The 144,179-nt window shown below is 46.4% G+C and overlaps 1 pseudogene; it reads left to right on the top strand.

Annotated features, from left to right (window-relative positions):
• The first annotated feature begins 32,914 nt into the window (after positions 1-32,914).
• On the top strand, positions 32,915-101,324 carry LOC146813107 (putative ATP-dependent RNA helicase DHX57 pseudogene; annotated as a pseudogene).
• The last annotated feature ends 42,855 nt before the right edge of the window (positions 101,325-144,179 follow it).

Here is a 144,179-nt window from a genome sequence, read left to right as displayed (position 1 = left end):
TGTGAATCCTTGCATGCTGATGATAGTGTAGCAGAAAGTGCGGTAATTAAAGGCAGCTGTGCCTGTGTGAGTCACGTACTCTGAAGCAGCTCGGGTCAAGAACAAGACTTTCGAAGCAACCGAGGGTTCTCTTCCAGTACACTACGGCTTCGTCAGGCACTACTTTAAAACAAGCATTTGCAATGCAATACGACTCGCATTTACGCGAGACGTATTGCATTACAAATGGGACTTCGGGCATTTAAAAAAGCAAGAACGGAAGTGGAGGGGATGATGGAGGGACGAGAAGTGACGAACTGCGGAAGGGGGCAGGGAGGAGACATAGGGCTTAAAATAATGTGTTTGTAAAGGGGCCAATAGCCTCGGATGTGCACAAATTACGCCATGGCCGTCAGGAGGAGGGACTAACAAGTGGAAAACCAATCAGAAGGCAGTATTTAAAATTGAAGCCAATGAAAACATAGACGGAAAGTGGGCGGAGCTTCCCCCCACAATACTGTATACAGCATCTCTCGACGAGACAGCGCATGCGCTGCCTAGCCGAGACCTAAAAAGGGACCGGGCTCTCGTGAACTGGGCCAATTCTACCAACTAAGATACCGTGTCTGTGTTATTACTAATAGTGCCTGGGGCCTAGGGCAAATGTCCTAAAAAAAGAAGAGGGGGGACTAACCATGTTAGGTAGTATGCAAGTGAAATCAGGACGCATGCCATCACAGCCCATGATGTCATGACATGTGACAATTCCTGTGACATAACAGGAAGTGAACCCCGCTGGGTGTGAAATCACAAGAAGTGACATCAGATACTAAGACCTCATACATGTTTATCTGACTCTGAATTGGGGCATAATTTGTAGAAGTCTGTAGAATTAGTAATTTTGCCTTTGTATGGCTGTGAAATCCTCTCAGGGTAAAACATATTTCATCTTATTAGAACTGAGAGGCAGATTTACAAGCCCCTTGCGCTGCCAGTGCGTCACTTTTTGTGACACACTGGCAGCGCATTTCTCTGAATCATGTTTACAAGGACAGGAAAAGCCACCCTGCGTGGCTTTTCCTGTCCTTGTAAATATGGCCCCTTTACAAGCAGCACTTTGCGTGAAAGGGGCGTTCCATGGGTGTTGCTGTGGGTGTTCTCACGCAACATCCATGGAACCAGACGCATTTCCAGATTTACTAGAAATTGTAAATCTGGTAATGCGTCAGTTTGCTACGCCATGAGGCGAAACGAGGAGAAATGTTTTTCATTTCTCCTCCTTTTTTTTTTCAATATGTGCTGCATTCTACAGCACGCATTGAAAGAGGAAAATGCCTGTAGTGATTCCTTTTGTGCAGGAAGGTGCCCCTTCCTGCACAAAAACAATCTCCCCATGGCACAGGCATCCTTGCACAATGGAGCAAGGGTGCCTGCGCCAGCGCATGGCAGCTGTTTGTGCGCCAGCGCAGTGGATTGCACAGGAATGCACCATATCATTGTAAATATGTCGCATTCCTGTGCTCTGAAAGTGCCGCAGCGTGGTGCTGCCGAAGGGCTTTCGGTGCCGCAGCGGCACTTTCTTGTAGATCTGCCCCTGAATATTTGGAAAAAATGGCTAGGTCTTTCGAGAGGCTAAGTTAATAGAGTAGTGAGCCTCAAGTTGGGACTGACTAATGTAGTATATAATTACCAACTAAAGATCCTTAATTATTGGGCCTGTCTTATCAACTTGGCTGACCAATCGTTCAGGTAGTTAGTTAGATGTCATCTACAGTAAAAGGAAATAGTACCTTCGGTTGGACATCTCCAGCATTTTGTTGCAAGACTGGGTATATCACCAACAGACACACAGAGAATTGTAGTCCTCCAATGAAAATTTGTGAAAAGGAAAAATCCAGAAATTGTGATTTAGAAGATTTAGAAGAAAACCTGCTTTATCTATTGGATACATCTACTTTCATGATATTTAAAGCACTGATATCAGAACGTGGACGAGTTCAGGTTCGACCAGGTGCCGACTGGTATACATTGGAAGGTGTCCAACCAGGATTGAGTTGCTACCCCTCGTTGTCCTTTCTGCAAACATTGTTCATTGACACTGCCTCATTGACTTATTTTTGTAGAAATGTTGCTACAAAAAGGAAATGTTTGGTACTTGCAGTTATTAGAGCTATACAGGTCCTTTGACTTCATGATCTAATGAAAACAATTTAAAAAAGTAATAAAATGAGATTATGCCTTGGTGCAGGGACATTTGTATCCATTGTATCAGAACAGCCAGATAATCATCCTTAGAACCATTTTAAATTGGGAATCTGCAACCTTACATTGGTAATATTGCTTGCTACTATGTAATGTTTCCTCTTTGTCCTTCTACTGGTTGATATATACCTGTTTTTTCTCGCACTATGATGTGTTATAAAGAAGCATAAGCCTTGAGGATCTCTGTTCTAGCATTTTGTTCAGATAAATGATATATTGATGATGTTTATTGTGTAGATTTAAAAAAAAAACTGATTAGTATATTTTAAGGATATAAATTTTAGGAAAAACATTGATCTGTTTTTTGGTAATACATTGATATGTTTATGTTTTATATTGAGTTGTTTTTGTTTGGGTGGGTACTCAAATAATAAGAGCTATATTAATTAGATGTGTAATGAATTATGCTTTTAAGTAATTAAATGTAAATTATGGATCTATGTACGTTTAGCTTTTTTGTGTGTTGTGTTGATTAGACCCGAGCGGAGTTGCCTGAGTGAAACTACTTGAAGTGGTCGAAAAAGTCTGCAGCGCTACACGGAATTCTGCGGGGGGGGCAAAGTTTCTTGGAGCCTGTTTGTGTTGCATCTTAACGTCATATGAAGCGCGGAGTATGTTCTCATGTTGGAAATCGCGCATGAACAGCACCGTGCAGTTTGCATGGGCATGGCCATCTTGTTTTCCCTGTTCTGTTGATGGCGATTCGCCTGTCTTTGAAACCCCTCTCAGTCTTTTCAACCCTCTGCACCCCTAATTACTCTGCCCATCATTTTTCTTATTATAGTAATGTGTGTTTTTGTGTCAGTGTATTTACTGTGTTTTTCATTTTTTTCATGTTTCTTATGAGTTTTTTCTAAGCCCGGGCGTAGTGCTCCGCTCCGCCCACGGAGTGTATGCTGCGCTGCCTGCTTCGCGGTTTACAAAGTAGGCGCAGCAGGCAGCGCTACGCACACGCCATGGCGTAGCAGAGCTGCCCTTCGCCCGCCCGCCCTCATTTCAAAATAATTTAAAGAATTTTAAAGTAAGTAGAATGCCTTACCTGCGGTGCAGCGTCCCGGGGCTCCCTCTTCCTGGTTGCCGGCAACTTCTTCTCACAAATGCGCATGCGCGGACGCCCGCGCATGAGCATTTCTCGTGATTGTAATCCCTACTGCGGTGCCTCCACAGGCACCGCCCCCTTTGTAGGGAATTAGACCAATGCGTCAATGGGCTCCTTGAGACTGTCGTAGGCATCAGTCGGTCCCTTCGCCCTCTGCCTCTGACTGTCCGCATCATAATGCGGCAGTGGGACCACGGCTCAAATGTCGAAAGAACTGCCACCGACAGACTGTCGGTGGTGGTCCGTCCAACATCATAATCGGGTCCCATGTATGTTTGTTGAGAAGGCTTTCTTTTTCTTGATCATGCTCTAATAGTTAACAAGAGAGTGGCGATGGTTATGACCATCCCTTCCCTCCCCACCTAATGTTGAGCTGAGTAATTCATTTATACAGGATACCAGCAGTTTTCATGACAGTGGAGCATGGCTGGAAAGTGTGAAGTCCCAGTACATTTGCCAACCAACACCATATGTCTTTCATTGACCATTATTATTCCATCCTTTCCTTGTGCTTCAGTGACCCAGAGTCATTATCATTATAGGCTATAGCTCTACCCCTCCATTATGAAAAGTTTTTGGTTGGCTTGACTACCTGGATTTTCTAATATTCTCAAACAACAAAATGCACAGAGTGATATTCTTGATAAAAGATACTGCAGTGCTAACTAAACTGTAGAGATGTATTGCAATTGTATTTTTTTATTAAAAAAATGAAGGGGAGGCATGTTAGACAAAAATGTATACTGTTTAATTCTAGCCACACAGAGTACCGCCGGCTCAAGTGCTGCTGCAGAAGGAAAAGAAGATTCAGTTGGAGGGATAGAGCCGGCGGCAGGGACAGGCAGTTGTAAGGCACATTGCTTGCTTATTGAAAATTACTATTATATGTATGAGCTACAAGGGCAGTGGCATGACTCATGATCATGAACCCCCACAGTTCCAGCTGCATCAGTGGTTGAATCATCACCTCTTCTATCTGCAACTCAGCAAAAGCCCACAGAATGAACACAAAAATGATGGCTTGATGGAGATGGGAACGAGCACAATGTTAAAAGAAAAGATGGGTGAGATGGTATATGAGTTAAAGGATGAATGGGTGAGTAAAAGGATGCGTGGGTGGGTATTGGGTAAATGAATGGATGGGTATAAGGAAGGCTGAAAGAAAGGGTGGATACTGAATGGATAGATAATGGATTGGAAATTTTGGTGCACAACTCGATGAGAGAAAGCTTAAATCATGATGGCTATAGGTGAATATAGAAGAATGAAAGGATGAATGAATAATTGCTTGGATAAATAAACAAGTGAGATCTTCTCAAGAGGAACATGGTGCTCACCTACTTCCCATACTTTGTATTGTGGTTATCAAAGTCATGGTTTAAGGTGGGAGTATTTTAATTTTTGTTCTAATCCCTTGACTCACTTTATTTGCTAAGTGAGGCAGATATGAGGCAGATATATATCCCACCCATCATCATTCATCACCCGCCTCCCTGCCCATAGCATTTCGCCACCCAAGACCGAAGTGCAGTATGGTTCAATTTGTGACTGCAGTATTGGCTTTACAATGTGCATCTGCTTCAGTTAATGCAGGATTTACAAAGTTCTCAATGCATTGCAAACTGAACACACAAGGTGTGCTTCCTTTCACCCACTAGGTCACCTCCTAGTGCTTCACTCCTTCATTCTTTCCTAAGTTCTTCAGTCCCAGCCTACCAAAAAATAAAATAATCCATTCTTGGCATGTGCCATCTTTTTATGGCCATGTGAAGTGATTCTAAAATATATTTCATGGTTTCCCATAACAGATTTATAAAACGTCTGTTCCGATTTTTCCCTTTCCACTTTCGTCAACTGCAGTGCTGAATAAGCCAAATCTTAGGAGCAGGACAAATCGGTGATCAGTGATACCCCTGTATTCTGTAGCAAAATCTCTACCTTACTGCCTAACACCTCTACCTTACCTTGCAGTAGAGTAAGTCAAGTTTACTTTCCTTACTGCCAAGCAAATTAATTTCTTGGACATAATTTCAGGTAGTGGGCAAGGCCAGTGAGTAAAGTGGGACTAAGCGCCTGATATGATTTCACGTTTGGCATATAGGATACTCTGACAAACGTGACAAATACAATCTATATAGCCATTCCTTTCCCTATAGTGCAGTGCATCATTTTCCCCACTCTCAACTTTTGGAAGACAGGATAATAATATCCACATTTTATAGGTGATGTGTGTTACGTAGTATCATATTTATTATTCATCTGCCTATTTGGAGTCAGGGTAGAAAGTGAAAGGCATTTAAAGAATAACAGGGTTACAGGAATTAAAGATAGATAATTGTCAACTACAGCTGCCCCAGCTGCGACAGCAACAAAGTAACCGATGCGCTGGCTAGCATGCCTTCATTAATTTAGCACAAAAAAATAGAACTATTGATTTAATGAGTCTATACACTTCAAGCAACAATTTTCTCAGGACTCTGATGTCTTTATTATTCAATTAAGGCTTTTTTTCTGTCCCCAATCATATTTGTGAGGAGTATCTTCAAAAATCCAGCATATAAACATTTTAAATCTACATCTACATATTCAGCGCTGTCGATATGTTGTAATGTTCAATTGACCAAATGTATTTCCGGTCATAAGACCCTTCCTCATGGGTTGTGAATAGTGGACGAGGGTGACGTATTGAATAGCTGCTGTCCTGCAGCTCTGTGTGAAAGCAGTATATGTGGGGAAGAAATAAAGTTGGTGTGATTCTACTAATCATAGTCACATCAAATTCCAATGGCCCTAGGAGACCAGCAAGGTACTGCTACTGTGACACCATCTACTTAATTTTAAAAAAGTGTTTGCACAGAGCATTGTTTACAATTTGTCTCGGGCCAGAGCAACCATTTTTTCCATTCTGGATCTGATCTGTTGTGATGCTAAATATTATGTACATCGACCTCCCCCCGTGTAGTGCTATTACTTGCAGGTGTAGGTATGGTCGGTGTGTTCATGTCTTTGATCCTGGCTAATCCAAGGCAAGACGTTTGTTGGACAGTGTCATTCAAAAACATAATTTGCTCAGGGATGATACAGGCTCTAAACAAAGCTTCTACCCCCTGTACTTGCCAATCATATGTACCCCAGACAGATTTTGTCTCAATATTGTCTTTCCAAAAATCGAAACCCTGTCTAGACAGTTGGGCAACAAAGGCTGCAGAATAAATCTGTTTTGTATTGGTTAACATATTTTTCATTCCTGTCTTGTTCACATTTTTAAAGTAAAACGTTTCTGGATTAGACAAATTCTAGCCCGAAAAATATGGAAATTGCATTGCAAAAGTTTTTTAGCTACCCTTTGGGGGTGTAGGACAATGTTCCCATTGGTTATACATAAATACATTTCTAGGTGTTGCAGATTTATGAAAGAAATGATGACCATAGTGGTTATAATAATACATTTGTTCATAGTCTGATGAAAGCAAAAACCAAAGGAAATGATGGACGGAGTGTTGAACATTGCAAGCACTTACCCCCAGTCAACTGATCTGGGTTTAATCCATCACCGTTCTTTAGCCCACTCTGCCACCCCAGTTCAGACATGGCCATATGCAAATCAGTCTGACCCTGTGCCTCATGGGAACAGTCCAGCCCGAACTGCCAAGCCATGTCTTCCCTGGACCGGAAACAAGCTTCCTAGGACCGGTTTCTGGCATTTCAGCCATCTTCAGCCAGGCTTGCTTGAATCCAGTGGCAAAGTGAGCAAGGGACTCACGTCTGAGCATACCCTGCCAACTAATGGCGAACAAAGCAAAAACCAAAGGAAATGATGGACGGAGTGTTGAACATTGCAAGCACTTACCCCCAGTCAACTGATCTGGGTTTAATCCATCACCGTTCTTTAGCCCACTCTGCCACCCCAGTTCAGACATGGCCATATGCAAATCAGTCTGACCCTGTGCCTCATGGGAACAGTCCAGTCCGAACTGCCAAGCCATGTCTTCCCTGGACCGGAAACAAGCTTCCTAGGACCGGTTTCTGGCATTTCAGCCATCTTCAGCCAGGCTTGCTTGAATCCAGTGGCAAAGTGAGCAAGGGACTCACGTCTGAGCATACCCTGCCAACTAATGGCGAACAAAGCAAAAACCAAAGGAAATGATGGACGGAGTGTTGAACATTGCAAGCACTTACCCCCAGTCAACTGATCTGGGTTTAATCCATCACCGTTCTTTAGCCCACTCTGCCACCCCAGTTCAGACATGGCCATATGCAAATCAGTCTGACCCTGTGCCTCATGGGAACAGTCCAGCCCGAACTGCCAAGCCATGTCTTCCCTGGACCGGAAACAAGCTTCCTAGGACCGGTTTCTGGCATTTCAGCCATCTTCAGCCAGGCTTGCTTGAATCCAGTGGCAAAGTGAGCAAGGGACTCACGTCTGAGCATACCCTGCCAACTAATGGCGAACAAAGCAAAAACCAAAGGAAATGATGGACGGAGTGTTGAACATTGCAAGCACTTACCCCAGTCAACTGATCTGGGTTTAATCCATCACCGTTCTTTAGCCCACTCTGCCACCCCAGTTCAGACATGGCCATATGCAAATCAGTCTGACCCTGTGCCTCATGGGAACAGTCCAGCCCGAACTGCCAAGCCATGTCTTCCCTGGACCGGAAACAAGCTTCCTAGGACCGGTTTCTGGCATTTCAGCCATCTTCAGCCAGGCTTGCTTGAATCCAGTGGCAAAGTGAGCAAGGGACTCACGTCTGAGCATACCCTGCCAACTAATGGAGAACAAAGCAAAAACCAAAGGAAATGATGGACGGAGTGTTGAACATTGCAAGCACTTACCCCCAGTCAACTGATCTGGGTTTAATCCATCACCGTTCTTTAGCCCACTCTGCCACCCCAGTTCAGACATGGCCATTCACGGCTGAAATGCCAGAAACCGGTCCTAGGAAGCTTGTTTCCGGTCCAGGGAAGACATGGCTTGGCAGTTCGGGCTGGACTGTTCCCATGAGGCACAGGGTCAGACTGATTTGCATATGGCCATGTCTGAACTGGGGTGGCAGAGTGGGCTAAAGAACGGTGATGGATTAAACCCAGATCAGTTGACTGGGGGTGAGTGCTTGCAATGTTCAACACTCCGTCCATCATTTCCTTTGGTTTTTGCTTTGTTCGCCATAAGTTGGCAGGGTATGCTCAGACGTGAGTCCCTTGCTAACTTTGCCACTGGATTCAAGCAAGCCTGGCTGAAGACGGCTGAAATGCCAGAAACCGGTCCTAGGAAGCTTGTTTTCGGTCCAGGGAAGACATGGCTTGGCAGTTCGGGCTGGACTGTTCCCATGAGGCACAGGGTCAGACTGATTTTCATATGGCCATGTCTGAACTGGGGTGACAGAGTGGGCTAAAGAACGGTGATGGATTAAACCCAGATCAGTTGACTGGGGGTGAGTGCTTGCAATGTTCAACACTCCGTCCATCATTTCCTTTGGTTTTTGCTTTGTTCGCCATAAGTTGGCAGGGTATGCTCAGACGTGAGTCCCTTGCTCACTTTGCCACTGGATTCAAGCAAGCCTGGCTGAAGACGGCTGAAATGCCAGAAACCGGTCCTAGGAAGCTTGTTTCCGGTCCAGGGAAGACATGGCTTGGCAGTTCCCATGAGGCACAGGGTCAGACTGATTTGCCTATGGCCATGTCTGAACTGGGGTGGCAGAGTGGGCTAAAGAACGGTGATGGATTAAACCCAGATCAGTTGACTGGGGGTGAGTGCTTGCAATGTTCAACACTCCGTCCATCATTTCCTTTGGTTTTTGCTTTGTTCGCCATAAGTTGGCAGGGTATGCTCAGACGTGAGTCCCTTGCTCACTTTGCCACTGGATTCAAGCAAGCCTGGCTGAAGACGGCTGAAATGCCAGAAACCGGTCCTAGGAAGCTTGTTTCCGGTCCAGGGAAGACATGGCTTGGCAGTTCGGGCTGGACTGTTCCCATGAGGCACAGGGTCAGACTGATTTGCATATGGCCATGTCTGAACTGGGGTGGCAGAGTGGGCTAAAGAACGGTGATGGATTAAACCCAGATCAGTTGACTGGGGGTGAGTGCTTGCAATGTTCAACACTCCGTCCATCATTTCCTTTGGTTTTTGCATAGTCTGATGAACCCTCTAAATATTCATGATTTGTGAATACAGTAGACATCTCTAGATCATACATCATGTTATTAACAGTCTCGAAGTCCCAATTATCAGAAAAGGTACTAGAGGTAATAAAGTCACTTAGGGGCATATGTATCAAACGATTTTGTATTCGCAAATGCTGCGATTCACAAAAAAACAGCGTTTGCGAATACAAAATCGCAAAACGCGATGTATGAGCCATTTTCGCATCGCATTATTAAGGAATCGCTAATTTTGAGATTTCTTAATTTTGCGTAAGCATTTAAGGAATCGCAAATTGCGATTCCTTAAATGCTATGTAACAAGCACCCAAGTTGTGCGATTTCTCCTTAAGAAATCGCAAATTACCACCAACTTCAAGTTGGTGGTAATTTGCGATTTCTTTGAAAAATGCACTTTTTGGCATTTTTCAAAGTGCCATGTGGTGCACATACATGCCCTTAGGGCATGTATGTGCGCCATATGCGCACACATGCTCATTTCATGGGTGCATCAGGGTGTCCTTATGAAACCCTTGCACCCTTAAAATTATTCTTAATTTGCGATTCTCTAATTGCGAATCGCAAATTGAGAATGACTTCCCATTCGTTCCTATGAGCCTCCTGACCCATAGGAATGAATGGGAAGGTATTCCTTAATTGCGCTTTCGTAATTTGCTAATCGCAATTAAGTAATAACAAGAAATCACAAAATATTTGCGAATTTTTAAATTCATCCCGTTTTGCGATTTTCTAATAGCGATTCTCAAAAAATCGCTATTTGAGAATCGCAATAACGGTTTTTAATACATATGCCCCTTAGTGAAATTTTAAATAAATTTGGAATCTTCAAAAGCTCCGATGGGCCAAAAATGTCATATTTTGTTTGGTCCCAAACTATAACATCATGTATAGCAACGGCTGTGATATTCACTGCAGACAAGTCTCTTACTTCACGATGGGATGATTTGTGTGGCTGGAGAAGTAAGTTCACTCTTTTACTTGCTGTGTCCATTTGAATATATCTTCCATTTATCAGCATACCCAGAGTTAATACCAGAGCTAACCAAAGTAGAAAGAAGAATATTCCCAAAACAATCCATAGTTCAATCCATGGTGAAACCAGATAAGTCTTTTTCAGGAGATGAATAAAATCTGTTTCTCGTTCTTTGAAAGTTCTTTGTGCTGGCGTCGTTTCAGGTTCGCTGGGATCCTCAGAAAACGTATCAAAGTTTATGAAATAGCCAGAAGCAGTTCTGTCAATGGTTTGAATTGCATCAGGATTTGTTGAAATCGCTGGAACCAGTTGATCACTTGTTACTTCGTTGTAGACATGTGTATCTGGACGAACTGTCATATGGGTCTCAAGAGGTATAAGTTCCATGGCATTGTTGCTTAGTCCTTTATTTCTCACTGTAGAATCTTCAAATGTGATGAGTCTCTCAATTTGAACCTCTTGGATTGTAGCTAGAGGAGTGCGTCTGCTACATTGGTGGAGTCCACTTGGCCTACTGCTTAATATCGGCCACATAGTGTGGTTTGATCAGGTCGATGGACACAAATATTTTCTCCTTTTTACCAGCAAGGGGCAGCAGTAGTACTGTTCTTGATCCGTGGATTGCTAGGACAGGTACTGATTGTCTGTAAGAAGGCCCAAATTCCTTCTTGTCCGCGATCTTTTCTCTGACTAGATCACCAAGCTTTGGGATCCAGACAGGCCTTGCTGGGATGGCCGGTTTTTCCTCAGTGATGGTTGGCTTCAGGATCATGTTGCTTTGTTTTGTTCTCAGTTCATTTAAGTCCTGTAAAACAGACAAACAATCTTTGATATCAAATTTCTTATTTTCCATCACTGTGCCTTGCATATCATGGTCCGGTACCAACATTCTAGTTCCAAATACAACTTTGTATGGAGTGACACGCCCCAGAGAACTTCTTGGCAAGTTATTAAGTGCGCATTGGACCCCATAAAGGTGTTTGACCCACCCATCACCCGAACCTAATACTCTAGCTGTTATAGACTGTTTTATGTCCCGGTTTTTTCTATCCACAACAGAATTTCCCTCAGGATGGAATGGAGAAGAATACCGCAATGCTACCCCCAAACTGGCCATAGCCTCTTTATAAGCCCGAGAGCTAAACACAGGACCCTGGTCAGAATGTGGTGTGCCAATTGCGTATGTGCCAATAAAGACTCGCAAATCTTTTATAACAGTTCGAGCGTCAGCCGAGCACTAAGTCCACATCCATAGGAACCGTGACTTAGTGTTTGTGGGATTGCATTTGTCCAAGAGGACGCCTGCAAGTAGATAGTCTAATGCTGTCTAATAATGTTGTCTGAACTGGGCTGGCTATGTTGTAGTCAGGTATCTGGTGGAGTTCTGTACTGCGATCTCTATTACAGTCTATGCAGTTATTGATGAAGATATGATTCATTGTATTCATTCCTGGCCACCAGTACATCTCTTTTAGCTCTAAAACTGTTTTAGAGATCCCCTGATGGGTCAGACCTTCTCCCAGATGTGCTCCGTAAATCAAAGCTGCTCCTCGTTCCATGTTTGGAATCACTCTGTCCCCCACTCCAGGGATTCGAGCAAACTGAACGCTGTTCGCATCAATTATATATGAGTATTTTAGTGGAAACTTTTTAGGTAACGCTACACCGCTGCCTTTGCTTGAAGCATTGACAGCCAGCATTATTTCACGGTCTATTTTTGTTTTTGAACGAGTGATTGCAGCTACGGAAGACTTTCGCACAGCCCCTTTCGCGGCTTCATCAGCCAATGAATTCCTTTCAACGTGAACGCCAAGACGTTGATGACTCAGCGTGGGTATCACGTGAGTGTTTTGTAGTCCGTTTCGCAATTGAACTACTTGTTCCCAAAGCATTTTATGCTTGATTGTGCTACCTTTCGCATCCTTGAAACCATTTTGAAGCCAGTTCTGTAGATAGTCATTGTAAGATTGAAGACAGTAAACAGAATCGCACACTATGAGTGTGGGGAATTCGCGATCCGTGTTTTCAAGTGTCATCTTGAATGCTTGTAGTTCAGCTCGCTGAGCAGTACAATCTCCTAGAGATTGCGTTTTTGTGACCATTGGACTGAATTTGCCATCGCGCATATATTCTTTAACGATTGCGCATGCTGCACTGTAAGCTTGTTTACTCTCATTAGCGGGTTGTGCAGATCTGTCAGTATAAATTATAAATTCGTACTGATCCAGAGGGAGAATTTCAGTAAGCAGAGGACATTCGTGTTCGTATTGCAGGAATGCTTGTGTTTTCAAATAAGGATCAAAAACATATTCAACATCAGTTGCAGCAAGAGAATTAACCCATTGTATCTATCAGGGATGTAATGCTTTTGCACTCTGAATGCTAGCTTTTGTTACTGCCTTTAAGGCTGGTACAGGAGTCACAACCATAATACGTTTCCCCTGTGCTAGGGCTCTTTCTTTTGCTACAGCGGTTTGAACTGCTGTCAGAATTTTTTCTGTAGAAGTGAATTTCAAGTGTGATTTGTATGCAATTGGTACTTTTTCACCTTTGTTAAAAGTTAAGTTGGTGAATCCCCATTGACCCGGAATGATTCGGATCACTAAGTTGCGTATGTTTACGTGTGTTTGCAAGTGATTTGTTGCTAACATGTCTGTTTGAAGTGAACGTAGAATTTCTGTGTGTCCTTGTGTCCATGTTGTGGTTTTGAAATCAGGTTTGATTAATTTGTAGAGAGGTTTAACCCTCTCTGTGTAGTTTAGAATATAAGTTCTTCCAAAATTCAGGAAACCTAGAATAGACTGTAAGTTTTTCAGCATTGTTGGAGGTTGGAGCAGCGCACACTTTTCTAAAAAGTTGGCAGCCAGGCTTTTGCCTTCACTTGAAAGTTCATATCCTAGGAAAAGGATGTTGAGATGGGCAATTCTGGACTTTCTAAAGTTGAATTTGTAACCCCCAGAGGCGAAGCCCAATATAATGGTGTTCACCCTGTTCAAGTGTCTGTCCAGGTCATCGTCTGTCAGATATATATCATCGACATATGACAATGCCTCGTCATCATAAATGTGTAGTAACTCTGTTACTCTTGCTGAGAATAACACTGGGCTGTTCTTGAATGCCTGTGGGAGTTGACAAAATTGACGCTGGGTCCCCATTATTGAGAAAGCGGTCAAATATCTGCTTTCAGGTGCAATATTTTGACAAAAGAAACCATTTGAAATGTCTAATGTGGTTTTGTACTTTTTACGCACAATGTTGTTCATTACTTCTGTACTATGTGCATTTTGCACTGCAAATGTTTTACAACATGAGTTCAGGTGTCTGTAATCCAAAACTAGACAATATGGATTGTCTGGTTTGGAGACAGGAAACAAAGGATTGTTCATTGATGAGGTGCATGTTTCAATCACCCCCTGGTATTCAAGTTGATCTAAGATCTCCCTGACCTGTTTTTTAGCTTCTTGCTAAATTGGATACTGTCTTTGTGCAGTTGGTTGATTTTTTAACTGGATTTTGAGGTGAGGTGAGTCCCCATCCCATCCTACATGATTCTTGTATAATGCTGGGGCCTGGGCCACTGCCCATTTCCTGGCATAAGTAAATTTTGAATGTACTGGAAAATAGTTGGAGAAAGCTGGCATAATGATGTCCTTGCCATGTGGGCACACCCTGACAAATTCTGGTGGCCAGTCTCGTTCTGCTAGAAGTATATCATAACCCCTTGAAAGATGCTCCCAAAAGAGTGCTTTCAATTTTCTTCGTATGTCTCTCTCCATCCGGTGTGTTATTTCATATAACCTTTGCGGAAAACTAACCCTGGTGTCTGCAGTTTCAATTTGAATGTCCTCATTCATGTCCACTGTCTCCCGAAGCCCCTTCAGGTTCTTGCGAGCTACAGTAACTTCTGCTGCACTGTCCAACGTTGTCTGAGCCCATTCTCCGTTCTTGAGTTGCGTTCTCAGGATCCTCGGCATGTCTGATCTTCAGACCTGCTACTTTTTTCTTGGAGAATTGAGGTTTTTGTTTATTTTTCTGAACGTGTTGATCGTCTTTGGACTTCATGAGTTCTTCTTTGTTCTCTGACCGTCCTCTTCTTTCGGATGTCTGTGATGATATCAGAAAGGTACGAGAGGAACGTGTATCAGTATCTTGATACCTGTCAGGTTTTCTCAAATTATCCCTATTCCTGAGGTTGTACCTCCTTTCAGAGGGCTCCTTTTGAGGAGACCTACCTCGGGATTGAGAACGCTTCTCTTTGCAATGCTGTTTGCTATTTTCCCACTTCTTTTTAGAGGAGGTAGGAGTATTTTTAGGAAAGACCTTATCAGGACTTTCAGACAGTTGTGGTTTAACTGGTTTCCCTCCCAAACTGTCTCTGCCTAATTCTTCATATGATTTTTCAATTATTATGGCTCTTTCTTGTGGCTGTTCTGTTACATCGAAATCCCTTTGTTTCTGGCGGATTGCCACTGACGCTGCTTCTCCTTTAATATTAGATATTATTATTGTTGAGACCTGGTCGAAAATTTTAAGTAACTTCATACCTAAATTCAGAGCAGGCTCTGCCCCGTATTCGTTTTGAATCTGTTTCAGGACATCAGGTATTACCGCCATGGATGGAACACCATGTGTTTTTGTGTAGATTGCAGCAAAGACTGTGCCCCAAGTGGTGCAGTCTTCCAGATGTGGTGTGATCCTGATTGGTAAAAAGATTGTTAGAATTCTGTGTTTCTCATAAGGGCTAGTATTAGGAAATACTGCTTCGATTTGAGTAATTTTTTGAGCTATCCAGAATGGAATTTGTTCACGTTTTGTGCGCATTTTACCCATGACTGCTAAAGTCTGTGGAGTAATTTTTCGTGTATTCCCCTGATGAGGGGCTGGATTTTGAATGGTTAATGGTGGTTGGACTGTGAAAGTACTCATGACATATTGAACCAATTTCCTATATATTTTGATTAACTCCTTGAGTTGAGCAAGTAATTCTACGTCTGACATTTCTTCAATGTCAGGATGAGGTGTGTAGCCGGCTAAAATCGGCCATGTTGATCCTGGTCTACCTAGTGGACCGAGCCTGGTAATCAGAGATCATGCGCCTGGTATGTGAGTGGAATTTCAATATCCTTGAAATGAAAATATTCCTCAGGTGGTTCATCTTCTTTGTAGAAGTGAAACATATGAGTTACTGGATTTGATTCTGGGAATACTATCCATAAATAGAATACCTCTGTCTGGTGAGATTCATGAGCCTCTACTCACCTCTTGGTGTTAGGCCATGTTTTATAAGTTTTAGAGTGATGGCTCTCCTTAAATTTGGAGGGATGATTATAGCATCCTCGTCGGTTTCTTGAAAACCTGTACGATTAAAAGCTGCTGTGACTTGGTCAGCCGCAGCTCCACCAGTATCGGTGTTTGTGCCGTTTTCGGTCATTGTTTAATGAAAGTTTCAGAGCAAGTTTCAAGGGAACAAAGATAAGGTGCACAATATTTTGGAACACTGTATCCTTCAACGTTGAACAAACCAAACAGCTAATACATAGGTTTTTGACCTACTCAGCCATGGCGGATATTATCCCTACCCACTCCAGACGTCTTATGGAGTATTATGAGCGGCATCACCACGCTAGCTGACGATTATGGGCAGGATTTCCTAACAAATGGTTCGGACTTTAGGAGGGACACGCTGATGTTTCTGCGTTGTGCATGTTGATGCCGCTCTCTAGCATCTGGAGCTATTGGGCCCGATTCCTTGAATTTATAGTCCTCATTGTAGGACTGGATATGGTGCCCTTTTCCTTAATGCAGTCCTGAGGAAGACCCCCGTGTAAGGTGTTAAACGACCTACAATGTACCTTGGGGTCGAAAAGTCGACTATTTTTCACTTGAGCTAGTCCTGTGAATCAACAGAGACTTTGTGACTGTGTTTCCTTTGTATGGTCTAACTGTCAAGTTATATGAACAGTATATGTACTTTTGGCAAAAAATTGGGCCATAATTGAATTCTTTGGTCGCTTGAACCTGGCATTATTTGCTTGCACTATTTTTCTTAACACTCTTTTATCCTCACGGAAATCACCCACCCCTCTTCTTTTTCTTTCCCTGTTTTTCTGGGCACTTAATATGTATGCAATTGAAGTTTGATGTATTTATTAATGCAATTCTTTGAATGTAGCAGTGTGATTAAATAACACTTGCTGCTTATCATACATTGTTGTCAATTTTGTATCACGTTTTTATTGTCTATTTAAATACTGTTAGCTGGGATCACTTTATAGTGTACTACTAGACAAGAATGAAAGCACGGACCAATGCAGGGGCCGTGACTCCCCCATTCGCACATGTTGCCCATTTAATGGGCCTTGAGTCACAGAGTGCATCCCTGCATCATGGCGGCACATATCAGAGCACAAACAAATCCCTGTTGTCACCTGTAGGCCACAAATGACAGCCAAAATGGAATGACATGGGATACATGTGAAACTCCGAAGAGTGGGATACCCTAACAACTTTGACACACAGAACTGGCAGTTAGAATACGTGACACCATAAACAGCCTCACTGCACAGAGGTGACACACCCACCATCCATCCACAAATCCCTCAATTGACAGCACAACATGTCGCACCCACACTTGTCTGAGTGAAGTGCCTGTACAGATGAGTGACATGCACGCAGGGAATGTGTATCGGAATGATTTTATTAGCACATGGAGTGCCTGTGACAGTCAACGTACTGCGCCATTGCCGCAAAGGACCCATACAATGTGACATCAACCAGAGAAGAAACTGTCAATGATGTAGTCTCTACGGGCTATTCCTGCTGCGGCTGCAGTGGGGTGTGGTCCACCTGCCTCATCTTCATCGTCCAGTGCTTCTGGCACTCGTATCCATGGGGCTCTGCTGCGTACACATATGTTGTGCAACACACAACATGCAACAATCATCTTACACACAAGGTCTGGGCTGTACAGGAGCTTTCTACCAGTGACATTCAGGCACCTGAAACGTGACATCAACACGCCAACTGTGCGCTCCACGATGCCCCTGGTGCGTTTGTGGGCCAAATTGTACTGCCTCTGTGCCTGTGTGGGCTCAGAGGGGTGTCATCATCCAAGTGCAGAGTGCATATCCTTGGTCACCTGCGACAGTGCAGAGAGACATGAGTCACAACTACATACTGCATGATGAGTTGGCAGGCTCACTGGTTCATTTGCGTGTGATATGTGTGACTTTGTGATTCCTGTATGACATGTACTGCGTGTTGCAAATGAGCTGCATCACTGTGTACAATGGAGCCTCACTGCTGCACCTCCCCCGAGCACCTTCACTAGTGTGCACAGTGCGATCACATCACATCCACCTCTACGGCACACCATTGACATGCCTGTCTGCGCATGTCTACAGGCCAGAGTATGACACAGTCATGATGTTGCGCAGAATGTGGCTGTCCACATGTGTGTAGGCCCATTGCAAGGACAGTGCTGGCACAGATGTAGAGCACCTGCCTGGGTGAACTTGACATGCAGTTGATGGTACATCTTTGGCTCATGCTGCGCTAATAGCGGCTCACACAACAGTTGGCATATGTGATTCCTGAGTCTGAGTGAGCATGCCCTTCCCCATGTACCCCTTCGGCCGACCACACACACAGGGGACATGCCACAAAGCAACATTGTCGATGGCGTGATGGGTGGCGCAGACACTACAAAAGAGACAAACGCATCAGCCACATCCTTGGCAAGGCCCACACTGAACCACACCCAGATCCACGTGTGTAGGATCCACACCACTATGCACTTCTGTCGTACACTGGGTCAGGCCACTCCGCTCATGCTTACAGGAGGGATGTAAAAAGCTACATTTCCAGGATCTTCCCCACTAGCTGGGGTGACATGGTTGCGTCCACTGTCCACTATACTCCATACACCAGCGGTGTATGTCGAAATGGATATGAGTGTGGTATGCATACTGAAGTCAGACCAGCACATCCACGCCGCACTTGGCATTGTGTACATGCTTATTAAAGGGTCACTTGCCTCCTTCGCACATGCCTTGTTCCCACCTCTCCCCACAATCTGCTATTGTGTGGCTGATGTGCCATACCCTTGGTGGCTCATGTACATGACTAGCCCAGGTTACCACAGTAAGTTGTGCTGTCGTGTCTGGTAGGTGGGCATGTTGTTTGGCATGTTGCATGTGAGTTTGTAACGTGGGCATTCCCAGAGTTGCGAGATGCACGATTGTGGAGTTGAGGTGTGTGGTGTGTTCATTTGGTACTTACCGACGAGCAGGGCATTTCCGTAGGTGCCATCCTGGAAGTGCCGGTTGATGATGGACTGTCGGAAGATGTAGGAATCATGCACTCTGCCTGGGTAGTTGCTGACGACATTGGTGAAGAGTTCCCGGTGGTCCACTATTGCCTGCACATTGATGGAATGCGTGTGCTTTCTGTTGCGGTAGTTGTGTGCAGAGTCAGCAGGGGGCACAAGTAAGACGTGTGCAGTCAATTGCCCCCAACACGTGCCGGAATGCAGCTATGGCGTAGAAGCTTTGCTTGGTCTCCAGCTGTTCCTGCGCACTGTGTGGGAAGTAGAGGTACTGGATTACCAAGCTGATTATGGCGTCCAGGACAGGTTTGAGGAACTATGATAGGGCTGGCTGTGAGACCCCTTTGGCGGTTGTTAGTTGGAATGTCCCAGAGGCCAACGGGTACAGCACAGCCAGCAGCTTTGTCTGAGGTGGGATGTTGGTTATCCGCAGTGTTGATACCGTCAGCCTGTGGGTGACAATGTTCAGGATGCGGAGGATGGTTGTACTTTTGAGCCTGTAGTGGGCAATGACATACTCTGGTGTCATGTCTGTGAGGCTGGTGCATTTTCGGAAGGTCCACGGTCTGTGTCTGCGCTGCCGCTGTGGTGGTCCGGGGGTGCGGGCAGTCTGGGGATGGTGGCGGGCCTGGGGGTGGTGGCGTTGGGTGTTGTGGGCCTGTTGGGGCTCCGAGCTGCATGATGAGTAGCTCCATGGCATCTATTGTTCTTCAGGTGTGGCTGTGGGCTGGGCTCCCTTTTGTGGTGCCGGCTGCCGTCCGCTTTTACACCAGGTCTGAGCAGGTGTTAATTTCCTGCTGCTAACGCGGCTAATCACATGTTTTGTGGTCATATCGCCGATGTGGCTGGTCGTTGAGAATGTTGTGGAGTGTTGTTGTCGCTGATTTTTGCATGGGTACGCTTACTCTGCATCTCATTAACGATAGTTGCGGAGGTCATTTGTGGCGATGTTTTTTGCGGCTGCTATCACAGGTAAACTGGTGCTATGGGCTGTTGGCACCAGCTTGTGAATGGGGAGATAAATTTATCGCGACTTTGACTGTGATAAAATGCCGTTAACTCGGCGAAAGCTCCCTGAGAATATGGCCCTACATGTGCAACACCGTGAGCCTTTTCGAGACAGTCACCTCGATAGCTCTGAGTAATGTTTGTGGAGAAGCTGCAGGTCTGGCAGTGCCCCACCTATTGGCAGTGGTTGCCCTGTAGGTTCATGAAAAGGAGCTTCCAAAGATTATTTAAGAAGTTTACAACTCTGTGGGTCATGATACCCTAGGTTCACGGACGATAAAACCACATCTAAAAGCAAAAATTTGAGAATGATTAAATCTAGTAGTGGTAGATATAATCTCAGGGATTATGATAAAATCAGATAGTAAGATCAGTATCAATGATTGTTCTTCCTATTCTTTACAAGACTCTTGGCACTTTAAAAAGGCCAGAAAAAAGTGGATGAACGGAGAATCATAGGGAAGGGGAGAAAATCAAGAAAGAAATTCAAGAAGGACGTGAAACTGAAGTTAAAATAAAGAAGGAAGAGAAAGGTTCAGATTCAAAGACTCACTTTAAGAATGAGTAAGAGGCCGATCTAGTGAAAAAGCATTGCCTGCAAACTCTGAATACTTACGCAGAATGGAACTTTGGCAGTATGACTTCTAGACAGCACAGCAGAAGTGATGATAGTTCACCAGACTCTCAATTAGCAAGTGGTGGTCACTCCAACCAAATAAGACATATATATTGATACACTGGGTGGGCTTGTAATCCCTTCAGATATTGTTCATGTTGTATAAGTGCAAATTGGGGGTAATATAGCAACAACAATAAAAGCTATATGCCAGCCTCATTTATCAGATGCTCATGATATCATTCTTGCAGAGGGTGGCTGGGCCATGGTTTTTGTAAGGGATGATCTCAAGGGGAGGAGCTGAAACTGAAAACATATTCCTTCTTAGTACCTGAAGAACTCAGGGAAAAATAGGAAGTGTGGGCTCTGAAACAGGCTCCTGTGCTGTACTGATACCATGCAGGTCGGATAAAGAATCTGAAATAAAAGCTATTTTAGCTCAACTGCAATATCAAGGTATATTAATGTATTTTTATTCGACCATGAACATCCCACTTTTTCCGTTTGTGCCGCCTGATAATTCATATGGAACAGATATAGATCATAGAAATTTAAATTCACATATATGCACACACGTTGTAGAAATAATCATAGTACTTGAATAATGAGAAATTTAGTGAGGAAAAAATATGAAAACAACCTGATTCCTAGTACTTAACCTTGGAATATTCAGTGGTTTTCAATGCGCTCATGCACGAGTGCCATAAGGGTGTAAGAATAGCTGTTGACTTTTTGCAGCAAGAATATGGAGAACTTACAAGAAGATCTTGAGGATCTACAATTGTTTGCTGATTTCTGAATTACTGGCAATGACTTAACTGAACACCTGACTAGGCTGGACATGAAAGTGACCCTTTGAGCCAGACATGGGTAGAACATTAGTTTAAAGAAATCTCAAATTGCATATCTTAGTGTGATTTTCGATGATACAAGCAACCCAGCATGGTAGAGGTTTAGTATCTGACGTGCCACTTTACAGCCTCCAAACATACTCATGAAGTTACATGCCCTAATGGATTTTCTTAACTTAAGAAGAGCTTACTTGCCACATTAGGCAGAGTGAATGAAAGCCTTGTGTGGCCTACAATTTCTGGAACACAATGAATGTAAGCACACACACACTTCTAAAGTGGACTGCAGGCAAACATGACAGAGACTGAGGCCCAGATTTATAAATCTTTCATCCAATGCAATCAGCTGAGCTGCGTGAAAGGGAGAGGGCAGGAATGTGCCATATTTAACATGATATGGCAAATGTCTGCTCTTACTGCCTAGCACCAATGCAGGTGTCCCTGCACCTCAGTGGAACGGTGACTTAATTGCAGGTAGGATTGTTTTTGTTCACCTTCCTGCACAAAACCAACCCTCTGCTGTGTTTTCATCTTCATAAGTGTGCTGCAAAATGCATCACAATTAGAAAGAGAAAACAACCAGGAGAGATACATATATTTCTCCTGTTGTGCCTCCCCTGGGAAGGTGCAGCATTTTGACACATACTGGCAGCCCTATTTACCAAAGCTTTAAAGGATGTGCAGTAATGCATTATTTGTCAACAGATTGAACACTCAACTGTTGCAATGACAGCATAGACTGTCCTTACTAGCTTTGATAATCACTTCAGTGCAATTTACCTTGACCATATTGGGCCGATCCCGGGTGTTAACTGATATAAATATATATTGGTTGCGATCGATTCATTCTACAGATTCCTTTGGTACCTCAGGAGTTGATATGTACAGCGCAAGAAGAGTACCGCAACGCTGAAATCCTGATCCCCATTCTGGGGACCCAGAAGCCTGCTGTGCCTCAAGATTCACGACCAAGGGCCACTTTCACTGAGTGAACCTGATGCTGCAGTTTCAACTATTGCGCCCTCTGCTGGGGTTCATTCTGAGCCTCCAACAGAATCACCATGAATTGAAATGATACCACTGCAAGCAAGTGTACAAAATAAAACTAACCTTAATGCAGATTTTTAAAGAAGGGGAATAATCATCTCTTTGCCAGTAAATCAATGGTACAGATGGATTCTTGCTTGCTGCTGGTTTCATGACAGATACCTTTTCCCATGATGGTCATACATTGGGAATTTGGGTCCACGAGGTCTGTGATGGTGCCTGCAACATGGTCTTCAGTGTTGGAGGCAGTCAATCAGATTCTTCGGTATCACAGTACCAGCACCAGTAAAAAAAGCTCCATGGTCCAATAAGAATGGCCTATTTTTTTATTAATATGTATTGACTTCAGCGGGGCCAATCATCCTGATATACTTAATTGCTTCTTAGGGTTAACCCCCTCACGCCCAGCGACATTCACTCTTTAAACCATAATTTCTTAAAAATGGCTGAACAGACTTACACCAAAAAGAACGCCGAGAAAAGATCTAACTATTTGCTAAATTTGGTGTAATTCTCTTTAAATGTTTTTTGGTGTTGAAGGGCAAGGTTTTCCATTGGAATTAACATCGCAGTTACAATTTAAGGACCCCCTCTTTTTCTTGCCCACCCTTGACAGATCGGCATAAAGCTTTACATGAAAGAACCAAAGTTAATAAAACAATTTTTCAAAGTGCCTTGCAGATTCATCAATTGGCACCAAAGTTATTAAAAAACCCAAAAAAATGCTTAGTGACTCCACTTGTAAATCTGTTGAACACTCAAATACATGGCAATCGCATGGGAGTTAGTGGAGGTGTCCTAATGAATCCATATCAAGAACTGAACCTCTGGGCTGAGCCAGCATAAGAATAGTTTCAATCTAAGGGCTGGAAAAGACTGGTCAAAGAAGCCAGTTCCTGAAAGGGGGACCCAGAATGCCCTCTAAGCATACTGTATTCAGTAGGGCTGCCTAGACATGAGGCAACACCAATATCAGAGAGCCTAAGGGCAACGTTGATCAACACATTGCACCTGTCCAAAGTCACCAAATGAATGGAAGCCAGCGCAAAGTGTTGGTTTTAGATGTATTTAACTTTTCACTGAAAAGTAATGGAAAGTAACTCCTTGAGCTGCTTTTGACCCCATGCGTCAAGTGGACGTACCAGCCCGTTCATGGGCACCCCTATGCAACGACCCATGGTTTTTGCTGCAGGCAGGGCTTGGCACTGTAAATATACACCAATTTGAAGAAGTCACTAAATAGGAGAAAACTGTTATTTTTTAAACGTATCCAACTTTGCATGGGGGCTGTCTGTATAGGACATGCACAAAGTGGGAGAATTTTTTATGTTAGTCTAAGTATTGTTTATTTGTAGTGGATGAATACCCTTCTAGTTCAAAACTTATGCTAGACTCACCCAAGCACACCTGTGCACAACAGTGCAATGGTGTGTGTGGTGCTAGAAGCCATAAAGTGTGCAAGCAATAGGGGAGAGAGTAGAAACACCATGTCTTATTATAAATGGGCTGTCCTGCTCTCGCCTTTCCATGCAGTGCCATACACGCCAACATGCCCGATTCAGGAGAGAGGCTCACAATTGTTTATGCCAAAAATGGCTTTATTTGAGCTGTTTCCCACCTAAATATGAGTTGGCTTTAATGTACGTTAATGGCAAAAATAAAGTCCCGGGATTTCATTTCCAAAATCCCCATTTCTACTTTGAGTATGTTGACAGGTATGCAATGCAGTGCAGCAACACTGGTTGTGTGAATAATATTGCATTTGCCCTTAAAAACATTGCTCCTAAACTTACTGTACAAGGACAACAGTGGCACATAAAATCAGCAACACAGGAGAAGCAGTACAGAGGTGTGCATAACCAGTGACAGTGAAGAAGGACCACAATGGCACATACATCATGATGTTTCTCCTCTCACCACAACAATCTATGGCACTACCCATGAAACACAGTAGATTTTACTGGTTTGTAAATCACAGACTAAATAAAATGCAACTTATTTTTTACATGAACATAAAATTATGTTTTTGAAGTTTCATATATACTACAAAATACGATCATGTCATAGTTAGTTTAAACAATAATAGCCATAGTTATGTTAAAGCAGATACATATAAAAGCAATGTGTAGGATTTCCTAAAGCTGAGCTTAAATATAATGGAGGTGTTTTTGGTGCTCTGGAGTAATCGTTGAAGGCTAAGGAACTTAGCCAGGTAGAGCAAAATGAAGCATAAAGGTCATATAGGTGGAAATGATTTCATTATCAATCAAACCTGCTAGTGCATTGCTCTCTATAAAAAAATACTCAAATCTGATGCACCAAACATCCCATGACCCAGTACATACTGGGCAGTTTCCTTTGATCAATACTGGCAGATTATACCGACTGAAATTTAAGGCAAAGAGATGCATGACTGTTTTTTTAGCCTTTGCAAAGATGTGTGAAAAACACACTTTGCCACATCTTGCTGGAAATTGCACACTGTTGAAACTATTTGGGATTGTATATCCTTATCTAACACTACCAAATGGCTCGGCATGAAATGTTTTTTACTGAAACAATTAAGGCCCAAAGTAACTCAGCCTGCAGTGTAGTTAAAGCTAGGTTAATACATTCATATACCTGGGTGTTATGTGGATCACCAAGATAATTTACAATTATTAGTAAATTACACATGTAAGTTTGTTCATTATACTTTTGATTAACTTTACTCCTTTGCCTACTCATCATTTACAAGTGTGAAGTTACTCAAATATGCAGACTTACATAGTTTCAACCCTGAAAGGGGGGTTGAGCACAATTCTGAAGTGTATGTTACTACTGCAAAAAATTAACAATAGCAGGTCCTGCACTATGCATGGCAATCTACTAGTTGTGCAACACCCACCCTTAGACAATAATGAAGGTAAGAACTTAAACAAGACCCCATATGAAATAATGTTAATTTAAATCACATTATTTAAAATAGTTAAATTATAAGTACTTATACCTCAAGATAAATAAGAATAAAACAACTTTATTATCTATGATTTTTTTTAAATGTATGTAGGTTACTTTTTATTAATATATAACTAAATTAGGTCAGCACCTTAAGAGCTTCAAATCCTAAATTATATGGATACTGCACAAAACATATTAAATTTTAAACCTGACTCACTTGGAGGCAACTGCTCGAGGTCCTATCTTACCTGCTGGCTGATTGCGAGGGCTGGTGGGTCCTCGTTGCTGTGTGGCCCTTTCCCCTCTTTCCGCTGTGGTGGTGTGTGCGGAGACGGTGCTGAGAAGGGTGCAGCGGGACTGCATCCCCCAGGCTCCTTTGCCCTTTGACTTTGAACCCGGAAGTGGCATTTCACGCCCGAAGGCGCTTTAAAAATAACTCCGCCCTCCGCATCGCGGGACCGCGCGCGGGCAGCGCCGGGAGAAGCCCGGGACAAGGGCGGGACCGTCTGTGGCCGTCCGGGGCCGGAGGAGGCCGGGCTGGGCCACCCCTCGTTTACCCTTGCTAAGACTTGTCTTCAGACACTGGCCCGGTGTTACGATATTGAGCCTTTCTGAGCCTCCAAGACAACAACTCCACTGACGTCACCATGCCAAAATGGAAATCTGGAGACAAGGTAGTGGGCACTCTGGACGCTTTCTTAGTACGTGCTGAATCAGTGTTGATACATGAAATTGAGGCCACAGAGAGAAGATTATCATTGGATCCTAGGCTGTTGGGAGGGGGGGCCACTTCCAATACTCCACTTTACGCCCCCAGCCCGTTAAGGACAACAAATGACTCCCTTGACCAGTCCCTGACTCCTGCTAACAGCGCTGCTCCAACCTTGTCTGTATCTCCCCCCGCCATTACCACCCAGAGCAACCAGAGCAGCTCTGTAAGGGCCAAGATAAGGGGAACGAAAGTTTCAGGGAAAACTGTCAAGGACCAACACAAAAAGGCTAAGAAGGGCTGCTATACACCTAAAATCACTAGATCTAAAACTAAAGCCTCTGCCACATCCGCTACTAACGATCTGGCCAACACTCCTGCCCTAGATGACTCTAATATCTCCTTGAATGAAGTAATAGCTAGCGACCCAGCAGTGGCAAATCCTTTATTAACTATTAGGGATTTTACCTCCATTTTAGAAGAAAAGCTAGCTACCATTCTGGAGCCACTATGCAAACGCCTTGACACGGTAGTCCATAGGTTATATAAAATAGAGGAGGCCTGTGCTTGTGCAGCAGAAGCGGCCACGCTTAAATCTCGCACCCAGGCAGCTGCAGGGGTGCCCTTATCCTTGCCACCCGCCAAGGGAAATTGTGATAATCAGACTAGAGACACTCCTTCTCTAGACCGAATGGGGGGTGTGGGAGATCAAGAGGGGGTAGTTAGGGCAAAAATACCGCCATCCATACCCATCATGGTAGCATCATCGAACAACGGAACTTCGACTCTTATGAAGACTCGAGGACAGGCTACCAATAACATGACAGGTGACCGTCCTAGGTGCCCCTTTCTTCACCTGCCACCCCAAGCAACCCCATATACTGTTATCTTGGCAAACGTGCCCATATTACCACACAATTCACAAGAGCACTGGACGTCTCTTAAGAACAAAGCCCTGCACTATTTGAACAAAATGACTAATATAGGCAATAGGCTATACAGGGACTTTAAAATGGTTAGAAGGATAGATTGGGTTGGTCACTCTGAAAAATCTATCGCTGGGGACTGTGTGGTTCTAAGCTTTAGGTCTCCGGAACTGGTTTATGATATCCTCGATTCCGCTGGATATGTATCAAGCGATTGGTCATCAATCTGTTTATTGCCATTATGGTATTTCTATAAACAGGACACAGTAAGACATCATATAAATGATCAAACCCTTAGGGGAGCAACTTCAGGCCCTGAGCATCGATTTGTATCCAAAAATCGTTTCGAGGCACTGTCTTCCCTCGAAGACATAGATTGACAAAGAACGGGTGGCTCAGGAGTTCATATGGAAGGTGTAGTCATCACCACCGTAGAGGCTCTAACAAGCAACCAATCTCCACGCCCAAAGCCTGATGCTCAACCTAGGGCAATTCATTCATCACAAATAAACCCTGATAGACACCCTGTTGTGCATCCAAATGCTGCCGGGAATTCAACTAACCTAGTCCCAAGTGATTCCATGGCCATTGCCTCTTCGAATATTGCCGGCCTGGAATCCAAGGTTGCCATAGTTGACTGGGTAACCCTAGTTAATGAAGTGGATATATGGGCTTTCCAGGAAACATGGGCCGTAGAGAATATATATAATGTTGGATACCTGAATTTCTCAAGACCCGCGAGAAAGGGGCCTAGGGGTAGACCGGTAGGGGGCCTGACATTTTGGGTCAGACAAACTCATGGGGTTTCTATCGAAGAAATTCCTATTGACAACCCGGACATCCTGGCAATCAAACTTAAATTCCAGAATGGGCCAACACTATCCTTAGTTAATGTATATGCTAGGGGACAAGCGGGTGGAAAGAGCTCCGAGACCATTACAGTACTGGAATCCCTTCTTGCAGAAGGCTCCATCAAAAACAATCTGATCATCCTAGGGGATTTCAATACATGTTTTGAACCCCTGGATGGCGATGATGGTAGGCTGAGCGAGGAGGAGGATGCCCTTTGGGGCGTCCCCTTGTTAACCTCCCAACCTATAAACAAATGGACAGAGGTAGCGCTACAGCTCAAAGGGATGTGCCTGGAACGGGGCCTTAGGGCAGTGAACGGCAGAACAAAATCTGATGCCCAGGGAGCACCGACCTTTAATAATGGTCGAACGAAAAGCAGAATTGACCACATTCTAGTCAACTTGGAAATCTGGTACAACGTGTCTGACATGGTTATACAAGCTAGGCCAGAAAGCGATCATAATCCACTGATTTTGACAGTGGATATCCAGAGATACGCACAACTGATTAGAGAAAATTTAACAAAAAGTGGTGTCCCATTAATAATTGGCAATGACTTTAGGCGGGTCAAATGGGACAAGGTGGCACTGGACGAGTCCAAGGTGCTAGGAGTAAGGGCTTTGATAACAAGTGCATTGGGCGAAATAAACACCTGCAACACACAAGAGTCCCTTAATGATAAATTGCCAAAAATCCACTCGGACCTTATAAATAGGCTTAAGACCTACTTTATCAACACAAAACCCATGGGTGTAATAAGAAACATGAGCCCATTACATGGTACAACGCTCACTGTAGGTCCACCCATAAAGCCCTCTAGTCTGCTATTAAATCTAGGTCCTATGTACTGATCAAGCAGGCACGGATAAAGTATAAATCCACCTTAAAACAAGCAAAAAAAGAGTGGGATGAGAGTCGCTGGAAGGACCTGCTGGAAGCCTGTAAAGGTAGGAATATGTCCCACTTTTGGGACTTAATAAGGCGGGGAGATGGACGAAGGCCTCTAGTCCCAAACAACAATGTGGAACCTGACAGTTGGGTTGCCCACTTCAAGGCACAATATCAACAGGGCCCAGTACGAACTCCTAGTCCAACTATCTTACAAATAAATGTAGAGGTCCCATTAAGATTTAGCACCAAGGAGATTGAAGTGGTTCTGAAAAACATACCTAGTGGCAAAGCCCCCGGTCCAGACTGCATTCCCGCAGACCTGTTTAGACAGGATAAGGAACTTTGGGTTCCCTACATTACTAACCTAATGAATTCCCTGGCTAGGGGAACTCCCTTCCCCGAATCCTGGTCGGGCCCTGAAATAATACCGATCTTTAAAAAAGGAGACCGTGCTGCACCAGGGACTTACAGGCCAATTAGCCTTATTGACGCACTGCAAAAAATTATTGCTCGTGTCATTTTAGGTAGAATACTCAGCTGGATTGAGGATAACAAGATTTTATCTATCCTCCAAGTTGGGTTCCGGGCACGCATGGGGACACTGGATCAGGTTTTTAAATTTGTTTTAATCTACTGGAAGGAGGTCCTGTTGGGTAAGGGCCTCATTTTTGCAGCTTTTGTGGACCTAAAATCCGCATTCGATCTTGTCCCAAGACTCAAATTATGGGAAGTTTTACTAAGGCTAGGGATGCCCAGGGAGTTAGTTGACTTTGTGGTTAAGCTCCACAGTTCCAACTATGCCCAGGTCCGGTGGGGGGAACAGGCGAAGTCACTAAAAGATTTAAGGTCGAGAAGGGAGTCCGGCAGGGGTGTGTCCTGGCACCTACACTGTTCTCGTTGTTTATTAATGGGGTAGTACACTACTTTGAGGACCACCCCACTGACGCACCAAAATTAGACGGACAAAGGGTACCTCTACTCATGTTCGCTGATGACACCCTGATATTATCCAAAACTCGTCAGGGATTACAACGGGCGTTGTATCGCTTTGAGGCTTTTTGCAGCGAACATGAGTTAGAGATTAACGTGGACAAAACAAAATTTATGGTCCTTCATGGGGCAGGTGATGTTTCAGCCAAAGTTTCCATGGGGGGGAAGCCACTAGAACAGGCCAAGGTCTTTACATACTTGGGCATTACCATTGGCGAGAAAATGAGCTGGGCCCCCCAGATGAAGCTCTTGGCTTTGAAACATTCACAGCTGGCAGGAGCTCTATTAAGAGAACACAGGTTATCTCTCAGCAAACCTATAGCCCCAGTAATCAAGTTGTACTCAACGAAAATAGCTCCAGCCGTTCTATACGGTGCAGAAATTTGGGGGAACTGTAACTTGTCCGACCTAATACTGGCCCAGAATAAATTTTTTAGATCACTAGTAGGCCTCCCACAATCGACCCCACGAATTCCCTTACTGTTTGATCTTGGCTGTAATCCAATTGAGGATGTTGTTAAGCTAAAAATGTTATATTTCTGGAGAAGGTTGTGGTCGAACCAGGAATTAGTCCACTTTTCTAAGGCCCTTCTTGAAGTAAGGGGGTTGGACTATCATAATAAGATCTCATGGCTAAAAACCATCAAAAACCTCCTCATTGATATGGGCATGAGAGACCTCTGTTTTTTTTTCCGGCATCTACTGATATTCCAACAAAAGCAGATTTAAGAGTGGCTTTCTGGTGTTTGGTCAAATCAAGAAGGCATTCCACACTACTGGACTCTCCTTTGACCAGAGCCTTTTTGAACTTTAAAGACGAACCTTCTCTTGAAGCTTATTGGGACTTGATTACCAAGCCCAGAGATCGTAGGCTGTTTCACCAGTTCAGGGTGGAAACGCTCCCTTTAAGGGATTTTACCAGAAAATGGAAAACAGGCTTGGGAGACAGGTGTCCGTTCTGCCCTGAACATACTGAAAACATAAGCCATCTCCTTTATGTTTGCCCAGCTTATCAATTACCTAGAAACACATGGCTTAAACCTTTGTGTCGTTCACTGGGCACAGCCTCTGCCCTGACTGCTAAAAGGTTGTTAAAAATTGGTGACAAAGACCTAATTATTGTTGGAGTAGCCAAATTCCTTAGTTGGTCTTGGGCTATCAGGGAAAGGAGCGGAGGATCGTAGCCCAACATGCTTCCTTCCATTTTATTTATAAGCTGATTTTATGACCATTTTATATTTTAATGAATTGTGTTACTATATTGTAACTACAATGTTATTAATCCTGACTGTTGTATTTTAAATTGATTTGTATAGTATGTCTTTTAAGATGAATAATCATAAATAAAGACTTTCTGAATGAATGAATGAAATTTTAAACTTAAACTAGCAAAACAAAATATGCTAAATATTAATGTAAATTTTTCAAATGTTGAACAAAACAAAACATTTATATAGAACTTTTAATTTGATTCTGAATTCAATATGTAATTAATAAAGGTATATTAAATTTCAATAAATAAAAAATCTTTAAAAAAAAATAATATATTAAAGCTATATTTTGTATTATGTACCAGTAATTACTAAAAGTCATATTTAAATTAATTAAAACAAGTTTGGTGACATTTTTGTACAATTTTAATGTTACATTAATCTTTCAATTTGAAAAAAAGATATTATATATTTTAAAAATAATTAATAACGAGTATGCTTTATTGTTAGATAATTTTATTTTTTTATATTTTTCATTATTACAATTCATTTACTTTAACTTTATTTCCTGTTGGGCTTCCAGTTTAAGTCCCTACCTTCATTATTTGATATGGGAGGATGGTGCAGTACCAGCGGTTGGCCATGTGCAGTGATGGACTTACTCCATCTCTGGGTTAGAGTAATTTACTAATGTTTTGGGGCCTTTTTGAGTATTGTACTGTTAGAAGTGCAGATGTGAATATCAATGACCTCTACTCTTTTGTGGTGGGTGCATGACCCTCACTAAACCCTGCCTAATCCTCCCTTAACCCCTCCTTACTCCTTCCAAATTCCATCCCCTTTAGATGCAAGCTTTCCCCATTTTCCAGTCGCATAGCTCTCCCCCTCATTTACTACTAAAATGTTTTTTTACATGTGCAGAAAAAGATGGGTGTAGCAGAGGCTAATCCTATGCACGTAGGTTTTGTGAATTGAATTTTGAAGTAGTTTAGTATATTGATTGTAGTACTACTAAATATACAACAAAATGCAGTCTGTGACTAGGCCCCTAAATGTTGTGTGTATTGGATTTCCACATCAGTAATTCCACCCTTGAATTTACCAATATTGCCAGGTTCAATATTTTTGAGATGCACAATTACCCCAGCATTTTAGGGTAGGCCCATAGAGAGTGGGGAAAACCACAGAAAACTGTGGCCTAGATTTACAACGTTTTTACGTCAGGTTTGCCTCACTTTTTGATGCAGATCTGATGCAAAATCCATATTGGTATTTGCAAGGAAATGCATTGCTTTGCGAAAGAAAAAGTACCGCAAGGCAGTGGATTGCACTGACTTGCCTTACTTTGCATCATGGACGCATTTCACAGGTGATGCATGGGCGTTCCTGTGCATCCATCCATGGATTTTGAGGCAAAGGCGGATTTACAAAGATGTGTAGACATGGGTCTGCGCCAAATCGTGCGCCTGCCTGAGGCTAGTGTAGCAATGTGAAAGATCCTTATTTCTCCTTGTTAGTGTGGTGGATACTGCTGAGCACGTACAAAGAGGAAAAAGCCTACAAGGTTTATTTGGACAGGAGGTGCCCTTCCTGCACAAAAACTATTCTGACCATAATGTAGGCATCTTTCCACCATGTGCCTTCATTGACCCAAAGTCTGCCAGGGCAGGGAGATAGTAGAACTGTGCCATTACTGGGGGAATAAAGCATGGTTCTGCTCTCTCCCTTTCACACAATGCAGTGAGCAGCTTCAGTTCCTGCGCTGCGCTGTGCTGCGCCGCGTCAAATGTCGGTAGATCCAGGCCTGAGTTCTCACAATGCTTCCCAGAGGTGTGTCCCTCTTTCTGGATCTTTTTCCTATTGAAATGTGCACAGGGAGACATTGAGTAGGTGTTGTTCCTGCAGAAATCCCGATTTGGCTGTAATCACACATATAGTTTCTCCTGCTGTGCAGTGTGCTAGGCAGTTCATAACCTTGCATGATGTAAAAGTCATTTGTCATTGTCCAGAGAAGGAACTCTACAGCGGGTAAATGTAAAGAAAGAGTCTCACTCGAAGGCATATGATGGGAACCCGTGGCAGCAACTGACGATGAACGAACCCAGAAGAAGGAAGGGAAAGCCAAACAAAGGTGGCGGAAGAAGAGGAGGAGGAGGAAGAGGTGGTAGAGGAGGAGGAGGAAGAGGAGGTGGCCGAGGAGGTGGTGGTGGAGGAGGGAGGTTTTCAAGGCCAGGAGGAGGAGGTGGAGCTGTTGGTCCTGGAGGTGGAAATAGAAAAGCTTCCAACCAAGCCTGGGACGATGGGGACGATATTTGTTTTTCCCAGAAGCCATAGACCCCAAACAGGGCAAACTATGTTAGAAGACCAAGGGTGGTGCGACGCAATCCGGAAACAAGTGCGCCCCTACAGAAATTGCACATGACCACTGAAAATCAGGAGAGGGTGAAAGAACTCTTGCGACATCTCCAAGGACAGGACCTCGAACCTGCTGAAGAAGATGCTGGATCAGGTGAAGAGGAGGAGGAGTATGATGAACATGATTACCGGGATGATGATGATCACTATTGGTCAACTGAAGTGGAGGCACCAGATGTTACAAATAACTTTTCTTTTTATCCTCCTGAGCCAGTGGAAGTACGAGAGACCATGGTTTCCCAGTTTGCTATTGGAAAACTCTCCAGGTATGGATTTGATAAGGAGCGCTGTGTGTCTGCACTGCAGCTTTGTGAGTCTGACGTGGGAAAGTCCTTGGAGCATTTAATGCAGCTCTGCCTTTCGGAGACTTTCGGTGGAAGGATAAAACCTCCTGAGACAGCTTCGATTGTCAGCATGGAGGAATGTGTGGAGCGCAGGCACGAGGAAGCCTTTGTTCTGCAATCAATTTGTGGAGACAAATTTATGGAAAGGATTCAAAACTCTGCAATCAATTTGTGGAGACAAATTTATGGAAAGGATTCAAAACAGGGTCTGGACCATTGGCCTAGAGCTAAATCACCTCACAGCCATGCTGCACAAACCCAGCAAACGTGAAAGTGCCAAAGAACAGCTAAAACTGAATTCAAGAGATTTGTGTCGGTTTATGCTGAGAGGAGATTGCAGGTTTGGTGCACGATGTAAGTTTAGACACGACATTTCAAAAGAAACACAGGCTCAGAAAGATGATGCCCATCTCGACAGCCATTGGCAAGGGGAGTTTTTATATGACCTTGAAATACGATTCCCTGCTGATAATAAGTACCCCTTCCAAGCACCGTTAGTGGCTTTTCATTCCACCAATGAAAATTTGCCTTTGGCTTGCCGTCTGCACATTGCTGAGTTCCTCTTCTGTAAGGCATTAGAAATGGCAGAAAGGTGCGAACCTGTGGTGTATACGTTGATGACCTACCTGGAAGATGAACAGGAAATAACAAGGCTGCTCACTAAAACTCACCACAAATATAGTGTACCCCCGCCTTTGATAACCCTTGGTTCAGCGGGTGCATCCTTGGACCGAACGAGCTCAGTAATTCGAAAACCTGTGCCTCAAGAGATGCCTTTGATTTCAAATCAGCAATTGGAAGTGATGAAGGAGGTGATGTTCACTCAAGAAGAGGATGACGATGCGGATGAAGTAGAATCTGAAGATGTAATTGTGGAGAATGAAAGCTATGTGAATCTCAAGAAGAAACTCTCTAAAAAGTGCCACCCTCAGCCAAAAAGTGTCCTTGCAGAAAACCTTAAAATTTGCAAACACTTTAGATTGAAAAAGGGTTCTTGAAGTTACCAATCAATGTGGGAAGAGAGAAGGAATCTCCCTGCTTGGCAGATGAGAGAAATCATTCTTGACTTGTTGACCAAGCACCAAGTTCTCGTTGTGAGTGGAATGACAGGGTGTGGAAAAATAACACAGATCCCACAATTTATTTTGGATGCTTCCCTACAAGGTCCTCCAGATCAAGTGGCCAACATCATCTCTACTCAGCCTCGCAGGATCTCTGCCATTACTGTAGCCAAGGAGAGAGCTGAACGGGTCAGACTTACTGTAGGATACCAACTTCGACTGGAAACCGTGAAGTCCATGGCCACTAGATTGTTATACTGTACCGCTGGAGTGCTTCTGAGAAGGCTTGAGGGAGACGCAAGCCTACAAGGGGTCACTCATGTGATTGTTGATGAAGTGCATGAAAGAACCGAAGAAAGTGACTTCCTGCTGCTGGTCTTAAAGGATGTAATGTTTCAGAGACCAGACGTGCATGTTATACTTATGAGTGCTACACTGAATGCAGACCTCTTCTCACAATATTTCAAATCATGTCCAGTCATAAATATACCAGGCCGGACATTCCCCGTTGATCAATATTTCTTAGAAGATGCTATTGCAATGACTAGGTATGTGGTGGAGGACGTAAGCATGTATGCTCGCTCTGCTAAGCAGGCCATCAGGGACGTGCACGGAAAGCCCCAAAAACCAGGAAAAGGAAAGAGCTATCAAGACGTCATGGATGAGCTAGATGAGCAGATGAGCTCTTCCCTGCACGTCGAGGATTCCCGAGGGGTCAGAGACTCCATCCCAGATCAACAGCTCAGTTTTAAACAGCTCTCCGATCGATATGAAGGACTTGAGAAATCTGTAATAAAGACGTTGATTGGGATGGACTTGGACAAGATTCATCTGGACTTAATTGAGGCTGCATTGGAGTGGATTGTGGATGGTGCTCACTCATATCCGCCAGGTGCTCTGCTGGTATTTTTGCCAGGCCTGGCAGAAATTAAGTCACTTTATGAGCAGTTACTGTCAAATGCTTTATTCAGCAACCGGCGAAACAAGCAATGCTTCATTTATCCGCTCCACTCATCACTGTCCAATGAAGAGCAGCAGTCTGTGTTTCTGAAACCCCCTGCAGGGGTCACCAAGATCATCCTCTCCACTAACATTGCAGAGACTTCCATCACCATTGATGATATTGTATACGTTATTGATTCTGGAAAAATGAGAGAGAAGAGGTATGATCCATGCAAAGGAATGGAAAGTCTGGAGGACACTTGGGTATCTCGAGCAAATGCATTGCAGAGGAAAGGACGAGCAGGGCGAGTGGCCTCAGGGGTGTGTATTCATCTGTTCACTAGCCACCACTACAACAACCAGCTGCTGGAACAGCAGCTCCCTGAAATCCAGAGAGTGCTGCTGGAACAACTCTGTCTCAGAATAAACATTTTGGAAATGTTCTCTGAGTACCGCCTGGAATCAGTTATATCAGAACTGATTGAGCCACCAAGTTTACAAGCCCTCCAGGCGTCAAAAACACGACTACAGGATCTGGGAGCCTTGACCCCTGATGAAAAACTGACCCCTCTGGGCTACCATCTGGCTTCGCTGCCTGTCGATGTTAGGTTTGGGAAACTCATGCTATTTGGTACCATTTTCCGCTGCCTGGATCAATAAATTAGAATTTGCAGTACCAAACAGTGATCATCTGGCTCTCTTGATTGTCTGACATAATTTCGAAAGTCAGAAAATCGACCTACAAATATATCGCAACAAAAATATCGAGGTCAAGAATATCGACATCCTATCTACAACATGGTAAGTACAAAAATATTGATAATTAAATATCGATGTAAAAAATATCGTTATTAAAAAATATCGTTTTTTTTTTACTTTAAAAATAAGTAAAATAAACCAAAAAATACTTATAAATAAAATAAACATAATTAAATATATTTTATAATATTTAAAATGTATAATAATATATATAATTTAATAAAAGTTTAATTAAACATATACATATGATATATATACTTACTTAATAATTAGTTTTAATAATAATTTCTGTAACGTATAAATTATTAAGGTGCCGATCACGAATCGGCAAAAACCGGGTACGAACAGTCGGACGGAGCATATTCTCCGTCCGACGCATACCCGGTCGTACCAAACTACAAACATGGAAGTACGATTCGCACGGACGCTACAGTTCCGTACGATTCGTACAAAAGCCCGACCGACTAAAAAAAACATACAAATGTGATCCGGGAAAGCACCGACACGATGTCGGGACGCACGCAGCCTGCCATTCACAAACCAGGAATCACGATTCGCACCGACGTCATCCTGCACGCTGAATATTTTCCGACAGCCAAAAACTCCCGGGAAATCAGGACGACGCGAACAAGGAGCACCTGTACGCGACGGACAGACATGGACCCGAACCCACGTGTCCTCCCGGCCCTCATAGCAGTCGACCTCCTCTACAGGTTACGACGCAGACGCCGCAGAAGGTCAGAACAACAAAGGGAGGGGGGAAATGGGGGGGGAGGGCAGGAGCATGGGCAGGCCACAAAACCCCCACCCAAGTCATACAGCACGCATGCCCTGGACATACCTGACCCCCAGGCCCTGGTCACTACGAGGGGGTGGGGGAGTGTACAGCAAAGCCAGCGGACGCCACAACGGAAGCGCGAACGACAACACAACCATACAGGTACGTCCCGTACCCACGCCTTAAGAGCGTGGGTACGAGTCGTACCCCGCCCACACCCACGTCATCCCAACTATGGCTGGACGGCCGTACCCACGTGGCAAAGGCCTGGGTACGGGCCGCACAAGCATCACATAGCGTGGGGACGCATATGTACGGACCGTACCCCCACCCCAACAGTGTAAGTACGACACGTACCCCCACCCGTGGTCGTATCGAGCGTACCCCCATGCCAACAGTGTAAGTACGACTCGTACCCTCACCCGGGTATGCATGGAGCGTACCCCCACCCCAACAGTGTAAGTACGACACGTACCCCCACCCGCGCTCGTATGGAGCGTACCCCCACGCCAACAGTGTAAGTACGACTCGTACCCTCACCCGCGTATGCATGGAGCGTACCCCCACCCCAACCGTGTATGTACGACACGTACCCCCACCCCAACCGTGTATGTACGACACGTACCTTCACCCGCGTATGCATGGAGCGTACCCCCACCCCAACAGTGTAAGTACGACACGTACCCTCACCCGCATATGCATGAAGCGTACCCCCACCCCAACAGTGTAAGTACGACTCGTACCCTCACCCGCGGACGCATGGAGCGTACCCCCACCCGTGTATGTTCCAAGCGTACATATCCTGAAATAGGAGGTGTGTGTGCAGAGTCCTCCCAGCAGTGCCCAGACATGAGAGGGGTGTGTGCAGAGTCCTCCCAGCAGTGCCCAGAGACAGGAGGGGTGTGTGCAGAGTCCTCCCAGCAGTGCCCAGACATGAGAGGGGTGGGTGCAGAGTCCTTCCAGCAGTGCCCAGAGACAGGAGGGTGTGTGCAGAGTCCTCCCAGCAGTGCCCAGAGACAGGAGGGGTGTGTGCAGAGTCCTCCCAGCAGTGCCCAGAGACAGGAGGGGTGTGTGCAGAGTCCTCCCAGCAGTGCCCAGACATGAGAGGGGTGTGTGCAGAGTCGTCCCAGCAGTGCCCAGAGACAGGAGGGGTGTGTGCAGAGTCCTCCCAGCAGTGCCCAGAGACAGGAGGGGTGTGTGCAGAGTCCTCCCAGCAGTGCCCAGACATGAGAGGGGTGTGTGCAGAGTCCTCCCAGCAGTGCCCAGAGACAGGAGGGGTGTGTGCAGAGTCCTCCCAGCAGTGCCCAGACACAGGAGGGGTGTGTGCAGAGTCCACCCAGCACTGCCCAGAGACAGAAGGGGTGTGTGCAGAGTCCACCCAGCAGTGCCCAGAGACAGGAGGGGTGTGTGCAGAGTCCTCCCAGCAGTGCCCAGACATAGGAGGGGTGTGTGCAGAGTCCTCCCAGCAGGGCCCAGAGACAGGAGGGGTGTGTGCAGAGTCCTCCCAGCAGTGCCCAGAGACAGGAGGGGTGGGTGCAGAGTCCTTCCAGCAGTGCCCAGAGACAGGAGGGGTGTGTGCAGAGTCCTCCCAGCAGTGCCCAGACATGAGAGGGGTGGGTGCAGACTCCTCCCAGCAGTGCCCAGAGACAGGAGGGTGTGTGCAGAGTCCTCCCAGCAGTGCCCAGAGACAGGAGGGGTGTGTGCAGAGTCCTCCCAGCAGTGCCCAGAGACAGGAGGGGTGTGTGCAGAGTCCTCCCAGCAGTGCCCAGACATGAGAGGGGTGGGTGCAGAGTCCTCCCAGCAGTGCCCAGAGACAGGAGGGTGTGTGCAGAGTCCTCCCAGCAGTGCCCAGAGACAGGAGGGGTGTGTGCAGAGTCCTCCCAGCAGTGCCCAGAGACAGGAGGGGTGTGTGCAGAGTCCTCCCAGCAGTGCAAAGACATGAGAGGGGTGTGTGCAGAGTCCTCCCAGCAGTGCCCAGCGACAGGAGGGGTGTGTGCAGAGTCCTCCCAGCAGTGCCCAGAGACAGGAGGGGTGTGTGCAGAGTCCTCCCAGCAGTGCCCAGACATGAGAGGGGTGTGTGCAGAGTCCTCCCAGCAGTGCCCAGAGACAGGAGGGGTGTGTGCAGAGTCCTCCCAGCAGTGCCCAGACACAGGAGGGGTGTGTGCAGAGTCCACCCAGCACTGCCCAGAGACAGGAGGGGTGTGTGCAGAGTCCACCCAGCAGTGCCCAGAGACAGGAGAGGTGTGTACAGAGTCCTCCCAGCAGTGCCCAGACACAGGAGGGGTGTGTGCAGAGTCCTCCCAGCAGTGCCCAGAGACAGGAGGGGTGTGTGCAGAGCCCTCCCAGCAGTGCCCAGAGACAGGAGGGGTGGGTGCAGAGTCCTCCCAGCAGTGCCCAGAGACAGTAGGGGTGTGTGCAGAGTCCTCCCAGCAGTGCCCAGAGACAGGAGGGTGTGTGCAGAGTCCTCCCAGCAGTGCCCAGAGACAGGAGGGGTGTGTGCAGGGTCCACCCAGCACTGCCCAGAGACAGGAGGGGTGTGTGCAGAGTCCACCCAGCAGTGCCCAGAGACAGGAGGGGTGTGTACAGAGTCCTCCCAGCAGTGCCCAGACACAGGAGGGGTGTGTGCAGAGTCCTCCCAGAAGTGCCCAGAGACAGGAGGGGTGTGTGCAGAGTCCTCCCAGCAGTGCCCAGAGACAGGAGGGGTGGGTGCAGAGTCCTCCCAGCAGTGCCCAGAGACAGTAGGGGTGTGGGCAGAGTCCTCCCAGCAGTGCCCAGAGACAGGAGGGGTGTGTGCAGAGTCCTCCCAGCAGTGCCCAGACATGAGAGGGGTATGTGCAGAGTCCTCCCAGCAGTGCCCAGAGACAGGAGGGGTGTGTGCAGAGTCCACCCAGCACTGCCCAGAGACAGGAGGGGTGTGTGCAGAGTCCACCCAGCAGTGCCCAGAGATAGGAGGGGTGTGTGCAGAGTCCTCCCAGCAGTGCCCAGACACAGGAGGGGTGTGTGCCTATCACTCCCAGCAGTGCCCAGACATAGGAGGGGTGTGTGCAGAGTCCTCCCAGCAGTGCCCAGACACAGGAGGGTGTGTGCAGAGTCCTCCCAGCAGTGCCCAGAGACAGAAAAAGGCTGGAGTACCCACAGATCCAATTGACACAATTGTCAGTCAGGTGCACAAAGACCCTGCAGTACATGTAACACATGTGTGCGATGCTGTGAGTACACACATGCATACAGCCAAAAAGGGAACATGTTCACATGAAGTCATGTTGAGGGACTACATACACAAGTACAGTGATCACCAAGGATGCCACGAATGATGCAGGTGGAGACATCGCCCTGCATGCATGGCCAAAGTTGAAGTTGTCCGTCACACACCCAGCCAATGTAGACACAGCTCTGCGCTAAATATTGGGAACACCCTGCAGGGAAGATATCAGGGTACACAGAGGAAGGAATACACCTTGGGACAATTTCACCATGCAGTAACTGCCCACATGAACAAAGAAAGTTAGCTAACACCTTGTGATGGCACACAGATCCCAGGGTCCCCCCAATGAGCAGCATACTACTACATTTCCCACACACCCAACACATGAACACCACCCAAAACCATGTAGCAGCCCCACCAACACCAATACCAGCAAAACAGGAGTGTACCAAGGGAAAATAATAAATTGCTTTATTCAGCATGATGAAAAAAAACGTGTATGTAGCAAGGTCAATATTTACAAAGCCCATAGGGCAGTCCAGAAGTCACAGCTGGATGGGGGACACAGTGGGATGCGTGTCCCCTAGCTTGCCTGCACAGTTACATTCCGTCGTCTTCCACAGGGGTGAGGGCATCATGTGGGGGGGAAGGACCAGGCACCGCAGGGACATGGGGGCGAAGGGTAGGCGACGTGGGTGGAGGGATGGAGGACTCCACCACAGGGGGTGGGGCAGGGCCAAAGGCGGAGGCCAGGATCTCGCTGCACACCTTAGCAAGGTCCTCCAGGGAATCCCCTGCACCCGAAGGAACCACAGGCCCCAAGGAGGGGGGGGTCAGAGGGATGGGTCGCAGCGCCACTGGGGGAGGGTGTGGACAGGGGGGGGACTCAACCACCCTGACCGGGGACTTCCTTGACCGCTTGCGGGGTGGTGTCACTGTGGGGCTCAGGGACAGAGCGGCCATGAAGGAGTCTTTGGGGGAGATGTGGCCAGGAGAGCTGAGGGGAGGGGATTTGGAGGGAGTGGATTTGGTGGAATGCAGACTCCCACTCTGGCTGCGTGTCACACGTTTGCCCCCCGACCCAGTGGGTGTGCCTACTTCACCCTGTGTGTGCATGTCAGGAGGTGTACGGCAGACCTTCCCTGCTGGTGTGGTGCCTGTGTCTGTTGTGGTGGGTGCATGCTGACGTCTGGGTGTACGTGGGACAGGCATGGGAGTGGGAATTGTGGATGGGGCAGGGGTCGGGGGTGGGATGTAGCGCTGCAGGAGACCCACTGCTGCAGTCAGTGTAGAGTCTATGGACCTCAGCAAGTTGCGTTGGTCAGCCTGCGATGAATGAATGCCCTCCAAGTATGCCTCCATGTTTTTGAGGACCTGGCGGTGGCCATGGAGGACATTGAGGATCGCAGCCTGACCAATCTGCAACTGCCGCTGGATGTCCACAGACTCGGCATTGGCGGCAGCAGTGGAGACAGGGACAGGGGGTGCGGTGCCTGGCATGAAGGAGACATGCGGTGACTGGGCACGCTGGGAAGGGACACGAGCAAGTGGGAGGTGGCTGATGGCAATGGAGGGGGCGGGGCGAGATGTAGTGCCGCTGTCAGCTGGTGGTGCAGCCTCCGCCCACTCGGAGAGATCATCCTCCGACCCGTCAGCTTCATACTCTGTTGTGCCAGTCGACAGGTCCCCGGCTTCACTCTCCTCCGCCTCAGTCCCACTCGATGTGCCAGCCACGATGTCACCGCTGGCACTGGTGCTCGGTCCCTCTGCTCCGTCTGTGCCCATGTCTCCCTCCGTGTCCCCCGACGATGCTGTGGGCAGGGTGAAGAGACAGAAATTAATCATACACCTGTATACATATGTCACATGAGTCCAATCTACATAGGTTACAGTGCATAGCCTGAAACAAAAGAAGAGTTACATCTACAAAACAAGGTACATATGTAGGGCATGCAAGACACAGTAGTTTGACCCACCATGACACTGAAAAACTATGGAGAGCATGACACAATAGCAAATGAGATGAAATGGAATTTTGACTGAGGAGCAAGGCCCTGGGGAAAATCCAGCACTGCATCTGCACCACACAGCGTGCCAGGAAATAGGGATGAGCAGGGACCATATCCAGGAACAACAGGCACATGCAGCATAGGTCATACTGAAAACATGCCCACCCTGACTGGCTCACTGCACCTTGAGTGTATGTCCAGACAAACATCACACACTGCCCAGTCCTAGCAAGGAGATATCAGGTTTTGACATTTAGGCCATGCCCGCACCACCCACCCCCTACATGAGACAATTCTTTGGAGACACAGGAAGCACTTACATCTCTTAGTCTGGGTGAAATACACATGGGATTCAAAAATTCAAGATTGCACACAAAATACCCAAGGTGCGCCTGTCCAAATAATCATGTACAAATGGGCATCATCAGATGATTGTAACAAGACACACAGGCAATGGCCACCGTGAGTATGAACAAGGAAAATCAGGCCAGGCTGTACAGTGGACACTTGCACTACATTTCACGTCAATATACATTGGGCCAGGGGACAATGGCACAGAGCACAACCTATGCTGTAGACACAGAGATTGTCGACATTTTCGGATTACACACATGATACCTAGGAATATATGCCCCTGGGGACAGTAGTGGCCACACAACTCCATGCTCCTGAATGGGAATGACTGCAACACACGCTACCATCCCCGCACTATGCGTACCGCACACTCATGCACATCATGTCACAGGCCACCACATAGGACATACGTGCTGTAAGGCCTCACACTTGAGAGACTAACTCCCATGTCTGGACTCAGCATTAGTGCCAACTGACATGGAACCCACAAGACCGGAACTGGACAGGGCACAGGCAAGGTCCCAAAACCTGTTACACACCACCCCCACACATGATGCTGCAGGCATTGTACATGTGGAGAAGGTGCCAGGCTACATAACCTTGTGACGGAGTGACTACACACAGACCAGGGAACACATTGCAAGGAGGGGAAGGGAGGCAGGAGAGCACTGCTATACTGTGGGTAACAGGATCTGCACAGCACCATTAAACCCTGGCAGTGTTTCCATGGAACAGTGCACTTACAAATGCTGGTGAAACACAACAAACACACATGTACCTACCCCCTTCCTGCTGCTGCATCTCCTGTAAGCGCCTGTCCAAGTCTGGAAATACCACCGCCAGCACACGTTTGTGGATGTGGGAGAGACGGCGGTGCCCGCGGTTCTTATGGCTCTCAGGTGAGTCCCCGAGCAGGACCCGTGCGATCCTCCGCGTCCAGCACCGGATATCCTGCCAGCGTTTCCTCACCTGGGACAGGCGCCGCTTGCGACCATCCGCACTCCTCACGGCACTGACGGCGGTCAGCCAGATCTGCTCCTTGGCAGTGGCGCCTACCTGTGAGGATGAACAAGTGACACTACATCAATACACCTGCAACATGTCACAGAGACACATATGAGAACAAATTAGCTGGTTACAACAAGGCATGTCATGCAGCCAACGCATTGCACCTTTGCCATAGGGACATTCTCCTCTGGGGAAGGGCAAAAGCAGTACGTGCCAGTGAAAGTACACAGGTGGAATGAGGGCAAAGACACAATCAATGATCAAGGCTCACACTGTGCATCACACCCACCCCTCCTGTCTCTGGGCACTGCTGGGAGGACTCTGCACCCACCCCTCCTGTCTCTGGGCACTGCTGGGAGGACTCTGCACACACCCCTCTCATGTCTGGGCACTGCTGGGAGGACTCTGCACACACCCCTCCTGTCTCTGGGCACTGCTGGGAGGACTCTGCACCCACCCCTCTCATGTCTGGGCACTGCTGGGAGGACTCTGCACCCACCCCTCCTGTCTCTGGGCACTGCTGGGAGGACTCTGCACCCACCCCTCTCATGTCTGGGCACTGCTGGGAGGACTCTGCACTCACCCCTCTCATGTCTGGGCACTGCTGGGAGGACTCTGCACACACCCCTCCTGTCTCTGGGCAGCACCTCGAAGCAGTCACTTGCCACAGGCCACTGACGCCACCTCAGCAGAGTACACAGACACACACAGTCACAGGACATTCACCTGCCATTGCCAAATGCAGCGACATACCTCACTCTGCACATGTGCCACTAGACGGGGGGCTCACAGGTGTGGGGCTGGCTCTGCACGTCAGACACACAGCACTGCTCACATCAGATGGCCAGGTAATATCCATCCCTCATGCAGCCCAGGTGCTACACTCAACATATGCACTCACCCACATGACAGGGGACTTACACACACACACCAATGTCCAGGGGACAAACACATCATTTGGACACTCTCAGCACACGTACACTGAACACACACACATCTGTGGGTACTGCCACCTGTCACACTGGGTGGGACACAGATTCACATGAGGACTGTAGTAAGAACATTACCAGGAGGATTACACAGGCTGAATGTGTAATGCCACATGCAGTGATTGTCACAGTACACAAAATGCAAGTGAGGAGAGCAGACATGCACCACAGCATGCACTGGCTGGGAGACATCAGGCATTCCCCCCCCTGGGACCCCCCCTACAGTACATAGCATGTGTGTCACACCTGGACACAATGGCAGAAGTCACAGTCACAAAAAAGGGACACAGTCTGTGCTAGTAGCCTCTGCACTCACCTGATACCCTGGTCGCCCATTCAGCATGGGGTACTGTGGGAGGATCACATCCAGCAATGCCAGGTTCTCCTCCAGGGTGAATGGCTGTGACCTCTCCACAGACCTTGACATGGTTCCAGGGAATCAGGAGCAGCAGCAGTGTAGTCGAATCCAAATATGTGCAGGCAAGTGCTCCCTCATGGGACCTGGCTGCCTTATATCTGCATTGCTGGCCTGTTTCATGCACAGGAGTACAAAGTATTTGGTCACTCACATTTGCATCCTATGTTTCCTCCAATCCCTTCAAACCTAGCACACTCATTTGTTTTTCATACTGTTTTTTCTTCAGCATGATGTCAACTCCAGAACCCCATTGCAACAAAGTAGATTCATTCAAACTGACTTCTGCTGTGCACCTTCCAGAAGCAATTCAAACTTTAAAATTGGTCTCCATGACAACCAGCATGCATGTAGGCATTTATACTTGTCCCTCATGTGTCCCCTATGTAATATGGAGTTTCACACACAGGTACGGTGCGTACCGGTGCCCTAGGGTACCCCAAATGTATGGCAACGGCCCGTACGCGCGTGTGCATGGCCCGTATCACTATGGATACGCTCGCGTATGCGTGCTCATAGTGGTACGTACCGTACACACGCGTGTACGCTCACTATCACAACGAGTACGCATACGCGTGGACACCCATAGTGGTACGGACCGTACACACGCGTGTACGCTCACTATCACTACGAGTACGCATACGCGAGGACACCCATAGTGGTACAGACCGTACACACGCGTGTACGCTCACTATCACTATGGGTGTTCTCGCGTATGCGTACTCGTTGTGATAGTGAGCGTACACACGTGTATACGGTCCGTACCGCTATGGGTGTCCTCGCGTATGCGTACTCGTTGTGATAGTGAGCGTACACGCGTGTGTACGGTCCGTACCGCTATGGGTGTCCTGGCGTATGCGTACTCGTTGTGATAGTGAGCGTACACACGTGTGTACGGTCCATACCGCTATGGGTGTCCTCGCGTATGCATACTCGTTGTGATAGTGAGCGTACACGCGTGTGTACGGTCCGTACCGCTATGGGTGTCCTCGCGTATGCGTACTCGTAGTGATAGTGAGCGTACACACGTGTGTACGGTCCGTACCACTATGGGTGTCCTCGCGTATGCGTACTCGTTGTGATAGTGAGCATACATGCGTTTGTACGGTCCGTATCACTATGGGTACACATACGGCAGCACTCCCATTGTGATAGGGAACGTACACAGGCCCTCTTAGCGGATGTACGGTGCCTTTCACACATCACAGTGGTGACAGGCAGCACACAGGAAGGAATAGGGCTGCCATGGATGGACATCAAGGCATTGTCTGGGCAGTACTACATGTGTGGGGCACAGGTGTGAATGGCTGTTATGTGGCACATTACTCCAGAGTCGAGAAGGCACCAGATGTATGATGTGATGTGTACAGGTGTTATGTGTGATGGTGCAATGTGTGCCAGGCATGCCCTTGACTCCTTTGACATGTGTGCATGTCGTACTGCACACTTGGGATGAGCGTCACTGGCATGGCACGGTCAACAACACACGCAAGTGTCCCCTGATGGCCGCTACAGGGGTTACCACACCAGACATGTCACTACCCACGGTGCACGATGTGACTATGTCATGTATGTGTCGGGGGTTCCCATTAGCTTGATGTTGGAGCTCCCTCAACAGCATCAGCTGTTGCAGCAACCAACATGTGTCTGTGTGTAGATGGACATGGCACACTGTTACGCACACCAGGCCACATGCGGTATCGGATGTGAGGTGCCTATGTATGCATGGGACACGGAGTAGCGTAACAAGGACAAGTCTGCGTCCTCTCTATAAATGTGTGGTGAGTCATTACATGTACACCTTCAGGCAAGGTGTGTGGGCTGTCCTAGTGTAATGTCATGTGACCTGTGGCTCTAGTGTTCCGCTACCAGTCTCTGCAATCGACATCCTACTTCTGCTGATGTGTGGATGTATGTCACTCCTGTGTTGCGTCTGGCTGTTCACTTACACTGGGACACAGCTAATCCCATGCCATGGCATGTGGAGGTTCACAATTTCCGTGTGTAGCTGGGTCTTGGTAGGAGTGTCACCTGGCAGCCATACGTGTCCAGGGCATGTGGCACATACCTGACTCCGTATGTCGCATATGTGTATTGACAGATTAACATGTGCTCAGCACCAAGAAATTGTTGTTGTAGTGCACTCACTCTTCCTTGTCACTTCCAAATTACTGCAGAGCGCCGCCTCTTCCCAGAGCAATTCCGGACTTGGCTGACATGCGGGAGAATGACTGCATCTGGTGCTACCGCTTCCCCCAACGGTTGATTCTGGAGTTGACGGCGAGGCTGGCACCACACCTGCAACCGCTGCACAGGTATCCTACGGCACTGACACCCAAGCTGAAGGTAATGGCAGCCCTTCATTTTCTTGCCACGGGTACCTTTCAATATACCATAGCTCATGTTGGTGGCATGTCCCAGAGCATGTTCAGCCGTGTGCTGCATGATTTCTTAGAGGCCATGTTGCTTCACCTGGATGAGTTCATCCATTTCCCAACCCCTGAAATGTTGACTGTTGTCAAGCGTGGCTTCTATGCCCTGGGAGGGATGCCCCATGTCATTGGGTCCATAGATGGGACACATGTGGCTTTGGTACCACCACAGGCACAGGAGGTAGCGTACAGGAATCGCAAACACTACCACTCCATCAATGCCCTTGTGGTGTGTCTGTCCAACATGGTGATTTCACATGTCTGTGCTCGTTTTCCAGGATCAGCACACGATGCCTACATCATGAGGCGTAGCAGGGTGCCTGAAATGATGACGCAGCTGCGCAACGAACGAGCATGTGTTGTTGGTGGATACACTCTGTCTGTCCTGTATTTTGCGTAGACTTCCAGCACGACCGCTTCTCCTGTCCTACTTATGTCCATGTGCTTTCCATGTAGGGGACGCTGGGTATCCCAACATGCCATGGCTGATCACACCTCTCCACAACCCCATCACGCTGGCCCAGCTCCGCTACAACACCGCCCATGGCCGGACAAGGCGAGTGATAGAGAGGACATTTGGCCTCCTGAAGAGCCGATTCCGATGCCTCCACAAGACCGGCGGCGCCCTCCCATATGCCCCGGCGAAGGTCTGCAAAATCTTCATGGTGTGCTGCATGCTGCACAACATGGCAGTTGAGAAAGCTGTGCCACTCATCCTGGATCAAGATGATCAGGACCATCCACCCGTGGAGGACGAAGGTCTTGGCAATGGAGCTAGTGATATGGAGGATGTGGATCCGCAAGAGGACATCCGGACTCGGCTCATACGCGACTTCTTTGCTTAGTGGTGAGTACCAGTGTCTGTGTGTGCACGCATTGGTCCCCGTGTGGCATGTGTTGCGATGTGTGTGTCCATCTGCATGTATGCCACGTGAGTCAGAGGTGTGTGTGGATGTGTCACTGGAGTGATGGTGCCAGTGATGTGAATTTCCCCTGTCATAATTGTGACCTAGCATGTTGTCATCCTTACATGTGTCGAGTACATGCACATGCAAGTGGCTGTGCTTTTTGTGGCTGACTTCTTGTGTGTCTCTCTTCCCCAGGTACTTGCGCATGCTGTCTGCTGGTTGCATTGTTGTGGCTCTGCTATTCCTCATGGACACGTCATCGTGTGCTGACTCAGCGTTACACGCACGGACAAGTTTGGAAGTCTCCTTAGGGTAAGGGATGCATCAGGGGTGTATTGGGTGTGGCATTTGTTTACGATGTATGCACACTGCCCCTGTCGATGTTTGGTTCCTCTGCATACATGTTGCATCACCATGGTACACATGACATGCAGCCGGGTACACCAGAATAGATGGTCAGACTTGTTGAAAGTCATCAGTGATGGGATTGTGGAATGTGATGATGGCATCAATGTGTGTTACACTGCCCTCGGACACATACGGTTTGCATTGGCTTGACATGGTGTGGGACTTCCACATCAGCGGATCAATGGTGTATGGCAGTCTCTCCGTGAGCAGCAGGGGTTGTTTAGCTGTTAGCCGACACTTGTGTGCCAGTTCCATGGCTATCACGCATTTGTGGTGCAGAAGGGGGGTGCCAGTGTTGGACCCACATGTTACTCCACATGACACGTTCATGTGTACTCCGAGTTGCCTCTGCAATCCCGAATACATGACTAATAAAGGTGTCCCTATGCCTCAAAGGTGCCTCTTCTCAGTCAATGCTGGTGTGTTGCCACGGTGCATCTGGCATGTCTGGCATGGTTTTCCGTAATAGTGGCTATGTGTCTATGTGTCGAGTAGCAAGATGCAAGCTGTTTGTGTGGGATTAGACTGTGTATTGTGCATGATGTCCATGACTGTGTGGGTATTGTGACATGTGCCATCCCCATGCATCCAACGTTGGCCAGCCCACCATTCTCTGCATCCACCTGACTCAAGCTTGCAGGACATGGTTCTGCCACCTGTTCACACATACCTGTGTGCCCCCCAGGCCACTCCACATGATCCCTGACCTCTGCGCATGGCTGTCGCTGTACTCAATATGTCTGTCTGCACGATTGTGCGGCCACCCCCTCAGCTGCTTGGGCCCATCACGGGTGTTTATGGTGCTCCATGTCTGTCTTGCCTAATACAATGTGACCCATGTGTTTTTCCTGTGCCAGACTCAGGCCCCAGGGTGTGGATGGTTGAAGTCAAATGAGAACTCAGGCATGGTTACACTTTACAAGACACATGTAAGGTAAGAATGCAATCAGTAGGCATCTTCTCTTTATGGTGTGACTTTTTATTTTGGTTGGGGAAGGGGGGGCGGGGGTTTGACATGAGGGGCTTTCTGGGTGTGTGGAATCCAAAGTTCACTAGGGGAGTTGGTGTCCTTGCCATTTGAAATCCTCAGAGTCCATGCCACAGTCTTTGTCAACATTGGTCAGACAGTGACCAGCAAGTCCATGTGGCAGAGAATGTCTTTTGCTGCTGTGCTGGTGTTGCTCCAGTGGGCCAGGTTCCAGGCCAGGTGTCCTGGGAGATGGTGCTGTAGCGCCGACCCTCACAGTCTTTTCCGTGGACGACCCACCCTCCTGCGGGAAACCTCGGAAGCAGGCCGTGACGATGCTTGGGAAGCTCCGTCGGATGTTTTCTCCTCCTCCGCCTGATCCCTCCCTGTGGGTGGTGATGTTCTACGCCTGATGGCACAGGGAGGGTTGCCCATTTTGTCGGCTATCCGACGGAGTGTACTGTGAATTCCCGTGAACACCGTCACGAGCTCAGCCTGTCTGTCCTCCATCCGCCCTTGGTGTCGCAGTAGACAGGCATGTTGCTCCGCATGTTGCTGGGCCTGCTGGGTCTTGAGCTCCTCGAGGATGGACACAACCTGGGCCATGCCCGTGGTGTCCTGCCGGTATGTGTCCATGATGCTTCTGACATGGGCATATACCGGTTCCGCAGCCAACTGGTCAGGTTCGCGCCTCCGCCGTCCTCCACTCCCACCACCCCTGCCCACTTGCGCCTGGCCTGCCCTTGTGGGCACATCGGGTGTCCGGGACCCCTGAGGGGTGGCATTTGCGTTGTCGCATGCCTCCTCCTGGGTGCACGGTACACCGTGTCCCTCCTGGTCAGCCTGGCTGCGTTGTGGTGGTGGGGCAGGGATCCTGGGTGTCTCCTGGGATGTGGCAGGAGTGGGGGTGGTGGTTGGCCCAGTTGTACGTGACGCAGGTGCTGCAGGTGGTTGGACACCAGAGGGGCCAGGTTGTTCGGGGTCGTCCACAGCGTGGTGAGAGTCGTCACTGCCGGTGGGGTCATCATCCCGCAGAGCCGGGTCCTGTGAGTCTTCCCCCCCACTGTTGGGGGGTGATCCTCCACGTTGACCTGTGTGTGTGAGACAATGTTATTATTGTTCCATGCAACATCCATGTTTATATTCGTTTCACAGTTAGCACATTTCCTCTGGGTATTTGGATATGTCTTGCATTCCACTCATAGTGCACTTGTGCATGAGTATGTCCCTTGTCCACAGCTTTTGAGACTTTACCTATGTGTGACACAGTCTTACTTGCTGCGTCAATTGTGACAGCAGTCAGCAGTGGAGTGGGCAGGTGTGGCATGCCATGCATTGGCGCCTTCCGTGTTGCACTGTACGTGGGCACATGGAGTTGTTCCACACACTTATGTAATGCAGGTAGCTGTCGTTGTGCTCGTGCACAGGTTGAGACATGGCCCAGTGTTTTGCCATGGAGAAGAGAGGGGGATTCATGCACTGGCCACCCTTGTCTACATGCACGCAGTCCACCTGCTGACGAGCAGACATTCCCACACCACCCAGGGCTGGATTCTTCTCCCTGTGTTTCCCTTTCTCACTCCCTCTGTGTCCCCCTCTCCCTCCCTCCCTGTGTCAGGCTCCTCCCTCTGTCCGTCTCCCTGTGTCTCCCTCCCTCTGTGTCCCCCTCTCCTTCCCTCCCTGTGTCAGCCTCCTCCCTCTATCCGTCTCCCTGTGTCTCCCTCCCTCTCTGTCCCCCTCTCCCTCCCTCCCTGTGTCAGCCTCCTCCCTCTATCTGTCTCCCTGTGTCTCCCTCCCTCTCTGTCCCCCTCTCCCTCCCTCCCTGTGTCAGCCTCCTCCCTCTGTCCGTCTCCCTGTGTCTCCCTCCCTCTCTCTCCCCCTCTCCCTCCCTCTGTGTCACCCTCTGTCACCTCAGCCCAGCTTCCTAGGCACACACTTTTTGCAGATCTTTGAATGGCCCTTGGCTTGTTCATGTGGGTGTGTTTGTGATCTCCAGGCACCCATTGGGTGTAGTGTCTGTGTCTGCGCTGCTGCTGTGGTGGTGTGTGCTGCCACTCTTTCACAGTGTTGGCTGTTCATTAGCTGCTGTCAAGTGCGAAAAGTGCCTTCACCCCCCATGTCTTCATGCAAGGCGTGCGCCATTTGCAGGCAAGTCTTTCCTGTGTGGGGACACACTGTTTGTCTGGCTGTGACCTAGGCCATATGGGCAGAGGGCATTGTTGTCTGTTTCTGAGTTGCACTATGTTATTTTTGAGGCCCACACTCCCACCATCCGGGTTCCCGTGTCTTGTGTTGGTGTTTTCTGTGGCCTGTGACTTGGGATTGTCCAGCTGGGTGCATGTGGCATGGTGGCGCGAGTGGAATGTGCGTGTTTCTGGGGTGTGGTTGAGTAATGCGATAGCTTTGGGGTGGTTGCGTGCATGATTGTGAGTTGGGTTGTGGATGACGTTCCCCCCATGTGAGGTGAGTTGTTTGTGTACTCACCAGGCTCTCGGAGTACTTCTACTCCGTCGACTGCCACCACCGGCAGTATGGCTATCACCCTCTCCTCCCAGGGCTGGTATTGTACGCGTCTGCGGGGCGGCCCACCTCCAGTGATGTTGGCGTTGTTGTGTTCGTCAGTCATTTTGGCTCGGACCCTCCTCCGCAGATCGTATCACCTGGCTTGGCATTCATGCCTGGTCCTTCTGGTGGCCGCAACAGCATTCACAGCATCGACGATCCTCCGCCACATGGCTGTTTTTTCGGCGATGCTGGTCTGTCTGATTAATGTTCCAAAGAGGTGTGGCTCGACTCTGAGGATTTCATCGACGAGGACCTCCAACTCGGCTAGTGAACTTTGGATTCTTGTTAGTGGGCATGGTGAGGGGTGTGGGTGTGGATGGTTGTGGGGGGTGTGGATGTGGATGGTTGTGGGTGTGTGGGTGTGGTTGTTTGTGTGTGTGTGTGTTGGACCCGGCCTCGTAGCATGGCTCTACTTGTCCCCGCACCACCTAACCTGGTACCTGCAGCCCCGAGCCCACGGCCTAGCCGATCCTTTCCACCAGAACACACGCACCCGACCCGGACATCCCCGTCCATGGCCTCTCTCCCTTCGGCCACCCCGGGCCCGCGTGCCCACTTCATGCACCAAGATGACCTCCGAACTTGTACCTGAGCCCTGCTGAGTGACTCGCGGCTCCCCGAAGATCGTAAGACCTCCAAACTTGCACTTGAGCCCTGCTGAGTGACTCGCGGCTCCCTGAAGATCGTAAGACCTCCGAACTTGTACCTGAGCCCGCTGAGTGACTCGCGGCTTCCACAGACTCCACTGGTCCCGCCGGACCCCAATGACAACAAGCCTACCCCCCAGCTCGAGGATTGTGAGCTGTGCGCCGGGTACGTCTTTGCCGTGAACCTTTTACCAGAGACTGTCCCGCTACCCCCTACCCCTTCCGAGACTCATTGAGCCCGCGCTCTCCTTGTACATATTTGCAGTGCTAACCTGTTTGATAAAGAGTGATTCCTAAGAACGCACGGTGTGGTGTTTCTGTGTCGTGTGGTGCCAGAAGTACGATCCTCGATACGGGATTCCTCCTCCTGAGGAGTCTCCCGCCAGTGCCCGGCTACGATACTTTGAGGGTGGGTCTCAGGGTAGTCAGGACCCCCTTTCCGGGCTACTCTGAGGTCGCCGTCTAACATTGGTGGCAAGCGACGGGATTCGGGCCCATCACCTAGAGATCGTACCATGAACGACGGACGCACTACCGACAAAGATGGCGGAAGGAAACGCCATGATCCCCGCAGAAACCAACGCCAACAGGGTGTTCCAGGTGGAACAACTAGAAGAATACACGCACAAAGAACTAAAGCAATTCTGCAAAGAACTTAAAATCGCTACCACCGGTCTCAACACAAAAGAAGATTTGCAGAAAGCACTGAAAGCTTGGGTGGATGCCGGGGCCTCCCGCCCAGAAGGCACGGGGGAGCGCCCCGACGAAACCGAACCCCCCAAGGCGAAAGCAGCAGCAATCAGGTGCGAGGCATCGTACCAGACGGGGGCCTATCCCCGGAAGAACTCGCGGACAGAGACAGAAGCCGCAATCACGAACTCGAGTTAGCCAAACTCAAAGGCGAATTAAAGTTAGCGGAAAAAAAGCTAGCAGTAGAGCAAATGCGCGTGCAAGGCGAGCTAGAAGAGAAGAAGCTCCAACGGGAACGCGAAGGAAGGAAGCTCCAACTAGAGCACGAACGCAGCTTGAAGGAAATCGAGCTCAAGGCCAGAAGCGAGGAAGGGAGGCCCCCGGGAAACCGAGAGGCGGCCTCCCCAGCGGAGCAGAAGGTCCACATCCCCAAGGACGTGGTCAAAGAATATTATAAGAACGATGACATTCAACAATGGTTCAGGGCCTACGAGGTCGCCATGACCTCCCATCGGGTCCCGCAGAAGGACTGGGGGGCGGGGTTGTGGGGATGGTTTCTGAGCGAAGGAAGAGACACCCTGCTCGACCTACCCATCTCTCTGCAGACCTCCTACAGCCACATGAAAGAGGCTCTACTCACAAGGTACGGTCTCACCCCCGAGATGTACCGTCAGCGATTCTGGGACTGCAGGAAAATCCCGGGCACCACCTGGGTGGAATATGTAAACTTTTTCAGTCGGGCCTTCGATGGGTGGATCAAGGGCAGCAAAGTCACCACCCTTGAGGAACTCACCAACCTCATGTTGTGGGAACACCTGGCTGCAAACTGCTTTGTGGAACTACGCCAGCATCTGCTTGACAGCAAACTCACCGATCCCAGGAAGCTGGCGGTGGAAGCAGACCGCTGGACCAACACCCGGGTCCCCCGGGGCATGGTAGGAGAATACCCCCGAGCCAGTCAGGGAACACCCCGCCAGAGAGGAGGAGGGAACCAGGGAGGGCAGCGAGAGTCCCAGCCTAGCCCCCCAAAGACCCAACCTCCACCCTTTCCAGCGCCCCCCCCACCAGTAACCGGACCCCCCGGGAGACGGGGACACCAGGTAACCGTCACTTGCTTTCGTTGCCAGAAGCCCGGGCACTACGCCAATGACCCAGAGTGCCCCATGGCCACCCAAATCACCCCTGCAAGACAGATAGCCAACATAGCTCTGGGGGAGGAGGTTGAGGAAACCGGGGAGTGGGAACCCGCAGCTATGGCCCTAGTATCCCTGGGAGATAGAGAGATGGTCCCTGGTAGCCTCCTGCCCTCCAACACGAAGAAATACGGGCAGCTCGTCAAGATCAATGGCCACCAAATAGAGGCCCTGCGGGACACCGGGGCCAGCATCACCGGTGTCCTCAGGCACTTAGTCCCCGAGGAGCAGATCCTCCCCAACGTCTTTTGCCCGGTAATTTCCGCAGACAATAGAGAGAGTATGTGTCAGGTAGCCCTGGTGCCGTTTGAGTGGGGTGGGGTGACAGGTAAACTGAGGGTTGCCGTAAGAACCTCCCAGCCGGTCGACTGCCTCTTAGGGAACGACCTGGAGAGTTCTCCCTGGAAGCACGTCGAGCGCAAGGCCCACCTAGGAATGATGGGGCTCCCCGAGTGGGTGTGCGCCACCACCCGATCTATGTCAGCTCGACTTCCCCCCCTGGGAGAAGTCGAAGACGCCCCGACCGAAGAAGTCAGAACAGTAACCCCCGAGGGTCCTCCCGTCCCCCCATCGGAAGGGTCAGTCGCCAGAGACGAACCCTCACCATCCGACACCGCCCCGGTCCCCGAGTTAGGCGATCTACCCGAATTGGCCCAATGGCGCCACGAGGGCGGGCCCACCCGGGAGGAATTTTGCCGGGAGCAAGCCACTTGTCCTTCCCTGGTCGGACTGCGGCGCCAGGCCGAGGGCCAAGCCGCAGGCGACCAAACTGGAACGCACCGAATTTATTGGGAGAATAACATTTTGTACAGTGAGCAGAAGTCGGTGGAGCTGGGATCCAGACGGGTGCTGGTGGTACCCCTCCGCTTCCGAGACTTCCTCCTGGGCTTAGCCCACGACGTCCCCCTCGCCGGCCACCTGGGTCAAGACAAGACCTACAGCCGTCTCGTGACCCATTTTTACTGGCCTAGAATGAGAGCAGCTGTAGAAGCCCACTGCAAGTCCTGTCCCACGTGCCAAGCTAGTGGGAAGAGTGGGGGGAAGTGCAAGGCTCCCCTCCAACCCTTCCCGGTCGTCAGTACCCCCTTCGAACGAGTCGGGATCGACATCGTGGGGCCCCTGGACCCCCCCAGCTCCCAAGGTCACCGTTTCATCCTGGTCCTAGTGGATCACGCCACCCGATACCCTGAGGCTATCCCCCTACGCACCGTCACGGCCCCCGTGGTGGGCCGGGCCCTGATGGGGATCTTTTCCCGGGTGGGTTTTCCCCGCGAGGTCGTGAGCGATCGCGGCACTAATTTTATCTCGAAGTACATGACGTCCCTGTGGCAACAATGTGGAGTGTCCTATAAGTTCACCACCCCGTACCATCCCCAAGGGAACGGCCTAGTAGAGAGGTTTAACAGGACTCTGAAAGGAATGATCACCGGCCTAGAAGAGCCCCTCCGGCGTAAGTGGGACGTCCTGCTCCCCTGCCTCTTGTTCGCTTACCGAGAAGTCCCCCAGAAGTCCCTAGGGTTCAGCCCGTTTGAGTTGCTCTATGGACACCCCGTCCGAGGTCCCCTCAGTTTGGTTAAGGAAGGGTGGGAGGCGGCACCCCAGACCACCCCACGAGATGTGTTCCAATATGTTCTGACCCTCCGGAACCAGACCAGGAAGTTCCGAGCACTGGCCGAGGCCAACCTAGAGGCAAGCCAAGAAGAGATGAAGCGCTGGTACGCCCAGAATGCCACTCTGGTCGAGTTCCAGCCGGGCCAACAAGTATGGGTCATGGTCCCTGTGAAGCCAGGCGCCCTCCAGGACAGGTGGACCGGGCCCTACAAAGTGATTGAGCGGAAGAGTCAAGTCACATACTTGGTGGACGTCCAGTCGCATCGGGATCCCCTTCGGGTCCTTCACGTGAACCGCCTCAAGCCTCACTTCGTGCGGACAGAACTGAGCCTCCTGCTGGCCACCGATGACGGGGCCGAAGATGAGTCCTGTGGGGACTGTGCGAGTCTCAGAACAGAGTAGGCCAGAATCCACGGGAGCGAAGATGATGTCTCCCCTTTCCCCAGAGACCACGCACCCCAGCTGAGGTAACAGCTAAAGAGGTACGTAATATCAGAGAAATGGGAAGACCGGAATGAGCCACCAGGAAGGCTCGAGTGGTTTCTGTGGTGTGAATGGTCAAGGGAACGTGATAACCTGTAGTAGGAAATAAAACAGATACAAAGTATAGATTAACACTTTTTAGTCTAGCGGGTAATCTCTCTAATAATGCAAGCGTGTGTACTTTGTCACTTACATATAGGTTCACTAGGGAGATTCATATAATAGGATTGTCACATCATAACTTGGTTCCCTTAGACCAATAGGTAGTTTGTTCAGGTAGTATTCAAGCAGTAACTGAAATGACTGGTTTAAATATCCTTCTATTCAGGAACCCTGGACACCCAGAAAAGAATAATCCAAATGGCACAGTTCCAATGTTTCACAGACTTGAGTCTGAATGAACGGGGTTCTTATGCAAACACAAACGATTCCCCAGCCCCTGAGGTATACTTGCGATTAGTTGGAAATCAGCTGCGGGCGCTACCAGCGCGATAGGAAATAACTCGTTCACTCTGTCCGTATTGTTCTCCGTAGGCAAACAAGACTCAGGACTTCCCCGAGCTGTCTCGCCTTGAATGCGCTGCCTAGCGTGGGTCGCCCAACAACACGGTTCCAGGGTCTCGGCGTCCGAGGGTCGGTCTTTACAGGCAGGAGACAGGCAGCCCCTGGGGTCCTAGTATCCAAACGCAGGCACAAGATGGGGCACCTAAAGTTCAGCGCTGACTTCGCGCTTGTGGTACCAATAAAGTTCAAAACAAAAAATGAAATGAAATAAAAACGGAAACAAATGAAACAAACAGCGCGACCAGCGCTTCCAAAGTAGTCTCTTATTTCGGGTTCCAAGGTCTTAACAAAAAAGGGTCTTTACTCTTGAAGCTCCGAATCTTTCAGTTCCAAAACACAGATCACAGAGAAGTGCAACGCACGTCCACTTCAACGGCTACTAGATCAAGGCGTGGCTCAAGCACCAAACAACAAAGCCAAGCACCTGGGAGTTGTTACTGCTTGCTTATAAGCTGGTTCCAACCAGCTGCTGCTTCCCAATGTATTGTGGGAAAGTACACACTCTCGCTGCTCTTAATGCATTATGGGACCTGTAGTATGTAGTGAAAGCTAACAGTACCCCCCCCTAATGCTCCTTTTTAGGACGAGGTTTATCGGGGTTTTTCGTGTGAAACCTTCTGATCAATCGAGGGGCATGGATATTTTGAGCGGGTTCCCAGGTTCTGTCTTCAGGAGGATATCCAGACCAATCAATGAGGTATTGCAACTGACCTCTATGAAAGCGGGAATGAAGAATGTCTTTTACTTCGTATTCTAGTTCTCCCTCTATAGGAATGGGAGGGGGTGGAGGCTCAGGGAAGGAGGGAGGAAGGTAGGGTTTGAGTAGTGAAGTATGAAAGACAGGGTGCATCTGTAGGTCAGGGGAGAGATCTAATCTGAACGTAACAGGATTGAGGACCTTGGAAATGGGGAATGGCCCAATGTATCGAGGGTGCAATTTTTTGGGACCGGGCAATCTGAGATTTTTTGTGGAAAGCCAGACTTGGTCTCCTTCTTTATATTCGGGAGAGAGACGCCTGTGTTTGTCCGCTTGTGTCTTCATTGCCTCTTTGGCCTCCTTTAAATGTATCTTAGCCTGTTCCCAAATGGATTGTATATGTGAATAATGATCTGTGACTGCAGGAGTATTCGTGAAGGGGAGGGACAGAGGTAGAAACCGTGGGTGGTGACCTGTGATAAAGCAAAACGGAGAAACCTTAGAGGCAGAATGCGTGGCATTATTATACGCAAACTCTGCCAAAGGCAATGCTCGGAGCCAGTCAGTGGTAGTGGAGCTTATCAAACACCGGAGGTATTGTTCGAGGGTCTGATTGGTCCTCTCTGTCTGTCCGTCGGTTTGGGGATGATATGCTGAAGAGAGTCGGTGATCAATTTGCAAAACTTTGCACAATCCCTGCCAGAATTTAGACACAAATTGGGGCCCTCTATCAGAAATTATGACTGACGGTAATCCATGTAAACGGACTATATTGGAAATAAAAATGTCTGTGAGACCTATGGCTGTTGGTACCTTCTTGAGAGGGATGAAATGAGCCATTTTGGACATCATATCAACTACTACCAGGATAGTGGTGAACCCTTGAATGGAGGGCAAGTTAGTGATAAAGTCCATGCTAATGGATGACCAAGGTGTATCAGGAACGGGTAAAGGCTGTAATAAGCCGGCTGGGGCACAATGTGATGTCTTTTGTCTAGCACACGTGGCACAGGCATTAACAAACGCCTCAATATCTTGAATCATATTTTTCCACCAAAACCATCTTTTACAAAGGGACACCGTTTTTTCCCCCCCAGGGTGACCAACCAGAGGTAACGCATGACACCATTTCATGATAATGGCCCGGGTTTCGGGAGAGGGGATGAACAGACGATTCTGGTGAAAAAACAGATCCTTAATTATAGTGTTGTCTTTTTCAGCTAGCCATTGCTCCCTATCCATGGATGCATAGGCACGAGAGACTAGTTCCATAAAAGACTCCGTCTTCTCTATTGTTGCTAGTATTTTATGTGCAGGGATGATGGGTAGGGGTTCTTCATCAACTTGTTTCTGTTCTTTGCCTAAACGTGACAAAGCATCCGCCTTTCCTTGCTGAGAGCCTGGGCGGAATGTAATTACAAAGTCATACTCTGAAAAGAACGAAACCCATCTCATCTGACGTGGTGTAAGAGCTCTTGCTGATCTATAAAATTGAAGATTTCTATGGTCAGAGTAGATTGTGATGGTATGTGGTGACCCTAACAGGTAGTGTCTCCATTCCTGAAAGGCCATCTTAATGGCCAACAATTCACGTTCTCCGATGGTGTAGTTTTGCTCGGCCTGGGCTAAGGTTTTTGAAAAGTAGGCTACAGGATGGAGAGTACCTGATTGTGGATCTCGCTGGGACAAGACCCCTCCTACTGCCAATTGGGAGGCGACAGCCTCCACATAATACGGTTGCGTTTCATCTGCATGTCGTATTATGGGCGCTGAAATGAATTTATTCTTTAGGTGACAAAAGGCTTCTTCCGCTGCCTCGGTCCACTCGAAGATTACTCCTTTCTTCAACAGTCGTGTTATAGGGGCTAAGACTTGGGAGAAGTGATCAATAAACCGCCTATAGAAATTGGCAAAGCCCAGAAACGATTGTACCTCTCTTACTGTCTTGGGACTTTTCCAATTGGTGATGGCGGTAACTTTCTTGGGGTCCATATGTATCCCTTCTGGGGAAATCACAAACCCCAAGAAATCCACTTTTTCAACGTGAAAGAAGCATTTATCTGCTTTTGCAAACAGATGGTTGTCTTGCAAACGCTGCAGAATTAACCTCACATGAGTCACATGATCTTGAGTGTTTTGGGAATAAATCAAAATATCGTCTATGTAAACGATAACAAAAACATCCAGGTATTCTCTTAAAATATCGTTGACAAAAAACTGAAAGGCTGCAGGGGCATTACAGAGCCCAAACGGCATCACACAATATTCGAAGAGACCGAACTTTGTTCGGAAGGCCGTCTTCCACTCATCTCCTTCCTTAACCCTGATCAAATGGTAAGCCCCCCGTAGATCTAATTTGGTAAAAATCTTGGCTTTCCTCACCTGATCCAAGAGGGAAGAGATGAGAGGAAGAGGGTATTTGTTTTTAATGGTAACCTTGTTCAGAGCTCTGTAGTCCAAACAGGCTCTCAGACCCCCTTCACGTTTCGGGATAAAAAAAATGGGGGACGAAACAGGGGAGGTGGAGTGTCTGATGAAACCTTTGCGTAACATATCCTGTAAGTATTCAGACAGATAAGCGGTTTCAGGTTCTGTCAATGCATACACTCTACTGGCCGGGAGTTGTGCCCCTGGTATCAAGTCAATCCTACAGTCGTAGGACCTATGAGGAGGTAAAGATACCGCTTGTACCTCATCAAAGACTCTAGCAAACTCTACATATTCTGGAGGCAATCCTACTTGTTCAGGGGAAGACATAGCACAACAGATCGGAGTGTGCCAACTTGCCACATCTCTATAACAATGAGTTAAACAATAAGAAGATCGTAGTGTGACTGTTCTGGCTGACCAATCAATGAGAGGGTTATGCAGTTGTAACCAGGGAACTCCCAAGAATGCACCAAAGTTAGGCGCATCAATCAAATCAAAAGAAAGGACCTCTGTATGACCGTTATCACATATTACTACAAGGCCCGGGGTTTCGTACTTAATCGAACCAGACGATAGTTCCGTACCATCTACGGCTCGTACTTTTTCAGGTTGAGCTTTAGGGATGAATTCAATTCCTAAGGATTTTGCCAAAGAGATGTCGAGAAAATTGCCCGTAGCTCCGGAGTCAATCATAATGGCCAAGGCCTTTCTTATCTGTGAGGCTAAGACCACTACCACAGGAATGGTAAAATGTTTAGGGACAATAGAGACTGTATTAGCCAAATAATGTGAGACCTTTACTTGGGAAGGACTTGAACTGGCGATCTCAGAACCGTTCAAGTCAGTTAGTTTTCCGACTGGGATACGGCTGCACTTCTGGGAGTTACACTCTTTCCGGGCAACTTAGGTTTCACCAAACATTCTTTAGCGAAATAGCCACTCTTTCCACAATATAAACATAAATTTAATCGCCTGCGTCTGTCACGTTCCTCCGTAGACAGAGGACCTCAAACCCCTCCTATATGCATAGGTTCGGTGGTTTCTTTTATGTCTTTCTTCTCGTTTTTACTGAGAAAAAGACGCGTATAGTCTCCCTTGTTTTTCTCGCCTTTCCTCTCTGACAATCGGTGATCGAGTTTTACCACCAGATCAATAAAAGAGGAGCAATCGTCCGGGGGATCAACTATTTGTGATAAGATGTCTTTCAATTCGTCCTTGAGGCCTCGGTAGAACAAGGAAGTTCTCTTTTCTTCAGGCCATTGTGTTTCAGTTACTAAGCGATTAAATGTGGTGATATACGTCAACAGATCTTTGGACCCTTGTTTGAGATTTAGCAATTCATTATCGCTTGCCTGCATATACGAGTGACGATCAAAGAGACTTCTCATCTTTTCTTTAAATCTATGGAGGTCATAGAGTATGGGATCATCAGTCTCCACCAAGTGCACTGACCATAACGCAGCATTGCCACTAAGGTATGAAATGATGAATGCCACTTTGGCAGCGTCATCGGGAAAGGAAGCGGGGCGACATAGGAATTGGAGATGGCATTGGTTCATAAACACCCCATACTTGCTATTGTCCCCATTGAACCTTTCCGGCATTGCTAAAGGCGTGGGAGATGGGGATACTACAGTGACATTAACTGGGGTTGTGGCCGGTGTCCCACTACTAGCAGCAGAGGTGGAAGAATGGAGCTGGAAGTGAGCGGGGTGAACAGGATTTTTTTTTACCTTGGGAATGGTGTCAGGATTTACCGCATCCATCTGTCTCTGGGCTTTCATCACCCCCAGTTCCGTTACTAGGCGGTGATTTTCGTCTCGTAAGATGCTAATCTCAGCTTGTAAATTAGAGACTACTGTCAGTAATTCAGTCAGGGAAGTTTGAGAGGCATCTAGAGATGCTGCCTCATCCATCTTTGCTCAGGGGACAGTGTAAACGTGGGCTTGGCTTTTCTGTGGGGACTGTGCAAGTCTCAGAACAGAGTAGGCCAGAATCCACAGGAGCGAAGATGATGTCTCCCCTTTCCCCAGAGACCACGTACCCCAGCTGAGGTAACAGCTAAAGAGGTACGTAATATCAGAGAAATGGGAAGACTGGAATGAGCCACCAGGAAGGCTCGAGTGGTTTCTGTGGTGTGAATGGTCAAGGGAACATGATAACCTGTAGTAGGAAATAAAACAGATACAAAGTATAGATTAACACTTTTTAGTCTAGCGGGTAATCTCTCTAATAATGCAAGCATGTGTACTTTGTCACTTACATATAGGTTCACTAGGGAGATTCATATAATAGGATTGTCACATCATAACTTGGTTCCCTTAGACCAATAGGTAGTTTGTTCAGGTAGTATTCAAGCAGTAACTGAAATGACTGGTTTAAATATCCTTCTATTCAGGAACCCTGGACACCCAGAAAAGAATAATCCAAATGGCACAGTTCCAATGTTTCACAGACTTGAGTCTGAATGAACGGGGTTCTTATGCAAACACAAACGATTCCCCAGCCCCTGAGGTATACTTGCGATTAGTTGGAAATCAGCTGCGGGCGCTACCAGCGCGATAGGAAATAACTCGTTCACTCTGTCCGTATTGTTCTCCGTAGGCAAACAAGACTCGGGACTTCCCCGAGCTGTCTCGCCTTGAATGCGCTGCCTAGCGTGGGTCGCCCAACAACACGGTTCCAGGGTCTCGGCGTCCGAGGGTCGGTCTTTACAGGCAGGAGACAGGCAGCCCCTGGGGTCCTAGTATCCAAACGCAGGCACAAGATGGGGCACCTAAAGTTCAGCGCTGACTTCGCGCTTGTGGTACCAATAAAGTTCAAAACAAAAAATGAAATGAAATAAAAACGGAAACAAACGAAACAAACAGCGCGACCAGCGCTTCCAAAGTAGTCTCTTATTTCGGGTTCCAAGGTCTTAACAAAAAAGGGTCTTTACTCTTGAAGCTCCGAATCTTTCAGTTCCAAAACACAGATCACAGAGAAGTGCAATGCACGTCCACTTCAACGGCTACCAGATCAAGGCGTGGCTCAAGCACCAAACAACAAAGCCAAGCACCTGGGAGTTGTTACTGCTTGCTTATAAGCTGGTTCCAACCAGCTGCTGCTTCCCAATGTATTGTGGGAAAGTACACACTCTCGCTGCTCTTAATGCATTATGGGACCTGTAGTATGTAGTGAAAGCTAACAGTACCCCCCCCTAATGCTCCTTTTTAGGACGAGGTTTATCGGGGTTTTTCGTGTGAAACCTTCTGATCAATCGAGGGGCATGGATATTTTGAGCGGGTTCCCAGGTTCTGTCTTCAGGAGGATATCCAGACCAATCAATGAGGTATTGCAACTGACCTCTATGAAAGCGGGAATGAAGAATGTCTTTTACTTCGTATTCTAGTTCTCCCTCTATAGGAATGGGAGGGGGTGGAGGCTCAGGGAAGGAGGGAGGAAGGTAGGGTTTGAGTAGTGAAGTATGAAAGACAGGGTGCATCTGTAGGTCAGGGGAGAGATCTAATCTGAACGTAACAGGATTGAGGACCTTGGAAATGGGGAATGGCCCAATGTATCGAGGGTGCAATTTTTTGGGACCGGGCAATCTGAGATTTTTTGTGGAAAGCCAGACTTGGTCTCCTTCTTTATATTCGGGAGAGAGACGCCTGTGTTTGTCCGCTTGTGTCTTCATTGCCTCTTTGGCCTCCTTTAAATGTATCTTAGCCTGTTCCCAAATGGATTGTATATGTGAATAATGATCTGTGACTGCAGGAGTATTCGTGAAGGGGAGGGACAGAGGTAGAAACCGTGGGTGGTGACCTGTGATAAAGCAAAACGGAGAAACCTTAGAGGCAGAATGCGTGGCATTATTATACGCAAACTCTGCCAAAGGCAATGCTCGGAGCCAGTCAGTGGTAGTGGAGCTTATCAAACACCGGAGGTATTGTTCGAGGGTCTGATTGGTCCTCTCTGTCTGTCCGTCGGTTTGGGGATGATATGCTGAAGAGAGTCGGTGATCAATTTGCAAAACTTTGCACAATCCCTGCCAGAATTTAGACACAAATTGGGGCCCTCTATCAGAAATTATGACTGACGGTAATCCATGTAAACGGACTATATTGGAAATAAAAATGTCTGTGAGACCTATGGCTGTTGGTACCTTCTTGAGAGGGATGAAATGAGCCATTTTGGACATCATATCAACTACTACCAGGATAGTGGTGAACCCTTGAATGGAGGGCAAGTTAGTGATAAAGTCCATGCTAATGGATGACCAAGGTGTATCAGGAACGGGTAAAGGCTGTAATAAGCCGGCTGGGGCACAATGTGATGTCTTTTGTCTAGCACACGTGGCACAGGCATTAACAAACGCCTCAATATCTTGAATCATATTTTTCCACCAAAACCATCTTTTACAAAGGGACACCGTTTTTTCCCCCCCAGGGTGACCAACCAGAGGTAACGCATGACACCATTTCATGATAATGGCCCGGGTTTCGGGAGAGGGGATGAACAGACGATTCTGGTGAAAAAACAGATCCTTAATTATAGTGTTGTCTTTTTCAGCTAGCCATTGCTCCCTATCCATGGATGCATAGGCACGAGAGACTAGTTCCATAAAAGACTCCGTCTTCTCTATTGTTGCTAGTATTTTATGTGCAGGGATGATGGGTAGGGGTTCTTCATCAACTTGTTTCTGTTCTTTGCCTAAACGTGACAAAGCATCCGCCTTTCCTTGCTGAGAGCCTGGGCGGAATGTAATTACAAAGTCATACTCTGAAAAGAACGAAACCCATCTCATCTGACGTGGTGTAAGAGCTCTTGCTGATCTATAAAATTGAAGATTTCTATGGTCAGAGTAGATTGTGATGGTATGTGGTGACCCTAACAGGTAGTGTCTCCATTCCTGAAAGGCCATCTTAATGGCCAACAATTCACGTTCTCCGATGGTGTAGTTTTGCTCGGCCTGGGCTAAGGTTTTTGAAAAGTAGGCTACAGGATGGAGAGTACCTGATTGTGGATCTCGCTGGGACAAGACCCCTCCTACTGCCAATTGGGAGGCGACAGCCTCCACATAATACGGTTGCGTTTCATCTGCATGTCGTATTATGGGCGCTGAAATGAATTTATTCTTTAGGTGACAAAAGGCTTCTTCCGCTGCCTCGGTCCACTCGAAGATTACTCCTTTCTTCAACAGTCGTGTTATAGGGGCTAAGACTTGGGAGAAGTGATCAATAAACCGCCTATAGAAATTGGCAAAGCCCAGAAACGATTGTACCTCTCTTACTGTCTTGGGACTTTTCCAATTGGTGATGGCGGTAACTTTCTTGGGGTCCATATGTATCCCTTCTGGGGAAATCACAAACCCCAAGAAATCCACTTTTTCAACGTGAAAGAAGCATTTATCTGCTTTTGCAAACAGATGGTTGTCTTGCAAACGCTGCAGAATTAACCTCACATGAGTCACATGATCTTGAGTGTTTTGGGAATAAATCAAAATATCGTCTATGTAAACGATAACAAAAACATCCAGGTATTCTCTTAAAATATCGTTGACAAAAAACTGAAAGGCTGCAGGGGCATTACAGAGCCCAAACGGCATCACACAATATTCGAAGAGACCGAACTTTGTTCGGAAGGCCGTCTTCCACTCATCTCCTTCCTTAACCCTGATCAAATGGTAAGCCCCCCGTAGATCTAATTTGGTAAAAATCTTGGCTTTCCTCACCTGATCCAAGAGGGAAGAGATGAGAGGAAGAGGGTATTTGTTTTTAATGGTAACCTTGTTCAGAGCTCTGTAGTCCAAACAGGCTCTCAGACCCCCTTCACGTTTCGGGATAAAAAAAATGGGGGACGAAACAGGGGAGGTGGAGTGTCTGATGAAACCTTTGCGTAACATATCCTGTAAGTATTCAGACAGATAAGCGGTTTCAGGTTCTGTCAATGCATACACTCTACTGGCCGGGAGTTGTGCCCCTGGTATCAAGTCAATCCTACAGTCGTAGGACCTATGAGGAGGTAAAGATACCGCTTGTACCTCATCAAAGACTCTAGCAAACTCTACATATTCTGGAGGCAATCCTACTTGTTCAGGGGAAGACATAGCACAACAGATCGGAGTGTGCCAACTTGCCACATCTCTATAACAATGAGTTAAACAATAAGAAGATCGTAGTGTGACTGTTCTGGCTGACCAATCAATGAGAGGGTTATGCAGTTGTAACCAGGGAACTCCCAAGAATGCACCAAAGTTAGGCGCATCAATCAAATCAAAAGAAAGGACCTCTGTATGACCGTTATCACATATTACTACAAGGCCCGGGGTTTCGTACTTAATCGAACCAGACGATAGTTCCGTACCATCTACGGCTCGTACTTTTTCAGGTTGAGCTTTAGGGATGAATTCAATTCCTAAGGATTTTGCCAAAGAGATGTCGAGAAAATTGCCCGTAGCTCCGGAGTCAATCATAATGGCCAAGGCCTTTCTTATCTGTGAGGCTAAGACCACTACCACAGGAATGGTAAAATGTTTAGGGACAATAGAGACTGTATTAGCCAAATAATGTGAGACCTTTACTTGGGAAGGACTTGAACTGGCGATCTCAGAACCGTTCAAGTCAGTTAGTTTTCCGACTGGGATACGGCTGCACTTCTGGGAGTTACACTCTTTCCGGGCAACTTAGGTTTCACCAAACATTCTTTAGCGAAATAGCCACTCTTTCCACAATATAAACATAAATTTAATCGCCTGCGTCTGTCACGTTCCTCCGTAGACAGAGGACCTCAAACCCCTCCTATATGCATAGGTTCGGTGGTTTCTTTTATGTCTTTCTTCTCGTTTTTACTGAGAAAAAGACGCGTATAGTCTCCCTTGTTTTTCTCGCCTTTCCTCTCTGACAATCGGTGATCGAGTTTTACCACCAGATCAATAAAAGAGGAGCAATCGTCCGGGGGATCAACTATTTGTGATAAGATGTCTTTCAATTCGTCCTTGAGGCCTCGGTAGAACAAGGAAGTTCTCTTTTCTTCAGGCCATTGTGTTTCAGTTACTAAGCGATTAAATGTGGTGATATACGTCAACAGATCTTTGGACCCTTGTTTGAGATTTAGCAATTCATTATCGCTTGCCTGCATATACGAGTGACGATCAAAGAGACTTCTCATCTTTTCTTTAAATCTATGGAGGTCATAGAGTATGGGATCATCAGTCTCCACCAAGTGCACTGACCATAACGCAGCATTGCCACTAAGGTATGAAATGATGAATGCCACTTTGGCAGCGTCATCGGGAAAGGAAGCGGGGCGACATAGGAATTGGAGATGGCATTGGTTCATAAACACCCCATACTTGCTATTGTCCCCATTGAACCTTTCCGGCATTGCTAAAGGCGTGGGAGATGGGGATACTACAGTGACATTAACTGGGGTTGTGGCCGGTGTCCCACTACTAGCAGCAGAGGTGGAAGAATGGAGCTGGAAGTGAGCGGGGTGAACAGGATTTTTTTTTACCTTGGGAATGGTGTCAGGATTTACCGCATCCATCTGTCTCTGGGCTTTCATCACCCCCAGTTCCGTTACTAGGCGGTGATTTTCGTCTCGTAAGATGCTAATCTCAGCTTGTAAATTAGAGACTACTGTCAGTAATTCAGTCAGGGAAGTTTGAGAGGCATCTAGAGATGCTGCCTCATCCATCTTTGCTCAGGGGACAGTGTAAACGTGGGCTTGGCTTTTCTGTGGGGACTGTGCAAGTCTCAGAACAGAGTAGGCCAGAATCCACGGGAGCGAAGATGATGTCTCCCCTTTCCCCAGAGACCACGTACCCCAGCTGAGGTAACAGCTAAAGAGGTACGTAATATCAGAGAAATGGGAAGACTGGAATGAGCCACCAGGAAGGCTCGAGTGGTTTCTGTGGTGTGAATGGTCAAGGGAACATGATAACCTGTAGTAGGAAATAAAACAGATACAAAGTATAGATTAACACTTTTTAGTCTAGCGGGTAATCTCTCTAATAATGCAAGCATGTGTACTTTGTCACTTACATATAGGTTCACTAGGGAGATTCATATAATAGGATTGTCACATCATAACTTGGTTCCCTTAGACCAATAGGTAGTTTGTTCAGGTAGTATTCAAGCAGTAACTGAAATGACTGGTTTAAATATCCTTCTATTCAGGAACCCTGGACACCCAGAAAAGAATAATCCAAATGGCACAGTTCCAATGTTTCACAGACTTGAGTCTGAATGAACGGGGTTCTTATGCAAACACAAACGATTCCCCAGCCCCTGAGGTATACTTGCGATTAGTTGGAAATCAGCTGCGGGCGCTACCAGCGCGATAGGAAATAACTCGTTCACTCTGTCCGTATTGTTCTCCGTAGGCAAACAAGACTCGGGACTTCCCCGAGCTGTCTCGCCTTGAATGCGCTGCCTAGCGTGGGTCGCCCAACAACACGGTTCCAGGGTCTCGGCGTCCGAGGGTCGGTCTTTACAGGCAGGAGACAGGCAGCCCCTGGGGTCCTAGTATCCAAACGCAGGCACAAGATGGGGCACCTAAAGTTCAGCGCTGACTTCGCGCTTGTGGTACCAATAAAGTTCAAAACAAAAAATGAAATGAAATAAAAACGGAAACAAACGAAACAAACAGCGCGACCAGCGCTTCCAAAGTAGTCTCTTATTTCGGGTTCCAAGGTCTTAACAAAAAAGGGTCTTTACTCTTGAAGCTCCGAATCTTTCAGTTCCAAAACACAGATCACAGAGAAGTGCAATGCACGTCCACTTCAACGGCTACCAGATCAAGGCGTGGCTCAAGCACCAAACAACAAAGCCAAGCACCTGGGAGTTGTTACTGCTTGCTTATAAGCTGGTTCCAACCAGCTGCTGCTTCCCAATGTATTGTGGGAAAGTACACACTCTCGCTGCTCTTAATGCATTATGGGACCTGTAGTATGTAGTGAAAGCTAACAGTACCCCCCCCTAATGCTCCTTTTTAGGACGAGGTTTATCGGGGTTTTTCGTGTGAAACCTTCTGATCAATCGAGGGGCATGGATATTTTGAGCGGGTTCCCAGGTTCTGTCTTCAGGAGGATATCCAGACCAATCAATGAGGTATTGCAACTGACCTCTATGAAAGCGGGAATCAAGAATGTCTTTTACTTCGTATTCTAGTTCTCCCTCTATAGGAATGGGAGGGGGTGGAGGCTCAGGGAAGGAGGGAGGAAGGTAGGGTTTGAGTAGTGAAGTATGAAAGACAGGGTGCATCTGTAGGTCAGGGGAGAGATCTAATCTGAACGTAACAGGATTGAGGACCTTGGAAATGGGGAATGGCCCAATGTATCGAGGGTGCAATTTTTTGGGACCGGGCAATCTGAGATTTTTTGTGGAAAGCCAGACTTGGTCTCCTTCTTTATATTCGGGAGAGAGACGCCTGTGTTTGTCCGCTTGTGTCTTCATTGCCTCTTTGGCCTCCTTTAAATGTATCTTAGCCTGTTCCCAAATGGATTGTATATGTGAATAATGATCTGTGACTGCAGGAGTATTCGTGAAGGGGAGGGACAGAGGTAGAAACCGTGGGTGGTGACCTGTGATAAAGTAAAACGGAGAAACCTTAGAGGCAGAATGCGTGGCATTATTATACGCAAACTCTGCCAAAGGCAATGCTCGGAGCCAGTCAGTGGTAGTGGAGCTTATCAAACACCGGAGGTATTGTTCGAGGGTCTGATTGGTCCTCTCTGTCTGTCCGTCGGTTTGGGGATGATATGCTGAAGAGAGTCGGTGATCAATTTGCAAAACTTTGCACAATCCCTGCCAGAATTTAGACACAAATTGGGGCCCTCTATCAGAAATTATGACTGACGGTAATCCATGTAAACGGACTATATTGGAAATAAAAATGTCTGTGAGACCTATGGCTGTTGGTACCTTCTTGAGAGGGATGAAATGAGCCATTTTGGACATCATATCAACTACTACCAGGATAGTGGTGAACCCTTGAATGGAGGGCAAGTTAGTGATAAAGTCCATGCTAATGGATGACCAAGGTGTATCAGGAACGGGTAAAGGCTGTAATAAGCCGGCTGGGGCACAATGTGATGTCTTTTGTCTAGCACACGTGGCACAGGCATTAACAAACGCCTCAATATCTTGAATCATATTTTTCCACCAAAACCATCTTTTACAAAGGGACACCGTTTTTTCCCCCCCAGGGTGACCAACCAGAGGTAACGCATGACACCATTTCATGATAATGGCCCGGGTTTCGGGAGAGGGGATGAACAGACGATTCTGGTGAAAAAACAGATCCTTAATTATAGTGTTGTCTTTTTCAGCTAGCCATTGCTCCCTATCCATGGATGCATAGGCACGAGAGACTAGTTCCATAAAAGACTCCGTCTTCTCTATTGTTGCTAGTATTTTATGTGCAGGGATGATGGGTAGGGGTTCTTCATCAACTTGTTTCTGTTCTTTGCCTAAACGTGACAAAGCATCCGCCTTTCCTTGCTGAGAGCCTGGGCGGAATGTAATTACAAAGTCATACTCTGAAAAGAACGAAACCCATCTCATCTGACGTGGTGTAAGAGCTCTTGCTGATCTATAAAATTGAAGATTTCTATGGTCAGAGTAGATTGTGATGGTATGTGGTGACCCTAACAGGTAGTGTCTCCATTCCTGAAAGGCCATCTTAATGGCCAACAATTCACGTTCTCCGATGGTGTAGTTTTGCTCGGCCTGGGCTAAGGTTTTTGAAAAGTAGGCTACAGGATGGAGAGTACCTGATTGTGGATCTCGCTGGGACAAGACCCCTCCTACTGCCAATTGGGAGGCGACAGCCTCCACATAATACGGTTGCGTTTCATCTGCATGTCGTATTATGGGCGCTGAAATGAATTTATTCTTTAGGTGACAAAAGGCTTCTTCCGCTGCCTCGGTCCACTCGAAGATTACTCCTTTCTTCAACAGTCGTGTTATAGGGGCTACGACTTGGGAGAAGTGATCAATAAACCGCCTATAGAAATTGGCAAAGCCCAGAAACGATTGTACCTCTCTTACTGTCTTGGGACTTTTCCAATTGGTGATGGCGGTAACTTTCTTGGGGTCCATATGTATCCCTTCTGGGGAAATCACAAACCCCAAGAAATCCACTTTTTCAACGTGAAAGAAGCATTTATCTGCTTTTGCAAACAGATGGTTGTCTTGCAAACGCTGCAGAATTAACCTCACATGAGTCACATGATCTTGAGTGTTTTGGGAATAAATCAAAATATCGTCTATGTAAACGATAACAAAAACATCCAGGTATTCTCTTAAAATATCGTTGACAAAAAACTGAAAGGCTGCAAGGGCATTACAGAGCCCAAACGGCATCACACAATATTCGAAGAGACCGAACTTTGTTCGGAAGGCCGTCTTCCACTCATCTCCTTCCTTAACCCTGATCAAATGGTAAGCCCCCCGTAGATCTAATTTGGTAAATATCTTGGCTTTCCTCACCTGATCCAAGAGGGAAGAGATGAGAGGAAGAGGGTATTTGTTTTTAATGGTAACCTTGTTCAGAGCTCTGTAGTCCAAACAGGCTCTCAGACCCCCTTCACGTTTCGGGATAAAAAAAATGGGGGACGAAACAGGGGAGGTGGAGTGTCTGATGAAACCTTTGCGTAACATATCCTGTAAGTATTCAGACAGATAAGCGGTTTCAGGTTCTGTCAATGCATACACTCTACTGGCCGGGAGTTGTGCCCCTGGTATCAAGTCAATCCTACAGTCGTAGGACCTATGAGGAGGTAAAGATACCGCTTGTACCTCATCAAAGACTCTAGCAAACTCTACATATTCTGGAGGCAATCCTACTTGTTCAGGGGAAGACATAGCACAACAGATCGGAGTGTGCCAACTTGCCACATCTCTATAACAATGAGTTAAACAATAAGAAGATCGTAGTGTGACTGTTCTGGCTGACCAATCAATGAGAGGGTTATGCAGTTGTAACCAGGGAACTCCCAAGAATGCACCAAAGTTAGGCGCATCAATCAAATCAAAAGAAAGGACCTCTGTATGACCGTTATCACATATTACTACAAGGCCCGGGGTTTCGTACTTAATCGAACCAGACGATAGTTCCGTACCATCTACGGCTCGTACTTTTTCAGGTTGAGCTTTAGGGATGAATTCAATTCCTAAGGATTTTGCCAAAGAGATGTCGAGAAAATTGCCCGTAGCTCCGGAGTCAATCATAATGGCCAAGGCCTTTCTTATCTGTGAGGCTAAGACCACTACCACAGGAATGGTAAAATGTTTAGGGACAATAGAGACTGTATTAGCCAAATAATGTGAGACCTTTACTTGGGAAGGACTTGAACTGGCGATCTCAGAACCGTTCAAGTCAGTTAGTTTTCCGACTGGGATACGGCTGCACTTCTGGGAGTTACACTCTTTCCGGGCAACTTAGGTTTCACCAAACATTCTTTAGCGAAATAGCCACTCTTTCCACAATATAAACATAAATTTAATCGCCTGCGTCTGTCACGTTCCTCCGTAGACAGAGGACCTCAAACCCCTCCTATATGCATAGGTTCGGTGGTTTCTTTTATGTCTTTCTTCTCGTTTTTACTGAGAAAAAGACGCGTATAGTCTCCCTTGTTTTTCTCGCCTTTCCTCTCTGACAATCGGTGATCGAGTTTTACCACCAGATCAATAAAAGAGGAGCAATCGTCCGGGGGATCAACTATTTGTGATAAGATGTCTTTCAATTCGTCCTTGAGGCCTCGGTAGAACAAGGAAGTTCTCTTTTCTTCAGGCCATTGTGTTTCAGTTACTAAGCGATTAAATGTGGTGATATACGTCAACAGATCTTTGGACCCTTGTTTGAGATTTAGCAATTCATTATCGCTTGCCTGCATATACGAGTGACGATCAAAGAGACTTCTCATCTTTTCTTTAAATCTATGGAGGTCATAGAGTATGGGATCATCAGTCTCCACCAAGTGCACTGACCATAACGCAGCATTGCCACTAAGGTATGAAATGATGAATGCCACTTTGGCAGCGTCATCGGGAAAGGAAGCGGGGCGACATAGGAATTGGAGATGGCATTGGTTCATAAACACCCCATACTTGCTATTGTCCCCATTGAACCTTTCCGGCATTGCTAAAGGCGTGGGAGATGGGGATACTACAGTGACATTAACTGGGGTTGTGGCCGGTGTCCCACTACTAGCAGCAGAGGTGGAAGAATGGAGCTGGAAGTGAGCGGGGTGAACAGGATTTTTTTTTACCTTGGGAATGGTGTCAGGATTTACCGCATCCATCTGTCTCTGGGCTTTCATCACCCCCAGTTCCGTTACTAGGCGGTGATTTTCGTCTCGTAAGATGCTAATCTCAGCTTGTAAATTAGAGACTACTGTCAGTAATTCAGTCAGGGAAGTTTGAGAGGCATCTAGAGATGCTGCCTCATCCATCTTTGCTCAGGGGACAGTGTAAACGTGGGCTTGGCTTTTCTGTGGGGACTGTGCAAGTCTCAGAACAGAGTAGGCCAGAATCCACGGGAGCGAAGATGATGTCTCCCCTTTCCCCAGAGACCACGTACCCCAGCTGAGGTAACAGCTAAAGAGGTACGTAATATCAGAGAAATGGGAAGACTGGAATGAGCCACCAGGAAGGCTCGAGTGGTTTCTGTGGTGTGAATGGTCAAGGGAACGTGATAACCTGTAGTAGGAAATAAAACAGATACAAAGTATAGATTAACACTTTTTAGTCTAGCGGGTAATCTCTCTAATAATGCAAGCATGTGTACTTTGTCACTTACATATAGGTTCACTAGGGAGATTCATATAATAGGATTGTCACATCATAACTTGGTTCCCTTAGACCAATAGGTAGTTTGTTCAGGTAGTATTCAAGCAGTAACTGAAATGACTGGTTTAAATATCCTTCTATTCAGGAACCCTGGACACCCAGAAAAGAATAATCCAAATGGCACAGTTCCAATGTTTCACAGACTTGAGTCTGAATGAACGGGGTTCTTATGCAAACACAAACGATTCCCCAGCCCCTGAGGTATACTTGCGATTAGTTGGAAATCAGCTGCGGGCGCTACCAGCGCGATAGGAAATAACTCGTTCACTCTGTCCGTATTGTTCTCCGTAGGCAAACAAGACTCGGGACTTCCCCGAGCTGTCTCGCCTTGAATGCGCTGCCTAGCGTGGGTCGCCCAACAACACGGTTCCAGGGTCTCGGCGTCCGAGGGTCGGTCTTTACAGGCAGGAGACAGGCAGCCCCTGGGGTCCTAGTATCCAAACGCAGGCACAAGATGGGGCACCTAAAGTTCAGCGCTGACTTCGCGCTTGTGGTACCAATAAAGTTCAAAACAAAAAATGAAATGAAATAAAAACGGAAACAAACGAAACAAACAGCGCGACCAGCGCTTCCAAAGTAGTCTCTTATTTCGGGTTCCAAGGTCTTAACAAAAAAGGGTCTTTACTCTTGAAGCTCCGAATCTTTCAGTTCCAAAACACAGATCACAGAGAAGTGCAATGCACGTCCACTTCAACGGCTACCAGATCAAGGCGTGGCTCAAGCACCAAACAACAAAGCCAAGCACCTGGGAGTTGTTACTGCTTGCTTATAAGCTGGTTCCAACCAGCTGCTGCTTCCCAATGTATTGTGGGAAAGTACACACTCTCGCTGCTCTTAATGCATTATGGGACCTGTAGTATGTAGTGAAAGCTAACAGTACCCCCCCCTAATGCTCCTTTTTAGGACGAGGTTTATCGGGGTTTTTCGTGTGAAACCTTCTGATCAATCGAGGGGCATGGATATTTTGAGCGGGTTCCCAGGTTCTGTCTTCAGGAGGATATCCAGACCAATCAATGAGGTATTGCAACTGACCTCTATGAAAGCGGGAATCAAGAATGTCTTTTACTTCGTATTCTAGTTCTCCCTCTATAGGAATGGGAGGGGGTGGAGGCTCAGGGAAGGAGGGAGGAAGGTAGGGTTTGAGTAGTGAAGTATGAAAGACAGGGTGCATCTGTAGGTCAGGGGAGAGATCTAATCTGAACGTAACAGGATTGAGGACCTTGGAAATGGGGAATGGCCCAATGTATCGAGGGTGCAATTTTTTGGGACCGGGCAATCTGAGATTTTTTGTGGAAAGCCAGACTTGGTCTCCTTCTTTATATTCGGGAGAGAGACGCCTGTGTTTGTCCGCTTGTGTCTTCATTGCCTCTTTGGCCTCCTTTAAATGTATCTTAGCCTGTTCCCAAATGGATTGTATATGTGAATAATGATCTGTGACTGCAGGAGTATTCGTGAAGGGGAGGGACAGAGGTAGAAACCGTGGGTGGTGACCTGTGATAAAGTAAAACGGAGAAACCTTAGAGGCAGAATGCGTGGCATTATTATACGCAAACTCTGCCAAAGGCAATGCTCGGAGCCAGTCAGTGGTAGTGGAGCTTATCAAACACCGGAGGTATTGTTCGAGGGTCTGATTGGTCCTCTCTGTCTGTCCGTCGGTTTGGGGATGATATGCTGAAGAGAGTCGGTGATCAATTTGCAAAACTTTGCACAATCCCTGCCAGAATTTAGACACAAATTGGGGCCCTCTATCAGAAATTATGACTGACGGTAATCCATGTAAACGGACTATATTGGAAATAAAAATGTCTGTGAGACCTATGGCTGTTGGTACCTTCTTGAGAGGGATGAAATGAGCCATTTTGGACATCATATCAACTACTACCAGGATAGTGGTGAACCCTTGAATGGAGGGCAAGTTAGTGATAAAGTCCATGCTAATGGATGACCAAGGTGTATCAGGAACGGGTAAAGGCTGTAATAAGCCGGCTGGGGCACAATGTGATGTCTTTTGTCTAGCACACGTGGCACAGGCATTAACAAACGCCTCAATATCTTGAATCATATTTTTCCACCAAAACCATCTTTTACAAAGGGACACCGTTTTTTCCCCCCCAGGGTGACCAACCAGAGGTAACGCATGACACCATTTCATGATAATGGCCCGGGTTTCGGGAGAGGGGATGAACAGACGATTCTGGTGAAAAAACAGATCCTTAATTATAGTGTTGTCTTTTTCAGCTAGCCATTGCTCCCTATCCATGGATGCATAGGCACGAGAGACTAGTTCCATAAAAGACTCCGCCTTCTCTATTGTTGCTAGTATTTTATGTGCAGGGATGATGGGTAGGGGTTCTTCATCAACTTGTTTCTGTTCTTTGCCTAAACGTGACAAAGCATCCGCCTTTCCTTGCTGAGAGCCTGGGCGGAATGTAATTACAAAGTCATACTCTGAAAAGAACGAAACCCATCTCATCTGACGTGGTGTAAGAGCTCTTGCTGATCTATAAAATTGAAGATTTCTATGGTCAGAGTAGATTGTGATGGTATGTGGTGACCCTAACAGGTAGTGTCTCCATTCCTGAAAGGCCATCTTAATGGCCAACAATTCACGTTCTCCGATGGTGTAGTTTTGCTCGGCCTGGGCTAAGGTTTTTGAAAAGTAGGCTACAGGATGGAGAGTACCTGATTGTGGATCTCGCTGGGACAAGACCCCTCCTACTGCCAATTGGGAGGCGACAGCCTCCACATAATACGGTTGCGTTTCATCTGCATGTCGTATTATGGGCGCTGAAATGAATTTATTCTTTAGGTGACAAAAGGCTTCTTCCGCTGCCTCGGTCCACTCGAAGATTACTCCTTTCTTCAACAGTCGTGTTATAGGGGCTACGACTTGGGAGAAGTGATCAATAAACCGCCTATAGAAATTGGCAAAGCCCAGAAACGATTGTACCTCTCTTACTGTCTTGGGACTTTTCCAATTGGTGATGGCGGTAACTTTCTTGGGGTCCATATGTATCCCTTCTGGGGAAATCACAAACCCCAAGAAATCCACTTTTTCAACGTGAAAGAAGCATTTATCTGCTTTTGCAAACAGATGGTTGTCTTGCAAACGCTGCAGAATTAACCTCACATGAGTCACATGATCTTGAGTGTTTTGGGAATAAATCAAAATATCGTCTATGTAAACGATAACAAAAACATCCAGGTATTCTCTTAAAATATCGTTGACAAAAAACTGAAAGGCTGCAGGGGCATTACAGAGCCCAAACGGCATCACACAATATTCGAAGAGACCGAACTTTGTTCGGAAGGCCGTCTTCCACTCATCTCCTTCCTTAACCCTGATCAAATGGTAAGCCCCCCGTAGATCTAATTTGGTAAAAATCTTGGCTTTCCTCACCTGATCCAAGAGGGAAGAGATGAGAGGAAGAGGGTATTTGTTTTTAATGGTAACCTTGTTCAGAGCTCTGTAGTCCAAACAGGCTCTCAGACCCCCTTCACGTTTCGGGATAAAAAAAATGGGGGACGAAACAGGGGAGGTGGAGTGTCTGATGAAACCTTTGCGTAACATATCCTGTAAGTATTCAGACAGATAAGCGGTTTCAGGTTCTGTCAATGCATACACTCTACTGGCCGGGAGTTGTGCCCCTGGTATCAAGTCAATCCTACAGTCGTAGGACCTATGAGGAGGTAAAGATACCGCTTGTACCTCATCAAAGACTCTAGCAAACTCTACATATTCTGGAGGCAATCCTACTTGTTCAGGGGAAGACATAGCACAACAGATCGGAGTGTGCCAACTTGCCACATCTCTATAACAATGAGTTAAACAATAAGAAGATCGTAGTGTGACTGTTCTGGCTGACCAATCAATGAGAGGGTTATGCAGTTGTAACCAGGGAACTCCCAAGAATGCACCAAAGTTAGGCGCATCAATCAAATCAAAAGAAAGGACCTCTGTATGACCGTTATCACATATTACTACAAGGCCCGGGGTTTCGTACTTAATCGAACCAGACGATAGTTCCGTACCATCTACGGCTCGTACTTTTTCAGGTTGAGCTTTAGGGATGAATTCAATTCCTAAGGATTTTGCCAAAGAGATGTCGAGAAAATTGCCCGTAGCTCCGGAGTCAATCATAATGGCCAAGGCCTTTCTTATCTGTGAGGCTAAGACCACTACCACAGGAATGGTAAAATGTTTAGGGACAATAGAGACTGTATTAGCCAAATAATGTGAGACCTTTACTTGGGAAGGACTTGAACTGGCGATCTCAGAACCGTTCAAGTCAGTTAGTTTTCCGACTGGGATACGGCTGCACTTCTGGGAGTTACACTCTTTCCGGGCAACTTAGGTTTCACCAAACATTCTTTAGCGAAATAGCCACTCTTTCCACAATATAAACATAAATTTAATCGCCTGCGTCTGTCACGTTCCTCCGTAGACAGAGGACCTCGAACCCCTCCTATCTGCATAGGTTCGGTGGTTTCTTTTATGTCTTTCTTCTCGTTTTTACTGAGAAAAAGACGCGTATAGTCTCCCTTGTTTTTCTCGCCTTTCCTCTCTGACAATCGGTGATCGAGTTTTACCACCAGATCAATAAAAGAGGAGCAATCCTCCGGGGGATCAACTATTTGTGATAAGATGTCTTTCAATTCGTCCTTGAGGCCTCGGTAGAACAAGGAAGTTCTCTTTTCTTCAGGCCATTGTGTTTCAGTTACTAAGCGATTAAATGTGGTGATATACGTCAACAGATCTTTGGACCCTTGTTTGAGATTTAGCAATTCATTATCGCTTGCCTGCATATACGAGTGACGATCAAAGAGACTTCTCATCTTTTCTTTAAATCTATGGAGGTCATAGAGTATGGGATCATCAGTCTCCACCAAGTGCACTGACCATAACGCAGCATTGCCACTAAGGTATGAAATGATGAATGCCACTTTGGCAGCGTCATCGGGAAAGGAAGCGGGGCGACATAGGAATTGGAGATGGCATTGGTTCATAAACACCCCATACTTGCTATTGTCCCCATTGAACCTTTCCGGCATTGCTAAAGGCGTGGGAGATGGGGATACTACAGTGACATTAACTGGGGTTGTGGCCGGTGTCCCACTACTAGCAGCAGAGGTGGAAGAATGGAGCTGGAAGTGAGCGGGGTGAACAGGATTTTTTTTTACCTTGGGAATGGTGTCAGGATTTACCGCATCCATCTGTCTCTGGGCTTTCATCACCCCCAGTTCCGTTACTAGGCGGTGATTTTCGTCTCGTAAGATGCTAATCTCAGCTTGTAAATTAGAGACTACTGTCAGTAATTCAGTCAGGGAAGTTTGAGAGGCATCTAGAGATGCTGCCTCATCCATCTTTGCTCAGGGGACAGTGTAAACGTGGGCTTGGCTTTTCTGTGGGGACTGTGCAAGTCTCAGAACAGAGTAGGCCAGAATCCACGGGAGCGAAGATAATGTCTCCCCTTTCCCCAGAGACCACGTACCCCAGCTGAGGTAACAGCTAAAGAGGTACGTAATATCAGAGAAATGGGAAGACTGGAATGAGCCACCAGGAAGGCTCGAGTGGTTTCTGTGGTGTGAATGGTCAAGGGAACGTGATAACCTGTAGTAGGAAATAAAACAGATACAAAGTATAGATTAACACTTTTTAGTCTAGCGGGTAATCTCTCTAATAATGCAAGCGTGTGTACTTTGTCACTTACATATAGGTTCACTAGGGAGATTCATATAATAGGATTGTCACATCATAACTTGGTTCCCTTAGACCAATAGGTAGTTTGTTCAGGTAGTATTCAAGCAGTAACTGAAATGACTGGTTTAAATATCCTTCTATTCAGGAACCCTGGACACCCAGAAAAGAATAATCCAAATGGCATAGTTCCAATGTTTCACAGACTTGAGTCTGAATGAACGGGGTTCTTATGCAAACACAAACGATTCCCCAGCCCCTGAGGTATACTTGCGATTAGTTGGAAATCAGCTGCGGGCGCTACCAGCGCGATAGGAAATAACTCGTTCACTCTGTCCGTATTGTTCTCCGTAGGCAAACAAGACTCGGGACTTCCCCGAGCTGTCTCGCCTTGAATGCGCTGCCTAGCGTGGGTCGCCCAACAACACGGTTCCAGGGTCTCGGCGTCCGAGGGTCGGTCTTTACAGGCAGGAGACAGGCAGCCCCTGGGGTCCTAGTATCCAAACGCAGGCACAAGATGGGGCACCTAAAGTTCAGCGCTGACTTCGCGCTTGTGGTACCAATAAAGTTCAAAACAAAAAATGAAATGAAATAAAAACGGAAACAAACGAAACAAACAGCGCGACCAGCGCTTCCAAAGTAGTCTCTTATTTCGGGTTCCAAGGTCTTAACAAAAAAGGGTCTTTACTCTTGAAGCTCCGAATCTTTCAGTTCCAAAACACAGATCACAGAGAAGTGCAACGCACGTCCACTTCAACGGCTACCAGATCAAGGCGTGGCTCAAGCACCAAACAACAAAGCCAAGCACCTGGGAGTTGTTACTGCTTGCTTATAAGCTGGTTCCAACCAGCTGCTGCTTCCCAATGTATTGTGGGAAAGTACACACTCTCGCTGCTCTTAATGCATTATGGGACCTGTAGTATGTAGTGAAAGCTAACAGTACCCCCCCTAATGCTCCTTTTTAGGACGAGGTTTATCGGGGTTTTTCGTGTGAAACCTTCTGATCAATCGAGGGGCATGGATATTTTGAGCGGGTTCCCAGGTTCTGTCTTCAGGAGGATATCCAGACCAATCAATGAGGTATTGCAACTGACCTCTATGAAAGCGGGAATCAAGAATGTCTTTTACTTCGTATTCTAGTTCTCCCTCTATAGGAATGGGAGGGGGTGGAGGCTCAGGGAAGGAGGGAGGAAGGTAGGGTTTGAGTAGTGAAGTATGAAAGACAGGGTGCATCTGTAGGTCAGGGGAGAGATCTAATCTGAACGTAACAGGATTGAGGACCTTGGAAATGGGGAATGGCCCAATGTATCGAGGGTGCAATTTTTTGGGACCGGGCAATCTGAGATTTTTTGTGGAAAGCCAGACTTGGTCTCCTTCTTTATATTCGGGAGAGAGACGCCTGTGTTTGTCCGCTTGTGTCTTCATTGCCTCTTTGGCCTCCTTTAAATGTATCTTAGCCTGTTCCCAAATGGATTGTATATGTGAATAATGATCTGTGACTGCAGGAGTATTCGTGAAGGGGAGGGACAGAGGTAGAAACCGTGGGTGGTGACCTGTGATAAAGTAAAACGGAGAAACCTTAGAGGCAGAATGCGTGGCATTATTATACGCAAACTCTGCCAAAGGCAATGCTCGGAGCCAGTCAGTGGTAGTGGAGCTTATCAAACACCGGAGGTATTGTTCGAGGGTCTGATTGGTCCTCTCTGTCTGTCCGTCGGTTTGGGGATGATATGCTGAAGAGAGTCGGTGATCAATTTGCAAAACTTTGCACAATCCCTGCCAGAATTTAGACACAAATTGGGGCCCTCTATCAGAAATTATGACTGACGGTAATCCATGTAAACGGACTATATTGGAAATAAAAATGTCTGTGAGACCTATGGCTGTTGGTACCTTCTTGAGAGGGATGAAATGAGCCATTTTGGACATCATATCAACTACTACCAGGATAGTGGTGAACCCTTGAATGGAGGGCAAGTTAGTGATAAAGTCCATGCTAATGGATGACCAAGGTGTATCAGGAACGGGTAAAGGCTGTAATAAGCCGGCTGGGGCACAATGTGATGTCTTTTGTCTAGCACACGTGGCACAGGCATTAACAAACGCCTCAATATCTTGAATCATATTTTTCCACCAAAACCATCTTTTACAAAGGGACACCGTTTTTTCCCCCCCAGGGTGACCAACCAGAGGTAACGCATGACACCATTTCATGATAATGGCCCGGGTTTCGGGAGAGGGGATGAACAGACGATTCTGGTGAAAAAACAGATCCTTAATTATAGTGTTGTCTTTTTCAGCTAGCCATTGCTCCCTATCCATGGATGCATAGGCACGAGAGACTAGTTCCATAAAAGACTCCGTCTTCTCTATTGTTGCTAGTATTTTATGTGCAGGGATGATGGGTAGGGGTTCTTCATCAACTTGTTTCTGTTCTTTGCCTAAACGTGACAAAGCATCCGCCTTTCCTTGCTGAGAGCCTGGGCGGAATGTAATTACAAAGTCATACTCTGAAAAGAACGAAACCCATCTCATCTGACGTGGTGTAAGAGCTCTTGCTGATCTATAAAATTGAAGATTTCTATGGTCAGAGTAGATTGTGATGGTATGTGGTGACCCTAACAGGTAGTGTCTCCATTCCTGAAAGGCCATCTTAATGGCCAACAATTCACGTTCTCCGATGGTGTAGTTTTGCTCGGCCTGGACTAAGGTTTTTGAAAAGTAGGCTACAGGATGGAGAGTACCTGATTGTGGATCTCGCTGGGACAAGACCCCTCCTACTGCCAATTGGGAGGCGACAGCCTCCACATAATACGGTTGCGTTTCATCTGCATGTCGTATTATGGGCGCTGAAATGAATTTATTCTTTAGGTGACAAAAGGCTTCTTCCGCTGCCTCGGTCCACTCGAAGATTACTCCTTTCTTCAACAGTCGTGTTATAGGGGCTACGACTTGGGAGAAGTGATCAATAAACCGCCTATAGAAATTGGCAAAGCCCAGAAACGATTGTACCTCTCTTACTGTCTTGGGACTTTTCCAATTGGTGATGGCGGTAACTTTCTTGGGGTCCATATGTATCCCTTCTGGGGAAATCACAAACCCCAAGAAATCCACTTTTTCAACGTGAAAGAAGCATTTATCTGCTTTTGCAAACAGATGGTTGTCTTGCAAACGCTGCAGAATTAACCTCACATGAGTCACATGATCTTGAGTGTTTTGGGAATAAATCAAAATATCGTCTATGTAAACGATAACAAAAACATCCAGGTATTCTCTTAAAATATCGTTGACAAAAAACTGAAAGGCTGCAGGGGCATTACAGAGCCCAAACGGCATCACACAATATTCGAAGAGACCGAACTTTGTTCGGAAGGCCGTCTTCCACTCATCTCCTTCCTTAACCCTGATCAAATGGTAAGCCCCCCGTAGATCTAATTTGGTAAAAATCTTGGCTTTCCTCACCTGATCCAAGAGGGAAGAGATGAGAGGAAGAGGGTATTTGTTTTTAATGGTAACCTTGTTCAGAGCTCTGTAGTCCAAACAGGCTCTCAGACCCCCTTCACGTTTCGGGATAAAAAAAATGGGGGACGAAACAGGGGAGGTGGAGTGTCTGATGAAACCTTTGCGTAACATATCCTGTAAGTATTCAGACAGATAAGCGGTTTCAGGTTCTGTCAATGCATACACTCTACTGGCCGGGAGTTGTGCCCCTGGTATCAAGTCAATCCTACAGTCGTAGGACCTATGAGGAGGTAAAGATACCGCTTGTACCTCATCAAAGACTCTAGCAAACTCTACATATTCTGGAGGCAATCCTACTTGTTCAGGGGAAGACATAGCACAACAGATCGGAGTGTGCCAACTTGCCACATCTCTATAACAATGAGTTAAACAATAAGAAGATCGTAGTGTGACTGTTCTGGCTGACCAATCAATGAGAGGGTTATGCAGTTGTAACCAGGGAACTCCCAAGAATGCACCAAAGTTAGGCGCATCAATCAAATCAAAAGAAAGGACCTCTGTATGACCGTTATCACATATTACTACAAGGCCCGGGGTTTCGTACTTAATCGAACCAGACGATAGTTCCGTACCATCTACGGCTCGTACTTTTTCAGGTTGAGCTTTAGGGATGAATTCAATTCCTAAGGATTTTGCCAAAGAGATGTCGAGAAAATTGCCCGTAGCTCCGGAGTCAATCATAATGGCCAAGGCCTTTCTTATCTGTGAGGCTAAGACCACTACCACAGGAATGGTAAAATGTTTAGGGACAATAGAGACTGTATTAGCCAAATAATGTGAGACCTTTACTTGGGAAGGACTTGAACTGGCGATCTCAGAACCGTTCAAGTCAGTTAGTTTTCCGACTGGGATACGGCTGCACTTCTGGGAGTTACACTCTTTCCGGGCAACTTAGGTTTCACCAAACATTCTTTAGCGAAATAGCCACTCTTTCCACAATATAAACATAAATTTAATCGCCTGCGTCTGTCACGTTCCTCCGTAGACAGAGGACCTCGAACCCCTCCTATCTGCATAGGTTCGGTGGTTTCTTTTATGTCTTTCTTCTCGTTTTTACTGAGAAAAAGACGCGTATAGTCTCCCTTGTTTTTCTCGCCTTTCCTCTCTGACAATCGGTGATCGAGTTTTACCACCAGATCAATAAAAGAGGAGCAATCCTCCGGGGGATCAACTATTTGTGATAAGATGTCTTTCAATTCGTCCTTGAGGCCTCGGTAGAACAAGGAAGTTCTCTTTTCTTCAGGCCATTGTGTTTCAGTTACTAAGCGATTAAATGTGGTGATATACGTCAACAGATCTTTGGACCCTTGTTTGAGATTTAGCAATTCATTATCGCTTGCCTGCATATACGAGTGACGATCAAAGAGACTTCTCATCTTTTCTTTAAATCTATGGAGGTCATAGAGTATGGGATCATCAGTCTCCACCAAGTGCACTGACCATAACGCAGCATTGCCACTAAGGTATGAAATGATGAATGCCACTTTGGCAGCGTCATCGGGAAAGGAAGCGGGGCGACATAGGAATTGGAGATGGCATTGGTTCATAAACACCCCATACTTGCTATTGTCCCCATTGAACCTTTCCGGCATTGCTAAAGGCGTGGGAGATGGGGATACTACAGTGACATTAACTGGGGTTGTGGCCGGTGTCCCACTACTAGCAGCAGAGGTGGAAGAATGGAGCTGGAAGTGAGCGGGGTGAACAGGATTTTTTTTTACCTTGGGAATGGTGTCAGGATTTACCGCATCCATCTGTCTCTGGGCTTTCATCACCCCCAGTTCCGTTACTAGGCGGTGATTTTCGTCTCGTAAGATGCTAATCTCAGCTTGTAAATTAGAGACTACTGTCAGTAATTCAGTCAGGGAAGTTTGAGAGGCATCTAGAGATGCTGCCTCATCCATCTTTGCTCAGGGGACAGTGTAAACGTGGGCTTGGCTTTTCTGTGGGGACTGTGCAAGTCTCAGAACAGAGTAGGCCAGAATCCACGGGAGCGAAGATGATGTCTCCCCTTTCCCCAGAGACCACGTACCCCAGCTGAGGTAACAGCTAAAGAGGTACGTAATATCAGAGAAATGGGAAGACTGGAATGAGCCACCAGGAAGGCTCGAGTGGTTTCTGTGGTGTGAATGGTCAAGGGAACGTGATAACCTGTAGTAGGAAATAAAACAGATACAAAGTATAGATTAACACTTTTTAGTCTAGCGGGTAATCTCTCTAATAATGCAAGCGTGTGTACTTTGTCACTTACATATAGGTTCACTAGGGAGATTCATATAATAGGATTGTCACATCATAACTTGGTTCCCTTAGACCAATAGGTAGTTTGTTCAGGTAGTATTCAAGCAGTAACTGAAATGACTGGTTTAAATATCCTTCTATTCAGGAACCCTGGACACCCAGAAAAGAATAATCCAAATGGCACAGTTCCAATGTTTCACAGACTTGAGTCTGAATGAACGGGGTTCTTATGCAAACACAAACGATTCCCCAGCCCCTGAGGTATACTTGCGATTAGTTGGAAATCAGCTGCGGGCGCTACCAGCGCGATAGGAAATAACTCGTTCACTCTGTCCGTATTGTTCTCCGTAGGCAAACAAGACTCGGGACTTCCCCGAGCTGTCTCGCCTTGAATGCGCTGCCTAGCGTGGGTCGCCCAACAACACGGTTCCAGGGTCTCGGCGTCCGAGGGTCGGTCTTTACAGGCAGGAGACAGGCAGCCCCTGGGGTCCTAGTATCCAAACGCAGGCACAAGATGGGGCACCTAAAGTTCAGCGCTGACTTCGCGCTTGTGGTACCAATAAAGTTCAAAACAAAAAATGAAATGAAATAAAAACGGAAACAAACGAAACAAACAGCGCGACCAGCGCTTCCAAAGTAGTCTCTTATTTCGGGTTCCAAGGTCTTAACAAAAAAGGGTCTTTACTCTTGAAGCTCCGAATCTTTCAGTTCCAAAACACAGATCACAGAGAAGTGCAATGCACGTCCACTTCAACGGCTACCAGATCAAGGCGTGGCTCAAGCACCAAACAACAAAGCCAAGCACCTGGGAGTTGTTACTGCTTGCTTATAAGCTGGTTCCAACCAGCTGCTGCTTCCCAATGTATTGTGGGAAAGTACACACTCTCGCTGCTCTTAATGCATTATGGGACCTGTAGTATGTAGTGAAAGCTAACAGTACCCCCCCCTAATGCTCCTTTTTAGGACGAGGTTTATCGGGGTTTTTCGTGTGAAACCTTCTGATCAATCGAGGGGCATGGATATTTTGAGCGGGTTCCCAGGTTCTGTCTTCAGGAGGATATCCAGACCAATCAATGAGGTATTGCAACTGACCTCTATGAAAGCGGGAATCAAGAATGTCTTTTACTTCGTATTCTAGTTCTCCCTCTATAGGAATGGGAGGGGGTGGAGGCTCAGGGAAGGAGGGAGGAAGGTAGGGTTTGAGTAGTGAAATATGAAAGACAGGGTGCATCTGTAGGTCAGGGGAGAGATCTAATCTGAACGTAACAGGATTGAGGACCTTGGAAATGGGGAATGGCCCAATGTATCGAGGGTGCAATTTTTTGGGACCGGGCAATCTGAGATTTTTTGTGGAAAGCCAGACTTGGTCTCCTTCTTTATATTCTGGAGAGAGACGCCTGTGTTTGTCCGCTTGTGTCTTCATTGCCTCTTTGGCCTCCTTTAAATGTATCTTAGCCTGTTCCCAAATGGATTGTATATGTGAATAATGATCTGTGACTGCAGGAGTATTCGTGAAGGGGAGGGACAGAGGTAGAAACCGTGGGTGGTGACCTGTGATAAAGTAAAACGGAGAAACCTTAGAGGCAGAATGCGTGGCATTATTATACGCAAACTCTGCCAAAGGCAATGCTCGGAGCCAGTCAGTGGTAGTGGAGCTTATCAAACACCGGAGGTATTGTTCGAGGGTCTGATTGGTCCTCTCTGTCTGTCCGTCGGTTTGGGGATGATATGCTGAAGAGAGTCGGTGATCAATTTGCAAAACTTTGCACAATCCCTGCCAGAATTTAGACACAAATTGGGGCCCTCTATCAGAAATTATGACTGACGGTAATCCATGTAAACGGACTATATTGGAAATAAAAATGTCTGTGAGACCTATGGCTGTTGGTACCTTCTTGAGAGGGATGAAATGAGCCATTTTGGACATCATATCAACTACTACCAGGATAGTGGTGAACCCTTGAATGGAGGGCAAGTTAGTGATAAAGTCCATGCTAATGGATGACCAAGGTGTATCAGGAACGGGTAAAGGCTGTAATAAGCCGGCTGGGGCACAATGTGATGTCTTTTGTCTAGCACACGTGGCACAGGCATTAACAAACGCCTCAATATCTTGAATCATATTTTTCCACCAAAACCATCTTTTACAAAGGGACACCGTTTTTTCCCCCCCAGGGTGACCAACCAGAGGTAACGCATGACACTATTTCATGATAATGGCCCGGGTTTCGGGAGAGGGGATGAACAGACGATTCTGGTGAAAAAACAGATCCTTAATTATAGTGTTGTCTTTTTCAGCTAGCCATTGCTCCCTATCCATGGATGCATAGGCACGAGAGACTAGTTCCATAAAAGACTCCGTCTTCTCTATTGTTGCTAGTATTTTATGTGCAGGGATGATGGGTAGGGGTTCTTCATCAACTTGTTTCTGTTCTTTGCCTAAACGTGACAAAGCATCCGCCTTTCCTTGCTGAGAGCCTGGGCGGAATGTAATTACAAAGTCATACTCTGAAAAGAACGAAACCCATCTCATCTGACGTGGTGTAAGAGCTCTTGCTGATCTATAAAATTGAAGATTTCTATGGTCAGAGTAGATTGTGATGGTATGTGGTGACCCTAACAGGTAGTGTCTCCATTCCTGAAAGGCCATCTTAATGGCCAACAATTCACGTTCTCCGATGGTGTAGTTTTGCTCGGCCTGGGCTAAGGTTTTTGAAAAGTAGGCTACAGGATGGAGAGTACCTGATTGTGGATCTCGCTGGGACAAGACCCCTCCTACTGCCAATTGGGAGGCGACAGCCTCCACATAATACGGTTGCGTTTCATCTGCATGTCGTATTATGGGCGCTGAAATGAATTTATTCTTTAGGTGACAAAAGGCTTCTTCCGCTGCCTCGGTCCACTCGAAGATTACTCCTTTCTTCAACAGTCGTGTTATAGGGGCTACGACTTGGGAGAAGTGATCAATAAACCGCCTATAGAAATTGGCAAAGCCCAGAAACGATTGTACCTCTCTTACTGTCTTGGGACTTTTCCAATTGGTGATGGCGGTAACTTTCTTGGGGTCCATATGTATCCCTTCTGGGGAAATCACAAACCCCAAGAAATCCACTTTTTCAACGTGAAAGAAGCATTTATCTGCTTTTGCAAACAGATGGTTGTCTTGCAAACGCTGCAGAATTAACCTCACATGAGTCACATGATCTTGAGTGTTTTGGGAATAAATCAAAATATCGTCTATGTAAACGATAACAAAAACATCCAGGTATTCTCTTAAAATATCGTTGACAAAAAACTGAAAGGCTGCAGGGGCATTACAGAGCCCAAACGGCATCACACAATATTCGAAGAGACCGAACTTTGTTCGGAAGGCCGTCTTCCACTCATCTCCTTCCTTAACCCTGATCAAATGGTAAGCCCCCCGTAGATCTAATTTGGTAAAAATCTTGGCTTTCCTCACCTGATCCAAGAGGGAAGAGATGAGAGGAAGAGGGTATTTGTTTTTAATGGTAACCTTGTTCAGAGCTCTGTAGTCCAAACAGGCTCTCAGACCCCCTTCACGTTTCGGGATAAAAAAAATGGGGGACGAAACAGGGGAGGTGGAGTGTCTGATGAAACCTTTGCGTAACATATCCTGTAAGTATTCAGACAGATAAGCGGTTTCAGGTTCTGTCAATGCATACACTCTACTGACCGGGAGTTGTGCCCCTGGTATCAAGTCAATCCTACAGTCGTAGGACCTATGAGGAGGTAAAGATACCGCTTGTACCTCATCAAAGACTCTAGCAAACTCTACATATTCTGGAGGCAATCCTACTTGTTCAGGGGAAGACATAGCACAACAGATCGGAGTGTGCCAACTTGCCACATCTCTATAACAATGAGTTAAACAATAAGAAGATCGTAGTGTGACTGTTCTGGCTGACCAATCAATGAGAGGGTTATGCAGTTGTAACCAGGGAACTCCCAAGAATGCACCAAAGTTAGGCGCATCAATCAAATCAAAAGAAAGGACCTCTGTATGACCGTTATCACATATTACTACAAGGCCCGGGGTTTCGTACTTAATCGAACCAGACGATAGTTCCGTACCATCTACGGCTCGTACTTTTTCAGGTTGAGCTTTAGGGATGAATTCAATTCCTAAGGATTTTGCCAAAGAGATGTCGAGAAAATTGCCCGTAGCTCCGGAGTCAATCATAATGGCCAAGGCCTTTCTTATCTGTGAGGCTAAGACCACTACCACAGGAATGGTAAAATGTTTAGGGACAATAGAGACTGTATTAGCCAAATAATGTGAGACCTTTACTTGGGAAGGACTTGAACTGGCGATCTCAGAACCGTTCAAGTCAGTTAGTTTTCCGACTGGGATACGGCTGCACTTCTGGGAGTTACACTCTTTCCGGGCAACTTAGGTTTCACCAAACATTCTTTAGCGAAATAGCCACTCTTTCCACAATATAAACATAAATTTAATCGCCTGTGTCTGTCACGTTCCTCCGTAGACAGAGGACCTCGAACCCCTCCTATCTGCATAGGTTCGGTGGTTTCTTTTATGTCTTTCTTCTCGTTTTTACTGAGAAAAAGACGCGTATAGTCTCCCTTGTTTTTCTCGCCTTTCCTCTCTGACAATCGGTGATCGAGTTTTACCACCAGATCAATAAAAGAGGAGCAATCCTCCGGGGGATCAACTATTTGTGATAAGATGTCTTTCAATTCGTCCTTGAGGCCTCGGTAGAACAAGGAAGTTCTCTTTTCTTCAGGCCATTGTGTTTCAGTTACTAAGCGATTAAATGTGGTGATATACGTCAACAGATCTTTGGACCCTTGTTTGAGATTTAGCAATTCATTATCGCTTGCCTGCATATACGAGTGACGATCAAAGAGACTTCTAATCTTTTCTTTAAATCTATGGAGGTCATAGAGTATGGGATCATCAGTCTCCACCAAGTGCACTGACCATAACGCAGCATTGCCACTAAGGTATGAAATGATGAATGCCACTTTGGCAGCGTCATCGGGAAAGGAAGCGGGGCGACATAGGAATTGGAGATGGCATTGGTTCATAAACACCCCATACTTGCTATTGTCCCCATTGAACCTTTCCGGCATTGCTAAAGGCGTGGGAGATGGGGATACTACAGTGACATTAACTGGGGTTGTGGCCGGTGTCCCACTACTAGCAGCAGAGGTGGAAGAATGGAGCTGGAAGTGAGCGGGGTGAACAGGATTTTTTTTTACCTTGGGAATGGTGTCAGGATTTACCGCATCCATCTGTCTCTGGGCTTTCATCACCCCCAGTTCCGTTACTAGGCGGTGATTTTCGTCTCGTAAGATGCTAATCTCAGCTTGTAAATTAGAGACTACTGTCAGTAATTCAGTCAGGGAAGTTTGAGAGGCATCTAGAGATGCTGCCTCATCCATCTTTGCTCAGGGGACAGTGTAAACGTGGGCTTGGCTTTTCTGTGGGGACTGTGCAAGTCTCAGAACAGAGTAGGCCAGAATCCACGGGAGCGAAGATGATGTCTCCCCTTTCCCCAGAGACCACGCACCCCAGCTGAGGTAACAGCTAAAGAGGTACGTAATATCAGAGAAATGGGAAGATCGGAATGAGCCACCAGGAAGGCTCGAGTGGTTTCTGTGGTGTGAATGGTCAAGGGAACGTGATAACCTGTAGTAGGAAATAAAACAGATACAAAGTATAGATTAACACTTTTTAGTCTAGCGGGTAATCTCTCTAATAATGCAAGCGTGTGTACTTTGTCACTTACATATAGGTTCACTAGGGAGATTCATATAATAGGATTGTCACATCATAACTTGGTTCCCTTAGACCAATAGGTAGTTTGTTCAGGTAGTATTCAAGCAGTAACTGAAATGACTGGTTTAAATATCCTTCTATTCAGGAACCCTGGACACCCAGAAAAGAATAATCCAAATGGCACAGTTCCAATGTTTCACAGACTTGAGTCTGAATGAACGGGGTTCTTTTGCAAACACAAACGATTCCCCAGCCCCTGAGGTATACTTGCGATTAGTTGGAAATCAGCTGCGGGCGCTACCAGCGCGATAGGAAATAACTCGTTCACTCTGTCCGTATTGTTCTCCGTAGGCAAACAAGACTCCGGACTTCCCCGAGCTGTCTCGCCTTGAATGCGCTGCCTAGCGTGGGTCGCCCAACAACACGGTTCCAGGGTCTCGGCGTCCGAGGGTCGGTCTTTACAGGCAGGAGACAGGCAGCCCCTGGGGTCCTAGTATCCAAACGCAGGCACAAGATGGGGCACCTAAAGTTCAGCGCTGACTTCGCGCTTGTGGTACCAATAAAGTTCAAAACAAAAAATGAAATGAAATAAAAACGGAAACAAACGAAACAAACAGCGCGACCAGCGCTTCCAAAGTAGTCTCTTATTTCGCGTTCCAAGGTCTTAACAAAAAAGGGTCTTTACTCTTGAAGCTCCGAATCTTTCAGGTCCAAAACACAGATCACAGAGAAGTGCAACGCACGTCCACTTCAACGGCTACCAGATCAAGGCGTGGCTCAAGCACCAAACAACAAAGCCAAGCACCTGGGAGTTGTTACTGCTTGCTTATAAGCTGGTTCCAACCAGCTGCTGCTTCCCAATGTATTGTGGGAATGTACACACTCTCGCTGCTCTTAATGCATTATGGGACCTGTAGTATGTAGTGAAAGCTAACAAGTCCGATCCCCTCCCGGACCTCCTGTGTGTCAAGGAGCAGGATGGCTCCGTGGAAGGAATGAACCTCTCCCCAGCTCTCACTGCCCAGCAACAAGAGGACTGCCGCCAGCTCCTAGGACAATTTGCCGACCTCTTCTCCCTGGTCCCCCGAGTCACCGACTGGTGTGTCCATGACGTGGACACCGGGGACAGCCCGCCGGTGCGACACCGAGCATACCGGGTCCCTGACCGGGTCCGGTCCTGCATTCAAGCTGAAGTCTCGAAGATGCTGACCATGGGGGTGATCGAGCCATCTGACAGTCCCTGGGCCAGCCCCGTGGTCCTGGTCCCGAAGGCAGCGGCCCCCGGTGTCGCCCCCGAGCTCCGATTCTGTGTGGACTACCGGGGGCTCAATGACGTCACCCGAGCCGATGCCCACCCCATTCCACGGGCCGACGAGCTCATTGACCGACTCGGGGCAGCCCGGTTCCTCAGCACATTCGACCTCACCTGCGGATACTGGCAGATTGCGCTCACCGAGGGAGCCAAGGAGCGGTCCGCCTTCTCCACCCCAGATGGGCATTACCGCTTCCGCGTAATGCCCTTCGGAATGAAAAATGCCCCGGCCACCTTCCAGCGACTGGTGAATAGAGTCCTGGCCGGGCTGGAACAGTTCAGCACGGCCTATCTAGACGACATCGCCGTTTTCAGTTCCGAGTGGAGTGAGCACCTCCAGCACCTCCGGAGGGTGCTAACCGCCCTGCGCCAGGCAGGCCTCACAGTAAAAGCCAGCAAGTGCCAAATTGGGCAAGGATCAGTAGTCTACCTGGGGCACCAGGTCGGGAGTGGCCAGGTCGCCCCTCTACAGCCGAAGATCGACGCCATCTTGGCCTGGGAACCCCCCACCACCCAAACGGAGGTCCGAGCCTTTCTGGGCCTCACTGGCTACTACCGAAGATTCATCCGGGGGTATGGCAGCCTTGTCGGCCCCCTCACAGAACTCACATCCAAAAAACAGCCAAAGAAGGTGCAGTGGACGACTGCCTGCCAGGAGGCGTTCGATGCCCTAAAGAAGGCCATGTGTACTGCCCCCGTCCTCCAGGCTCCCGACTACTCCAAGGAGTTTGTAGTCCAAACCGATGCCTCCGAGCATGGCATTGGGGCCGTCCTGTCCCAGGTGAATGACCAAGGCCTAGACCAGCCCATCGCCTTCCTCAGCCGGCGGCTGTTGCCCAGAGAACAGAGATGGAGCACCATTGAGCGTGAAGCCTTTGCCGTGGTCTGGGCACTCAAGAAACTACGCCCCTACCTGTTCGGCACCCATTTCAAAGTCCAAACCGACCATCGGCCCTTGCGATGGCTCATGCAGATGCGAGGAGAAAACCCCAAGCTACTGCGGTGGTCAATCTCCCTCCAGGGGATGGATTTTACCGTAGAACATCGCCCTGGTATGGACCACGCCAACGCTGACGGCCTCTCCCGGTTCTTCCGCCTCAGCGAAGAGAACCCCCCAAGATGATGGGCAGTTCTCTCCGGCTTTCAGCTGGGGGGGACGCGTGTTGGACCCGGCCTCGTAGCATGGCTCTACTTGTCCCCGCACCACCTAACCTGGTACCTGCAGCCCCGAGCCCACGGCTTAGCCGATCCTTTCCACCAGAACACACGCACCCGACCCGGACATCCCCGTCCATGGCCTCTCTCCCTTCGGCCACCCCGGGCCCGCGTGCCCACTTCATGCACCAAGATGGCCGCCCGGCCCCAGCGCGACCCGGGCCTAGCGGCGCCACTCCGGCTGGAGGACACCACGCTTGCCAGGGGATGAGAGAGGGAGGAGCAGTTTCTATCGCACCTCTGAACTCCCCTGGGACGATGAGTTTCGATCGGCCCTCCGGCCTCCCTGAGAGCTGGCTCCACGCCTGCTGGGTGTCTGGGACTCCTCCCGACCCGGCCCTGAGAGGATCAAAAGACAATGGCAGGAAACCCCGACAAGCGACCCCCAGGTGACAAGACTCCTGCCTGCACAGACTCCGGACATCAAAGAGGGGTCGACCTATAACAAGGGGTGCTCTGAGACTGTCCGGCAGATTCGACGCTGGAACAACGAGAGCCTGCTGACGCGGTCGCGGCTCCTGGAACTTAGAACCCCCTGAGCCCTGCTGAGTGACTCGCGGCTCTCTGAAGATCGTAAGACCTCCGAACTGTACCTGAGCCCTGCTGAGTGACTCGCGGCTCCCTGAAGATCGTAAGACCTCCGAACTTGTACCTGAGCCCTGCTGAGTGACTCGCGGCTCCCCGAAGATCGTAAGACCTCCGAACTTGTACTTGAGCCCTGCTGAGTGACTCGCGGCTCCCTGAAGATCGTAAGACCTCCGAACTTGTACCTGAGCCCTGCTGAGTGACTCGCGGCTCCCCGAAGATCGTAAGACCTCCGAACTTGTACCTGAGCCCGCTGAGTGACTCGCGGCTTCCACAGACTCCACTGGTCCCGCCGGACCCCAATGACAACAAGCCTACCCCCCAGCTCGAGGATTGTGAGCTGTGCGCCGGGTACGTCCTTGCCGTGAACCTTTTACCAGAGACTGTCCCGCTACCCCCTACCCCTTCCGAGACTCATTGAGCCCGCGCTCTCCTTGTACATATTTGCAGTGCTAACCTGTTTGATAAAGAGTGATTCCTAAGAACGCACGGTGTGGTGTTTCTGTGTCGTGTGGTGCCAGAAGTACGATCCTCGATACGGGATTCCTCCTCCTGAGGAGTCTCCCGCCAGTGCCCGGCTACGATACTTTGAGGGTGGGTCTCAGGGTAGTCAGGACCCCCTTTCCGGGCTCCTCTGAGGTGGCCGTCTAACAGTGTGTGAATGTGATGAGGGGGTGTTTGTGAAGGTGTGTGTGTGAAGGTGTGCAAGTGTAAGGTGTAGTAAAGGTTCAAGTCTGGTGCTGTAGGTTGTCTGTGGGGTCTGGCAGCAGTGAGTCTGTTGCAAAGGCTCATGGTTTGTGTGTGTGTGCCCTTTTTATTGGTCCATTGGTGGGTGTGGCTGTGTTTGAACTTTGGGTGGGTGTGTTATAAGGAGTGGTTGTGTTTTGGGCCTCTGTTTGGGATTTTGGCAGTTGCAGGTCAGTGAATGTGTTGTCTTTGTGCTTGTTGGACATGTTTTGTGGCTTTGTGCCATTCGAATAGTGTATTCTTGTGTTGTTGTGCTTTGTCCTGGTTGTGTACGTGCGTTTTTTGCGTGTGTAGGGTGTGTACTCAGGCTATTTTGTGGTACAGTGCTGTCCTTGTGTTTGGCTTGGTACGACTCGTACATGCGCTATGTTGTGTGGAGGTGCTGGTGTTGGGGCCTGGGGTGCGCTCAGTACTTAGAATGTTGGGGTGGTGGTACGCTCCATGCATACGCGGGTGAGGGTACGTGTCGTACATACACGGTTGGGGTGGGGGTACGGTGCGTACATCCACGGTTGGGGTGGGGGTACGCTCCATGCATACGCGGGTGAGGGTATGTGTCGTACATCCACGGTTGGGGTGGGGGTACGCTCCATGCATACGTGGGTGAGGGTACGTGTCGTACATACACGGTTGGGGTGAAGGTACGTGTCGTACATACACGGTTGGGGTGGGGGTACGGGTCGTACATCCACGGTTGGGGTGGGGGTACGCTCCATGCATACACGGGTGAGGGTACGTGTCGTACATACACGGTTGGGGTGGGGGTACGGTGCGTACATACACGGTTGGGGTGGGGGTACGCTCCATACATACGCGGGTGAGGGTACGTGTCGTACATACACAGTTGGGGTGGGGGTTCGGTGCGTACATCCACGGTTGGGGTGGGGGTACGCTCCATGCATACACGGGGGAGGGTACGTGTCGTACATACACGGTTGGGGTGGGGGTACGGTGCGTACATACACGGTTGGGGTGGGGGTACGCTCCATACATACGCGGGTGAGGGTACGTGTCGTACATACACGGTTGGGGTGGGGGTACGGTGCGTACATCCACGGTTGGGGTGGGGGTACGGTCCATGCATACGCGGGTGAGGTTACGTGTTGTACATCCACGGTTGGGGTGGGGGTATGCTCCATGCATACGCGGGTGAGGGTATGTGTCGTACATACACGGTTGGGGTGGGGGTACGTGTCGTACATACACGGTTGGGGTGGGGGTACGCTCCATGCATATGCGGGTGAGGGTACGTGTCATACATACACGGTTGGGGTGAGGGTACGTGTCATTCATACACGGTTGGGGTGGGGGTACGGGTCGTACATCCACGGTTGGGGTGGGGGTACGCTCCATGCATACACGGGTGAGGGTACGTGTCGTACATACACGGTTGGGGTGGGGGTACGGTGCGTACATACACGGTTGGGGTGGGGGTACGCTCCATACATACGCGGGTGAGGGTACGTGTCGTACATACACGGTTGGGGTGGGGGTACGGTGCGTACATCCACGGTTGGGGTGGGGGTACGGTCCATGCATACGCGGGTGAGGGTACGTGTTGTACATCCACGGTTGGGGTGGGGGTATGCTCCATGCATACGCGGGTGAGGGTATGTGTCGTACATACACGGTTGGGGTAGGGGTACGGTGCGTACATACACGGGTGGGGGTACGGTGCGTACATCCACGGTTTGTGTGGGGTTACGCTCCATGCATACACGGGTGAGGGTATGTGTCGTACATACACGGTTGGGGTGGGGGTACGTGTCGTACATACACGGTTGGGGTGAGGGTACGCTCCATGCATATGCGGGTGAGGGTACGTGTCGTACATACACGGTTGGGGTGAGGGTACGTGTCATACATACACGGTTGGGGTGGGGGTACGGTGCGTACATACACGGTTGGGGTGGGGGTACGCTCCATACATACGCGGGTGAGGGTACGTGTCGTACATACACGGTTGGGGTGGGGGTACGGTGCGTACATCCACGGTTGGGGTGGGGGTATGGTCCATGCATACGCGGGTGAGGGTACGTGTCGTACATCCATGGTTGGGGTGGGGGTATGCTCCATGCATACGCGGGTGAGGGTATGTGTCGTACATACATGGTTGGGGTGGGGGTACGGTGCGTACATACACGGGTGGGGGTATGGTGCGTACATGCACAGGTGGGGGTACGGTGCGTACATACACAGTGGGGGTACGGTGCGTACATACACGGTGGGGGGTACGGTGCGTACATACATGGTGGGGGTATGGTGCATACATGCACGGTGGGGGTATGGTGCGTACATACGGGGGCTGGGGGGGTTCGGCGCGTACATACGGGGGCTGGGGGGCGTTCGGCACGTACCGGGCACCTGTTTGGACGTCTCCATGGTTGCTATAGGAGTTCGGTGCGGACGGTCTTTTTACCATACGGTTGTAAAATCGGACGCCCGGGACGGATCGTACTTGCACGGTCGGACTTCGCTTTTCACGTTTGTACGGTAAATCGTCCGAGGACGTGTCGGACACTTTTTCCGACCCGAGGACGTGTGGGGAATAATTCCCAATGCGATTCGTATGGACTTTTTCCCATGCAAATCGTACTTGCCAGTTTGTAAGGCACTTGTATGATTCGTACAGTAAAAAGACCGGATACGAGTCGTACGGGATTTTTTTTTACCGGATCTTAATCGGCACCTAAATGTTTTTAAAAATTACAAATACATCTATACACATAAAACAATAACATTAATAAATATTAAATAATTACATATAGCAAATAATAATCAATATTTTTAATTTAAATATTTTTTATTATTAATGCTATATTACAATAGCTAAAATAATACAAAGCATATTAAATATCAGACACAATAAAACTACTAGTCCAACTCCAACAAAAACAACAGTAAGGAAAATGTTGGATAGCGTAGGGGTAAAAATAACTATTCCAACTCCAGAGAGTGCAACAGTAGGAAAACGTTGGATAGCGTAGGGTTAAAAATTAGTATTCCAACTCCAAAGAGTGCAACAGTAGGGAAAGCGTTGGATAGCGTAGGGGTAAAAATTACTATTCCAATCCAGAGAGTGCAATAGTAGGGAAAGCGTTGGATAGCGTAAGGGTAAAAATTACTATTCCCACTCCACAGAGTGCAAAAGTAGGGAAAGTGTTGGATAGCGTAAGGGTAAAAATTACTATTCCCACTCCAGAGAGTGCAACAGTAGGGAAAACGTTGGATAGCGTAGGGGTAGAAATTAGTATTCCAACTACAAAGAGTGCAACAGTAGGGAAAGCATTGGATAGCGTAGGGGTAAAAATTACTATTTCAAATCCAGAGAGTGCAATAGTAGGGAAAGTGTTGGATAGCGTAAGGGTAAAAGCTTACTATTTCCACTCCAGAGAGTGCAACAGTAGGGAAAGTGTTGAATAGCGTAGGGAAAAAAATTACTATTCCAACTCCAGAGAATGCAAAAGTAGGGAAACCACTGGATAGCATAGGGGTAAAAATTACTATTCCCACTCCATTGAGTCCAACAGTAGGGAAAGCGTTGGATAGCGTAGGGGTAAAAATTACTATTCCCACTCCAGTGAGTGCAACAGTAGGGAAAACGATGGATAGCATAGGAGTAAAAATTACTATTCCCACTCCAATGAGTGCAACAGTAGGGAAAACATTGCATAGCGTAGGGGTAAAAATTACTATTCCCACTCCAGAGAGTGCAACAGAAGTGAAAACGCTGGATAGCGTAGGGGTACAAATTACTATTCCCACTCCAGTAAGTGAAACAGTAGGGAAAGCGCTGGATAGCGTAGGGGTAAAAATTACTATTCCAACTCCAGAGAGTGCAACAGTAGGGAAAGCGCTGGCTAGCGTAGGGGTAAAAATTACTATTCCCACTCCAAAGAGTGCAACAGTAGGGAAAGTGTTGGATAGCGTCGGGGTAAAAATTACTATTCCAACTCCAGAGAGTGCAACAGTAGGGAAAGCGCTGGATAGCGTAGGGGTAAAAATTACTATTCCAAATCCAGATAGTAAAACAGTTGGGAAAGCACTGGATAGCATATGGATTCTATGAACATACTAACTAATTAAATAATTTGTTATTAAAAAATTGCATGTTAATAATTTATTTACAAAATAATTATTATTAAATACCAATTATTTAAACTACATATTTAAATAAATAACTTTAAATTACATCCCACACTATTCCCCCTTTAACACACAACACACTACACATACAAAATACACAATACATGTAACTATCAATGTATCTATTATTTACAATTAATAATACTTTCTTTATAATTAATATAGTTATTAATTTACTAATTAATACATATTAACTACCAAATTACAATTATTCACCAATTAATTATTAATTAACAATACATTAATTAGCAATAACAACAAATAAAATTAAATATTGAATTATTTATATTTACTATATTTAACTAACTAATAACAATTAATTACCAATTAATAATTATTAACAATTAATTAATTATAAATACAAATATATAAAAATTATCATTATTTATTTTCATTTTATTACATCCCACCCTATTCCCCTATAAACCCACAACCCACTACACATAAAAATTCACATAATTAATTTAATTATCAATTAATCACTTAATAAAATTAAATCACCAATTAATTAGTAAGTAACAATTAATCAATTAGCAATAACAATAAATAAATATTAATAATAAACTAATTATAACTTATATAATTAACCAATTAATACAATTAATTCACAATTAATAATTAATTAATTAATTAATCAATTAATATAAATAATTTACAATTAATAATTAATTAACAATTAATTAATCATAAATACCAATTAAACAATACATATTAATTCATTAATTATTATTAAATTACTTCCCACCCTATTCCCCTATAACCCCACAACCCGCTCTGATACTAAAACTCTAAATTAAATTTAAAATAATTATTAATCTCTAAACATTTATTTTTAAATGTATTAAAATACATTACAATAATCTTTAACATACAAATAAAATACATATTAAAATACATAACACTAAATAAATATCGATATTATTGACATCGAAATTTTTGCTTACGATAGTACTTACAACTATATTAATTACTTCGATATTATTTACTTCGATATTACTTACCTTGGGGTCGATATTCTGTCCATCGATATTCTTGACTTCGATATTCTTTCCTTACGATATTACAAACTCGATATACTTGTAGGTCGAAATTAAAAACTCGATATTTTGGCTAACCACCGGCTCTCTTACAGGCATATAAGGGTTGGATTTCAGCGAGCAAAGAAAGTCAGTGTGCTGGTTTTTCCTATTGCAGACAAAACTTTTTGTCTGGAAGAGTCCTACAGGAAATTTCCAGTCTTAAAAGACAATTCACTGAGTTGCTGTCTGATATCGGGTTCGTAAAGGAGGGGTTAAGAGCCAGGGACATCGAGAAGAGGTGGGGGCAGAGAGGAGATGGCGTGATGGATGCCACTGGAGAGGAGGCAAACTTAAATTCAGAGAACATCAAGCTAATATCAGCAATGTTGTGTGCGGCTCTTTATCCCAATGTTGTACAGGTAAAAGTTCCAGAAGGAAAATATCAACAAACAAGCACAGGAGCAGTGAAAATGCAGCCAAAAGCAGAGGAGACAAGGCTGACGCTTTTTTGTGGGGCCCCCTTCTGACCAAAGTTTTTAACGCGGCAGTTATGGTAAGCACCCCTCTTACATGGGGTGAATCAATTATTATACCAATCTACAAGAAGGGCGTTAGGAGCAAGGCAAAGAACTACCGCCCTATCTCCCTTCTGGACTCCTCCCTAAAAATAATGAGTAGGGTGCTCTTACAGCGTCTGGAGGAATGGGCAGAGGTCAATGGTATCCTGGCTGACTCCCAATTTGGGTTCCGTAGGGGCCTTGGTACCGTTGAGCAGTGTGTTAATTTAGATCTTATTATAGGTAAATACACCCGAGCCAAACAGGGCTCCTTATTCCTCTGCTTTGCTGATTTGTCCAGCGCTTTTGATTTGGTGAACCATGCCATCCTGTGGACCAAGTTATTAAATATGGGCGCCCCACCCGCAATTATTTAATTTCTGGCCAGATTATACAGTAAACTATCGGCCAGGATTCCTTATGGCCAAGCGGGTGAATGCACTGATGATATCGAGGTCAAATCTGGTATCAGACAAGGCTGCGTCCTTGCCCCACTGTTCTTTTCTCTTTTTATTAATGACATGGATTCTGAATTGAGATCGGTCTCCGCTGATGCACCACAAGCCGAGGGCCAAGCCATTCCTGTATTGCTCTATGCAGACAATACCGTTTTATTATCTAGAACTCCAGTGGGTCTGCAGAGATTAATGGATAGTTTTTTCAGTTTTATCCAGGGGAGGAAATTAAAAATCAATAACTCCAAGACGTTTATTATGGCTTGTGGCTAGAAAATAAAAAACCTGAGATCTTTCCAGTTTGTGGACCAAAAGATACAAGTGGTGGATACATTTTGCTATTTACGCATCACTTTTAGTAGTAATGGCATGTGGGCACAGGAGATTCGTAACGTTAAGGCCAAGATGGGCAAAGCCATTTCTGGTGTTTTTAAATTCGCCTCAAAATTAGGAAGCCGGCGTCCTTGTGATATGTTCCACATTTACCGCCTTAGATGTGTTTCTGTGGCCCTCTATGGATCAGGGGTTTGGGGTCATTGTCGCCATGGAGACCTCCAGGTGGAGGAAAATAGCTTTTTAAAGAGGCTTCTTTGTCTCCCAACTTCAGCCTCTACTGGACTGTCCCACCTTGAGGTCGGGCTGGAATATCTGACTGACCTTACAAGGTTAGGCCCACTAATGACCTGGAGATCGATTTGGGCTAAGGAGGAAACTGGCTTTGCTAGGAAAATTATCCAAGATTGCCTCCGTTTGGATAAATATAACCAGATCCCATGGCTTAATTACGTGATCCTATCCTATAGAGAGATATTCGATATGAATGTTTTGGTGGACCCTGCCAGGGCTGTAGATTCCTCAAAAAAGGAGCTAAAACTTATTTACTTGGGGATTAAATCCAAAGTGCGTAGAGATATAACTTGCCCGTTGGCTACTCACCAATTTTATTATTCCCTTAACCAGGCAAGTTTAGGTTTCGCCAAGTACCTAAAAGTGGTCACCAAACAATCTCATCAGTTTGTCCTCACCAGACTACGTCTAGGTATTGCCCACATTTTAGTGGCCTTTCCGTTGATTAATAATTACACGGTAATGCCCAGTTCTTGTGATGGGACATCGAAGCAGAGCACTGAGCACTTTATGCTTCTTTGACCCCTGTATTTATATCTTCGAATTGCCTATCTTAAACCACTCTTTGAAAAATATTCAGTGTCTAATGTCAGATCTGCGATGAGCCTTCTTTTTGCACTTGACGAACCGGATGTATGCTTTTTTACAGCGACCGATATTTTGCAATTTGTGTCCGTCAGGAAAAGTATGATCTACTGAAATTACATGTGAAATGATACCTGTCGATGTTGTCCATCTGGCTCACCCCCCCTTTCTGACCCATTTTTCTTATTGTTAACTGAATGTATTGTTATTTTATCATTTTATGTATTGTATTGTATTACTGATGCCATGTGCTTTTATGACTGTTTTTAACAATCGAATAAAGTTTCGAAATGGAGTGAAACAATGTGTGACGGTATGAAAATTAGAAACTTTACAAACTCTGCCAGAGATAAGTACTACTTTAAAGGACTCTCCTTTTAATGAACAAATAACTTTTCTTTATTTACGCTAAACAGTTTCCATGTCAAGCTTTGAGGCAGGTTGTTAAACTGAAAAAATTGTCTTGGGGAACAATTTGACATCAAGGAATAAGTGCTAATTGCTTTCTCCCACAGCTGCCTGGCAAACCTTTTTTTTTGTTTTGGACAAGTTTAGAATCCCAGAACAGATAAATACCTGCTGTCGTTCAGTACCAGTGGAAGACTCCACTCAGAGAAAGAGGCCGCCTTGCTTGCACTTTTCCTCAGGTGCTTGAGTATGTTTATTGCCTGACTCTATTCGTCAAGATACATTTGAGGAGCATCACAGCTTTTGTTCATTTCTGTTTTTGGAGCTGACCGCAGTCACTTTCCCATCGTCCAGCTCTCTTCTTTCCACTCCTATCTTACAGAATCTAAAATATATATGTTTTAAAATGTGAGTTTCAGAAACATTTTGAATTCTGTGAGCCAGTGGTGTGACCTTGTGCCTGCCATCTGACACTTTGTACCCTCTTCTCCAAGGTGAGTGGCCTCATTTTAAAAGAAGGTTTGAGCGTTCAAGGGGTGCTTAGTAAATGATCGGTTTCCTTAGTTTAACGGATTTCCCAATGTGATCGTATTATATATGTTGACCATTTTAGTGCTCAGACAACAAACTGAATCATCTCTTTAATGTAACGAACTCACCAGTGCAAGCTTCTCATCAGATCCGTTTTACAACATTTTTGCTGCTTGTGTGGGAAGAGGGCAGCAGACGGTGAGTGCTGCAGAGTTAACCTCAAACATCAATGCACCGCTCTGGTAAGTGCTATTGTGGTTGTGCAACAAAAAGGGAATGGAGAGCATGGTATGTGCTCCAGTGTCAGATGAGTGGGAAGGGGTCAGGCAGCCCATATTGTTTACTCAGCCCAGGGACTCATTTCTCACTGAAGGATGGGCTCATAAGATGAATGAAATCGCTCCATCAAAGTACTATGGTGACATTTTGCTTTCCCCTACATTTTCAGTTTATTTGAGGGCTAAGGGGATTATTTGTGGGATTTTGGCGTAGGGCAGCGCTGCAGGGCCATTTGCTGCACTGCCCTACGCACGGTATTTCAGCAGTATCGTGCATTCCTGTCCTTTCTCCCTGCACTGGTGCCGTTGCGGCAGCCTTGCGCCATGGTGCGAGGGCGCCTCTGTCGCACGCAGGATTTGTTTGTGCAGGAAGGGGCGCCATCCTGCAGAAAAACAATCCAAGAGGCATTTCCCTCTTTCTATGTGTGCTGCAGAATGCACTATTTTGTGATCCAGCGACAAATGTGAAAGATGGGAGCAGGCTTGGCATATTGTTTGTGAATCGCAGGGGGTCATTTCTGATTGGTGGATGATCCACGGCGTTGGATGAAACCTCCTATCAAACTCCTCCGGTGACATCTTGTTTTGCCCTTGAGTTGCAGCTGCATCGAGGACCCTGGGCACTGCCTCAGCCCCCGGTCACCTGTGCACGAGGCAGAGAACTTCATTTATGGGGCATCCTTAAAAATAAACAAGTGCGCCCTTCTGCTGGACGGGGATGGGATGGGATTAAAGGGGCGCCTTTCATGAAGCTCCTACAATGCCGTTCCATACCACCTCCCACAGCTCGGTTACTATTTAAAACATTTGAGGAGAATGTATTGTTCTCTTTAATGTGCTAAACTCTGCCCACATGCAGCTCACTAAAACTAAGTGTGCTCTAAAAGAATCTAGTGTTACCAAACGAGTGAGCGCATCGAATGAGGTAAAGGAAGTGCTGTTGGAGTGGGGCGCGCGCGTTTCTCAGATCGGAAGGGGTTTGCGTCTGCTTGCGCTCAAGCGGGAAACACATGTGCGTCGGTTTGTTTTCTCACCTTCCTGCCGCTCCGGTCCATGATAAAAAAGCCCAAGCCAGCCCAATGGTTATCATTTGCAGAATATAAAAAGGATGTATTTGTAACTTTGTTTTTCATGCTGCTCCTCCTTTCATCGTTCATAGGGCCTGAGAGTGAAGGATGTTTGTTCGCAAAGGGCCTCTCACCGAAGCAGCAGCATGTCCACTTAGGCCACACCTGGCGCCGGTTCATCAAACGTTCTCCTCGGGGCTCTGCTTGGCCACCGCTGACAATGCTGCATGAAGGGAAAACGGACGGAAACCCCTCACGGTGTCCACTATCTCTCTGAACCGCCTCCTATGATGGGGGCCTGCCGCCCCCCCAGCTCCAGTGCATCTGCCCAGATAGGCACTACTTGAGGCCGGCAGGCCTCTTCTCTGACTATCCTTGTAATGCATCGATATTAATGTTATGTTGATGTTCATAAAAAAATATACATGAAAATACAACGGTCTTTGTAACTTTGCATGAAGATATACATTATATTTGGGCAGTTTTCTCTCCAAATTGTTTTTTGAATGAAGAATAATCATAAGTCTTTGTTTCATTCAGTTTAAGTACAGAGAAGCGCCCATACAAAAAGGGGCCTCTTCTGCAGAAGATACTACCCGATGCTGTTCTAGCTGTAAAAAATTGCCTCGTGGTCATGCAGTGTACTCAGATAGACCAGGCTATCTGGCTGCCTCCTATCATGAATGGGGGGTCAGAGGGGGACAAGGGGGACCTCCATCAGATCAAACTCACCAGCAGCTGCCCGTTTAAAGCAACAGGTGAGGGGGCATGAAGAGACCACGGACAAATCTGGAAGGTACACTGGGGGGTTTGTCCTACCGAATATGGGGGCATATCAGCAAGGGCCGGCGATAATTATCGCTAAGCGCTCTTAGCGTGAGGATAATTATCGCCGGCTAGCGTAGATTTTCATCACTGAGATAGCGTGCTGTTAGCAACGCTTATCTCAAAAGCGATAAAAATCCTAGCGCTAACTGCCTAACGTGAGATTATTGCTGGAAATCCAGCGATTATCTCACTAAATGTGGCGTTAGCTTGTTGATAGGGCCTCATATACGTAGCCATGATATCCACTATCCACAGGATATCATGGCTAAGTCAGTCCTAAACGAGGCGTAAGGAAAGTAGCTATAACAGGGGTTATCGCTACTTTTCCTGCCGCTATGCTTCATAGCGTGGGGCTTGATGATATGTCATGTCAGGTCAGGAACGCCCACTTTGCATCTCATTAGAGATGCAAAGCTGGGCGCTAAGAATAGGTGCGCTAATGCAAGGTTTCACACGTTAGCGTGACCTTGATAATTAGGCGATAAAATTATTGCCACTTTTCGTCCGAAAACGGCCTCAAAAGCGGCGATAATTTTCTATCGCCGCCTTGTAAATATGCCCCTTGATCTCTCTGTTGGGTTTTTGGGACAACAAATTATAGACGTTTGTTATAGGATTTTTATTTTAGGGTTAGGGATTTTTCCTGCCTATTGCCCACGCTCTCAAGAGTGACAGAAGCTGGCAACTGTTCTGTCGCTGCTCCCATTGGTGAACAGAGTTGACTCTCCTTCAGAGATTCGTCCAGGCTCTCAGAGGCGTCCAATCATGTCCCCCGAGTCAGAGACAGCGCATCTGCATTCGGAAGCTTAGAGAGGGGCTCAGACATTGCGCTTTCTCGTGTGTTTTGCAAGGGTGGAAAACATAAGGGCACTGACTGTACGAGTGTATAACTTAGAAATAAATACACAGAAGACATTTCATTCTGTTTTTGTTAATAGTTTTTGTTATTTTTTAACATTACATATATTAGTTGTTTAGAACGTTGAATTTTGGATGCGCTCCTCCCCCCTGTGATGTGACATGATGCAGCTCTGATGTGGGTCAGAAGCGAGCTGCCGGGTGCGCTCGTGCTCCAGGGCTCGTCTTTCCTGCTTACCCGGGCCCAAACCTCCACCCGTCCCGCCCAGATTCCTTCTGCTCCCGTCTGCTTCTGCCTAGGATGGGGCTGGTGCATATAGAGACCTGCTGGTCACTGGGCTAGTTGTCCTATGCACCAGCTACTCCCCAAGGTCTGTCTTACACCCCTCCACACTCATCCAACACAGGCATCACACAACATGTGACTCTGATAAAACAAGCATTTGCAATGCAATCGGTCTTGCCTTTACCCTTATAAGTATTTAGATATGCAGTACATTATTGTGGGTACAGCAACAGTTACTGTTCTACTGTGCATGCATAGCCCCCTATTTGCAGCTTAATTTACATCTTCAAACAAATGCACTTGGTTCTACAGAAAATAATGTAAAATGGATGAAAAGCAAATACCTCTGCATAAACGCTGTCCCAAAGATGGTGTAAAAAAAGGATGAACTGGACGCGTTTCAGCTGTTGATTACTGTACTTAGCCGTTTAACTAGCCACATTTTATTTAACAGCTGCAGGACCCGAATAATTCTGCCCTGCATGCCCTGTGAGCAGGATTAAGCAAGAGCATTAACGATCGACCGAGCTGTGGTGGTGCGGGAGGTGGGGGGGGGGGGGGGTTCATGGAAGGCAGCAAGGCAAGGTGCGCCAGCCAAAGCAGGAACCTGGTCCATCAAGCGGAGGTGGCGACTTGAACCATGCAGCAGTCCTTGTGCGAATTGATGCACAAATGCATGCACTGAGGGGATGTGTGATATTTGGAATAAATGGGAGTTCAATGGCTATTGATTTACAAGATGGTTTGAGTAAACAAAACTCGAGTACACTTTCTTTCAATATCAAATTGATGTGACCCCAAAGCATCTAGAGCTACCTTACTGCTGGTGGTTAAACTTCCACGCAAAAACATATGAGGGTGTACTAATCAGGGCCGGACTGGCCGTAGCAGGCACCGGGCATTTCCCTGGTGGGCCAGAGCGGTGGGGGTCGGTTTTGTGCCTGTGGGGGCTGGTTTTGTTACAGGGAGCCGGTTTTGCAGCAGTGCTGCAATATCGGCCCCTTGTAACAAAAGCAAGAGCGGTGCGTTTCACTAGCACCCCACATATCATGCCCTCAGAACCAGTCAGGTAGCAGTCGCCAAGACTGGTTGCTGTTCCCAGTCTGGCCCTGGAACTAATGGAACAAATGATGTTGCTTAGAGATGTGGCAAGAGACTTTTGAACAAATTGCGAAACGCAGCACGGCAGGTGGCTTTCTAAGTAAAGGGTGGGGTAAGAAATGAAATGGTACCTATCAACAAACATGTAATTTGTCATCGGATTCTTGGTGTACCGTTTGACAGCATATTAGACGTTACAAAAATATTTGTGATGGGTAAAGCTTTAATTATGTTTAGTTGTAAATGTTGCCAATAAAGTTTGTTTCTATGAAATCAGTCGCATGATATTCCTCTGTCTGGGATTGTTCTGGCCCACGTTTTCCGAGTTTCTTTGTTGAACATCAAGCCTCTTCTTGGAGACCAGGCTGAGGCCAGCAGAGCTGTGCTCCACATAGGTTTCCCCAGACTGCACTGCTGGGGGCTGTAGTATGCATTTTATAGCACCGTTGCGGGGTTTTGGTTAAAGGTCCGAAGGTGCCCTTGTGCTTTAATATTCGATTTGAAGTCTACCTAATAAACTTCATGCCCTGTTCTCTCTCACCCTGTGTACCTCTGGAGCAGATAGAGGTCGCAGTTGGTAACGGGGCTACAAGAAGCCAGGCTCTCCTTTCATATGCAAGGTTTCAAATAGCTAGCAGCTGGTTTAGAGATCGTTATCCATATAAAATCACTTGATGCCAGTGTTAAATCTGCAACCAGCATGGTAACCGGTTGAGTTACCGCTACTGTACTACAAGACAGCAGTGCTAATACCACCAAGGGGCGGAAATTGGTAGTCTGAATATTTGGCATTCCTCAGTCCCTATCAGCTGCCAGGGAGTGAGAAGGGGCGGCTCGTGCGTCCTGCGGGGCATTAGCATGCCATTCGCAGCATTGCCCTGTAGAATCAGATCAGTGAGATAGGGATGATATGAGTGGGAGGGGCAATGTGGCTGGGTGTCGCGGTGAGCGGCCTACAGGAGGCGGGCAATCTGGGAACAGAGGTAGATGTTGATCTGGGGGATAAAATAAAATGTGGCACTCACATGCCCAGTGTTTAAAGCATACCTGGCAGACAGCGGGCTTGGGTTCATATTCAGCCTATGATTCACCGCAAATTACCTAAAGTCCTCATGCTTAACCAATAAAAACAAGAGTTGCTGCAGATTGTTTGGACACTACTGCCTGCTGCAGGTTTACATACACTCGCTTACAAAAGTGAATGGTCTGCACAAGCGCCATCAGGAGAGGATGAATACTAGCGGGCCGAGACAGGGCCGGCTCTAGTGTTGGTCATGCCCTGTGCGAACATTTCTGTTGCGCCCCCCCCAACCCGTGATTTAAATTTTAAAAAATAGGTGCAGGTGCCCAAACCTTTTCTCAGGAGACTCCCACCCTGGCATTTTCTTTTATTTTTGCACTTTTATATTTTGCAAACTCGACCCGAAATTATCAGAGTGCTGTACAAGAGCACCATTTGCATTACAGAAGGAAACACGGGGAGATTAAGGGGCATATTATCAAGCCAGGCGATAAAATTATCGCCGCTTTGGCGGCAGAAAACTGCTGCTAAAACGGCGATAATGGGCTTGATACCATGCTCTATGGAATTCCAATTGAAGCTCATGTTAAATGTGAAGGACGTCTGCTTCAGTTAATGCAGGATTTACAAAGTGCTCAATGCATTGCAAACTGAACACACAAGGTGTGCTTCCTTTCACCCACTAGGTCACCTCCTAGTACTTCACTCCTTTATTCTTTCCTAAGTTCTTCAGTCCCAGCCTACCAAAAAATAAAAAAAATCCATTCTTGGCATGTGCCATCTTTTTATGGCCATGTGAAGTGATTCTAAAATATATTTCATGGTTTCCCATAACAGATTTATATTACGTCTGTTCAGATTTTTCCCTTTCCACTTTCGTCAACTGCAGTGCTGAATAAGCCAAATCTTAGGAGCAGGACAAATCGGTGATCAGTGATACCCCTGTATTCTGTAGCAAAATCTCTACCTTACTGCCTAACACCTCTACCTTACCTTGCAGTAGAGAAAGTCATGTTTACTTTCCTTACTGCCCAGCAAATTCATTTGTTGGACATAATTTGTGGTAGTGGGCAAGGCCAGTGAGTAAAGTGGGACTAAGCGCCTGATATGATTTCACGTTTGTCATATAGGATACTCTGTGACAAACGTGACAAATACAATCTATATAGCCCATTCCTTTCCCTATAGTGCAGTGCATCATTTTCCCCACTATCAACTTTTGGAAGACAGGATAATAAAATCCACATTTTATAGGTGACTTGTGTTACGCAGTATCATATGTATTATTCATCTGCCTATTTGGAGTCAGGGTAGAAAGTGAAAGGCATTTAAAGAAGAACAGTGCGACAGGAATTAAAGATAGATAATTGTCAACTACAGCTGCCCCAGCTGCGACAGCAACAAAGAAACCGATGCGCTGGTTAGCACGCCTTCATTAATTTAGCACAAAAAAATAGAACTATTGATTTAATGAGTCTATACACTTCAAGCAACAATTTTCTCAGGACTCTGATGTCTTTATTATTCAATTAAGGCTTTTTTTCGGTCCCCAATCATATTTGTGAGGAGTAGCTTCACAAATCCAGCATATAAACATTTTTAATCTACATCTACATATTCAGCACTGTCGATATGTTGTAATGCTTAATTGACCAAATGTATTTCAGGTCATAAGACCCTTCCTCATGGGTTGTGAATAGTGGACGAGGGTGACGTATTGAATAGCTGCTGTCCAGCAGCTCTGTGTGAAAGCAGTATATGTGGGGAAGAAATAAAGTTGGTGTGATTCTTCTAATCATAGTCACATCAAATTCCAATGGCCCTAGGAGACCAGCAAGGTACTGCTACTGTGACACCATCTACTTAATTTTAAAAAAAGTGTTTGCACAGAGCATTGTTTACAATTTGTCTTTTTTTTCCTTCTCAATATATACCTACTTTCTTACTGTGGCCAGGTGTCTTTGTACACTTGGCACACTGGTGCGATGGATGGGAATTGGGGATGCAGCAGTTCTTGATTCAGCAGGGGCAACAGCACAGCATTGGTTTCTTCAGCCACAGTCCCACAATGCGTTGGTTCTTGCAGCCGCACAGCAGGGTCTGCTTTGGAATCGGTACGGTGATCTCAGACTTTGGAGATCGGTGCCCAGGATTCGGCGTGCGGTGATTTCTCCAACTGCAGGCGGGTGCTGCATCAGTTACTTTGGTGATGCATTGGAAACAGGTGTTGATGCGCCATGCTTTTCGTAGTTGCGCCGCTTTTCCAGCTCCCAATAGTAGGAACAACCTCCAGAGGCCCAACACAGTCACAAGCAACTCTTGGCAGGGCAGAACTCCCAGCAAGGAAGTTCAGGGGAGCTGGTGGTGAAGTCTTTGTGGCCCTGAAACTTCAGAACAGGAGGCAAGCTCTACTTCAAGCCCTTGAAGATCTTCTTCAAGGAGGATACACAGCACACAGAAAAGTCTTTGTCCTCTCCTTGGCAGAAACCGCCACTGTAGGCCAACCCCAAACAGCACACAGCAAAGGGGCAGTACTTCTCCTTCAGTATCCCAGCTCTTCTCTTTGGCAGAGGTTCCTATTCAATTCCAGAAGTCATCTAAAGTTCTGGGATCTGGCCCCAATATTTATATTCCATTTCTCTTTGTTCTCTGGTGTCAGAGAGGCTCTGTGCTTAGTCAAAAGTATTTCTGTCCTTTCTGGTACAGCTTACCGGCAGGAGATGAAGAGAGCATTGTATAAGGCAGACCAGGACCATTTGGGTGAAAGGAAATTACCTCCTCCTACTCTAAATGCAGCCCATGTCTATTCAGCCCAGGCCTGACTCATCCAGGAAAGGTAAGGCACACCACAAACCCCTCAAGGCTGTCTACAGTGAATGCACATCCCCAGCCCTGTCACTCTAAAGCCAGACAGTCAAACCACAAACCATCAGAGGCACACAGGATGGCTAACCAAGAAAATTCCTACGTGTTAAAAGTGGCATTTTCAAACAAAGAATGTAAAAATCATCCTTACTAAAAGATGCATCTTTAGATTCTGAGTTCAGTCATATTAAACTTCACCTTCCAATCTTGTCCCAATGGGAAGTTATATTAATGAGATGTTGTATATAAACTCCCATTCCGCCCCATGGGACAGATAGCCTTTCAATAGTGAAAAATGACATTGCACCCTGCCCACAGGGGTACCTTGGGCCTACCTTAAGGGTGACTCATATACGAAAAGGGAAGGTTAGGGCCTAGCAAGTGGGTGCACTTGCCAGGTCGACATGGCAGTACCAAACTGCTCACAGACACTGCAATGGCCAGTCTTAGAGCCTTTTGCAAGGCTATTTTTGTGGGTGGCACAATCAGTGCTGCAGGCTCACCAGCAGCATTTGAATTATTTGCCCTGGGCATATACAGTGCACTGTGCTAGGGACTTAGTAGTAAGTCAAATAAGCCAATCATGGAAATATCAATCCATAGTCACAATTTACAAAGGTAGCACTTGTAATTTGGCACTGATCAGCGGTGGCAAAGTGCCCAAATCATTTAGACCAGCAAAAACAAAGTCCAGCACACAGCAAAAACACAGGAGGCAGAGGCAAAAATACAGGGGAAATCCACACCAAGGATGCCACATCTAACACTGCTGATCCACCAGCACTACCCACCAGGCAGGAGATTGTGGCCTGGCTGTGGCAGCAGTGGCTGGAGACCATCATGTCCGAAAACCGGTGGCTGGTTGCCCTGGAGGTTGAAGAGGCAGAATTAGCTACCTCTGACCCAAGCCACAGTTCAACAAGCTAGACCCAGCCTCCCAACCCTTACATCGCCCATGCCACCACCAGCTGTCAGGGACCCTGTGTTGCAGCCTCCGGCTTCTTGAACAGAATTCACCAATATCCACAGGAGCAAAGTGAGAGTCTTTCCTCTCCCCTGAGATACCGCAACCCTCTGTTAGTACAACAAAAGAGGATAGAGTGGTATCCCCAAGGAGCGAAGAAACAAGGATGGGCCACCAGGGAACGTCTTGACCTATCCTACAGGACGGTGGATCGGCTCAGTAGGTAAAAAGGAACCTGCAGCAACAGACAAGCATAAAGGGACAGGTTAAGGAAAACACCCTATTCAATAACAGGCTACAATAGCTCTAATATAGGTCTGAAATGTGTACCTTCACACACTTACACTGGAAACATCAGAATGGAGCGTGTACAGAGAGTTCCTATCACATTCAAAAATAATTCTGACCAAGGCATACGTCAGCCTATCTTCAAAGAACAAAATAAAAAACCAGATAAGCCAACATCAAATTGTAATCCAAAGAGAGGAGGCTTTGAAAGTTCACAGCGCTTGCAAGCTCTTTGTTACTCATGTGGTTCACTTTAAGCAGGGCTCCAATAAAAGGACAAAAATAACGCAGTGCAGATTTGTGCTAGCATCCACATGTGAGGAAGGATAAAGGTTCTGACGTAGGAGAGCGACCTCGCTCTATGCAGGAATATTCACCAAAACAAAAGGTGGCTCCTAACGTAGTCTCGCTTTATAAGGGAGATGAAAGAAATTAGCGCACCAGGGTGCTATGTCTTTTCGTGTCCTGAAGGCATATTGCAAACAGTGGCGAGCGAGAGTCAGGTGAAGGTAATCAAAAGATAAAGACCAGCGCGTCCTCGCGCTAAGATTGAAAGGAATATCAGAGAGAAACAGCGCGACCTCACGCTGTGTGTTGTTCAGAACGAAGGCAAACAACAGCGTGTACTGGGGCAGCTGAAAAATAATTCCACAGCACAAACAGGATACAGCCACAGGCGGAGGAAGAGGCTGTAGGAATCCAAGAGAAACTGGGCGTGGTTCAAACAGGAAGCAAAGCCAAGCACCTGGGACCGGTTGCTTACAGCTTATAAGCTGTGCTTGTCAGCAGATAGGACCCTAGTGCAGTATGGGAAGGCACACAAGTTACATACCATTGTGATGCATTATGGGAAGGGTAGTTCTCAGACCTATAACAAGGATAATATACAGGAAGCCTAGTGTCTAACAGTTCTCCCCCCTAATGGCCTATTCACAGGTCGAGGTTTGGAGGGGTGTCTAGATTGAAATCTCCTCACCAACACAGGAGCATGTATGTTCTCAGCAGGCTCCCAAGTTCTATCTTCCGGGGCATACCCCACCCAATCTATGAGATATTGTAGCTTTCCCCTATATCTTCGTGAATCTAAGATGCATTTCACTTCATACTCCAGTTCTCCTTCCACAACTATAGGAGGGGCGGAGGCTCAGGGTATGAGGGAGGGGTATAGGTCTTGAGCAAAGAAGTATGAAATACAGGGTGTATCTGCATTTCTGGTGGAAGGTCTAATTTTACTGTAACCGGGTTGATAACTCGTACAATGGGGAAAGGCCCTACGTATCTGGGTTGTAATTTACGGGGACCTGGCAACTGGAGATTTTTTGTGGAAAGCCAAACCTGCTCACCTGATGAAGGGCGTCTATGTTTATCTGCCTGTGTTTTCATTGCTTGTTTGGCTTTGAGCAGTGTTTGTTTGGCTTGCTCCCATATAGACATGAGACGAGTGTAGTGGTCTGTAACGGCTGGTACAGGAGAGGGAGCGAGGGAGAGAGGTAGGAATTTAGGATGATATCCAGTAGTGAAGTAAAAGAGTGAGACCTTGGAAGCAGAAAGAGTGGCATTGTTATACGCAAATTCAGACAAAGGAAGAGCCTGGAGCCAATCACTAGTGGTAGAACTTATTAAGCAACGGAGATACTGTTCTAGAGTCTGGTTTGTTCTCTCCGTTTGCCCATCCATTTGCGGATCATAGGCTGAAGAGAGGCAATGGTCTATATGAAGAGCCTTACATAACCCTTGCCAGAATTTAGACATGAACTGTGGTACCCTATCGGAAAAAATGACAAAAGGTAATCCATGTAACCTGACTACGTTGTCAATAAATACGTCTGTGAGGTCTTTGGCACCTGGTAGTTTCTTAAGGGGGATGAAATGTGCCATTTTGGATAGCATGTTTGCTATCACCAATATTGTGGCGAAGCCTCGTATTATCGGGAGGTCTGTGATAAAGTCCATGCTGATGGAAGACCAGGGTACATCTGGGATAGGCAGAGGCTGTAAAAGACCAGCAGGGGCACAGTGTGAGGGCTTCTGACGTGCGCAAGTAGGACAGGCCTTGACAAACTCATTTTTGTCTTGGGTCATGCCTTTCCACCAAAACCATCGCTGGCACGTTTGTAATGTTTTTTCTCCTCCAGGATGACCTGCCAGGGGCAAGGCATGACACCATTTCATGATCAAGTCACGGGTTTCCTGCGTAGGGATAAACAGACGGTCCTCGTGATAGAACATCTCGCCCACTATTGTGTTCAAAGGATCTGTCAACCATTCCTCGCGATCAAGAGTAGAAAAAGCACGATCTAGTTGAGAAGCAAAAGAGTCAGTCATGTTGCTAACAGCTATGATCTTTTTCTAGGTATGATAGGCATGGGAGTCTCCTCTATATGTTTATGATCTTTTCCTAAGCGTGACAAAGCATCCGCTTTACCCTGTTTTGAGCCCGGGCGAAAGGTAATAACGAAGTCATATTCAGAAAAAAAAGGAGACCCATCTCATTTGTCTGGGAGTGAGGGCTCGGGAAGACCTAAAGAACTGGAGATTCCGATGGTCGGAGTAAATAGTGATGGTATGAGGTGATCCCAAAAGATAATGACGCCATTCTTGAAAGGCCATCCTAATGGCCAGGAATTCTCGTTCTCCAACAGTGTAATTTTGTTCCGCCTGTGAAAGGGTCTTAGAAAAGTAGGCTACTGGATGGAGTGTTCCTGATTGTGAATCACGTTGTGAGAGAACCCCCCCAACTGCATACTGAGAGGCATCCGCCCCAACATAGTATGGCTGGGTTTCATCCGCATGTCGAATGATGGGAGCAGAAGTGAAGCTGTTCTTCAATGTTTGGAAAGCACGCTCTGCTGCATCATTCCATTCAAAAGTTACTCCCTTTTTTAATAGCCTGGTTATGGGCGTGACTAGATCAGAAAAGCGATTAATGAATCTTCAATAGAAATTTGCGAATTCTAAAGGATTGCACCTCTTTGACGGTCTTAGGACTATTCCATTTAGTAATAGCGGTTACTTTGGCTGGATCCATATGTATGCCTTCTGGGGAGATAACAAAACCTAAGAATTCCACTCTTTGGGCTTGAAAGAGGCATTTGTCCAGTTTAGCAAACAGATGGTTGTCCTGCAATTGTTGTAAAATCAGTTTAACATGTTTCACATGTTCTTGGTCATTCTGAGAGTAGATTAAAATATCATCAATATAGTCTATAAACTATTTGGCCATTAAAAACTCAATTAATAAACAATGTTACCAACTGTCTCATACAAATGACCTAGCGGAATATGTTACAGGAAGAGGTCCTCCAGGGCTGTCAACATCATATGCAGGGCACAAAATCCAGCCCTATCTTAATCAAGCTCTGGGAAGGAAAGCACTAAATACATCGTATGGGCCAGATTAGTGCCCCTCCCAATCAAAGAATTAAATCCTGGGTGGAAGTCCCTTGAACACAAAATCAGATGTAGAATCTGCAACTTCAAACATGAATCTCTGCTACACTTGATTTGTTGTTGTCCCGGTATGCTTCAGCCCCGCCAGATCCTTCTAAAACAAATATGGCTGCGTAATGGGGTCCGGACTGTAAAAGAAGCCGCCTCGGTACTCTTTTCCTGCACTCTACCGCCAGACTTGGCCAGGTTTGGGAGATACATGGCCGAGCTCCGACTAAGGGTTATGGTAGAAGAGGGGCCAGGCAATACGAAAGACAATCTGGTTTATTAAATAATTAGTCTCCAGTAACCAGACGGTGAAGATGTTATTTCTAACTATCAAACCATAGAACTCGTATTAAATTTGCAAAAATGCTGCACTGGCAATCTCTCGCCATTTTACTAATGTATATAACCCATCCTTTTATCATGTTTTGATAATGTTGTATGTAAACTCATTTTATGAATATTTTTTTTTTTTAACAATGGTTGCTCTAACTCTCTTTTAAATTGTTTGTAAGTCATATTGCAAATGGTTTTAAGTAACTGTGCAATAAAAATAAAAATTAATTCATTCATTATAGACGATAAAAAAAACGTCCAAATACTCTCTTAACCGCTTCAGTGCCCATGACGAGATGGTCTCGTCATGGAGCGCGGTTGCGCTGTGCCCATGACGAGACTATCTCGTCATGAACCCCGCCCGCTAATGCAACGCCCGGCACAGGGCGGGGAAAGGGCGTGGCACTGAAGGGGTTAAAATCTCATTCACGAAGAATTGGAATGCCGCCAGGGCGTTACATAGGCTGAAGGGCATGAGACAATACTCGTACAGACCAAACTTTGTGCGGAAGGCCGTTTTCCACTCATCTCCCTCTCTAACTCGGATCAAATGATAGGCCCCCTAAGATCCAGCTTAGTAAAGATCTTGGTCTTTCGCACCTGATCCAAGAGATTGGAGATGAGCGGAAGAGGGTACTTGTTCTTTATCGTCACTTTGGTCAATGCACGATAGTCCAAACATGCTCTTAAGCCACCTTCACGTCTGGGAATGAAAAAAATTGGGGAGGAAACTGGGGAAGTTGAATGTTGCATAAATCCCTTTTGTAGCATGTCCTGTAGGTACTCATAGAGGTATTTTGTTTCAGGTTCCGTAAGAGCATACACCCGGCTGACAAGAAGCTGCGCCCCAGGTATCAAATCAATCCTGCATTCGTAGGACCGATGAGGGGGAAATGCTACTGCTCTTATTTCATCAAATACTCCTGCAAACTCAATATAGTCAGGGGGTAGGGCAGAGGCGTCTGTAATGGACAAGGCACAACTTAAAGGAGTTTGCCAGAGGACAGTTTCATGGTAACAATGCATCAGGCAGTACGAAGAGCGTAGCGTGACTTTCCTAGAGACCCAATCAATGAGCGGATTGTGTAACTGTAGCCACGGGACTCCAAGAATGGCGCCAAAGTTAGGGGCATCAATTAAGTAAAATGTAATGGCTTCAGTATGCCCATTGTCACACATCATCATAAGATCAGGGGTTTGGTAGGTGATTAAGCCAGAGGACAATTCTGTTCCGTCCACTGCTCTTACCTTTTCAGCTTGAGCTTTTGGAACAAAGTCTATCTCTAGCGCCTTAGCCAAAGATATATCAAGAAAGTTTCCGGTTGCCCCAGAGTCTAAAAATATGGACATAGATTTTCTATGTTGGGATGGTAATAAAACCGCAACTGAGATGGCAAAATGTTTAGGTACGAGAGCCAGCATATTAGCCAGGAAATGAGAGATCTGAATGGGGGAAGGATTTGGAAGAGCGACCTCTGTACTCTCCAAGTCATTCAGTTTTCCGACTGTGCCACGGCTCCAGTTCTGAGCGCTGTGGTTTTCAAAGGGGGTTTTGGTTTAACAGGGCATTCCCTAGCGAAATGGCCATCCTTGCCACAGTAAAGATACAGATTTAATTTTCTACATTTTTCACGTTCTTCTGCAGATAGAGGGCCCCTAACTTCCCCTATGTGCATGGGTTCACTAGTATCCTTAACTTCTTTCTTCTCGCTTCTGGCAAGAAAAAGAAGGGTGTAATCACCCTTGGATTTTTCTCCTTTTCTTTCAGCTAATCTGTGGTCTAATTTGATAACTAGGTCCATGAAAGAAGAGCGATCCTCAGGTGGGTCCACTATCTGTGACAGTATGTCCTTTAGTTCGTCTTTTAAACCCCTATAGAACAAAGAAGTTCTTTTCTCCTCAGGCCATTGCGTTTCGGTCACTAACCTATTGAAGGTGGCGATATACGTTAACAGATCTTTTGATCCTTGTTTGAGACTCAATAATTCATTATCACTTGCTTGCATGTAGGAGTGACGTGCAAAGAGACTTCTCAATCTTTCTTTGAATTGAGAGAGGTCATATAAAATGGGGTCATCATTCTCTACAAGAGGCACTGCCCAAAGGGCCGCATTACCACTGAGGTATGAAATAATAAAGGCTATTTTAGCCGCATCATCCGGGAATGAGGCCGCTCTACATAAAAACTGGAGGTGACACTGGTTCATGAACACCCCATACTTGCTACCATCCCCACTGAATCTTTCTGGCATCGCTAATGGGGTCTGGGGTGGTGTTACGACTGTTACGTTAACTGGGGAATGGGAAGGGACTACAGGTGTAGTGACAGAAGCAGAAGAAGGGACCTGGAAATGCGCAGGCTGTATGTAACTCCTTTTGAACTTGGGAGTGGTGTCATTTCCTCTAGCTTCTATCTAGTTTTGTGTTTTCAGTCTATCTAACTCAGAGACTAGGCGCTGATTTTCCCCTCTCAGTACTCTAAGCTCTGCTTGTAGGTTTGCTACTACTGCCGCTAACTCACTCATAGAGGTTTGTGAGGTCTCAAGGGACATTGAGTTATCCATAAGGGCATCAAACGAGGCGCCCTTATCAATCTTTGCTCGGGGGATATAACCTAGGCTTGGCTTTTCTGCCTCGGCCTCCGGCTTCTTGAACAGAATTCACTAATTTCCAGAGGAGCAAAGTGAGAGTCTTTCCTCTCCCCTGAGATACCGCCACCCTTTGTTAGTACAACAAAAGAGGATAGAGCGGTATCCCCAGGTAGTGCAGAAACAAGGATGGGCCACCAGGGAATGTCTTGACCTATCCTACAGGACGGTGGAGCGGCTCAGTAGGTAAAAAGGAACCTGCAGCAACAGACAAGCATAAAGGGACAGGTTAAGGAAAACACCCTATTCAATAACAGGCTACAATAACTCTAATATAGGTCTGAAATGTGTACCTTCACACACTTACACTGGAAACATCAGAATGGAGCTTGTAAAGAGAGTTCCTATCACATCCAAAAAGAATTCTGACAAAGGCATACGTCTGCCTCTCTTCAAAGAACAAAATAAAAAACCAGATAAGCTGACATCAAATTGTAATCCAAAGAGAGGAGGCTTTGAAAGTTCAAAGCGCTTGCAAGCTCTTTGTTACTCACGTGGTTCACTTTAAGCAGGGCTCCAATAAAAGGACAAAAATAACGCAGTGCAGATTTGTGCTAGCATCCACATGTGAGGAAGGATAAAGGTTCTGACGTAGGAGAGCGACCTCGCTCTATGCAGGAATATTCACAAAAACAAAAGGTGTCTCCTAACGTAGTCTCGCTTTATAAGGGAGATGAAAGAAATTAGCGTCTCAGGGTGCTATGTCTTTTCGTGTCCTGAAGGCATATTGTAAACAGTGACGAGCGAGAGTCAACTTGATCTCTGCAGGGCAAAGCAGTTACACGCAGTGCTTCCTGGCCCTCGCGTGTGTTAAATCTGGAACCAGCACATCCTCGTGCTGTCGGGTGAAAGAGTTGGAAAACAACGAACAGCGCTTCCTCACGCTATCAGGTGAAGGCAATCAAAAGATAAAGACCAGCACGTCCTCGCGCTACGATTGAAAGGAATATCAGAGAGAAACAGCGCGACCTCAGGCTGTTTGTTGTTCAGAACGAAGGCAAACAACAGTGAGTACTGGGGCAGCTGAAAAATAATTCCACAGCACAAACAGGATACAGCCACAGGCGGAGGAAGTGGCTGTAGGAATCCAAGAGAAACTGGGCATGGCCCAAACAGAAAGCAAAGCCAAGCACCTGGGACCGGTTGCTTACAGCTTATAAGCTGTGCTTGTCAGCTGATAGGACCCTAGTGCAGTATGGGATGGCACACAAGTTACAACACATTCTGATGCATTATGGGAAGGGTAGTTCTCAGACCTACAACAAGGATAATATACAGGAAGCCTAGTGTCTATCACCCTGACTGCCACCCCTCCCGCTTGGACTGGCAATTACAGAATCACCTCCTGCAGCAGCTCAAGCACATTCAAAGCTGACTAGGGAGTAGAGAGCATAGCCAGTACCAGCTCCAGATCCGTCTGGCAATGCCCTCTTCTAAGCCCTTTTAAAATCTTTGTGGTGGGAGGGACTTGTTGTGGTTGGAGACGGTGGGAAGTGAGTTTGGACTGAGTGTTATTTTCTTGGACTTTTTCTTAGACATTGGGTGGGGACGGGTCAATTTGTCTGGGGAGAGGGGTGGGCCTATTGTGGGTGGAGAGGGTGGATTTCTTTTGTAAAAAATGAAAGGGAAAATTATTTGACCAAACTTTATGTTTGAAGTAGTTTATTTGAGTTTTCCTTCTACTTTGCACTGCTGCCTTTTTGTGCAGCCTGTATTTTTAATCTGCTTATAATAGCGTATACTGGTTAGTTATAGTTCATTATGTACCCTTGTCTTACAACCTTATGTAACTATCGTGACCATTTGGGGGATGCTGCCATGACCTATATTGCCTACAACAAGCTAGATAAATGATTACTTATCTGCAGTAGAAGTTAATTGATTGCTTACTATCTTAACTAGTTCACTTCACTCCATAGTTCTCTTACCTGAATATAGATGAAGCAATAACAGGAAAGGCATCAGAACTTCACAAGCGAGGTCCCACTCCTACCCAGGTTATCTCCAACTGTTACACCTTAGAGCCCGTTCCAGGTCCCCGTTTAGTCAGAACACTACATAACCCAGAAGGCAGTGGGAAGGGGAGGAGGTTGTGTGCACTCGCAGAGATCACCTGATCAGAGAGGCGGATATATAGCGTCACTCTACTTGATGCCGGTGCTTGACAATCCCTCCTTTGGATGGACCACGCCTCCCTCAGCTGTGTGTCGGTAATTTGCCGGCAGTTGAGTTTCATCGGGTAGCGCGTTGCTGCCTTCCTGCTTTGTTCCCATTTTCTCTAAGCCTGCTAAGTACTATTGCTGCCTTTCCTGTCCCTGAGGCATTTTGTTCTTTATCGTTCCTCCGCGGCCCCCGCGAACCAGCGAAGAGACATATTGAATTCCCCGAAGCCCGTGAGTGTTGCTTGCTCTCAGTCGGGTGTATCGCCCACCAACTTGGCAATACTTCAGTCAGCATTTTCCTCCCACCTTCGTCTTTCCGCTTTAAGACAGCTCTGGGACTTTCAGAACCTCTGCCTTCTACAAACCACAGAGGAGGCCTGACTTGTCTGCACACGACGGCATTTTCCCTTCAAGGCCGTTACTGGACTCGTCTTTCCGTGTTCCTTGTGTGGAATACCTTTGACCAGCTGGCAAGATCAAGTGCCTGGTGTGCACTTCACGGAGCGTGAGAGACTCGCATGGAGAACTTTGTTGCCATCTGTGAATACGTTGGATAGAAAGTAACCAGCTCAAAACCTGCTGCCATTTCCGTCTGGGATTAATTGTCCTCGAGTACAGTCCAGTCTCCTGTTTATGCTGAGGCACCCCTTTGCAGTACAACGCCCCGGTGAGTCTGAGAGAGCACACATCCTGGGAAGGGTAGTTAATATAGGGGTTAGGAACATAACTAGCGGGGGGAAGGTACACAAGTGTTTCTCTAAAGTATCCCCTCACTTACCTGCTGTTCCTTTCTCTCTCTCTGTGTAGGGAAGCCTCATTCCTGACAGCCTTGCCTCCTTACCGGTCCTCCTCTACGCCTGGTGGTCCTACGCTGTCTCTTCTCTCCCAGTGGGGTAGTTGACCAGTTTTCGGGTTATATGCGAGTCTGGTCGTGCCCTGGTGGGAGAGTGGAGAATAATCTTCGCTCCTGAGGTTTGGAATCTCTTGTCTGGAAATCGTGCCCTGACACCAACTGTAGGATTAACTGGACGGATTATCCATTGCAGGCAACTAAATTGCAATAAAATCACTGAGTTAGTGGGTTATATATTACATCTTGGCTTTACAAAGATTTGAGACCAGCCTACTACATGACACAACAAAGAATACCTGATAGTGATAATATAACAAAAAATAGTAATAGTAACCTCTTGTGAACAATGAGGAGCTAGTATTTAAACTAAAGTTATGAAATCCTCGAGTCATAAAAAGTGGACCCAAAGTCTGGAGTAGACAACGATGTTCTTTTATATCTAAAATATGGATCACTTTTATGTGTGGGTGGGTAAATAGTAGGGGTGGGCGGAATTTGCGAAAGCGACTTTCGCAAATTATCGCGAAAATGTTAAAAATCTCCGCAAACAAGCGGAAATATCGCGAAGATGCGGAAGTTTTTTTCCCGCCCGTTCGTGATATTTTCTGCATGGTTGCGGGTCGCTAACTTACCCCTGCGGTTGCTCGCGGGCGCGGCCATCTTGTTTTCAGTTGCATGATCGCGAGAAGAAAGACGTGATCGCGCGACGCATGACGTCACTGCGGACGCGAACTGTCGCGAGACAGCGCAAATGGCTAAAACAATACAACATCTCATGGAGAACGCGACCGGATCGGGAAAACTTGTTGGCGAACGCGGGGATTCAGGTAAGGTGATCGCGCGCGCGCGAGAATGTATTATTTTACAGCGCGAGCAAGAACCAAATTATCGCAAAGCTGCGGAATGCGGAAATTTTGACATTTCCGCGCTCTCCGCGGAACGCGGAAATGACAAATGTTCGCAAATTCCGCGAACGGAACGGAAATTTTGCCCAGGCCTAGTAAATAGGGCCAGTTTGGGCTATTGCTTAGGTAATAGAAGATCCTGCAGTGATTTTGTGTTGCTTTTACCACATCTGCCCCACCAAGTATGTGATCCATTTAAGGTATAAATTAAGTTACACCTCAATAAACCACACAGCCCAGGGGAAGAGGGTTAAGGTTTTGATGAATGGATGGAAAACGGGATTTGGGGAAAGGTGTGACAAAGGCAAACACTGCACAAGGACAATATTAATCTGGGTGATGAGTAGCTCATCATCATCATCAATCTATGGTGAAAGGAAACGAAGGAGTGAATATGACACATCTCAGTAAAAATGCATTGCAAACAGTCCTTCTGCCCCAGACACCCATGTTATCAGATACCAGATGTTCAGTCTTATCGGTTTGAAAATATCAAATTATGGCGATGTGAACGCACCCAGTTCTAAAAATATGATTGTTAAAAATGATACTGTACTGCCAAACTGGGTGGTGCATCTGCTTTCTCCTCAGCAATGTTTGTCACTCTTGGTTGCCTGTCTGGACTAGTCCTGTAGGTAATCAGGAGTGTTGAGCTCAGTTTTCACCTTTCATTCATGCAGGAGATGAGAAGGCCTGCAGATTGTAAAACAGAAACTATATGGTACAGTCAGGGAGAAGGACAGAAGGAAGGTAAGCTTCATGAGGACTGTACCAAGCAGATTCAGTAACAGAGCAAAAAATGAGAGGACTACTCTGAGTTTAACTTTTGCCACCAGTGCAACACACACATTCAGCAGGATTTCCCAAATCAACGCACCTCTCTCTATTCCACATAGCTGAGTACTGGGCCTCAGATTCATGGTTTCCCTTTGAAGCTGATAACTTCCTTATTCATGTGTGTATTGACACAGTCCTGCCCTGAGTCCGTCTATCCTGCATCTGACTCCGAGTAACTCCATCCCAGGCCTGACCAGAGCAAGATAGATGTGTAGTGCGCTGCTGATATAGAACAAGTAGAGAAACAGAATTGCAGTATTTTGTATAGGTTTACGTTTGTTAACTAACATGACTGGTCTGGAACCAGAAAAAAGGAGTAGACGCTGCAAGTAAATCTCGCTAAGTGTAAAAGGGCCAATCGGCTTCAGGAAAAATGATTATCCATCAGGCCCCAAACACAAATCATCGAAATCAAGTTTCCAAATTAGTTGAGCCCCCTCCTTCACTGTCTGCTACTCACAATCACTCAACAATATATTACTCATTGGTGCAATAGTTCCTTGTTCAAACCATGCATGGTGGTAGGTACATAACTATATCTTCTCTCTGATGCAAGCAAATCATTAAAATTTGGCAGTATTTTAAATCAAATGATCTTCTTGGGCAGCCCTTCTTGTTGATGGAAAAATGAAGGACAGGAGTGGACCGTACCGGTAAATTTCTGCTAAGTAATTTTGTAAAAGGCCCATCACCTTCAGGAAAAATAATCACCAAACATTGCAATTCATCAAAATCACGTTTGCAATTTATTGAACACCCTCCTGCACTGTCTGCCATCATGTAAATCAATTGTCACTCACAATCACTTAGTCATTGTTGCAATAGTTATAGTTACCTCTTCCAATCCAAGCACGGGTAGCTTAGTTACTAGGTACATATTTAGATCTTTGACACAATCAACACATTGGAATTTGATATTGGCACTCTTGTAAATCAATGATCTTCTGGGGCAGCCCTGCTAAGTGATGCAAAAAAGGACAGGCATACAAGGGAGGCAGGCACTGTCACCAATGTCATGAAGCAATTGTGGAGGCTTCTTCACTCCAGATATATATGTGACAAACAAAATGGTGGGCAGCATATATCTGACACAAACATAATGTTCCACTAGCTACTTTTTATTTTGCAAAGAAAGAAGTCCAACAAAATATAATTAAAAAGTTCTATGGTGGGACTAGCATAGTCAGTCCGGCAAGCATAGTTCATCCTCAAACTCAGAAGTTGGTCAGCTAACACGTTTGATTCTGACCAATCCTCCTCCACCTGTACTGTTTCAGGAATAGTGTAAGTGTGTGGTATGAAATGTTGGGTCGTTTTGATCATGGCCAATCTCACCACATTTTGAGGTGAGAGACTAGTCCTTCCCACTGTGCCATCTGCACTGCAAACACACTCAGCAAACACACTGGCTACAGTACAAGCCAAGTACTTTATTGCCAGCCTGATGAGCTCCGGCCATTGGTGAATCTACCCATAATCAATGCATTAATGGGTTTTGATCCACTGTGGAAATGTGGATTCTCCTGACCAGTTATGTCCCCTATCTTGGACCCCAACGGTTCTATATGGTTCTATATGCATGTTACAAGTACATGTATGTTTCCTCCAGTTCCAGTTTCGAAGACGCAAACATATGTGCGTCCACCGTTAACATGTCCTCTGTCAGATCCGCCATGAATGGGCTGGATATTCGATTCCTAAGTATGAAAGGCCACCGACTTTATATGGCTAAGTTACTCCATTTTTACAGTTCAGGCAAGTAGGCCCGATTCTGTCCTCAAAGCCTTTCCCTGCTCTCTGCCTCTGACAGCTTCAGCTTGAGCTCGCATCTGTGACCATGAACTCTGTCTCATTCTCTGCGCGGCCCACGAAGCCTGACATCAGCCTATTCTCTGCCAAGAGCTGTATTTCACCTTCGAATTATCTGCTTCCCCCTCAGCCGATGCATTCCTGCCTAGTAGCTTAAGTAAACATTCCTCCAGTTACCAAGCAAAAGGCCCGGTTTCTCTGCCCTCATGCAAGTAATTCATAGCCCTGTCACCATGGAATATTCCCATCCCCTCGCATTCAGTGTAGACACTTAGACGCTTGTACACACACACACAGTCAGTATAGAATAGATTCTGTCCGAGAGCCCTTCCCTTGTGGATAACACAGTTCTTTAAACATAGGATATTAGATATGATTTGGGATTAGGTTGACATAACCCCAGACTTTTGTCTCCACATGTAGAGCTAAATGTCAAGTCCCTTTCACCCTCTAGTTGCACGTCAATCACACGTCATGCTGCTGCGCGCGCATCTCTGCCAAGTATTTCTGCTGACATTGCGAAATCATCTCCAGGTATCCACCCACACATGACAATTTACCCCTTATCATCAAGTGGACGCCCACATGGACGCCCACCTTCACGCCTACTTACACGCCCACATGCTCTTATCTCATTCTCTCTTGCTCTCTTGCTTACGTACAATTGAGAAATGTATATATACTGTACTCTGTGAATAATGTTTTGAGAATATTGAGAATACTTTTCAGCCCCGTCCAGATCCTTTTTGGTGATGGAGATATTCTCCCTTTGACTCGAGTTATTGGAATAAAGCCCTTTATGTATCTGATACCACAGACTCAGCCTCTTGCTTTATGCATGATCTTATTGATATCTGAAAAATTATGACAGCGTAATATTTTATTTACCACAGAATGGCGCCCGAACAGTTTAATCTCTTTCCCCACACGCCGGAGATGAAGGTCCTGTTTTGCCCCCTTCCATAGCCGTGATGGACTTCAAGCGTGCACGTCGCGGGTTTTCCCGCCAACTCCCTCAGGCCACCGAAGGGGACAGACTGCGACCAGGCATCCATACGAGGCGGTGAGGAACGCAGATTGTCTACCCAGAGCCCACCTGCGAGAGAGCTGCGTCCGAGGTATACAGAGGCCAACCAGGTTTTCAAAGTCCCGATGTCCAGAGGGTCCGATGTCCGCAGTCGTCGAGTCCAGTCCATTCTCTGAGGCCTTCCGTTTCAAGGAGCTACTCGGTGAGTACCATCGCCGGGGAGGCGTGTTGACGCGCACATAGGTTGTGCCGGTCAAGACGGATTTGGGTACACAAATCCGGTCTGCACTGTTTAGCAGTGTATATGTACTGTTTAGCAGTATATCAAGTATTCCGAAGTATTCAGTTATTGTCAAGAATTCAGCGTGGTGATTAGTTAGGCAGACTGTCATCATTGTCGGTCGTTGTTAAAATGTTTAATGTTTAATGTTTGAAGTGTTCAAATATTGTGGTATGAATGATTGTTCATTGTTCACTGTTCATTTTTGTGCTTTTTGTATTAAGTCATCATTGGGATGACCCACTGCCAGATGGGGTTGTATAGGGCAGGTAAATAAGTTATTGATTATAAGCCTGACAAATTAAGCAGGCCAGAATGTTCGCATCTGAGCTGTAGGTACTGTAATTACGCATCGCTGCTCATTTATATATGTTAGTGTAATTATCTATGCTTTCTGTGCCCGGTATACTGATGGCTTGGCACAATTACTAAATTTCACAGACATGATATTACCTTTATCATGCTGTCAAAATAGCAGACAACACGTTATCAGTGTATGTCTAATTGGTGTTGGAGATGAATGAAACAAAAGAAAAAGGCTATGCAAGACTAAAATATTTTTCACATAACTGCCTTTCTCTTATAGACAGGCAGCCTCGGTCATATGTTTCCAGATTGGACATTAAGGAACAATTATGATCTGTGCACTCGCATTTTAACTCTTGAAAGGCCTGTTTTAAATAAGGACTGCCACCACAGAGGGACATATGAGGCCCGGTATTTAGGGTAATGAGAAAATATCTGACAGGATTTCCTTTTTAAAGTTTGCTTTAGTAAGCTCATTCTTGTGAGTGGTGGCCCCAAAAGTTGACTTGTTTTTGAATTAGGCTATTTATTGTATAGGTGGAAATTATTGCACATTGACTGATTTCTTTAGCAGATAAATTATTAATTATCAACATTAACAACTGTTCTTAAACTTGGTTTTCCGAATATTTAGGTAATTTAGCATTCCTATTAGGGCCTCCTAGCATTAATATTGACTTCAGGTTGGTGTAGGTTCATGTAATAGGGACATTTGCATATGAGATGTCATTTGGCTAGCTTATGAGCTAACACAATGAGGTTTGTACATTAATTTGAAGGATTTCTCGCCGTTTCACATACGCTGTGTATCTCCTATAATTTTGCTTACGCCCAGTAGCTACACACAGGGATTAATAGTGTTGACAAGACACAGGGTTTGATAGTGTTTGACAGCAGTGAAATCTGTTTCAGATTTCCTCCTGTCAAAAAGGGGGGGAAGGAGGAGAATATTGGCTTTCTGCTGGCCCCTGAGGAGGTTCGCTTCCCGCTAGCCCCTTAAGAAATTAAGCCCCTTAGAAATTAGCCCCCTTAGAAATTAAGCCAAGGAAATAGGTATGGTGTTTTCCCCTTTTCCTCATGTTTTATTGTGATCTTTCAGGGGAATTAGTCCAAGCCCCTAATACAGCTTCTACTAAAGTCCTCCCTTGGACACAAGAACACACTGTGGCATTTGAAGAATTAAAGAGAGCTTTATGTCAAGCACCAGTTTTAGCAAACCCTGATTACAACAAATCGTTTATGTTTTTGTGACAGAGCGGGATGGAACAGCACTATCTGTCCTAACACAAGATCATGCAGGAAAACACGAGCCCTGTGCTTATCTTTCTAGTACATTAGACCCAGTAGCACAGGCTTTGCCTGCGTGCCTAAAATCAGTTGCAGCAACGGCCTTAGCCATAAGACAAAGTGACTCGATAGTGCTGGGCCACCCTCTGACAGTACAAGTACCACACGCAGTAGAGGTTCTCTTGAACCGGACACAAACACAACACCTGACTGTAGCTAGACTGACAGATTATGAGCCAACGTTATTTCAACCACACATAGAGATCAGACGATGCAACATACTGAATCCTGCTACCCTTTTGCCCTCCAGTACAGAAAGCGTTTCACCACACAACTGTGTTGAAGTAATACATACCGTGACTAAACCAAGACAAGACTTGACAGATGTTGCACTCCCAGACCCCGAGCTAACACTATATGTTGACGGCTCATGCATGAGGACAGGGGCGGGAGAATTAGTGGCAGCATATGCAGTGACTGCTGATACTGTAATAATAGAGACTAAAAGAATAGACATATTGTCAGCACAAGCAGCAGAGCTCATCGCCCTGACACAAGCGTGCATAAGAGCTAAGCACCTGAGAGTAAACATTTATACCGATTTTCTGGCGAGAAAGAGGTTTCTTGACCTCTCATGGGGCCAAGATACAGCATGGCCCCCTTATTCAAGCCCTACTGGAAGCAATACATTTACCAACAGCCATAGCTATCCTAAAATGTAAAGCACATACTAGAGCCACAGATACCATTTCCCAAGGCAATGATCTGGCAGACCGAACTGCTAAACAGACAGCTCAGACCCCACTAGACATGACAAAATCACAGATACTATCACTGTCCAAAGCCATGACAGTTAGGGATCCTTCCAGGGATGTACAAGACATTCAGACACATGCTACTGTAGACGAATTAAAGAAATGATCGGAACAAGGAGGGGTACTGACTGATCAAGGTTGGATGACAAAGGGCAAATCCACATGGTTTCTTCCTGATACCATGGTACAAGTGATTATAAATACCGCACATAGTCCTGCACACTTAGGAGAGAAAGCAATGATAGATAGCTTACAGAATATATGGTTCAACAAGCACCTGCGTGCAGCAGCGAAACAAAAGGTCAGAACATGTATGATCTGTTGCCAATTCAATGCAGGTAAAGGCATTCCGATGGAACAAGGTGGATTCCATCCACCTGACCACCCTTTTGAAGTGCTCCAAATGGAATATATCCAAATAAACAGATGTAGAGATTACAAATATGTCCTGGTACTAATGAAGCAGGTGTCCCTTCTGTTAGGGTATACCTGGAAATTCCATTGTGTGCGACATCCTGAAGCAGCAGGCCTTGTAGAAAGACATAATCAGACATTAAAAATTTGCGCAGACAAAGGTATAGACTGGATGGTAGCCCTGCCGGTTGCCCTCTTTTACATGCGAATTGTAGCTCATTCTAGAACAGGCTTATCTCCCTATGAAGTGGTCTTTGGTAGACCACCAAAATATGTGGGCACTACAATGCCTAAAAGATTACTTATGTTGACAGTAACATGCTGACAGATTACCTGGCTTCCTTGATGTCTGCACTACTCTCTTGTTGTTCGCAGGTTGCTGCCGCCTTCCCTGACAACACCCAGGTCAAAGAATACTCCATCGCTCCTGGATGACAGGCGCCGAAGTCAGTGCTCTGGACCACGGGGACGGCCGTTAAAGTCAAAGTGCACCTTCACCACTCTTTTACAAAGGAAAAAAAACTTTGAACTTGGATTTTGAACAACATTTTCTAGAGGAGAATGCCCAGAAGTTTCCACAAAGCTAAACCTTGATTCAAAAAGTCAGAACCCGTTTGATCAATTAAGTCCACTAGGTGGTGAAGCGGTTGAACATGTATTCTGGCTCGCATAAGATCTTGGACAATAACATAAAGCAAAAATAAGAGTTAGATAAGAAGCAAATAGATGTATAGTGACTGTAATTTTTCAATATCTTAAGAGCATCACGATAATATGTATCAGCTTAATACTACATGCTATTTTTCCTCCTATTGCCTCACTTTTACACTCCTCCACTAATGATACCATAAAGCACACATTTAGTGATCTGCCATCCTATGAGCTATCATATCGACTTGCCTTACGCAACAATACCTTTATTCAGATGCTGCACCATTCACATCAGACTAGCAATGCTACAGACTGCTGGGTCTGTGGCCGACTCCCCCCCTATCAGAACTATAAGGGAGTTTTGCCCCTTTATTCTCTATCCGTTCACACACAATGGCTCCTGTGGAGCATGGTTTAGTTTGATTAATTCCCTAGATTCGAATTCCGCAGTTTATCAAGACAACTGGGTATGGGGAAACCTGAATTTAGTTTTTGCTTAAAGTCTGCTACCCTAACAAGGAGGGACTTCCCAAAAGAACAGGAACTGATCTAAGAAATGAAGTATATGGATTAGGTAATTTTACACTTAACCTCATGATCCTGAACGTTGAATCTGAAGCTACACCAATCTTGCCCGCCATGTCCGTATTCCCAGTAAAAGAGGAATTATGTATAAGAAAGAATGGCTCCATACACATGGGCCATAGTAAATGCACCACTGTAATAAAATTCAGTGATCAAGGCAAGTCTACATTTAGAGCTTCTCGTCATTCCTACTTTATATGTGGCCAGACCGCATATATACGCTTACCTCTAGATTGGGATGGTACCTGTTACATAGCATTCCTCCTACCACCTGTTTTCCTAGCTCCTCCTGATTCTCATAGAAATACTCATTTAGTACACAATAGACAGCAGAGAGATCTCCCAATTGTCAATTACACTGAAACAGCATGGGAAAAATACACAGATTTCAATAAAGGTTTCTTTCCCTATATAGGTACAGTTACCAATAGTAAGCTGATACGTAGATTAACCAGAACCCTTGAAGCAGTAGTGAACGAAACTATTTCCGCCTTAGGCAATTTAACAGAAGAGCAGTCTGCTATGCGGATTGTTGTGCTTCAAAATAGTCTTGTCCTTGACGTTATCCTGGCCGATAGGGGCGGAGCTTGTAGGGTCATCGGATCAAGCTATTGCATTTTTCATACCAGAAAATTCGCCATCTGTATATAAAGCCATAACTCGCCTTCATAAGATTGTAAGCCAGATACACCAGAATCCAGGCACCTGGACTTGGTCCGGTTGGTTTTGGAGTGTATTATCTACCTTTGGATGGAGGGTCCTATCCTTCCTAGGTATTGGCCTTCTCATACTATTCAGTTGCTGTCTATGTCTACAATGTGGACCAGCGATCTGTGGTCTGTGTGCCACATCGTGTATTCCACCACCAAGATTTCATTCAAGATCACGGAAGAAGAAAGAAGAACAAATGATGCTATATGAACAGATCAATGGATTGATGAAGATTGATATCTCTTGAAGGGCAAGTAGGGGACAAGGAGGGAATGTGGAAATGTGGATTCTCCTGACCAGTTATGTCCCCTATCTTGGACCCCAACGGTTCTATATGGTTCTATATGCATGTTACAAGTACATGTATGTTTCCTCCAGTTCCAGTTTCGAAGACGCAAACATATGTGCGTCCACCGTTAACATGTCCTCTGTCAGATCCGCCATGAATGGGCTGGATATTCGATTCCTAAGTATGAAAGGCCACCGACTTTATATGGCTAAGTTACTCCATTTTTACAGTTCAGGCAAGTAGGCCCGATTCTGTCCTCAAAGCCTTTCCCTGCTCTCTGCCTCTGACAGCTTCAGCTTGAGCTCGCATCTGTGACCATGAACTCTGTCTCATTCTCTGCGCGGCCCACGAAGCCTGACATCAGCCTATTCTCTGCCAAGAGCTGTATTTCACCTTCGAATTATCTGCTTCCCCCTCAGCCGATGCATTCCTGCCTAGTAGCTTAAGTAAACATTCCTCCAGTTACCAAGCAAAAGGCCCGGTTTCTCTGCCCTCATGCAAGTAATTCATAGCCCTGTCACCATGGAATATTCCCATCCCCTCGCATTCAGTGTAGACACTTAGACGCTTGTACACACACACACAGTCAGTATAGAATAGATTCTGTCCGAGAGCCCTTCCCTTGTGGATAACACAGTTCTTTAAACATAGGATATTAGATATGATTTGGGATTAGGTTGACATAACCCCAGACTTTTGTCTCCACATGTAGAGCTAAATGTCAAGTCCCTTTCACCCTCTAGTTGCACGTCAATCACACGTCATGCTGCTGCGCGCGCATCTCTGCCAAGTATTTCTGCTGACATTGCGAAATCATCTCCAGGTATCCACCCACACATGACAATTTACCCCTTATCATCAAGTGGACGCCCACATGGACGCCCACCTTCACGCCTACTTACACGCCCACATGCTCTTATCTCATTCTCTCTTGCTCTCTTGCTTACGTACAATTGAGAAATGTATATATACTGTACTCTGTGAATAATGTTTTGAGAATATTGAGAATACTTTTCAGCCCCGTCCAGATCCTTTTTGGTGATGGAGATATTCTCCCTTTGACTCGAGTTATTGGAATAAAGCCCTTTATGTATCTGATACCACAGACTCAGCCTCTTGCTTTATGCATGATCTTATTGATATCTGAAAAATTATGACAGCGTAATATTTTATTTACCACACCACACACACCTCTGTTTGATCATTCAGATACTCTTGGAACATCCTCTGAATTATCATTGGTGCTGCCACTTGCTTGGCCTCTTTAGCCATCTCCTCTGCACTGGACTTAAGCCCTGTCATTTGATGCCAATCCCATCCACAGCTTGGGTTCAGTCCTTCTGTTGCTGGATTTCCATTCTTCTTCCAAGTCTCTGGCTTATTCAACAATCCACCTCCTGTACTTTGAAACATTCCCTTCAGAAAAAGGAATGAAAGTGGGCCCAATCTTTTATAGCGTGGATCAAGTAGCACGGCACAGATGTATTGTCATTTCACAGCCTTGTATTACAAGCCAGGCAAAAGATTAAGCTCTCATCCAAGGCATGTGCTTCTGTGTTTTTGTTCACACCTGCAAGTGCAAGCCTTTAAGACACCTTCTTTAGCTGGTCCTGTAGCAGATGCAACAATGGGATACCTTTGGCCATTGTACTGTCCTCCTTGCTAACGTCCTGTGTGAAAACCTCACAAGAGAGTAGCATCTGTGTCAGGCATTTAACTGGGCCCCATTTGTCTGCACATTTAGTCATAGCTTTCCCAATTGTATCCTCTCCTCTTTGAATGACATAGCCATTGATATGTTTTTACTGCTCAGACAGATCATGTAATATGTCATGTTTCAGTGTTTTGACACCTCCTGTATCAGGGCTTTAACTGAGTGATTCACAACTGCTGCCAGGCTTTAAACAAATAGCTAAAATGTGTGCTTATTCTTCTGCAGAAGGTCAGTATGTTGCTGACTGTCTTCTTTTTCGAGAAAGTTTTCCACAACCATGTTGATGCAATGCACTAAACACAGGACCCTGAAATAGCCACCATCTGCCATGGCCTTGACTATGCTATTGCCTTTGTCTATGTCAGGAACTCCAATTCTGACTCCTCTGGGTCAAAGCCATTCAAACACCTTGCTGTTAAATTCATCAAAGATGTTTGCAGCTGTATGTGATTCCTCCATGGCAAACATGGCTACTGTTGCATGCCACCAAACTCTCCTAAAACTTTCTTCAGGGCCAAGATCCACAGCTAGCTTCTGCTTTTCCCCTACAAATGAGATCCAGTGTACAGTGATGCATGTGTACTCAGTTGACTGACACCTGGTCCATATGTCTGTCATTGGGTGGATAGTATGAACAACACTTTTCTGCAAAGCTTGTTTAACCAATTGCTGCACATCATGATGCAGTACTGGAACAGCAACTCTGGCAACATAGGTCAAACTTGGAAACTTTAATTTCAGACTAATGGCTGCTGAAAATTCTAAGAATCCCACTCCTTACACAACAGAAAAAGGGAGGAGGTCCAGCACTAACATTTTTGCCAGCTCCCCATTCTACAAACATGCTGTTGAGTGGTTGTGGTCGTATGGCTCCTCCTGCCTAAACATGCCCACAGCAGTATCCTGTATTTATTTCTTTTCTGGCACCACTGACGCAGGTGACTTTTGAGAAGTAGGTGGTGGCAGACTCAGTGCCCACTTTCATGGAAGCGAGAGCAGGAAATATTCTCTTGCTTCCATGAAGTGGAGCAGAATTGCTTTTGGGCAGAGGGAGCTGCATGTTTGCAGATCCCTCTGTCCAAAAACAATGTCGGCTCCCACGGAAGGCTGGGATCCAGCAGGGACCAGAGGGGCCTTAAGGCTCCCTGGCAGTCCCCTATGTCGAGGCCATGACCTGGGGGATGGGGTCACCAGGTCAGTATCGGCCCAGGCAGGGGGGCCACATAGGTCCCCTACCCATTTTTTTTTAACCATAAGGCCTGGCCCCGGAGGATGGGGTCCTCGGGACTGAAATTGGCCTCCGGAGGGAGGTTGTGTGACCCCTCCAAAAAATTTTAAGTAAAATATAGGGCAGGCCCTGGGGAATATGGTCCTTGGGGCCAAAACTGGCCCAGGAAGGGGGGGCCACGCAGCCCCCTTCCTTAAAATAATACAAAATAATGTTAACAAAAGGCCGGGACATGGGGTCCCCGGGGCGGAAATCGGCCTCGGGAGGGAGGCTACATGGCCCACCTTCCCTTTGAAAAGGAAAAAAAAACAAAGGGGTCCCCTCCTGTTTTATAACAATTATAAAATAAAAAATGGGTCAGGCCCCAAGGATGGTTTCAGGGACTTTATAGTTAGGTATTAGCCTTTAAAAAACCTTAGAAATTCACAGAAAAAATACAGGCTACAGGAACGTTACAGTTAGGCTGACATTTCACTTGTACAAATCCTGTGAAATTCAGCCGTTATATATATATAGCTAACTATAACTCGCACCCCCGCAATGCACTGCTTATGACATAGTCATGAGTGGGACCAGGGCACCCAGTATGGTGACCAGGCCCCGGGAGATGGGGTCAGCCTAGGAGAGGGGCATCACAGACCCCATCCCTTGTTTTATACATTAAGAAAATAAATAAAGGGCAGGCCTACTAGGATGGGGTCCCCGGGCTAAAATCAGCGCAGGGAAAAGAGCCCCTTCCTTTATAATAAAAAAAAGAAAAAACTAAATGCTACCGGCATGACGTGAGAGACCCCACCCCCTTTCTGCTCCACTCTGCAATTGTGCCTCTTTGCGCACTGCTGGTGGGGGGATGAAGGCTCCCCGGCAGCTGAGGGTGCCTAGTAGCCAACAAGACCTGTTACCTTCAGTAAGTTCCACACAGCTGAATTGCTGAGACGTGGTCATAGGCCATACCGCCTTTCTCCACCCCTCTGCAAACGTGCCTCTCAGTGCACTGCCAGTTGGGAAATTATGTCCCTTGCCTCCTAACAAGCACAGTGGTCGAGGGCACTGCTGCCTTCCCGGGGATAAACATTTTACATTAATGTGGTGAGTCCGGCTCAGCCCCCTTGCAGCCCCAGGGAACACCACCTCCCTGGGGCATTTAACAATATATGTACGAGAGGGCCCGCTGGGCCTGCCAGCACCCTAGGGTAAACCACCTCCCCAAGGCTAAACAGTTAAGATTATTACGGGGGCCAGCGCTGCCCCCCTGCAACCCAAGGGTCCACCACTTCTCCAGGGCTGAAATAAAATAATGTAGGGAGTCCTTCACAGATCCCCAGCCACGGGCACCACCACCTTCCCGGGGCTAAGTTCAAGGCTGGAGGGGGCCTCATGCCCCCACCTTGTGGAGCCATTTATGACCCTGGGGACCATTACCCCACAGGGCCGGCTCCTGCTACCTCCCAAGGTGCCCACCCTCGGGAGGTTTGCTTTTGCTTGGCGGGAGCTGACAGCTCTTACAAGGAAAAACAAACATAACTTTGCTTTCTGCAATCTGGCGGTGCCAAACAACTATGGCTTGCAGAAAGCGGATTTTTCATGTGTTTCCCTGCAAGCAAATATGTGTGAAGAAATACAGATGAAAATATTGCTCTGATAAACAAGGAGCTGCCTTTCAGCAGCCCCCTGACTTTCAGATAAATGCTGGTTCCCACAGGAGGCATAAGCCAGCAGGGAATCACAGGAGCCTTGATTCTCCCCACGGTCCCATTCCACACTGGGTGCCTAAGGGACACCCAGGTGACATGACCAGGCCCCAGGGAATGGGCTCCCCAGGGCCAAAATTGGCCCCGGTAGGGGAGCCACATAGCCCCCCTCCATAATTATAAAAAAAGAAGCACTATGTAAAGTACAAATTATCCAAGTGTGTTTTCTCTGCATTTCCACCATAAAAGGTTATTTGTAATCTGTAATGGAGGTGTTTGCATCCTTGCTTTTCTTGAGCGCAATATCCAAATTATTGTGTCTGTGATGAGGGGGTACTTTCTTGTCATCAGCTGCTGAGACCACAGATGGTTTTCATAAACTTTTAAAAACTAGAAGTAGGTAAACTTGCCTAGAAACCACCTATTTGGCCCCGCCACATATGCATTAGTGGTATGCAGTGTCTTCCTATACTTTCCCCAGCTTACTAAAAAACCCTCCAGTGCTTTTTATGCCAATTTTGTCGATAGGTTCTTGATGACTAGGAATACAATCGCATCTCAACCAAACAAAGACGCACTTACGTCTGTAAAGCATGTGGGTTTTCCATGCAATTTCACCTTGTAAAGTTATCTGTTGAAGATACTCAAGTAACAATTACATTGGCGGAGTTACAGACACACAAGGTCACTGAAGACATTTCCTCTGCATCCTTTAAGCAGCTCCAATGTAGGAGATGCATTATATATTTTCACTATGCGGTACTACTTACTAATCAGCCACTACAAAGTACTCCATTTGGGTATTGATGTTGCACAAAATGGTGGCATCTTTTTGGAATAAAAAGTAGGGCTGGATTCATTCTGGCACGATGCGCATTTCACAGAAATGAAACCTCAATGGGAAGCACTTGCAGATATACACAAAGCAGGTGTCCACAATGAAGCTCCACTTCTGTTAAGAATTAATCCTCCTTACTTTGTACGCATGGCCAATGCAAAGCAAGTGTTTTTTCTCTGAATTTCCACTGAAAAGATATCTGTAATCTGTGAAAGAGGTGATTGCATCCTTGCTTTTTTGAGTGCAATATCTCACGTAGTGTCTGTGATGAGGTGGATCTTTTTTGTATTCTGCTGCTCAGACCAGAGATTGTGTTATAAACTTTTAAAAACTAGAAGTATGTAAACTTGCTTAGAAGTCATAAGTAATTGGTCCCCTCCATGTACATTAGCGGTTTCCAATGTCTTCCCCTCTTATCCCAGGATGACACATAATGCAACTGGAGACATTTCCTTGGCGTTTTTTACACAGATGCAGTATAGGAAATTCACTATACATTAGAGGTGTTGCGCAACACAGTTGCCTCTTCTTGTGTAAACATGCAGTACAGGATTCATTCTGGCACAATGCTCATTTCACAAAATTAAACCTCAACAGGTTACAGTTAGGAAATACATTTTAAAAAACTGTTGAGATTAACTGAAAAATATAAAGGTTACAGGGTCATCATAGCTAGGAAATAGAATGTAAAAAAACCATAGAAATTCACTTTAAAAATTAAAGCTTACAGGGACGTTTTAGTTAGGAATTAGAATTTTTTTTAAACGTAGAAATTCACTGAAAAAAACAAAGGTTACAGGGACGTTATAGTTAGGCTGGTATTTCACTAATACAAAATTAAAGAAATTTAGCAGTTATAGTTCCCTGAGCTAACTATAACCTACGCCCCGCAATGCACTGCTTATGGCCCAACACATTACATACCTCATGACATGGTCAGTGACATCACTAATGACATCTCAAATTACATCATCCAGTGATTGTTAGTGGTTTCTAAAAGCCCCATGCTTTTATCAGTATCATAGTCTCAAGTAGATGACGATACATCAGAAGATAAATTTAATAGTACCATAGAGTGTACGAAATGGGAAAGACATGCAGATACAATGGAGTCCCCAAGGAATTCTGTAACTTTAATAATTATTTAATTGTACCACTAATACGCAAAGTATTTATAGAAGCCAGAGATGGAGGGCGTTCAAGTTGAGTTTGGCACAGCAAAAGTCTTCCTGATCCTCAAACCAAACATGGAAATTATTGAGTGTGTTACAATTGGTTTCCATCCATTTAGTAAGCCCGGATGTCTTTGCATTTTTGGTCACCCGGATTTGGGCATTTTAATGTGGGTGAGCCTCACTACCCTGTCTCACCCACTGTGATCACATGGTAAATGGAGTATGTTTCTTTACCCCCAGTGTCAGCCTTAAAAGATAAGGCTGCTGTCACACAGCTAAGGTAAGGGGTACTTAGCTGGTTACACATGTGCAGCTGCACATGTGAGACTACCACAGGTAGCCTGGTGAGTAGGGTGGACTCTGTTAGTTTGGTGTTCACCTGAGAGTAACCTTACATCTGCATCTATTAATAATTAAATTTCACAATGTACCAGGGTTGGAATAACCCATGCACACTAAACTAGCAAGCCCAAACCATAGAGCAAGCACAGGAGCTGGATCCACTTTCAAGTTTTGGTGACTAAGATCCTGGCAGCCCCCAGAGGAGATGTGAACAGTGGGTGTCTGATGGTGCAATCTTGAACTGTCCCAGCTTGCTGCCCAGGAGCATTGGGATAGGGCTGGAGGGGTGATGTAGCAACCTGGTATTTACCGGGGATGCCTGGCTTCTAGAACTTTTCAGCTCCATTCAAAAATTCTTGCACAAGTGAGAGAGAGTTGTTGTTATTGTGGCAACAACAACACCATGGATAACTGGTAGGAGAGGGCCCCTGATGCCCTAATGGACTAAGGACTTACCCTATAGTTGACACCAGGACTAGTGGATCTCTCTCTCCAGGACCAGGGATACTTGCCCCTTGGATCCCCTGAGGACCAATTGGCGGAAGATCTGGACATCTGTGCCAAAGAAGAAGACCAGGGGAAAAACTGGTATGGGGAGGAAGTGGAATCAGTTCCCTGCAATGTTTGCTGCTTTCAAGGCCAAGAGGACTTCTGAAACTGCTCTTAGTAGCCAGAGCTCATTACCAGAAGTACAATGAGCCCAGGACCATCCAGATCAGCCAAACATGGCCCGAGTTATGGTCTTTTAAGGTCAGGGATTTTTTTTACCTTTTTGAGAAACTGAGCTTGTGGTGTCCTCCAGAATTTCCTTAGAAAACTACCAGAGTGAGCCCATGCAAGTGGGACGACACAAAGCTTTCATTATTTATGAATTATTGAGCTCAGGGAGGAGGAGGGGAATGGAATCCCAGAGCCAGAGCTTTTGAAGTCCTGGGATCCCAGGCCAGTTCATGAAAAGAGGGGCCCAGGACACTATCTCCGAGCCCACACCGACATAGGAGAAAGGGTCTCACCATTGCACCCCTCAAGAATGGAGCAAGGAACCCAGGGAGCCCATTTCTGGCCTCTGATGCCCCAAGTGGAAGAGTATCAGCTTGCCCCTCCAATAAAGAGGAAAGCAACCCCATTCCTTTGCCCGCTGTGGTATACAACAGGGGGAGTGCCATTGCACTCCAAACTGCAGTGTGCTCATTCCCGCTCCCCTTGCCCATTTCTGGGAAGAGCGAGGCAGCCACCGCACCATGGGACTCTGCCCGCATGGAGTGGGCAGGGGAGAAACAATCAGTCGCCTCCTTAGCTGGAAGTAAAGGAGTCCAGGCGGTTGGGGGAGCTGGCAAGGGCAGCTGAGGTTAGGCTCCTCGAGCTTCGCACGATGTAAAGAAAAGTCCCAAACAAACTTAAAAAAGAACTAATAGCAAAGAAGTCATGGGATGGAAAGCTCCACACTACAAAAACAAAGCTGCAGCACAAGCCCCTCATTGTGTATTCATGCTCCTGGGAGGTATGGTGAGATAATACTCTGTTAAGCTGAAGCAGCCCATAGATTTTACAGGATGTATTAGCCCAAGGAAGGCAGAGGTACCACCAATGTCTATTGAATAAAGGAGAGTGTGTGATGGTTGTAGGATCTCAGCAGCTCCCCACTTCAAGAAAATAAGCAAGTGATCCTAATTTTACAGGGTCTAAGAAATTATGAGCCTCCTGGTTTTTCAGGAAATGTTAAGCACTCCTAAGGCTGGATATTTTATTTTACAACCTGGGAGTTCAGCAACCTCTAGCCCACTAGCCACACCACCTCTTCGGAGTAGGGTTTAGACTGTTCTGCTTCGCTATCCAGAGAGAGTCAAGTGCTACAATGGAGAGGTTGGTTCCCAGTAAGGGGAAATTGTGGCCCTATTACTTGCAAAGCCCTCACATCCTGCACAACTAATAATCCAATTTCTCTAAGAGTGAACCAGTATTGACCCTTATCTCTACTTAATGTACACATGAACATTTTGCCGAAATGCTGGTTAAATACCTGAATAAAGTTGAGTATTGCTTAGTACACACCATACAGGAAGGTTTTGTTAGGAATAGATCCTTTCCTACCCACTTGAGAAACCTGTGCTATTTACTTTGGCATGTCAAATACGATGTGGATGAGACGTTGGCCATATTCCTCGATGCAGAGAAAGCATATGATTGAGTAGACAAATCTATATTATATTATGGAAAAGATGGGAATAGGGAATGAGGTCATTCAGTGTTTAAAGGGATTGCACCTAGACCACACAGTGGTGTTTGATTGTAATGGCTATTTATCTGCTCCTTTTCAAATCACCTGAGGCATGAGAGAAGGGTGTCCACTTGGCCCAGTACTCTTCCTATTGGCTTTAGAGCCACTAGCTATAGCAACCCGGAAATGAAAAGATATAAAAGACCAATCCATGACCGGTGGTGAGCAGAAAATACTCCTTTATATAGTGGACATCTTAGTTACACTGTTCTAACCTCAGACATTCATTAATGTTCTTAACTCTGTGATTTTGAGATGTTCCCGTTTTTCTGGATATAAGATAAAGTGCAATACATGCAAGGCACTACCTTAAACAAGCTGTATCACAAAGATGTAATTTGGAATCTCTCCTTTCTAATGGAAAGAGACCGATAAGAAATAGAACACATGATGAGGAACAAGGTTACATGGCATGGCTGTAGGCATGGATCTAAGCAAACGCTTAAGCCCACTAAACTGGACATATTAACGGAATTTGGTGTTCTCCTTCATATGAAAAAAATACCAGGTGACCTATCCGTTAGACCAAGTCAAATATATGTTGCATACCTGCACAGAGATAACCCTGTAGGCGCATGAGGAAATGCACTCCTGAAATCTGCAGCACTGTACCGTACTAGACTTCCTGTCCTGCCAGTTCAAGTCCCATCATTAATTCCTCACTTTATGACTTGAGAAGGGTGTGTTTAAATGTGGGTATGAGCACTACATTGTATGCCAACACACCACTTCTATAAAACGGGAAAAAACCATAGCTCATTCCATTATATTATGGTCTTCACACAAAGATCATGGCATAGAAATGATTAGTGACTTATTATCAGACAGCAATTATAAAACATTCACAGAGTGACAAACAGAATATAACCACTCGTATATGCAGATCTGGCGATGCTACCAACTTCAAAGCTTTTTGCTGAGCAGGTTGGGTTCTGCTTATTTATAAACTGACAAATCACCCATCTTCTAATATCTGAATATTGTGGGGACATTTAAAAGTTTTGTCTTTGGCTTGTACAGACTACTCATGGATCACATTTTCAACAAGTTACAGCATCGGTGGGTGCATAGACTGCATCTAGACATCCCCAAAGAAGGATGGGATCTGTGATAAAGGACTCAGGGATGCCTAACTGAAACTGTGATATTTTATGATACTACAAAAGTGGCAGTGGTCTACTTAGAGGCTAGTAAGGGCAAAACCATCAACATCATCTCTCTGTTGGAGTTGCTCCTCCCAATATTGCAATATTGCAACATAGCTTGCATTTTTGCAATGTCCAAAAACTACTGGATGAAAATTTGGACTTTAACAAGAAGTCCCACCAAGAGGAACCATCACTAGGCAATTCTTCCTTCCAATGAAGAAAATCAAACTGAAATACCTGTGGGCCTTAGTCAACATAGATTTGGAAAACACATTAGGAGGAACAATCTAATTCCCTTATTGGATGAACTGACAACTGATATTGAGAGGAGATCCAATCTGAGTTCCTTCCTATGGTATGAATACAAGCAATAAAATGTGAATAGTAAATGAACAAACCTGTCAAACAAGAGCACGGCCCAAAAGCACCTCCATGTCAGGCTCTCTCTAATGAGTGGCACTTGAGCTACTATAAATCCTCCAGTGACCAGTAAGTTTGCAGCCCAGTGAACTAAAATATGAGCTTTTGCTTAGTTGAAATATTATATACATATAACAATTTAAAACTGTGTTTTGAAATGAAAAAGTGTGTATTTTCGGAATTCATATGGTGATGCTCAGTGTTTAATGGTTGTGTTAGACTTAGTCAGCTTAAGGGTTGTCTTCCCCCAAACATTTTGCTTTTGCTTATCTTATTTCTGCTGGCCCGGGCGCTTTACTACTCCTAACCAGTGCTAAAGTACAAATGTTCCCTTTTTAAATCACGGTAACATTGCCTTATCCCCGTTTGGCATATTTAATGTACTTGCAAGTACTGAGTAATGTGACACTACATGTGCCCAGGACCAGTAAATTAATTGCTACTAGTGGACCTGCAGCAGTGATTGTGCCACTCACTTA

The sequence above is a fragment of the Triturus cristatus genome, chromosome 7 (assembly GCF_964204655.1).
Source record: "Triturus cristatus chromosome 7, aTriCri1.1, whole genome shotgun sequence".
Classification (NCBI taxonomy): domain Eukaryota; kingdom Metazoa; phylum Chordata; class Amphibia; order Caudata; family Salamandridae; genus Triturus; species Triturus cristatus.
This window is presented reverse-complemented; position numbering and strand designations above follow the sequence as displayed.